Below are 144,179 nucleotides of genomic sequence, written 5' to 3' on the forward strand. Positions count from 1 at the left end.
ACTGAGATGTGACCTCTGGATACAGCAATCTAGAGGCCTGTGGTGAGCTCTGATAAGAGCAGTTGGTGGAAGAGTGAGGACAAAAACTTAATGGGTTCAGGTCAATGAGGAAACAGGATGAGCAGAATTGGACACAGGCGAATGTAGAGAATTAGTTCATGGAGTGTCCTGTAAAAAGAAAGGCATGGCAGAAGCAGGGTCAAGAAAGGGTTCTTAAAGGATGGGTATCAAAAAAAAGGATGGTGCAATGATACTTTGTTTTGGGTTTTTTTTTTTTTTTTTTTTTTTACTGTACCTCTTGGCATGTGGGGTCTTAGTACCCTGAGCAGGGATCAAAACCATGCCCTCTGCAGTGGAAGCATGGAATCTTAACTGCTGGATGACCAAGGTAGTCCCTGACAACATGTCTTTATATATTGATGAATAAGTCTATAGAGTGGCAAGGTGACACCCAGGAAAGAGAAGAGGGAATTTATTAGAGCAATGCTTTTAAATTGACAAAAGGAATAGGGCTAGTGTGTAAGGGGAGGGGTGGGCAATGAAGAAAGGCAGATGCAGGCTGCGTAGATGTTGCAAGAGACATGACTAATTTGGTTTCTAATCACTTTTTACAAATGAAATAAAACTTTTGGTTAATGTACTTATACATAATGATAGTGATGGCTGATATATTCACTTTGGGATGACCAGATTATCTTTGTTTTTTTTTTTAAGATTTTTTTTATGTAGACCATTTTTAAAGTCTTTATTGAATTTGTTACAACATTGCTTCTGTTTTATGTTTTAGTTTTTTTGTTGGAGAAGCATGTGTGATCTTAGCTCCCTGACCAGGGATTGAACATATACAGCACCCCCTTCTTCATTGGAAAGTGAAGTCTTAACCTCTGGACCACCAGGGAAACCCCAAGAAGATTACCTTTAAAATTTGAAAAGTATACATGTTGCTAATGCTGTTGCCATCAACACTCGGAGCAATGTTACAGTAATATTCCAAGACAGTCTGGTGATCTTCCTCCCAAACTGTTCTTCCTGGATATGACTCTCTGGTGGTTTTAAAGCGTTTCCTTAATAATCAACTCTACTAAAATAACCCCACAATAATTAGCTCCCTTCATCTAAACACCAGCTATTTTTTAGTTTGGGTCTTTGAGTCATAAAGTTTTTCTTTTTTTTTTTTTTCTCAAAGTAGCCTACATTCTTGTTTCCTAAGCTTGATTATAGGTAGTCTAGTCCATTTCAAAAATTGGTAAAATACAGCTGCTGACTGCTCCATTCAGTTAATTTTCAATTTATAGCTACTTTCCAGTTCAAACGATTAAAGGTAGGAACATGAGATAATGGGTCATTTACTACGTTGTTGATACTGATACTCATACTGAAAATGGGAAGGGATCATTCTAGAATGCTTAAAATACGTTAGAAAAAGACTTTGTGTTGGTTGGTTGATAAAAGGCTTGGCATAGCTCTCTGTTCTTTCGGTGAGATCACAAAAGTCAGGATTGAAAACCTCTTAAGGATCACCTGGCCCAATCATTCATTTGATGCTTCAATTCCCCTGTAACATCTCTGCTAAGTGTGTCCACACTTTCCTTAGCTCTAATGCCAGGAAAGTGACTACTTTACTCCTCTACATTATAGAAATTTACATACAAGAACACATATGAAGTTTTCTATTTAATGATGATGAATTGTATGAAAGTTTTCAGGACAGTCAAGAGATTTTTCATTTGCTACACAAAGGATTATAAATCAGAATTCTGGTTTTACATAGATACAAATGGGGGCATGCAGGTGGAAATGCAGGCATAAGTAATTTGTACAGCAGGCTGAGATGCTGAGAGTCCTAAGCTAATTCTGGTCTGAAGCACTAGTCACTTCACAGTTGAGGGCAGAGGATGATGTGGGAAGTCTGAGCTGTAGGCTGCTCTCCCAAAGCTATCCTGTGTCTGAATTTTCTTCCTTAAACTTGACAGCATGGCTGACAGCTTTCTTGTCTTTGATTTAGCTCAAGGTACCTGGTTTGTTGCAAGATTTAAAATCCCCCCTTCCTGGTTCATCATTTTGGTCAGAAGATTTAGTTCATAATCATTAATGTTTGATAAGATAACTGGACAAAACTATGCATCCTTTTTCCTCTTAAATACACGTAATACAGACAGGGTGAAGTCATTTCAGGTTAATGAAGTTGATGTTTTATTTTTGCTTTAATTAATGTTGTTAGCATTAATTCCAGCTGAAATAATGTTTTCCATTTTTTATATAAACCTCGGGATAGTAAGTTTACTAAAAAACTATTTCACTGGGGAGAGAGGGATGAATAGGTGGAGCACAGAGAATTTTAAGGGCAATGGGACTCTTCTGTGTGCGCGTGCTCAGTTATTTCAGCTGTGTCCAACTCTCTGAGGCCCTACGGACTGTAGCTCACCAGGCTCCTCTGTTCACGGGATTCTCCAGGCAAGAATACTGGGATGGGTTGCCATGCCCTCCTCCAGGTGATCCTCCTGACCCAGGTATTGAACCCACGTCTCCTGCATTGCAGGCAGATTCTTTACCGCTGAGCCAGGCGAAGCCCCAGAACACTTCTGTATGATACGCTAATGATGTCAATGTACACTTATTGAAACTACATTATATATGTAGAACACAAAGAGTGAACCCTGATATAAACTGTGGACTTCGGGCAATAATAATGTGTCTGTATTGGTTCACTGATTGTAACACAGGTACCTCTGTGTTGGGGGATGTTGACAGAAAGGGAAGCTGTCCTTGTAGGGGGCAGGGGTATAAGGTAAGGGGTATTTTCTGCTCAGTTTTGCTGTAAACCTAAAACAGTTTGAAAAATAAAGTCTATCAAAAAATGATTTCACAAAGCCTTCAGGTAGAAACACCAGGTTTTGAAGAAGCACAATTACTCATTTCCAAAATGTTCTTTTGTTGTTAGAAAATTTGGAGTAATTTAAAATAAATTGTTACCAATGGCAATAAAAAACTATAGTGAAAGCATTTACTTCTTTGTTAAATTATTTTGTACAGTGAAGAACCAGTCTTATTTAGTTGCATGATAAACTTAGGGGTGTCTGAAAAAAGCACCATAGATGAGGAGCATTAGATTTTCAGAATTTTTTTTAAGGCAGAACCTGAATCCTGGGCAGAAAGATTCTCTCAAATAATTGAAAAGTAATCTCTGGGATAACTGGATATTTTCTCTGGGTCTTCTGATGGTTTTATAACCTGGTGGCAACTTCAGACTAGTGAAAATAGGTAGCATTTTCTAAGAAATAGTCAGTTGATTTTATTGTACAGCATGATGGAAAGTGAACCTGTGGAGTCATAGAAGAAAGGAGAGGCATAAATGACCTGTTTCATTCTTGGGAGCTGGGAGAACCCCTGGAATGTAGTTTAGTATGATGCCTCATCCTGCCTCCATGGGTGTCTAAGACAATTGTCGCAAACAATAAGAATTCCACTGGGATTCCAATCTTAAGAGGTATTAGGTGAGGGGCACTTAGAGTGCCTTGTAGAGTATGTGTTATGCTCATCTTTTTCCCAGAAAAGTGCATGGAGTTTTTGTTTAATTAAAAAGGAAAAAAAAATTTTTTTTAAATTTTTTGGCCGCGTTGAGTCTTTGCTGCTGTGCATGGGCTTTCTCTAGTTGCGGCAAGCAGGAGCCACTCTCTAGTTGCAGTGCTTGGGCTTCTCATTGTGGTGGCTTCTCGTTGCAGAGCACGTGCTTCGTTGCCCAGCTGCCCCACACCATATGGAATCTTCCAGAAGTAGGGATGGAACTCATCCCCTGCATTGGCAAGTGGACTCCAACTACTAAACCATCAGGGAGTCTTTTTTTTTAAGGCACCAAAATTTTTATTAACCCACTTTCTTGCTCAATTTTATCATTATAAACCAAATGAATCTCTTTTTGACCCAGAGTTGTGATGGGAATTATCAAATTACAATGTGCTTTTAAGTTTCTCTGGCTCCTCTGAGCCTCTGGCTGTCACTTTTCTTGTCCTCTCTCGCTTAACAGTACATTCCAACCCCTGAAAATAGGGACTAAAACTACCAGTCTCTTTGCTCTGAGGTTTAAGAGAATGCCAAGCACTAAGCCAGGCTCTCAGGAGCATTCAAACTCCAACAGTTCCTCCCCACCCTTTGACAAATCCCCTTCTTCCCTGTCATGGGCTGAGGAACCAATGAACTTGTCATCAAGAACATGGGTCTAAAGTCCACAGGCCAAGCGAGGGCCTGGATGGTAAAGTGCATGGGCATGGTGCCTACCATTGCCAACTTCCCACCTAAGGAAGGACTGACTGAGTGAGCAGTTCAAAAACCCCTGAGCTCAAGGCTCTTTCCCTGTGGGTAACATCTACATACCTCCATCATGACCAGGGCTTGAGGGAGGACTTTTCAATTCCCCCTTGGGACAGCATGAGGAATGCAGCAGAGGCCAAAGACTGAGTGACTAGCCCTAGGGAGTTGGGGTGGGGGGGGACATTACTGAACCAATTTCAAAGGTAGTGGCATTTTTGCTCTTGGGGAGGAGAGGTAGGGAGCTTCCCAGGTGGCATGTGGTAAAGACTCCACATGCCAATGCAGGAGATGCCAGAGATGTGGGTTTCATCCCTGGGTGGGGAAGATCCCTTGGAAGAGGAAATGGCAATCCACTCCAGTATTCTGGCCTGGAAAATCCTGTGGACAGAGGAGTCTGGAGGGCTACAGCCCACAGGGTCACAAAGAGTCAGATGGGACTAAGAGACTGAGCTGCTTGCAGGAGAGGTGGGACCCAGGAAAGGACAGCAACTGGCAAGCAAAGGGCAGGCTTGGTTCTTAGTGGTCAGGCTGGAAGGGGCCATCATGGGACATGCCCAGGTACTGGGCCTGCTTCTCAGTCAGCTTGGTCATTTTCACATTCAGCTTGCCCAGGGGGGCTTTAGCCACTGCTTTATCCAGGTTCTTGGGCAGGAAGTAGACCTCCACAGGGTGCTTATCTGGGTGGGTCCATAGCTCAATCTTCACCAGCACCTGGTTGGTGAAGGAGTCACTCATCATGAAGCCGGGGTGGCCCGTGGTGCAGCCCTGGTAGACCAGCTGGCCCTTGGCCAGCCCGATGATCAGTGCCCATTCTTCAAGTCCACCAAGTTTGCCTTCTCCACAGCATTCTCATTTAGGCACCTGATATCACTCTCCATGTTAAAGCAACTGATTTACACACAGTGGCATCATCTCTCATCTGTTCAAAGTGTGGATTGATGGACAATGTTGATACAGCCCATAGTGGTGACAAAATGCTGCCCTCCTGTTGGGTCTCATCCATGGTGGTCACCTCACACCTCTCCACGGCAGCCTAAAGCACATTGATGGAGTCCATCTCCCCTATGATGAATCGGGCCCCCAAATCCCTTAGGGCCTAGGCACAGCCCTTGCCCTTGTTGCCACAGCCCACTACCACCGCCATCTTACCTGCATTCATCACGTCAGGAGTCACTGACATTGACAGCAGGCACCTTCAGGATCCCATTTACCATCCTTTTATACAGGTTGTGGACCCCCATTGTGGTCTCTTCAGAGATGCCTCAGATGTCAGACTGGAGCTGCAGGTACTTGGTGTGGATGCAGTTGGTGAGGTCAGCACCATTGTCCAGCATCATGTTCAAGGGCACATCCCTGAAGCACAGCGTCTGCTGGATGCACCACAGATACCCCTCATCCATGTCACTCTTCCGGGCATGGTATGCCAGCCTTGGCAATGGCAGCTGTTGCGTGGTCCTGGGTGGAGAAGATATTGCAGCTGGACCACTGCACCTCACCACCCAGACTGACGTGGGTCTCACTGAGGACAGCTGTCTCCACGGTCATGTGCAGACGGACAGCAACATGGCCCCCTTCAGTGACTTGGAGGCGGAGGACATCTCCTGCATGTGTATCAGGCGTGGCATCTCATTCTCTGTGAGGCCCAGGGTTTTGCGTCCCCAGGCAGCCAGGCTGAAGTCAGTGGCTTTGTAAAGCAGCTTGTTGGACAGGTTGGCAGCATTTCTGTTTCTGCAAGGAGTGGTGAATGCCGGCAAAGGGGGCTGGGCCTCAGTCTGGGAACAAGAGCTGGCAGGGCAGCACCGTGCAGGGTGAGAACAGAATTTTTTAGGTAACATTCTAAATGTTGGTCATCTTGCTCAAGTGGTTGTCTTGCTGGTCGTCTTGCTCAAGTGGAAGGGGATACTTGAATGTGTATATATGAGAGAATATAAAAAAATAAACAAGCTACAAGGATATATTGTACAGCACAGGGGATATAGCCAATGTCTTATAATAACTTTAAATGGAGTGTAATTTATTTAAAAAATGGAATCACTATGTTTTATACCCAAAACCAATAATCAACTATACATCATTAAAAAAAAAAACAAAAAAAAAAAACAAAGAGTTTCCTGGCAGTTCAGTGGTTAGGACTCTGAGTTCATACTGCTAGGGCATAGGTTCAATCCCCAGTTGAGGAACTAAGATCCCATATGCAATGCATGGTGTGACAAAGAAAGCAAACAAACAAACAGAAAAGTTCCTAAATAGAACAAAGGAAATAATACACAATGGAATCCAGCAAGTATGTGATTCTGTTAAGGCCAAATGGAATCTAAATCTGAGTCAGGATGTTGGCCAGTAGGTGAGAATGATGGAATTCAGGTTCTTGCTCAACTGAGACTGGACAATCAAAACCAGACTCTACTGGGGGAAGGGGTTGTGGAAGGGAGACAGTAGGGCAGGAAGGCTGGCGAGAGGAAGTGGGAATGTGACCACTGGAGAAGCAGCAGCACAAAGATGAAGCAGCTGACTGAACTCCATATATCATATATGCTTGATTGGACTCAGGTAAAAGCACTGAATTTGAAGAAACTAAACTTCTTGAGGTTCCCAATGACTGGGGGTACAGAATGACAGGAGGAAAGAACTCAGTCATTGCTGACATAGAAACACCTCCAGCAGGCACTGAATGACCACCTGGAACCATCTCTGCTATCCCCTGTCTGCAGTCACTGTCTCCGTGACTTTGGTATCCTATTCTATTCCCTGGGGTGTTCATTTTTACGTTATGCAAACATTCTTTCGTGGTCGTGTGCCCTGGACCCTTTGTGGAGTGGATTGAAATAGGAGAGTGGATAGAAGACAGACAGTGCGCAGGAAGTGAGAAGGGACTTTGTGATTATACAGTCTTTTAAATTCTAGAAGTTGGGGGGGGGGGGGATAAAATCAGCAGAATCATGACTCTAGTTTTCCTATTTACATTTAATAGGAGTTTCCCTGATCACATAATATATGAACTTCTAGAATAATACCATAAAATGTTTGTTATATAAAAGAAAGTTTTATCCAAACTACGTATATCACTATGTAAACTCCTTTAGAAATGGAAACAATTCTGACTCAAGTTTATCAGCTTTAATGCTGTTAAGTGAAAATACGTAAGTGTCACAGCTGAATAAATATTCAAGAAAAACAATGAATGCTTTAGGTAGGCAACGAATAACAAGCCATGGGCCAGCCAAGTTCTGTTTTTAGTACTTTTCATCTCTATTGTGAATTGAAAAGGGGAAAAAATGCCCTCAGTAAAATTCAGAAATCCTATCATCAAGCAAAAATTCTCTTTATTGCTAAGTTACAGGTAGAAATTCACTTTTAAAAATGCTGTGGCCAGTTGTTAACACAGAATTACCATCTACAAATACAGTTCTTTAAACACAACAGATTGTCATTACTCAGCAGGTTCATTAATCACAATTCAGCTTGCTATCAGGAGTGAAAATTACTGGTGTTATTAAATTTCCACCCCATTACCTTGACTTTTATTTAGAAACATTAATCAGCAATCTCCTCCTTCATTAGAAGTCACAAGCTAACCAAGCCAAAAAAAAAAAAAAAAGTCATCAAAGAAGCACACCTTGATGATATCTTGGAAATATAAATACTTAATGCAATTTGATTAATTCACAAAGTCTCTTAAGCATTACAGTAATCTACTCTAGACAATTCTCAAGCCTTTGCTTCAACTGTTACCTATGGACATTTCAAAAAGTGCTTGAGAAAAAAACAGAACTCTTGACATAGTAGATTTCTAGTAATTGGTCTCAACCAGTCCTCTGACAATTACTCCTTCAGTTGTCTTTGTTTTTTTGCTAGTCCCCCAATACCCTCTGTTAAAAGAAGTATAATTCACTGCCTTAAAGAAAAGCTGCAGGTTTCATCTTAGTGCCTTCACCAGAAATGTTCTGGTCTAAGGAAGACACTTCCCATCTGTCCACAGGAAAAGTTCTGGGTACCATACCCAGAACTGGTTCTCAGATAGACGTCCTCCAAGATAAATTAAGATCCTAACTGATATTAACCAATCAACAAATGTTTACCAATTACTGCTCATAGGAACTGAGATAGCCGTTAAAGAGAACAGAGTATAAGAAGCTCGAGTCCTCCACAGCTTTACCCTCTAGATGTCTATAGTATATGTATTCATAGGACAAGCTAATACAGAACAGCAGATTGTTGGTGCTAAATGAATGTGCTAGGTAGGAACTATCAGAATGAATGTCTGAATGTCTTACTCCTGACTACAGAGATGAGAAAATTTGGTCATCCTCTCAGAGCAGGAGTGAGATATGCAGTGAAAAGTAGGGGAGGGAAATCAAAGGGTCCAGAGAGATGTATTTGAAAGCAAAGTGAAATTTGCAATAAATATTGGGTTGGCCCAAAATTTCATTTGGGTTTTCCCATAAGAAGCTATGGAAAAGCTTGAACTAACAGTTTGACCAACCCAATATAAATATATTTTTGTGTATGTTGTAAATGTGACAAATTTCAAGTATAAATATTAATCTTGATTTCACACATTTTGACAGTAATCATTCAAAACGCTGAAGCACACTCAGGTCATCCATGGCTGATTGCTTGGTTACATGAAGAACCATGGGAAGCACAGTCATGACTGACCCTAGTAGGATCACCATCGACATGAAGATTGTACCTCCAGGTTAACTGCCTCCAATAATCTGTCCTAGCCAAATCAATTGTAAATTGCCATTATTTGAAATGAGAGAGTTGTACTGACTGACACTTCTCAGATTAATAGATCTGGGAGGTCTGGAAATATTTTCATTTGAGAAATGTGGTCAATTTTTCTACACCTTCAGTTCAGTTCAGTTCAGTCGCTCAGTCATGTCTGACTTTGCGACCCCATTACTGCAGCACGCCAGGCCTCCCTGTCCATCACCAACTCCCAGAGTTTACCCAAACCCATGTTCATTTAGTTGGTGATGCCATCCAACCATCTCATCCACTGTCATCCCCTTCTCCTCCTGCCCTCAATCTTTCCCAGCATCAGGGTCTTTTCAAATGAGTCAGCTCTTCGCATCAGGTGGCCAAAGTATTGGAGTTTCAGCTTCAACATCAGTCCTTCCAACGAACACCCAGGACTGATCTCCTTTAGGATGGACTGGTTGGATCTCCTGCAGTCCAAGGGACTCTCAAGAGTCTTCAACACCACAGTTCAAAAGCATCAATTCTTCGGCACTCAGCCCTCTTTATAGTCCAACTCTCACATCCATACATGACCACTGGAAAAACCATAGCCTTGACCAGACGGACCTTTGTTGGCGAAGTAATGTCTCTGCTTTTTAATATGCTGTCTAGGTTAGTCATGACTTTCCTTCCAAGGAGTAAGCGTCTTTTAACTTCATGGCTGCAATCACCATCTGCAGTGATCTTGGAGCCCTAAAAAAACAAAGTCAGCCACTGTTTCCATTGTTTCTCCATCTATTTGCCATGAAGTGATGGGACTGGATGCCATGATCTGAATGTTGAGCTTTAAGCCAACTTTTTCACTCTCCTCTTTCACTTTCATCAAAAGGCTCTGCAGTTCTTCTTCACTTTCGCTTCAGGTAATTAGGGTCATCTAATCCAGATGGTGTTAATGGATAAAAAATTACAGAAAGTACAGAAGGCATTTGTTGTTATTGCTGGTGTTCAGTCACTAAGTCCTGTCTGACTCTTGGTGACAGAAGGCATAGTGTTGCTATTTTGGGGCTACCAGTGTCCTGAGGTGTGTTTTTTTGGTATTCTAAGCTCAGGATGTCGGGGGTAATTTAATGAATGTGTGAATACATGCCGAGGTTTAAGGAAAAAAAAAGTATGTGCAAAGGGAGTAGCTGAATAAATCCATGACTTTCTGAAAAGTTTTGTCTGACCAGCATCTTTTTCCCCTTCCATTAATGACTGAAGGCAGTAACACTTACTCTTCATCTGTGTTATCACCTTGTGCTCATCCCATATAGTACTGTACAGTTATCAATCAAATAGCTTGTTCCCTCTCCCCGAGGTAAACTCTAGAAGAAATCTGAATTTTGCTAGGAGGGACAAAGACTAAAATGACTGGAGTTGCTCAATCCAATGTCAGTGTCCTAGAAAAGACTCTACTTGAAGTCTCTGAATGCTGTCCTGATGGACTTTCCTTTCCTGAGGTATGAGCAGCAAAATCTTTCTGCATACTAAAAACTATTCCACACTTTTAAAATTTGCTGAAATTTAATTTTTTTTTTTAAAGCTAGAGCTGATTTTTGTGACTTACAACCAAAGGGAATTAGTGCATTCACTTTACCTCTGTTACAACTTCCAAGCATATCAAGTAAAAACTATTTTTGCTTTTAAGCCAGGGATGAGCTAGACATGTTTGGAGGCAGGAGAAAAAGGTGTTGAAGAAAAGGACAGCAGGGCTGACTTCTGGGCATGTGACCTGTGTGTTAATGTTCTGCTGTCATTGTCTTGAAACTATTTTTTTTGAGCCAGGACCTTGCATTGTCATTTTGCATTGCTGCTGCTGCTGCTGCTGCTAAGCCAGTTCAGTTGTGTCCGACTCTGTGCGACCCCACAGACAGCAGACCACCAGGCTCCACCGTCCCTGGGATTCTCCAGGCGAGAACACGAGTTGGTTGTCATTTCCTTCTCCAATGCATGAAAGTGAAAAGTGAAAGTGAAGTCGCTCAGTTGTGTCCGACTCTTAGCAACCCCATGGATTGCAGCCCACCAGGCCCCTGTGTCCATGGGATTTTCCAGGCAAGAATACTGGAGTGGGTTGCCATTGCCTTCTCCATCATTTTGCACTAGGCCCAGCCAATTATGAAAGTGCTTCATTTGATATAAAGCACTATGTGAAGGCTGATTAATGCCCCCCCAAAGATGCTCACACCCTAATCCCCAGGTCCTGTTAAGTATGTTATCCTATGCGGCAAAAAGGACTTTGCAAATGTGATTATGTTAAGGATTTTGAGTTGGGAAGATTATTTTGGACTATCTGGTGGGCCCAAAGTAATTGCAAGGGTCCTTTACAAGACAGAGGCATAGAATTAGGGTTAGAGAGGGAAAGCGTGTGACAACAGAAACAGAGGGAGTGAAATCTGACTGCGCGATGCATGGTTATGAGCTGAGGAATGTAGGTGGCCTCTTTGGTGTTACTCAGTCACTCAGTCGTGTCCAGTTCCTTGAGACCTGTGCGCTTCAGCATCCCAGGCTTCCCTGTCCTTCACTGTTTCCCGGAGTTTGCTCACTCATGTCCATTGAGTCAATGATACCATCCAACCATCTCGTTCTCTGTCTCCCCCCTTCTTCTCCTGCCCTCAATCTTTCCCAGTATTAGGGTCTTTTCCAGTGAGTTGGCTCTTTGAAAAAGCTGGCCAAAGATTGGAACTTCAGTTTCGGCATCAGTCCTTCCAATGAAAAGGCAAGGTAACATATTTTCCCCTAGAGAAAGCCTCTAGAAAAAATGTAGCCCTGCTGATCTTAATTGAACTCCTGATCTCCAGAACTGTAAGATGATAAATTTGTTCTAAGTCACTAAATCTGTGGTAATTTGTTATAAAAGTGACGGGAAACCTACACACTACAAGATTACTACAAGGTCACCTGAAGGTGATGCCTTACTAGTTTACCAGAAATCAAGACTATTAATAAAACTAATAGCAGCTATTTATTGAACATTTCTTTTGTCCTAGGACCATACTGAGCCCTTTATGTATGAAATCTTATGCAATCCTAGAACAATGTTTGAAGTGAGTATGCGTGTATTTAGAGACAGACAAACGGAGGTTCAGAGAGGTTAAGCACTTGTCTAAAGTCACATAATCAACTAGAATGTTTAGACGTGGGAGCTGAACCCAGTTATCACTCCCAAATTTTCTGTTCAACCCTACTGCCAGATTTTATATAAACGTGGGTTTGTTCCCATCCTTTAACGTGCATTATGTTTGTATGTGTCAACACAGGAGTCGGCGCTTGACCAGTCAGAGGACGACATCCACACCTGGGGCGTGTAAGATGGAGGAGCCCAAGCCAACTCCGCAAGTCTCAGGTGGCTCATCTAGGCACCGGCGATAGATCGGAGGCTACAGAAAAGTGGATGAGCCAAAGAAAGCGCCAGACACTGAACGTCGAAGAGCCCTTGTTTCTCGTTTGCCTGGATCCTGGGCGAATCCTGTAGCCTCGGGGCGGTGCGGGTATCAGGGGACAGCGACAGGGGGAGGGGCCCGCGCCGGGTATCCAGTAGCAACTGCCAGGCGAGGGGGCGCGGGCGGTGTTCCGAGGGAAGAGTGGGCGTTCCTCTCCACTCGTCCGCACCGCCTCTTGTTTTGAAGGCCCGCGTGGTCCCGCGTCATTGGCCGCCGTGGAGCCCAGGCTTCGGGGAGGCGGAGCGGTCCCGCACCGATAGCTCTCCAGTTACCCCCTCCGCCGGCCCCGCCTTCCGGCCGCCGGCGCCCACCGGGCCGCGCTGGACCACAATTCCCACAAGGCCTCGCGCTCAGAGGGGGCGTGGCCGGGCGCAGGGGAAGCCGGGGGCGGGGCCGCCTGGGGGATGAAGTGGGGGCGCTCGGCTCTTCAACCTCACTCACAGCTGCCGGGCGCCGGGGAGAGCGTCCTCCGCCTCTGGACCGGCGTGCTGACCTCTGACCCTGGAGTCTCTCGGCCGCCGGGAACAGTCCCCTTGGGTCGTCGCCCCGGCCGCCCGCCGTTTCCCGGCCCCGAGGGGCCCGGCCGGCCGCGGCGGGGGGAGAGGTCAGCATGAGCCCGGGGGTCCCTCGGGCCGGCGCAGGGCAGGGGGCGGCGGCCGCGGTGCAGCTTCTCGTCACCCTGAGCTTCCTCCCGAGCGTCGTCGAGGCCCAGGTGAGCCGGAGTGATGGCGGCGCGGGGACCCCCGCCCGAACGCCGGCGGTGGAGGCGGCGACCGGGCCGCGATTGAGGCTCAGGCGGGCCGGGGCTGGAGCCCCGAGAGGTTTCTGTCGAGCGGAAAAGCCGGGGGTCTGAAGCCCCGATCATCGAGCCCAGGAAACGCCTGCGAGCCGCTTGCGGTGTGAGGGGTGGCGACACGGGGTGATGGCAGGAAAAAGAGGAAGATGGTGACGGTCCCCTGAGGTGTTTTCGTTTTTATCTTTCTGATGTTTTAGCGGCTCCGAGTGTGGCGGGAGATGGGACGGGGATGAAAATCTCTGCGTCTGTTCTGGGACGAGAGCACGCAGAGAAATGGGGATGGGGGGCAGGTGGGGAGTGGGTGACAGACCCAGCGGCCCTGCAGAAGCCAAGTGGATCGCGAGGGGTACAAGTCTGAACTTCCTTGACTTTTGGACTAGAGAGTCCCTCGCCTCTCTTACTCAGGACCGTTGTATTTTTACCCAGCCTGTACTCCGTCTGCTGAGTGGCATCGCCAGGTGAGCTCAGGTACGAGAGGGGGGTTCGTGTCTGACCTTGTGGCTCCCTCAGCAGTGAGTGATGACCGATAAGTTAGAGTTTGGGGGTTCTTTGTGAGGCATAGCTTACAGAAGGGTTCTCAATATGCTAGAAACCAGAGTTAGCTTCCCAGGGTCTTTTGCCTTAATAAAAGCTTCTTTTTTAATACAGTAGAATTTGAATAAGCTTCTGCCAGGTGCTGTCTAGTCTGCACCTGCTGCAGAGTGGCAAAACTGCTAAGAGCTAAAAAACAAAAACAAAAACAAGAAAAGGTATCTCAGGTGGCCGGGTGATGACTGGAGACATGGTTTGAAGCAATTATTGCTGATGGTTAAGTCAAATTGAAGCTAACTATGACAGTAACAGAGCAAACATGTTTTTCTGACTATATTCAGACACTTTTTTTTCATGACCCTATGGTGTTCTGAACTCCAGAATGCCTGAATACTCAGTCTCTGTCCCTGTGTGAATATTTTCTAAATGAATAATAAAAATAAAAGGGGCAGACTTTTAGTTTGGGAGGGCGCGATGTTAAAAATGCAGATTCTCTGGGCCCACTACTAGCTTCTCTGATTTAGTGGATCTGGATGTGATCCAGGAATCAGCATTTTAAACCAGGCCTGCAAGTAACTAATGTAGTTATCCTTTTAGCTATCGTACAACACCACTTGGAAACACTTGAAATAGATAATGGCACTCTACCAGACTTACAAAAAGTATGTTTTCTAAATTGTCTTTGATAAAATTATTTTCTAGTTATTACTGGGCTATTTCTTTTTGAATAGAATTTACATTTAGATATTTTTCTAAAATTTGTTTTTTTTTTCTCATTTTCTTTTTAGATAGTATATTTTAATTGGATACTCTCTCACCAATTTAGAAGCTTCATTTTAGGTTCCTGTCACAAATTATGTGTATTAATGTTTTATAATTGCATGTGTACTTTAAATGTTATTATATCCAAATGAATATATATGATTTAAATTTCATTATGTCCAAATGAATATATGTAGTTCAACAGTTAAGGATTTGTGCATATTCAAGGTAGGATGTGCCAAAGAGGCCTCAAAATTGAATACATATGGTTTTTGTTTCCGGTGGTACTTTCTCATATAGTGTTCAATCATATTTTATAATCTGTAACATGTTTAAAAATACATTGTCTCATTTCATTTGACACATCTTTCCCACAGTGAGGTAACTGACATTCAAAGAGCTTACATGATTAATTTCGCACATGTTAAGTAAGTGAAGGAGAGTATCTTTCCGGTCTATACCGTTGCATCTCAGTATGCTTGCTTCTTTGTGGTATAGAAATAAAGTAGAGGGACACCCAGGAAAATAAAAAGGTAGAACTAAGCCAGTTCTTTCTCTTCTCCTTCATTCACTAACTTGGAAGAAAACCAGTAAAAAATAAAGAAAAGAATTAATTTTTTGAAGAATACTTCTGTTCACAAGTAGGCATTTGTACAACATATACCCCATGTTCTTGTAAATGAAATGCAAGTGTGCTTTGTACTGTATTTGAATGAACTTTTTGGCCAACCTTGAGTATGATGAAACACTAGAAACTTAAATAGTAGTGCATACAAATGATGTAACAAGTTAATCTTCCCATAAAGAAGTAACTTTGGATCGATTTTAAATTTTTTCTAAATGCATTTCTGAGCTGGCATGGAATCAAGGAATATATGACGCCTCCCCCAACCCCCAAAATGGAAAGCCAGAACTTTAAGACTCAGTGCTGCTTCAGTGCCATTACCCTGACGACTTCCCCTGAACTCTGAAGACCTTGAGCTTCTACTCTGACAAACTGCATGGAGTGGTGTAAACAAGAAATAAAACCCGCGTCTGCCCAAACAGAGGGAAGTGAAAGGGGCCCTCACTGTAAGCTTGGACTCCCAAGAGCTAAATCTTAAATATAAGGAGAAGTGAAATCCACCACAAGTAAGGGGAAAATGAACAGACTTGTTAGGGGAAGGGGTGAGGGGGAAGCTGCCTTGATAATTTGTAACCATGAGCTGCCCTTATACAGGTCAAATTCATGCTACCTGTGCTGGGAAAATCTTCAAGTGGAAAATTTAATTTATAGCAATCTCAGGTTGGTGTGCCTGGAAAATCCCATGGATGGAGGAGCCTGGTAGACTGCAGTCCATGGGGTTGCTAAGAGTCGGACACGACCGAGTGACTTCACTTTCACTTTTCACTTTCATGCATTGGAGAAGGAAATGGCAACCCACTCCAGTGTTCTTGCCTGGAGAATCCCAGGGGTAGAGGAGCCTGGTGGGCTGCCGTCTATGGGCTCGCACAAAGTCAGACACGACTGAAGCGACTTAGCAGCCCCAGCAGCAGGTTGGTGTGCTCTGAATTTACAGGTAAAAACAAGTATCCATCCTCTCTGGATGGCTTCTCTGGTGGCTCAGTGGTAAAGAATCCGCCTGCCAATACAGGAGATTTAGGAGACATGGGTATGTCATCCCTGGGACAGGAAGATCCCCTGGAGAAGGAAATGGCCACACTCCAGTATTCTGATCTGGGAAATTCCATGAGCGAGGAACCTGGCGGTCTACAGTCCATGGGATTGCAAAAGAGTCAGACATAACTTAGTGAGTAAACTATCACTATCACCATCTCCTCTGGAGAAATTCATTGTCTACCCAAGCCTTAAAGAATTTTGGAAGATAGAGTGTCAAAAAAAATAAGCTAATAGTAAAAATCAGAGAATACACAAAGGCAACATGAATGAGATATTTAGAAATATAGATTATAGAAATAGGTCTATAATAAGTGTAGATTTTTTTCAAATAATCAGGTATTATTTAAAATCACCATGTTTAAATGGGGCTTCCCTGGTGGTTCAGACAGTAAAGAATCTGCCTGCAGTGAGGGAGACCTGGGTTCAATCCCTAGGTCAGGAAGATCCCCTGGATAAGGGAACAGTTATCCACTCAAGTATTTTTTCCTAGAGAATTCCATGGACAGAAGAGTCTGGTGGGCTATAGTCTAGTTCAGTTCAGTCACTCAGTTGTGTCTGACTCTTTGCCACCCCATGGACTGCAGCACACCAGGCTTCCCTGTCCATCACCAACTTCCAGAGTGTGCTTTAACTCTAATCAGTGATGCCATCCAACCTTCTCATCTTCTGTCGTCCCCTTCTCCTATTGCCTTCGATCTTTCCCAGCATCAGGGCTTTTTCCAATGAGTCAGTTCTTTGCATCAGGTAGCCAAAGTATTGGAGTTTCAGCTTTAGCATCAGTTCTTCCAGTGAACATTCAGGACTGATTTCCTTTAGGATTGACTGGCTGGATCTCCTTGCAGCCCAAGGGACTCTCAAGAATCTTCTCCAACACCACAGTTGAAAAGCATCAATTCTTCAGCACTCAGCTTTCTTTATGGTCCAACTGTCACATCCATACATGACTACTGGAAAAACCATAGCTTTGACTAGACTTACTTTTGTCAGCAAAGTAATGTGTTGCTTTTTAATATGCTATCTATGTTGGTCATAGCTTTTCTTCCAAGGAGCAAGCGTTTTTTAACTTCATGGCTGCAGTCACCATCTGCAGTGATTTTGGAGCTCAGAAAAATAAAGTCTGTCTCTGTTTGCATTGTTTGCCCATCTATTTGCCATGAAGTGATGGGACCGGATGCCATGATCTTAGTTTTCTGAATGTTGAGTTTTAAGCCAACTTTTTCACTCTCCTCTTTCACTTTCATCAAGAGGCTCTTTAGTTCTTCTTCACTTTGTGCCATAAAGGTGGTGTCATCTGCATATCTGAAGTTATTGATATTTCTCCCGGCATTTGTAATTCCAGCTTGTGCTTCATCCAGCTCAGCATTCCATGGGGTCACAAAGAATCAGACAGGAGTGAGCAACTAACACTTTCACATGTTTAAATATAAAGACTTAAAAGTATGAAAAAGAACAAGAAATTTTAAAGAATGACCCCAAAGTTTAAAACATAATGAAATAGAAGTTTTAGAAATCAAATTAACAACTCGATGGATGAAGTGGTTAATTATATCAGCAGAAAAAAATGATTATTGAATTGAAGAATCATTTTATGTCCTTTTTTTCCTACTTAATCTCCCAATACCTCCTTTTCCATCCTAACTCTTAGCTTCATACTTTTCTAAATTGGAATAATCAGAACAATCCACATCTCTCCACCTACTAGTCTCTGACCCACATATTTTGACTTCTGTAGATTATCATAGATAAACTGCTTGTACTCTTATCAGAGACCAATCCCTCCACTTGGATTTTGGTCCCATTCCTTCTTTCCAATTCAAGGACATGGCTCCAGAAAATTTTCCCTTTCTCTTCTGGTTCATTGATCTTTTTTTTTTTTTTAACCTTCTCTAATGGACTGTTGTTGTTGCTAAGTCATGTCTGACTCTCTTTGCGATCCCGTGGGCTATAGCCCACCAGGCTCTTCTGTCCATGGGATTTCTCAGGCAAGAATACTGGAGTGGATTGCCGTTTCCTTCTCCAGGGGATCTTCCCAATTCATGTATCAAACCTGAGTCTCCTGTATTGGCAGGTGGATTCTTTACCACTGAGCCTGTTACTGTCATCATAAAACATGCTGTTAATTCTACTATTTTAAAGTTCTCTCTTGACCCACCAATCTATTATGACTCCGCTTAGTTTTTACCTTTCCTATAGAAAAACCCCTCAAAAGAGTTTTCTTTACCTTTCCTATTCTGATCATTCACCCCATTTCAGTCTGACTTTTGCCTCTACCACTTTTCCAAAATGGCTCTTGTCAAAATCACTAATGTCTTTCTTGCTGCTAAAGCCAATTTTTTGCTAAAGCTAAGATTTAAAAACTATTTGCAGACTTTTTTCATAGCTCATCACTCACTGTCTTTGACATACTTTTGTTTTGTTTTGTTTTTATTTCCAAGATAGTATATTTTTCTGATTTCTTTCCTTTCTACAGGCCAGTCTTTCTTAGAATTCCTTGCATTTCATCCTCTGCCCCGACTCCTAATTGTTTGAACCTCAAGGTTCAAATCTTATACTCTCTCTTCTCTCCACCTTGGCCATCTCATTTAGTGTCTTGGCTTTAAATACCATCTATATGGTATTTAGTATCTATATCTCAGAATCTCCAGACTAGGAGTCTCAGCTCTAGATCCATATATCTAACTACTTTTTCAGTGTTTCCACTTGGATAGTTAATAGGTATCACAAATTTGACGTATCAAGAACTAAATTCCTGACTTTTTCCCCCTCAAATCTGTTCTTCTCACTGTCTCCTCCCCGTTAAACATATGCTGTAGCTGCACTGACCTTGCTATCCCTCAAAGCTGGCAGATATGCTCTTGCTTTGAGTCCCTTGGACCTGCAGTTTCCTCTGCATAGCTAACACACTTCTCATGTATTCAGATGATTCACTCGCTCACTTTCTTAGGTTTCTGCTTAAGTGTCACCTTACCTGCCAGTGTCCACTTACCTAAATTGTCACCTTCCATGATCATACAACATGAAAGAGAAACCCTTCATCCTCACCTCGTACTTCTCCATATTCCTTTAGCCTCTGCTTTAAAACTTTTCGGTGGTTTCCTGTGTAACCCAGTGTGGCATAATACAAAAACGTGCTTGCTGTTTGTCCCCTGTTGTTGGCACAGAGCTCCTAAAGCCTTGGAATTTCCTAAGAAATAGGAATGCTCCTTTCAGTCATACCTGAGTTTATGCTGTTGAGGTGACTTAGGTGGGAACCCCTAGAGAGCTTAAGGTTCATGATCCTGGTCCAAAAAGGCCAAGTGCTTAGAGGATTAGAACTTTTGTCCCTACCCACTGACCTCTAGGTTTGGGAGAGGATGAGGTAGCTTGAGCTCTGTAAAAACTCTTAAGAGAGTTTTTGATGAGTTTTGATGAGCTCCCAGATTGGTGAACACATAGACTTACTGGGAGGGTAGCTCAGAGGCATGGAAGTTTTGCACGCGCACCCCAATACCTATCCTGTGCATCTCCTCCTTTTGTCTGTTTTTGAGTTGGACCCTTTGCATAAACACAAAGTGTTTTCCTGAGTTCTATAAGTCATTCTAGCAAATTATCAAACCTGAGAAGGAAGTTGTGGGAACCCCTGTTTATAGCCAGTCAGTACAGGTAACCCAAGGCTTGAAACTGGCATCTGAAGTGGGAGCAGTCCTGTGTGACTGAACCCTTAATCTGTGGATTCTACTCCAATTCTAGATAATATCAAAATTGAATTGGGCACCCAGTTGATGCTGGAGACTTGGAGAGTTGGCTGGTGTGGGAAAACATTTGACTCAGAAAAGCCAAAATTTTAATAATAGGTCCCTAATTCTCCTTTTGTTGTGGTTTAGTCACTAAGTCATGTCCGACTCTTTGCAACTCCATGGACTTCCCAACACAGATATTGAACCTGCGTCTCCTGCTGGGAAGGTGAATTCTTTACCAGTGAGCCACCTGGGAAGACCCGATTCTCCTTTTCCCTACTAGATAATCTTCCTTGTTGTTTCCTGTTGTTTTGTGGTGGCACTGGGCCTTACTGCATCAGGGCCTTTGCATTTAGTATTCTCAATGCCTGGAATTCTTTTCACCCTCCCCCTTCAAAAAAAAAAAAAGGCTTGATTTGCTCCTTCCCCACTTTAACTTTTGCTGAAACTTCAGTGAGACCTTCTGTACCTGTCTCTCTTCAAAAATGAGCAGTCCCAATTTTGTGACACCTGTCTCAATTTTCTAGTTTTCCTCCATATTGCTTTATTATCGGCAGACTATACTTTGCTGATGCATTTTTTCCTCTCCTATGAGAATGTTAACACCCGAAGGAGAGAGATTTTTGTCGTTTTCTTTTCTTTCTTCGAATATTACATCCCCAGTATTTAGGACAGTGCAGAGCTTATTAGGCTCTCAATAAATACGTTGGGTGAATGAATAAATGAATGGAAAATAAGTGCAAATAAATTATTCATAATGAAGCTCAGAAAGGTAACAGGATAGTAAATGCTATAGAGAGCTTAAGAAACATGAAAAATAAAATAAGAAGGTCTAGTATGATGAGTTCCAGAGGTTAAAATAGAATAGGGAAAAAGCAATATTGATTACTACATTGAAAAAGACAACCCAGTAGAAAAATGAACAAAAGATATGAACAGAAATTTTGCACAAGCAGAAAGACAAGTGTTTTATAAAACATTAGAACTTTGTACCTGATTAGTGCAAAAAAAAAAAAAAAAATCAGATATCCTTTACAATCTGTTCTCTGTATTCATGAACTTGGGTTTGTTGTTGTTTTGTTCTGTTTAGACTACACATGAAAGTGAGATCATATGGTATTTATCTTTCTTTGACTTATTTCACTTAGCACAATGTCCTCAAGTTCCATCCATGTTGCAAATGGCCAGATTTTTTTTCCCATTACTGGGTGTATTGTGTATATATCCCACATCTTCTTTATTCATCCTTCAATTGATACTTAGGTCACTTCCATACTTGGTTATTGTAAATAATACTGCAATGAGCATGGGGCTACATATATCTATAAGTTAGTATATTTGTTTTCTTCAGGTGAATACCAAAAAGTGAAATTGCTGGCTTTTGTGGTAGTTCTATTTTAAAGTTTTTCTGTAACCACCATACTCTTCTCCATAGTGGGTGCACCAATTTACAGTCCACCAACAGTGCACAAGGGTTTTCTTTTCTCTATATCCTCACCAACACTTGTTACTCTGGTCTTTTTGATAATAGCCATTCTAACAGGTGTGACATGATATCTCATTATAGATTTGATTTTCACTTCCTTGATGTTGGTGATATTGAGCACCTTTTTGTGTACTTGTTGGCTATTCATATGTCTTATTTGAAAAAATATTTAGATCCTTAAATAAAAATATTTTCCCATTTAAAAATGTTTTTATTTATTCATTTATTTTTGGCTGTGCTGAGTCTTCACTGCTGCGCAGGCTTTTCTCTAGCTGCAGTGCCTGGGCTTCTCATTGCGGTGACTTTTCTTGCTGAAGGGCGTGGGCTCTAGGGTTTTCGGTTTCGTTCAGTAATTGTGGTACAGGGGCCTCGTTGCTCCTTGGCATGTGGGGTCTTCCCAGATTGGGGTTGAACCAGTGCCTCCTGCATTGGCAGGTGGATTCTTTACCACTGAGTCACCAGGGAAGCCTCCTCTGCTCATTTTTTAATCAGATTGTTTTTTGCTATTGAGTTGTGTGAGTTCTTTATATATTTTGGATATTAACCCCTTATTAGATATGATTTGCAAATATTTTCTTCAATTCCATAGGTTGTCTTTTCATTTTGTTAGTGGTTTTGCTTTGCTTTACAGAAGCTTTTTAATTTGACATAGTCCTACTTGTTTATTTTTACTTTTGTTACGTTTTAATTTTGGTATCAAATCCAGAAACTCATCACCAAGACTGATGTCAAGGAGCTTAAAATCTGTATTTTCTTCCAGTAGTTTTATGGTATCAGGTCTTATTATGTTCAAGTCTTTGATCCGTTTGAGTTAATTTCAAATGTGTATGCTGTAAGGCAGTGGTCCAGTTTCATTCATTTGCATGTGGCTGTCTGTCTGGTTTCCTCAAGATTGTTTGTTGAAAAGACTGTCCTTTCCCCATTATATATTCTTGGCTCTGTTGTCAAATATTAATTGACCATATATTCATGGGCTTCTTTCTGGGTTTTTTATTCTGTTTTGTTCTTCTGTGTTTGTTTTTCTGCCAGTATCATACTGTTTTGATGACTATAGGTTTGTAATCTAGTTTGCAATTGGGGCACATGATGCCTCCATCTTTGTTCTTTTTCATGATTGCTTTGACTATTCTAGGTCTTTTATGGTTCCATACAAATCTTTAGGACTGTTCTATTCTGTAAAAATGCTGTTGGAATTTTGACAGGGATGTATTGAGTCTTTATCCTGCTTAGAGTACTAAGGACATTTTAACAATATTTTTCTAATCCATGAGAATGGAATAGCCTTCCATTTATTCAACATTTTCCATCAATATATTATAGTTTATAGGCATTTCACCACTTGGTTTATTTTTGCCCTTTGGTATTATCTTATTCTTTTCAATGTAATTGATTGTAAATGAATTATTTTTTAATTTCTTTGTCTGAAAGTTTGTTATTAGTGTATGGAAACACTGTACACTATTTTCATATATTGATTTTGTGTCCTGGAACTTGCTGAATGTTTTAGTTCTAACTGTTTCAGTGAATGAAGTCTTTAGGATTTTCTGTACATATCATCTGCAAATAGTGAGAGTTTTCTTCTTGCTTTCCAGTTTGGATGCCTTTTATTTTTTTTTTTCCTATCTAATTTTTAAAAACTTGGTTATACACAAAGTTTTTGTCTTAATAGTAGTCTTTAGGAGTTAGAAATAAGTACATGGTAATTTTGTATACCTTACTCCAACAGCTACCACAAATAATATGTTTGTAAATGCTGCAGTTTACTAACTAAAAGTCAACAATTTAAGAAAAATTTGTAAAGTATTTTTAAAGCCTAAAAAGCTTTTTGGTATGTATTTTGTTTCCTTTTCCCCCCCTATTATTATTTAGGGGCCTAGAGTGTAAATGGAACACATTTACACTCCCAGGGAAACAGTATGAGACAGAAACAACTAGAAAGTTTCCATTTTTAAATCATTCTTTGCATATATTACTCCTGTGGATCACATGAATAACCTTTAACAGGCTGAATCCCATTTTTATTTGTAAATTTTAGTTTTAATTGCGATAATTGTTCATGCAATTGTGAGAAATAATACATAAAAATGTCATTTACCCTTTATCCAGTTTTTCCCCGGTGGTAACATTTTGTAAGTGCTTCCCAGGTGGCACAGTGGTAAAGAATCTGCCTGCTGATGCAGGAGATGCAAGATATGTGGGTTTGATCCCTGGGTCAGGAAGATCCCCTGGAGTAGAAAATGGCACCCTACTCCAATATTCTTGTCTAGGAAATCCAAAGAGGAAATCACCAGAGGAACCTGCTGGGCTACGGTCCATGGGGTCACAAAAAGCCAGACATGACATACTCACATTTTGTAAACATATAGTATAATATTATAAATAGAGCATTGACATTGATGTAATCATGTATGTTCATTTCACTTGTTTCATTTGTATATCTGTGATTAGTTCTATACATTTATATCACATGGTATGAGCTTGTGTGTCTACCACTGCAGTCAAGATACTGAAAAATGTCATCACTGCATGGATCCTTTCTGCCCCTTTATAGCCACACCTGTCTCCTTGCTTCCCCACTCCAACTCCCATCCCCTACTCCAGTCCCTAAGTGCTGGCAACCAGTTATCTGTTTTTCATTTCTAAAATTTTGTCATTTCAAAAATGTTATATAAATGAAATCTTGTAGTATCTCATCTTTTGGGTGTGTCTTTTTTTTCACTTAGCATAATTCCATAAAGATTCATCCAAGTTGTGCATGTTAATGAGTACCATTTTTAAATTTAGCCGAAGAATGTTTTGTGGAATTTTTCAACTCTGAATTCACTTTGTAAATATCAATTTCTCTTCTTTGATTACTTTGAGTAGTCGTAAAGATCATTTATTTTAAAGTACAATAGACTTGGGACTAAGTCTTATGTCTACTTTGGAAAAAATTATTTTAACCTTGCTAAACCTTAATTTCCTTTTATGTAAAGTGAGAAGAATAGTGCCATTTCATAAGGTGTTTAAAGGGTAAATGTGTTAACATATGTAGTGCTCTTAGCATCATGAATGTCATAAAAGGGTTCCATAAATTAGAATCTAAAAGAAAGATAGAGTTACTGCAGCAGTATTATTACAGCCTGTGATTTCCAGGTTAATCTTGGAAGTAGTTGCCTTAGTATTCCAGTGACTGGATTCTGTATATGTTTAGACAAGGGTGAGAGTATTCAATACCATTCTTTTTGACCACTGAGCAAGAATGTTTATTTCTTCAGAATGGGTATATATAATCCTTCTGTTGCTTTTTATTTAAGTGACCATTGTAAAAAGTGACAGCTTTAAATGTTATGTATCTTAATCAGCAAATACTAAGTTGAAGGCATAATTTATCTTATTACATAATAGTATAGATTTTCTAAGGTTGAAACATTAATTTACATCTTTTCTATTATATATGTGTTTTTTTCCCTAGGTCACCGGAGTCTTGGATGACTGCTTGTGTGACATTGATAGCATTGATAACTTCAACACCTTCAAAATCTTCCCCAAAATAAAAAAGCTGCAAGAACGAGACTATTTTCGTTATTACAAGGTATGGTATAACTTTTGATTCCATCGGTACTGAAGATTTTTCTATAGCTTTCTACAGATGTGATTTTTATGACTCGGGAAAATCCTTTTCTATTCTTCTCAGCACTCTGTGTATATCCATTATCACTGGGCTGTATGAACTCTTGTAGTGAAAGCTTTTTAGTCTTTTTGAACATTACGAATCTGAACTCCCTTCCTGTGTTTGGAGAATTTCTCGTTGGTCAGTTTGGATTTTCAGGCACAAAGACCCATTCCTCTGTAGACATTGAAAATACCTGAGACTTATTTTGTCAGCCTCCCTTGTGAGTTAGGTTTTGTCATCTAGACACACTTACCCAGGCTTTAAGTTGTGCTGTTGGCAGTGTTGTATGCTGTCAGTGTTAGAGGTGCAGTTCAGTTCAGTCGCTGAGCCGTGTCCGACTCTTTGCCACCCCATGAACCACAGCACACCAGGCCTCCCTGTCCATCAACCAACTCCTGGAGTTTACCCAAACTCATGTCCATTGAGTCGGTGATGCCTTCCAACCATCTCATCCTCTGTCGTCCCCTTCTCCTTCCACCTTCAATCTTTCCCAGCATCAGGGTCTTTTCAAAAGAGTCAGCTCTTCACATGAGGTGGCCAAAGTATTGGCGTTTCAGCTTCAACATCAGTCCTTCGAATAAACACCCAGGACTGATCTCCTTTAGGATGGATTGGTTGGATCTCCTTGCAGTCCAAGGGACTCTCAAGAGTCTTCTCCAGCACCACAGTTCAAAAGTGTCAATTCTTTGGCACTCAGCTTTCTTTATAGTTCAACTCTCACGTGCAAAGTCCCAACAAATGTCTTTGTTGGGCAGCTCACTGGAGGAGTGATAGAACAGCTGAGGACATAAGCAGAACAGCACTGTAGTGAGACTGCAGCACTGGTTCTTAAGTCTGAGGGCCCACTCTAGACCTTCACAGAATAACCAGTGGTAGTTTACAGGCAGTAGCAATAACACAGATTCAAAAGAACAATAGTTTAAAAGCCGCTGTTATACTTTTTTGCCTCTACTCTTGCTCTCAGTATTCATTTGGGTTTATACTTTCTTTGATTTTCATTTTTAGTTTATTTTTAAAATTGAGCATGATTTTTTAAATCCTGTTTCTGTATAGGTTATCTTAGTCTTTTAAATAACTTTGAGGGTTAAAAAATATACTGTGTGTGAAGTTTTAAGTTGTACAGAACGATACCAAAGTAGAGACCTAAAGATTTGGGAACCCGTCCCCTTTTCCCATTAGCACCAAGAATATACAAAAAAGTGGATATATCTCCTCAATACAAAACCCTTTAAAGATGCAGATCCCATAAACTTATTTCAAAAAGAAATCTATGCCTAAGCAAACTGTTCTAATATTTTAGACATTTTTCATACAAACAACACAGGTTAGAATACCTTTTTCTAATTCCTAGTCCAAAATTTATGTCTGTCTGCATTTGTAACTGCTTTCTCTTGCTTCCTTTCTATTAGTAGGCTTACCCATATGAAACTGTTGCTTTTAGAAGTTGGAAAGGTTGACTATTGCCTGTTTCATATGGTTCAGTCTAACACAATGAAGGAAGAGTTCCTTCTATCAAAGATCATCCCTTCACGGAATGTCCAGATCACATGTCCATTCAAAATGTCGTGGCCTCATTCTCCCACCCCTCCCTTTTTGGAATTGTTTCTTCTGTTTCTGTATCTTCACCCATCTGGTCAATAATAAGCACTCAAATATTCAAATACGTGGATGAATATCTCATTTAATCGTTCGTTACACTGAAATCCTGTTAGGTCAACATCATCCACGTTTTCTAAAAAAGAAACAGTGGTTTACATATCCTAAGGTAGCATACTTTTGTTGGCTTACAAACAAAACAGAAGTTTTATTAAGAAATGTGAGGCAGCTCACAAAATTGAAAGATAAGCTAAAGAAGTATATTTCAGATGAGACAAAAATTATAACAGGGATTAATGGCCATTCTCTTTGTGATACCAAAATTTTGAATTAAATTAACCATTGCCCTATGTTTTTATATTATACAAGAGTCAGATTTCTGGGAGGAAAGGTCTAAATTGGTCTTGGTAGGGTTACATAGCCTTACCCCTTGACCAAAAGACAATTTGGTTAATAGTCCTATTTGTATTTGCATATTTGCAAATTGTTTCTCAAAGGAAAATTAGGGGATGTTGCAGAAGGAGGAAAAATGAAAGTCGAGTAGGCAGAAATAACAGTGTGCTTGGCTAGCCAACATACAGTTCATCCTTATGCATGGGATTTTAAAAATGTTCCAACCAGCATATTGAAATTACTCTGAATGTAACCACAGTGTATTCATACCCTCTCCCAAAGGAGAGTAATGCAATGATCGAGTTAATCAGTTAGCTTCAAGTCTAAGATGTTTGGGTGCTATCTACTCTTTGAATTCTGTCAACATATGAATTAAAAAAAAAAAAAAAAAAGACGAAAGCTAAGAGAAAAGGTTAATTTTAAACACACATACAAAAATAAATAAATAAATAAAATAAACACACATACATAGTTTTGATTTATCTAGCAAGGAAATACAAGTAGAAGCGAGAGCCTAACCTCTGACAACTGATCAGTTGGCTGCTGTAGCTGGTATTTATATTTTCTGTCTTCTACTGTCCATTCCATTCTTTTATTTACCAAATATTTATCAAATTACTTTGTAGCAAAGTGTATTCTAGGTGCTGTGGATAAAGTGAATAAAACAAAGCCTCCAAACTTATGAAACTTTTTATTATGATTAGAGAGACAAACCTTGAACAAGTAGGAAATAAAATATAATTCCCTGTGATAATGTAAATATTATGGAGGAAAATAAAGCAAAGTAAAAGAAATAATAGGGGTGGGGAAGGTAGATAGCCCAGTTTTACAGAAGGTGGTCAGGAAAGGAAGGTATTTTTGGCTGCACCATTGGAGCAAAGACCTACCTAAGGTGAAAGAGTAAACCATGACAAGATCTGGAGAAAGAAGATTTTGGGGAAGGGGAGTAGAACTACAGGTATAAAGGCGTAGGGTGTTTGAAGACCAGTATAGCTGGAGGAAAGTGAATGAGAGGGAGAATTGGAGAGGTGGATAGGGGCCTGATTTAAAAAGAAAAAAGTCAGGCAATTCCCTTGGTGGTGCAGTAGTAGAGATTCCGTGCTCTCACTGCCAAGGGCATGGGTTTAATCCCTCATCAATAACTAAGATCCCACATGCCGCATGGTGTGGCCAAAAAATAAAATAAAACTATGCTTTCATCTAAGCATTTAAATCAAAATTTGAGAATTAAACAATGACTTTTAAAAAACTGGAGGGCCGTATTATCACATAAAGTGTGATAAGAAGCTATTGGAGGAATTTGTGCAAAAGAGACAATAAGGGTGGGAGACAGGAAATGGAGAAGTGATTTCTGAGGCTATTGCAGTAGTTCAGAGGAAAGGTGATGTGGATGTAGAATAAGGTGGTAGAGTTGGAAGAGGTGAAAAATGATCCAGTTGGTGTCATATGTAAAAGGTAACACAGCACTTTTTTGATGGATTGAATGTAAGGTGTGACAGTAACAGTGAAATCAAAGATGATTTCATGCCTAAGTTTTGCATGTGTTACCAAAAAAATAGATCATGACCAAGTGGATTTTATTCCAGGAATGTAAAGATGAGACTTTTAGGTCTTCAACAAAATTCAGTACACATTCTGACTTTTAAAAATGATGAAAGACAAGAGGAATGATAGCCAGTGGTTAAGAGGGGCCAGAGAAACATAAAAGCACATTGTAACTTGATGGTTCCCATCATAACCCTGGGTCAAAAAGAGGTTAATTTGGTTTATAATGTTAAAAGAGAGCAAGAAGGTGGGTTAATAAAAATTTTGGTGCCTAAAAGAAAAAAAAAAAAGGATAAGGAAGTATCCATAATTCTTTCTGGAGAAGGAAATGGCAACCCACTCCAGTACTCTTGCCTGGAGGATTCCATGGACAGAGGAACCTGGAGGGCTACAGTCCACGGGATTGCAAAGAGTTGGACATGACTGTGTGACTGACTTTCACTTTGACTTTTCATAATTCTTTACCCTGATAATTTTAGTCGTAAATCAGCATTGGCAGCATCTTACTTGTGGGGAAACACTAGAATTCTCCCTTAAATCAGGAACCATGCTGAAAGGGCATCTCCTGTTTCCTTTAATACTGGACCCTTAAATGAAATAGCACGTGTGTATGTGTGTTGTGCTTAGTCAACTAAGCCGTGTCCGACTCTTTGTGACCCCATGGACTGTAGCCCGCCAGGCTCCTCTGTCCATGGGATTCTCCAGGCAAGAATACTGGAGTGGGTTACCTTGCCCTATTCCAGTAGATGTTGAAATAATAGCACCTACTATTTCATTTAATATTGGACCATATTGGCCAATAGGGTCGAACACGAAAAAGCAACTAGAGACAAAATTCTTAAAAGGATAAATAAAGCCATGTCCATGTATAAATGACAAAAGTAGACCTAGAAAACTCCAAATAATACATTGCACACAAATAATAAAAAAAAATTAAGACAGCAGGTTATAAATTTAATATTGAAAAATCAATATCTTCATAAATATGAGCAATGTTAGAAGATATAATGGAGAAGAAATCCCCATTTACATTAGCAAAAAAGATAAAATATACAGGAATAAATCAATCAAGAAATACATTTATTATTTCTAAAAGAAGAAAGCTTCAAAACGCTTCTTTAAGACACAGAAGTAGGCTCAAACAAATGGGCAGATGTCTTTTATAGCATAAAGATGTTACCTCTCCCCCATGTTGTGGTTCAGTCCTTAAATTGTGCCTGACTTTTCGCAACCCTATGAACTGTAACCCACCAGGCTTCTCTGTCTCTGAAGCAACAATACTGGAGTGGATTGCCATTTCCTTCTCCAGGGGATCTTCCTGACCCAGGGATCAACCCTGTGTCTCCTGTGTCTCTTGCATTGGCAGGCAGATTCTTTACCACTGAGCCACTTGGGAAGCCCCAGAGTTAATATATAAATTTAATGTGATCCCCCAAAATAGCAGTAGTTTATTTTTCTGGAGCTGGACAAGTTGTCACAGGTTAAGTTCCTGGGAAGCTGACTCTGAGGCTGTGTTTAGCGTCCAGGAGGTTAATTAGGGGCAGCTCTTGGAGCAACAGTGTAGAGACGGAAAAGGAAGGGAGACATCAGGACTGGGCAAAGGGGGAAATAAAGCTGTGACCTCAGGTGACACTTTGGGGGGAGTTCTTAATTTTTTGAATGTACTTATTTAATTTTGGCTGTGCTGGGTCTTCATTGCTGTGAGGGCTTTTCTCTAGTTGCAGTGAATGGGGGCTACTCTCCAGTTGCAGTGCTCAGGTTTCTCCTTGTGGTGGCTTCTCTTGTTGCTCTTCTCTGGAGCTTGGGCTTCAGTAGTTGTGGCTTATGGACTCAGTAGTTTCAGCTCCTGAGCTCTAGCGCTCAGGCTTAATAGTTGTGGCACACCAGCCTAGTTGCTCTGAGGCATGTGGGATCTTCCCAGACCAGGGACCAAACGTGTGTCTCCTGCATTAGCAGGTGGGTCCTTTACCACTGAGTCACCAGGGAAGCCCCTAGTGGGGAGTTCTTAAGATAGTACAACCCCCAGAGCTGTCCCCACTTCAGGGGGATGTCTAGCCTTTTATTTCCTTACACCAGTCATTGGATGTAGTGACATTGGGCAAAGTGGCTCTCAGTAGCCAAGGTTGGCTGCCTGCAACATTTCCAGGCCTGGGGTAGAGGCCCTTTCTTCCTGAAGGGTACCCTGAGCAGCCTGTTACAGTGTGTGCACAGCCTACTCCTTGCATTTTGTATTAATTATCTATCACTGTGTAACAGATTAGCTTAAAATATAGCAACGTAAAACAGCAAACTGAGAAAGTACCATTGGAGCAACCCTCAAGGTAATGAGAAAGCAAGCCTTGTGGCTATCTAAGGAACAAGCGTCAAGGCTCAGGGACCATGCTGTGCTTCATGTATCTGAGGAACAGCAGGAGGCCAGTGCGCAAGGGGCAGGCAGCTAGGGAGTCAGCCCGTGGGAGGGGCTCTCAGCCATTGCATTGGACTTGGATTTTGACCTGACCTGATTTTCAGAGGTGTCTGTGTGGGGAGAGAGAAGAGTTAGGGTGATCCAGGATTTTGGTCTGAAGAACTAGAATCATGGAGTTGGTATTTACTGAGATGGAAAGAATTACTACAGGGCAGAGCACAGTTTGGGGTGTCTTAGTACATTTGAGATGCCTGTGCCTGTCCTGTGGAGGTGTCAGGGAGGAGCTAGATTTACAAGCCAGCAGCTCAGGGGCACCTGCAGTTTCCAGGGGTGCCAACTGATCTGGGTATGGCTTACCTCACCTCACATTTATTTTATTGAGGTGTCTATCATGTGTTGTAGATACTGGGGTAAAATAATGAACCAGGTGAAATCCCTGTCCTTACAGTGAGGGGTTCAGACAATAAGTAGATAATATTCAGGTAGTGATAAATGCTATAATGATACAGTGTGTAGGGTACATACTAGACACTACTTTAGAGAGTCTGGTCAGAAAGGTCTCTCTGCAGAGGTGATCTTTGAGAGAACCCTGAAGGAGGTGAGGGGATTGAGCCATAAAAGATCTGGAGGAGCCACTGAAAAGGCCCTGAGACAGGGAGGAACTTGGTGTGTTCCCAGCCAGAAGGCCATTGCGCCTGGAGGTCTGTGGGAGGAGACAGGTCAGAGAGGTGGTGGGAGGCCAGGCGAATGAGGGCCTGTGGATTTACTCTAAAGGTGATGGGAAGCTGTGGGACGGTTTTGAGCAGGCCTTGGTATGCTCTGAATTGTGTTTCAAAGAGCTGATTGTAGCTACTGTGTTAGAGACTAGATAGCAGTAGATGCAGGAAGACTTGCAGTAGTCAGGACAGGGGTAGGTGGTGACAGAAGAGACGGTGAAAAGTGAACAATGAATTGTTTTCAGGGGATAAAGAAAAGGGCAGAAATAAGAATAAAGCTTTGAGTTTTGGCTTGGGCAATCCACATGGAGGTCCTATTGAATTAGTGCCTTCCCGTTAGGTTTAGAATATGAAAACCAGAGTTTGTCCCTGCTGACATGTCCTGCATAGTCTTGCCTATCTTTCCCTCATTCCCTGACACTCCCTGCCTTCCCCTCTAAAAGTCAGTGAAACTAAGTCAGCTTCTCAATTCCCAGAACTGTCCCAGTCCTGTTACCTTTCCATACACACATTTCCACCAACTAAGACACCACCTCCTCAGATGCCTCCAGCCACCAGCCCTGATATTTTCCATCACAGAACTCTGGATTTTCCTTTGTAGTACTTGCCAGAATTTGTAATTAGGTAAACACTCAAATAGGTGCTTCCTGGTTCCCCCAGGAGACTATAAGCTGCAGGGAGGGTGTGCTTTTTCTGCCTCTGGAGCCTACACAAGCATGGTGCAGAATGGGTGCTCAGTGCATGTCTATTAGGGGAGTGGGTGCCTGGGAGAACCTGGCCAGTGGGTGATGGTAAAGAGATGGGAGACATTATAGAGTGGTCCTATAATGCTTTCCAGGTTCTTCAGATGAGCAGTATGCTTGGACTTCATTCCTTTTTGAAGTGTCAGAGGACTAATAGCATTTATTTTTAAAAATTTATATTAGACCTTGGATGTCTGAAAAACTTGAGTGGTTTTACCTTCTGAACTGCACAAATGCCACAGGGTAGGATGCTTTTCTTTCACCACCAGGTCCCTGGTGCCCAGCACAGTGACACTTAGCACTGTAAGACTGTGACACATGGGGACTGATGCTCATTCATTCTTTCTCTCAAGGTTAACCTGAAGCGACCGTGTCCTTTCTGGGCAGAAGATGGCCATTGTTCAATAAAAGACTGTCATGTGGAGCCTTGCCCTGAGGTAAAATAAATTTTTTAAAAATCAAGAAAAGAAATGCTTTGTCTTGGACTTTTAGATAAGCATGAACTCTACATTTCAGGCTTATGTCAAAGCGTTTGGACTTGGCATTAGATTCACATGCCCTCAGCTTTCTTCTTTTTAACCAGATTATGGAAGATTTAGTCTATACTTGCCACCAAAATGCGTTTGAACACACTCATGTATCCAGTGATGTTGGTGACTAGATGTAGAACTAGAGTCTGATTCTAAAATGGAGGCCTATTCTAGGACAGGATCTACAGTTGGCTGTTATTTCATGCTTTATTAAATCTGCATCTTGTTTCATGGGCAAAGAAAATGCTGCTGCTAAGTCACTTCAGTCGTGTCCGACCCTGTGCGACCCCATAGATGGCAGCGCACCAGGCTCCCCCGTCCCTGGGATTCTCTAGGCAAGAACACTGGAGTGGGTTGCCACTTCCTTCTCCAATGTGTGAAAGTGAAGTCGCTCAGTCGTGTCCGACTCTTAGGGACCCCATGGACTGCAGCCTACCAGGCTCCTCCGTCCATGGAATTTTCCAGGCAAGAGTACTGAAGTCGGGTGCCATTGCCTTCTCCAAGAAAATGCTACTGGACCTTAAATTTCAAATTTAGAGTAGGAATTAGAGTGCAAAAAGTTGGGAAGTTCAAAGCTTGGAATTAGGTCTTCATTTGGTCTTATTACACTGGGAGGAAAAAGGGCTGTACTTATTAGTAGGGGAATGCTACAGTTCAGACTTTAATTTTTGACATCTAGCATTATTAATTATATTCCTCTTTGACAGTTTCTTGCTGGGAAAATCCCATGGACGGAGGAGCCTGGTGGGCTACAGTCCATAGGGGTCGCAAATAGTCGGACGCGACTGAGCGACTTCACTTTCACTTTTGACAGTAATCAGTTATAAGCTGTATTTTCATTTTACTTTTTTTGTTCTATTACCTAAAATCAGTTAGTCAAGTTTTTGCCTTACAAACAGGAAAAAACATCTGAACCAATGTCCTTTCTAAAGGGAAAATTTCTTTTAAAAATTATTTACGTTTTCCTTTAAGAATAAAATGTTTTAACTCTTCAGTTTGAAATAATTTCAGACCTACAGAAAAGTTGCAAGAATAGTACAAACAATTCCCATATACTTTTTATCCATATTTCCCCAAATGTTAAATGTTGACCAAGTTTCCTTTCTTCTTCTATCTATATGTATATATTAATATTATTATTTTTTGAACCATTTAGATATGTTACCAACATGATCTTTTATCCTTAAATACTTCAGTGTGTATTTCTTAAAAAGCAAGATTATTAACCACAGTGTAATTAACAAAATCAGGAAATTAATATTTATATAATATTAATGTCTATAGCTGTGATTCACGGGGTCGCAAAGAGTCGGACACGACTGAGCGACTAAACTAAACTGAACTGAATGTCTATAGACTTTAATCACAGATCACCAGCTGACTTAATCATGTGCTTTTACAGAAATAGCAACAATAACAGCTAAGTTTCTGACCCAGAATCATATCTTGCATTTGGATGTCATATCTCTTTAATCTTCTTTAATCTGGAATAGTCCTTCAGTGTTCCTTTCTCTTTTGTTGTCTCTTTAACAAACCCCTTCCCTCCCTCCTTTCCTTTTTCCCTTCCTCCTTTCCTTAAAATACACCAGTTATTTTGAGACTACCTCTTATTTTGTTTTTTTCTGGCCTTTTCTCATGATTGCATTCAGGTCATGCACTTTGGACAGTACAGCATAGAAGGGATGTTGTGTCCTTCTCAGTGTCCAGGGAGGCACATTACATCATCATGATTACATGATTAGGCTTGTATGGCTGTATTTCTTCATGGTAAACTGGGAAACATTTTTTGAAACTATGAAAACATCCAGTTTTTTTATTGTTTTTTTACCATCGTTGTTTTAGCATCCACTCATGATTCTTGCCTGAATTAATTATTTATATGATGATTGTCCAATAGTGATATTTCTGATTCCATTTCTTCTACATTAGTTGACATTCTACTGCATAAAGAACTTTTCCTTTATTTATTATATGTTTATGTCAATATGAACTTGAATTATTATTTTAATATCATTACTATCATTTTGGTTTTTAATAACAGCTTTATTCAGACATAATTCACCTACCGTAGAATTCACTCATTCTAAAGTACACAATTCAGTGAGTTTTAGTATATTACAGAATTGCACAACAGTCATCACTATCTAGTTGTAATACATTTCACTACCCCAGAAAGAAACCCCTATCCATGAGCAGTCATTCCCTGTTTCCTACTCTGTTCTGCTGGAAACCACTAATCCATTCTGTCTCTATGAATTTGCCTATTATGGACACTTCATGTAAATAAAATCATACCGTATGTGATCATTTGTGACTGGTTTCTTTTGCTTAGCATAATGTTTTGAAGGTCCATCCATGCTATAGTGTGTATCAGTACTTCATCCCATTGCTGAGTAATATTCCATTGTATGGGTATACCTCATCTTGTTTATTTATTAGTTGATGGACATTTGGATTGTTTCCACTTTTTGGCTACTATGAATAATGAATAAATATCCAGGCACAGATATTTGTGTGTATATATGTTTTTCAGTTCTCTTAAGTATACTTTGGAGTGAAAGTGCTAGATCATATAGTAACTTTAACTCTTGAGGAATTGCCAAACTGTTAACCATTATGGCTGCATCATTTTACATGGACTCTAGCAATGTGTGATGGTTCTAGTTTCTATGCATACTTGTCAACACTTATTGCTGTCTTATCTTTTTTTTTTTTTGGCGTGGGCTTTCTCTAGTTGCGGCAAGTGGGGGCTATTCTTCGTTGTGGTGCACGGGCTTGGAAGCCATGACTTCTCTTGTTATGGAGCACAGGCTCTAGGTGTGCGGGCTTCAGTAGTTTCGGCACACAGGCTCAGTAGTTGTGGCCTATGGACTTAGTTGTTCTGCAGCATGTGGAAGCATGTGGAATCTTCCCAGACCAGGAATTGAACCCATGTCTGCTGCATTGGCAGGCAGATTGCTATCCACTGTGCCACCAGGGAAGTTCTCTGTATTATGTTTTATTTTAGCCGTCCTTACAAATGGCATCTCATTTTGCTTTTGATTTGCATTTCCCTGATATCAGGCATCTTTTCAGTGCTTATTAGCCATTTGTATGTATTCATCAAAAGCATGTCTGTTCAAATACTTTGCCCATTTTTAAATTGAGTTGCCGTTTTATTGCTGAGCTGTAAGAGTTACTTTGCACAGTATATGTTTCTGAGTTGTTTTTATGTTAAAATATCAGTTTCTTTTTGTCTACAGTGGCTTATCCTCTGTAGTCTTGGATTTCTTTTTTTTTTTTTAACTTTTTCTTTTGTACTGGGGTATAGCCAATTAACAGTGGTGTGATAGTTGCAGGTGAACGGTGAAGAGACTCAGCCATGCATATACATGTATCCATTCTCTTTCAAACACGCCTCCCAGCCAGGCTGCCACATAGCATTGAACAGAGTTCCCTGTGCTGTACAGTAGGTCCTTGTTGGTTATCCACTCTAAATATAGCAGTGTGTACATGTCCAGCCCAAACTCCCTGTCTCTTCCCTCTGCCCTGCCCCCATAAGTTCCTTCTCTTAAGTCTGTGAGTCTTTCTATTTTGTAAGTTCATTTGTATCATTTTTTTTAGATTCCACATATAAAGGATGTCATACAGTATTTCTCCTTCTCTGTCTTGTAGTCTTAAATTTCTAACAAAAGTAAGTGAAAGTGTTTATTTGCATGTAAATCCCCAACATAAGAAATCTAAAACAAGTATTTAAAAATTTGTCTCTTCCCTTCCCAATGCCATCTTCTTTCATTTCTTTCTGGAGATAAAAACTGTCCCTTTATGTTGGTTCTTTTAAGTAATGTGAGGATGTTTGTATTTCTCTCTCTTTGGGGGAGAATTTAGTAGGCATTTCATATTGAACCCGAACTTGTCATGATACGGAGTTGCAATTTGCATTCTATAATTTGAAGTCTAATTTAATCCTGAGGCTCAGTTAATTTTGTAATTTGCATACTGCTTCATATTGTTAGTGGCAATGGCGAGGTTTATTTCATGTTTGATTTTAGTTATTAGCTTTACATTTGTCATTGCTTTTAATAATTCCCTTTTGTGATTTTTATGTTATATATGACTATCATCTGTGGTGCCTATCCCAATATTTCTCAATAGCCTGTATTAAGATTCACTTAAGTCACAAGTTACTGCATTTAGCATCAAACCTTTTAAAAAGCTGCAAGTACACTTTTATTTTAGCATATTATGTGAGTAGAAGACAACAGTGAGAGGGCACTTTTGATAAGTATTTCATACTTTAAATTCAGGGTCTGATAACTGTAACTGTTACATTTGGCTTGAGTTTTATAGTTTTCTCTCTTCTGCCCTCTGTTAGTGGTGCTAGAAGACATTGAAATTATAAAATGTTGGCAGCAAGTAATGTTTTACTACATGATCTCTTTGTTCATTGGGGAAAAATTTTTTATCATTATTGTTACTTACATTCTTCAGCCTGACAGAAAAATATTTATTCTGAAAATTTGATTAAGTTTTATCTATGAAACATGAAAAAGTTTTAATAGGTAATTTGCTATTAATTTGATAATCCATAGATTCAGATGTTGGAAATCAGTCCCCTGGTATGATCCGAGGATCAACCCGAGACTGTCTGCTTTCAGATATGATTTTTGTTTAAGATTGTGTTTGATAAGCCAGTTGTAATGATTCATAGATTTATTTATGCTTGAAATGAATTATTGGTTTTACAGAAAAGATAGACCTATATACAGTTCTTAACACTGATGCAGTTCTTACATTGGTAAACCTTTAGGTTAATCATGAACCAAAGAGCTTACTCTTTAAAAAAAAATTATTGAAGTGTGGTTGATTTTGTTGTTTAGACATTACATCATAGCAAAGTTACTCAGTTATACATATAATACTTTTTTATATTTTTTCCCATTTTGTTTTTTCACAGGATGCTGAATTTAGTTCCCTATGCTATACAGTAGGGCCTTGTTGTTTATCCATCCTACATACAGTAGTTTTTATCTCCTAACCCCAAACTGCCAATCCTTTCCTCCCCCACACCCTCCCCCTTGCCAACCACAGTTCTGTCAAAGAACTTACTCTTGCTTTTTAGTATTAATTCAAAATTATCTGAACTTTAAATATCAACTTTGAGCAAAACTTTTAATTGAACATAATAAATTTCAAATAATTTTGAATTTTTAAGAAGTTTCTGTGGAAAGAAAGTTTATGGAAAATGATTTTGCTAGGGTCTTTTTGAACCTAAAAATTATATAAACTATTATTTACTGCGTTGAGAGTTATTAGAGCTGATTATGACAACCTTTGTCTTTCAGTTTTCTGTACTATGATTTACAAGCCTGTACATTGGGGTAGTTCTTTACCTTTCATCTCAAGAGGTAGTATGAAAATAGAATTTGAATGAATGTATATTTTCTCCTCGTGGACTAAAACAGTCTTTGAATTAGGATAATGGCATTCATAATCTGTGAAAAAAAATCTCAAGAAATATAAAGATCATTTTCTAAATTTTTATTGTTGTTCTTTTAAGAGTAAAATTCCAGTTGGAATTAAAGCTGGGAATTCTAATAAGGTAAGTCACTTTTCTTCATTAAATATTTCTGCTTTACGTAGTGAAACTTGCCCCCTACTGGTTGATGTGGTTGCAAGAGAGAACCATGATATGGTTAGCTGAGAACAGACACATTTTTGCCTGAAAATCCCTGAAAATCCCAAATCCCTAATTTTGTAGCAAGTCATGAGGTGTAATATATTCTTACAATTAAATTATATAGCTTCTTTTGAAATACTTTAGTTCTGTTTTTAGAACTTCTAGAAGAACTATAAAACATAACTACAGTGTCAGTTTACCTAATCAGCAGGTGTTTTATCAGGCATGTGTTTTTGCTCTTCTTTTTCAACAAGATAATCATACCCTCTCTCTGCTTCCTAATGCATTTGCTCTCCATTTTGTTCTTATACTCTATCATTTGCAGTCTTTTGTGCTCACCTTTTTTTATGTATTTTTGTTTCAGATCTAAAATAAATAGTATAAAGATAATTGAAATCCCTTCTGAACTCTGTCCCAGTCCCATTATATAATATTTCCTCCCTCCTTAGAGCTAGTCACTTTGCTGAAGTTGTCGTGTATCCTTCTGTGATACTTTTTATGTTGTATTACACACGTATCTACAAGTAAGATATAGAGCTTTTACTTGAAATTTTTGAAACTTTAAAATAAATTTATATTTTGTGTTTCTTCAAGTTAAAAACATTCTTTACTTAATAGTTTTACTCAGTATTGACTTTTAACATTTTGTCTCTGCTGATATATGTTGATTTTGTTCATTTTAGTAGCTGTAAAATACTCAGTTGTATAGATATTTGTATAATTGTGTGACTAGCCATTCCTCTGTTGATAGACATTTCAATTGTTTTCAGGTTTTTGCTATTACAAACAATGACGCACTGGCATCTTTGTCTTTCGTCGAATTGTGCACATATGTAAGAGTTTCTTTAGGTCTATATTTAGAAGTAAGATTGCTGGGCCAAAGGGTATGCATATCTCAACATTATGAGAGAGTACCAAATAATTTTCTAGAGTGATTCTTGTTTTTAAATGTTGCTCTGGATATAGATGCAGCAGTAGGACTGCTGGCTCAAGGATTTATTCATATTTGCAGGTCTACATAAATGTTAAGTTACTTTCCCAAGAGGGTCTTCTCGGTTCACATCATCACCAACATACCAATGCAAACTGCTATATTTTTAATGTCTTTGCTTACTTATTAGGTGGAAATTTGTGACATATTTTCATTTGTATTTCTTCTGTATGTTAGGGATTTTGATGATAAGATGTATCTATATTTAGTATATATTATCATTGACAAATTGACTCTTCTGCCAATGGAAAATGAAATAAAGATAATAATAATCACTAAACTTACTTATTATGAACTTCCTTTCAGTACTCAAAAGTGGCAAATAATACCAAAGAATTAGAAGACTGTGAGCAAGCTAGTAAACTGGGAGCAATTAACAGCACATTAAGGTAAATTTATTTTAGTAGTGTTAAGAAAATATTCTCTTGTTTAATTTATTTGCATTAGAAATCTTTTATTTTTCTTGTGATTTTGATTAAATACTAGTTTCAACTAATTTTTAAAAGGAAGAAGTTACTCTTTATCCTACATTCCATGATAGCTTTCCTTCTTCTTGTCTAATTTGTTCTTAAATTTCTGTCATCAATAATGACTATATTGTCATCAATAATGACAATAATGACTATTAAAAAAGGCAGTTTATCAGCTAACAGGGTTTATGGGTCATTCTTTATGATTATTATAGGAAAAGAAACTTGAATATCTAAGTTTTTTTAAACAGCAATTCATTGCAGGAAGGGGAGGGTGAGATGATTTAAGAGAGTAGCACTGAAACATATGTATTACCATATATAAAATAGATAGACAGTGGGGATTTGCTATATTCCTAAAGCCAGTGCTCTCTGACAACCTGGAGGGGGTGGGATGGGGAGGGAGGTCTAGGAGGGAGGGACATACGTATACCTGTGACTGATTCATGTTGATGTGTGGCAGAAATCATCACAATATTATAATTATCCTCCAATTAAAAGTAAAAATGGTAATTCAATATATATGTTGCATTTTGACTATTAAAGGTTTCTATTAACGTAACTGTTATAATTCATAATTTTTTTTTCTGTTGACTTTTCTTTATTTGCTCTAAGTACAAACCTGCTTCTGAAGGCCAACATAAATAATTTGCAAGTGGTCTCAGATAATGCAGTATAAAATGACTGAGCAGTATTATAGAAATTATTTTTCTTGTTTAGATATGTAGTTGTGTACTATAAATGTTAAAGACTTAATAAAGTTAGCAGTTTTATGTATCTGATTTACTGATGAAAATTCTAATGTAGAAAAGTAGAAATGATGGTGTAATAAACACCCATATATCCACTACTCCAAATGAATAAGTGTTAATGTTGTCTACTATGTTTTTGAGAAGAATGTCAAAGACAAATTTGAAATTCCACATGTTTCTTTCTCAGTACCTGTTTTCTTCCCTTTTTTCTCAGAAGTAAATGAATTTGGTGTATATGTAGTCCATATTTTTGTTTTTAGTTTTTAATATAAACTATATGTAGATACATAGATGTAGTTTGTGTAGAAGATTTTATTTTTCCTTTATGTAAATTATGTGTTAAATAACATTCTGAAACTTTCTTTTTACACTGCACATTTTGCTTTCTAGATATATCCATGTTAAAACTCAGAGATTTGCCTCTTTCTCTTAGCTCATGAATGGTTTTCATCATATAAAGTGAAAGTGAAAGTCACTCAGTCATGTCTAACTCTTTGGGACCCCAGGGACTATCTACAGTCCATAGAATTCTCTAGGCCAGGATACTGGAGTGGGTAGCCTATCCCTTCTCCAGCGGATCTTCCTGACCTAGGAATCAAACTGGGGTCCCCTGCATTGCAGGTGGATTCTTTACCAACCGAGGGAAAGCTGTCAGGGAGGCCCAATGTTCATCAGTGGGCAATAGACAAGTAAAATATGGTATTCCCCTACTGATGAACATTTTTTACTTTTACAAATTGTTGCTATTACAAATTTTTTACTTTTACAAATTATGCCACTTTGAGCATCCTTGATAATTTTTTTTATATACACCAGAAGTGAAATTGTTGAATCTTAGGACTGCCCTCTTACAACTGCTCTTTTTTTTTTAAATGTTTATTGGCATATAGTTGCTTAGCTGTTCTTGATATTGCCTAATGGCTTTCTAAAATACTTATGTGGCTGTGTGTTGCCTCCAACACCAAGAACTTGTTTTGTTGTCCACATCTTTGACAAAAATTGATAATGTTTAACTGTGAAATAGTATCTCATTTCTCATTTTTTGTTTAATTTATATTTTGTTGATTACCAGTGAGTTTGGGCATTTTCCCCCTCTGTTTATTGGGCATTTGGGTTTCTTATTCATTCAACAAATGAATGCCAGGCACTATCCTAGGGATATAGCAGTGTACATGAGAAACAGATTCCTGCACATTTCAGCTTAAAACAAGTAAAGTCAATGAGAAGTAAGTCAAATGATGATGAGTGCCAGGGAGAAAATAATGCAGGGAAGACTGAGAGAGGGCTTGGAGTGAAGGTGCTTGCACTGTTTTAAATTGGTGGTCCAGTGGTTAAGAGTCTGCCTTCCAATACAGGGAGCCCACTTTTGATCCCTGGTCAGGGAACTAAGATCCCATATGCCTCGAGGTGCAGCAGTAGATAAATAAATAGTCCAAGAAGACCAGAGTGATAACAGACAAAGTGCTCTTGAAGGCATGAGTCATGATAATATGGCTGCAGGGGAGGGGGTGGTGGTGTTGGGGTTGGTGGGTGGGGGAGATGAGTACTCCAGGCATGCATAATGGTTAGTAAAAGGCCCTGAGGTTGGAGTGTTCCTTGACTTCTTGAGGAATCACATGGCCAGTGTGGCTAGAGTACAGTGAACAAGAACAAAATAGAAGAAGATAAGATCAAAAGGTGCTGGGGGAGGAGTGGCCAAGGGCAGGGTAGGGTGGAGATCTCATAGAGTCTTGAAGACACTTAACTATGAATATTGATTTCAAACTGAGTGGAATGAAAAATTACTGGAGGATTTTGAGAGAGTGGGTTTGGCGGAGCCAGGTTTTTGGAAGCCTGGTTGTATAGTTATAGTAGTATCCTGCTAAGACATGATGGTGGTTCAGTTTAGACTGGAGTGATAGCAGTAGAATCCCCAGGGAATTTGACTTTGGAGAGCAGTGGGATTTAATTCAGTTCAGTCATTTCAGGCGCTTAGTCCATGTCTGACTCTTTGCCACCCCACAGACTGCAGCACGAGACTCCCTGTCCATCACCAACTCCCGGAGTTTACTCAACCTCATGTCCATTGAGCCGGTCATGCCATCCAACCATCTCATCTTCTGTCATCCCCTTCTCCTCCCGCCTTTAATCTTTCCCAGCATCAGGGTCTCTTCAAAGGAATCAGTTCTTCGCATCAGGTGGCCAAAGTATTGGAGTTTCAGCTTCAATATCAGTCCTTCAATGAATATCCAGGACTGATTTCCTTTACAATGGACTGGTTGAATCTCCTTGCAGTCCAAGGGACTCTCCAAGAGTCTTCTCCAACACCACAGTTCAAAAACATTAATTCTTCAGCTCTCAGCTTTCTTTATAGTCCAACTCTCACATCCATACATGACTACTGGAAAAACCATAGCCTTGACTAGATGGACCTTTGTTGGCAAAATAGTATCTCTGCTTTTTAATATGCTGTCTATGTTGGTCACAACTTTCCTTCCAAGGAGCAAGAGTCGTTTAATTTCATGGCTGCAGTCACCATCTGCAGTGATTTTGGAGTCCCCAAAAATAAAGTCTGCCACTTTTTCTATTGTTTCCCCATCTATTTGCCATGAAGTGATGGGACCAGATGCCATGATCTTAGTTTTCTGAATGTTGAGCTTTAAGTCAACTTTTTCACTTTCCTCTTTCACTTTCCTCAAAAGGCTCTTTAGTTCTTTGCTTTCTACCATAAGGGTGGTGTCATCTGCATATCTGAGGTTATTGATATTTCTCCCAGGATTCTTGATTACAGCTTGTGCTTCATCCAGCCCAGCGTTTCTCATCATGTACTCTGCATATAAGTTAAATAAGCATGGTGACAATATACAGCCTTGACCTACTCCTTTTCCTATTTGAAACCAGTCTATTGTTCTATGTCCAATTCTAACTGTTGCTTCCTGACCTGCATACTGATTTCTCAGGAGGCAGGTCAGGTGGTCTGGTATTCCCATCTCTTTCAGAATTCTCCAGAGTTTGTTGTGATCCACACAGTCAAAGGCTTTGGCATAGTCAATAAAGCAGAAATAGATGTTTTTCTGGAACTCTCTTGCTTTTTCGATGATCCAGCGGATGTTGGCAATTTGATCTCTGGTTCCTCTGCCTTTCCTAAAACCAGCTTGAACATCTGGAAGTTCACGGTTCACGAACTGTTGAAGCCTGGCTTGGAGAATTTTGAGTATTCCTTTACTAGGTTGTGACATGAGTGCAATTGTGTGGTAGTCTGAGCATTCTTTGGCATTGCCTTTCTTTGGGATTGGAATGAAAACTGATGTTTTCCAGTCCTGTGACTCCTGCTGAGTTTTCCAAATTTGCTGGCATATTGAGTGTAGCAAAGGGATTTGATTACAGAACTTAATACAGGACTGGGGAAACAGACTCTTGGAGGGCACAAACAAAACCTTGTGTGCACCTGAACCCAGGAGAAAGGAGCAGTGGCTCCACCAGAGACTGACCCAGACTTGCCTATGAGTGTCCAGGAGTCTCTGGTGGAGGTGTGGGTTGGTGGTGGCCTGCTACAGGGTCAGGGGCACTGAGTGTGGCATTGCATTCCTGGGACCGCATGCATGGGACCTTTTGAAGGAGGTCACCAGTATCTTCATTACCTCCACCATAGTTTGGTCCCAGGTCAAACAAGAGGGAGGGAACACAGCCCCGCCCATCAACAGATAATTGGATTAAAGATTTACTGAGCATGACCCATCAGCAGAAAAAGACCCAGTTTACCCCATAGTCAGTCTCTCCCATCAGGAAGCTTCCATAAGCCTCTTATCCTTATCCATCAGAGGGCAGACAGAATAAAAACCACAAATCACAGAAAACTAATCAAACTGATCACATAGACCATAATCTGTCTAACTCAGTGAAACTATGAGCCATGATGTGTAGGGCTACCCAAGAGAGATGGGTCATCATGGAGAGGTCTCACAAAACGTGGTCCACTGGAGAAGGCAGCGGCAAACCACTTCAGTATTCTTGTCTTGAGAACCCCATGAACAGTATAAAAAGGCAAAAAGATATGACACTGAAAGATGAACTCCCCAGGTCGGTAGGTGCCCAGTATACTACTGGAGAAGAGTGGAGAAATAACACCAGGAAGAATGAAGGGAAGGAGCCAAAGCGAAAACAATGCCCAGTTGTGGATGTCACAGGTGATGGAAGTAAAGTCCGATGCTGTAAGGAACAGTACTGCATAGGAACCTGGAATGTTAGGTCCATGAATCAAGGTAAATTGAAAGTGGTCAAACAGGAGATGGCAAGAGTGAACATTGACATTTTAGGAATTAGTGAACTAAAATGGACTGGAATGGGTGGATTTAACTCAGATGATCATTATACCTACTTCTGTGGGCAAGAATCCCTTAGAAGAAATGGAGTAGCCATCATAGTCAACAAAAGAGTGCAGTACTTGGGTGCAGTCTCAAAAATGACAGAATGATCTCTGTTTGTTTCCAAGGCAAGCCATTCAATATCATAGTAATCCAAGTCTCAGCCTCAACCACTAATGCTGAAGAAGCTGAAGTTGAATGGTTCTATAAAGACTTACAAGACCTTCTAGAACTAACACCCAAAAAAGATGTCCTTTTCATTATAGGGGACTGGAGTGCAAAAGTAGGAAATCAAGAAATACCTGGAGTAACAGGCAAGTTTGACCTTGAAGTACAAAATGAAGCAGGGCAAATGCTAACAGAATTTTGCCAAGAGAATGCACTGGTTATAGCAAACACCCTCTTCCAACAACATAAGAGAAGAGTACACATGGACATCACCAGATGGTCAATACCGAAATCAGATTGATTATATTCTTCGCGGCCAAAGATGGAGTAGCTCTATATAGTCAGCAAAAATGAGACCAGGCGTTGACTGTGGCTCAGATCATGAACTTCTTATTGCCAAATTTAGACTGAAATTGAAGGAAGTAGGGAAAACCACTAGACCATTCAGGTATGACCTAAATCAGATCCCTTCCGATTATACAGTGGAAGAGACAAATAGATTCAAGGGATTAGATCTGATAGACAGAGTGCCTGAAGAACTATGGACAGAGGTTCATGACACTGTATTGGAAGCAGGGATCAAGACCATCCCCAAGAAAAAGAAATGCAAAAAGGCAAAATGGTTGTCTGAGGAGGCCTTACAAATAGCTGAGAAAAGAGAAGCAAAAGGCAAAGGAGGAAAGAAAAGGTGAGAGCATGTGAAAGCAGAGTTCCAAAGAATAGCATGAAGAGATAAGAAAGCCTTCCTCAATGATCAGTGCAAAGAGATAGAGGAAAGCAATAGAATGGGAAAGACTAGAGATCTCTTCAAGAAAATTGTGATACCAAGGGAACATTTCATGCAAAGATGGGCACAATAAAGGACAGAAATGGTATGGACCTAACAGAAGCAGAAGATATTAAGAAGAGGTGGCAAGAATACACAGAACAAGTATTCAAAAAAGATCTTAATGACCCAGATAACCACAGTGGTGTGATCACTCACCTAGAGCCAGACATCCTGGAATGTGAAGTCAAGTGGGCCTCAGGAAGCATCACTATGAACAAAGCTAGTGGAGGTGATGTAATTCTAGTTGACCTATTTCAAATCCTAAAAGATGATGCTGTTAAAGTGCTGCACTCAGTATGCCAGCAAATTTGGAAAACTCAGCAGTGGCCACAGGACTGGAAAAGGTCAGTTTTCATTCCAATTCCAAAGGAAAGGCGGCAGTGCCAAAGAACGTTCAAACTGCCGCACAATTGCACTCATCTCACACACTAGCAAAGTAATGCTCAAAATTCTCCAAGCGAAGCTTCAACAATACACGCACTGAGAACTTCCAGATGTTCAAGCTGGGTTTAGAAAAAGCAGAGGAACCAGAGATCAACTTGCCAACATCCGCTGGATCATCAAAAAAGCAAGAGAGTTCCAGAAAAATATATTTCAGCTTTATTGGCTACACCAAAGCCTTTGACTGTGTGGATCACAACAAACTCTGGAGAATTCTGAAAGAGATGGGAATACCAGACCACCTGACCTGCCTCCTGAGAAATCTGTTTGCAGGTCAGGAAGCAACAGTTAGAACTGGACATGGAACAACAGACTGGTTCCAAATAGGAAAAGGAGTACGTCAAGGTTGTACATTGTCACCCTGCTTATTTAACTTATATGCAGAGTATATCATGCAAAATGCCAGGCTGGATGAAGCCCAAGCTGGAATCTGATTGCCATGAGAAATATCAATAACCTCAGATATGCAGATGATACCACCCTTATGGCAGAAAGCGAAAAGAAGAGCCTCTTGATGAAAGTGAAAGAGGAGAGTGAAAAGTTGGCTTAAAGCTCAACATTCAGAAAGGATCATGGCATCTGGTCCCATCACTTCATGGCAAATAGATGGGGAAATAATGGAAACAGTGACAGACTTTATTTTTGGGTGCTCCAAAATCACTGTAGATAGTGATGGCAGCCATGAAATTAAAAGACGCTTGCTCCTTGGGAAAAAAGATATGACCAACCTAGGCAGCATATTAAAAAGCAGAGACATTACTTTGCCAACAAAGGTCCATCTAGTGAAAGCTATGGTTTTTCCAGTAGTATGTATAGATGTGAGAGTTGGACTATGGTAACTGCAGCCATGAAATTAAAAGACACTTGCTCCTTGGAGGAAATGCTATGACAAACCTAGACAGCATATTAAAAAGTAGGGACATTACTTCACCGATGAAAGTCTGTATACTCAAAGCTGTGGTTTTTCCAGTAGTCATGTATGGATGTGAGAGTTGGACTATAAAGAAAGCTGAGCACCGAAGAATTGATGCTTTTGAACTGTGGAGTTGGAGAAGACTCTTGAGAGTCCCTTGGACTGCAAAGAGATCCAACCAGTCCATCCTAAAGGAGATCAGTCCTGAATATTCATTGGAGGGACTGATGCTGAAGCTGAAACTCCAATACTCTAGCCACCTAATGTGAAGAACTGACTTATTGGAAAAGACCCTGATGCTGGGAAAGATTGAAGGTGGGAGGAGAAGGGGACAACAGAGGATGAAATGGTTGGATGGCATCACTGACTCTGTGGTCATGAGTTTGAGTAAGCTCTGGGAGTTGGTGACGGACAGGAACCCTGGCATGCTGCAGTCCATGGGGTTGCAAATAGTCTGACACGACTGAGCAAGTGAACTGACCTGATAGCAGTGGAAACATTGAGAGGTGGTCAGATTCAGAATAGATTTTGAAGGTAGAGCTGATAGTATTTGCTGAAGGATTGAATGTAGTATATGAAAACAGATAGGAGCTGTGAATAATTACAAGATTTGGAACTAAGAAAATGAAGCTGCCACTTGCTGCACTGGGGACATCTGCAAGGGAAGCAAGTTTGATGGGAAATTTTAGTTCGACCTTGTACTAGTTAAGTTTGAACTGCCTATGGAGATGTCAAGCAGGCAGATATACAAGTCTCAATTTCAGGGGAGAGGTCTGGACTGGAGAGAAAATGTGGGAGTCATTCAGTGACTATGTGATATTTAAAAACCATAAACCTGAGTGAGAGTACCAAGGAGAAATTATAAATAGAGAAGTGATCCAGGGACTGGGCCTTAAGTAATCATAAGATTTTTGAGGTAAATGACCTGTTCATATTCTTTGCTATTTTTCTCTTCTTTGGGGAAAGGGTACATTTCTAAGTTAATTTGTAGACACTCTTCATATAATCTGATAATATTTCTTTGTTGGTTATATGGGATGTTAGGGCTTGTCTTTTGATTTCACTTACAGATTTTTGTTGTTGAACCATAGTTATTAATTTTTTTAACTTTTAAGTTTAGCACACATATAATAAAGTATACAAGTCTAAGTATACAAGTCAATTTAATTTTACAGAGTGGACCAACTCCATTAGCACCATCCAGAACAAGATACTTGCACCCAGAGATCACCTTATGTGCTTTCGTAGCCATTATCACTTTCCAGAGTTAACCATGATTTTGAGTTATATTAGCAAAGATTAGTTTTGCCAATTTATATAAGTGGAATAATACAGTGTGTCTTCTTTTGTATCTGGCTTATTTTATGCAACATTATGTTGAATAATATGCTGGATGTTTTGGCCATTTCACAAAACATTTAGGTAGCTATTTGGTCGCACATTTGTATGCATTCCTGTGGAGAAGTATACCTACAGGAGAAATTGTTTAGTCACTGAGTCGTGTCCAATCCTTTTGTGACCCCATGGACTATAGCCTGCCAGGCTTCCCTGTCCATGGCATTTCCCAGGCAAGAATACTGGAGTAGATTGCCATTTCCTTCCACAGAGGAATCTTTGAACCTGCATTGCCTGCATTGGCAGGCAGATTTTTTTTTTTTTTTTTTTTTAACCACTGACCCACCAGGGAATTAAGAACTGCCCGGTGGTTTTCAAACCAAAATGACTGTACCAAAATATATTGCTGCTAGTAGTACTGTACAGGAATTCTTCATCCCATAACTTCTTTGACTACCAGTAGTGCTTTATAGAAGTGTAATTGACATACAATACACTATACCTATTCAAAGTGTACAATGTGATGTTTTGACAAGTGTACACTCACAAAAATCAGCACAAGCAAGATACTTATACCTACACTGCCCAAAGTCTTCTCATGCCCCTGTGTAATCCCTCCATCCCATCCCTTCCTGCCCATTTCCCACTTTAAAGATGACTACTTTAACTCACAGCAGCATCTTGGTAGGAAGCCCTAGGTTAAGCCCAAGAAATTCTTCTGTAAGTACTGTGGCATCGATCTTCAAGCTGACTTTTTAGAAAAGCTGGACTAGATGATCTCTAAATTTCCTTTCAACTCATTTTGAAACCAAACTGGGCCAGCTCTATTAGCATTAGATTAGCATTCCATATCTTTTCTGCTACCATGGCTTTAAGAAAGGGTTAGATGAAACAATTAGAAAACCTCATCAAATAAAGGTACTAAAAGTTCCTCTAAGTTAGTCATATTGCTAATAAGAAAATAGGCATTTATATCAAATTTGCTTTGTTCCTTGCTATTTTCAGGAGAAGACTTATCTGATTAAACATGACTATAGTTATCATTTTAGTTGTAACTGGAACTTAGGCATTTTTGTTTTATGGCATCATATATTTCAACTGAGTCACTTATGGTATAAATTTTTTTATTAACTTTTATTTAATTATATATTCCCATAGGAGAAAATTCCATGGTAAATTAAATTGGAGATTTTTATTGGTAAGGTGGTTGTAGTGCAGACAGCCTTATATACGTCATACAGTGGTTACGCTATGCAGCAGCTTCTCAAATGCAAAATAAATTATTGGCTATGACAGTACCACATTTAGGAATACCTGATCTATACTTAGTACATAATTTTTTTGTCTTGTTTTTTTTTCTTTTTGTGTAGTGAGTAAAGAAGGGTAATAATACTTCTCTTATATATGCTGCCACTGTGTATTTAAGATAGAGAAGATCTGAATATCTGTTAAAGGAAATATAGGCCAGGGTTTATTTTGAGTGTAGTTGTTCCTTTATCAGTTCTCCCAGACAGAAATCTTGTCGTAGATTTTGTTAAATGTGAGGTAATGTGTAAAATGAATAATACAGTGTGATAAAAGTGACATTGATGTTACTAAGGAGTGTTGGATGGAAGATCCTAGAAATGCATTTTTTTTTTTTAGTATTTTTGAATATAATATAAGTACAGAAGCAATTTAAATTAAAAGAATCTTGAAAGTTAATTTAATTCCTACTTAGGAAAAAATAATACATGTTTACTTCATTTCTAAGTCAACTGGAAAGACCAGCTTGAGTTTTGTGTTTAATTGAATCTTATATGTATTTGTAAATTAGTTTTCTGGTCTAAGTAATCATCATTGAACTAGGCCTAAAATAGTTTTAATATAGTTAAAAAGTAAAAATCACTCATGGAAATTAATATCTGTCTTTCATATCACTTGTTTTAATCATTGCTTCATGTGACCACTAACTGAATTTGTAATGCCATCTAATTAATGAAGAAGTGATCTCAGATTATCTATTTTTAATACACTAGAATACAGTGTCAAACTTCTCAACTCCAAATTTAATCCTTTTTCTCTTTTATTCCTCCTTCCCCTAGTAATCAAAGCAAAGAAGCTTTCATTGACTGGGCAAGATACGATGATTCACAGGATCACTTTTGTGAACTTGATGGTAATAAAATAAACTATTGTAATTACATTATTTTAACTTTAACCCTTTTAAGATACTTAAATCAGTGAAAATACAGTCAAAGTTATAGCTTTAATACACAGGATGTTGTATGTGGATCTTATTATAGTATTTATTAAGAACTGGTATTCCAGGCCTTGTACTAAGTGCCTTAAGTTCATCATTTCTTAGCTTTACAACTACACTGATAGGTGTGTATTATTTTATATCTGAGGAAACTGAGTCTCAAAAAGACTAAAAACTTGCCCAAGATCACACAGTAGCAAGAGCTGAGTCAGGATTCAATCCTAGATCTCATTCCCACACATATCTTCTTTCCATTGTGACACCCCCATCTCCTATGGACCTCTAATTCAAGCCACTTAGTTATAGGTCTGCGACCATATTATAGAAATGTTCACAATGAAATTAGTTGGAAGTCTCAACAAACTAACATAAAGACAGCTTCCAGTATTGGAGAGGACTCTAACTTGATCCCCACAGCCCTGTTTGGAATGGAATAAAGCCAGGTCGTCACGGTTCAATAGTAACTACCATTTCTTTCAGCAGAAGATAATTGACGTGTCTCCAGATCTTTTGTCTACAGGAGAATACTCCCAATAATTGTGTTGCATAGGTTTAGCACAATTCATTCGGCTTCTCTTTACCTTTTACCTTGGTATTGTTATATTTTTTGCAGTGGAAAAGGATTTGAGGTTCAAGCATGCATAATTAACAGGCAGCAGAAGTTCTTCTGAATTTTTAAAGCATCTAAAGTGGTCTGCTTTCTAAAAATTTTTAAAAGATTCATATGTAGAATTGTGCTGTTAATACAGTCTGTAATGGGATACTTACAGGGTACTTCTCCAATATTATAGTAAATTGAGGAGACACTGGGGGAGGGAGTGTTATTACCACAGTTTATATGGTTTCAGCAAGGAAATTGTTAAGAAATCTGAACAAAGTTTTTTTGGATATAGTAATAGTCAAATTCATAAAATATCCCTGTTGTGATATTTAGAATTGGCAAAGGTTTCATCAAAGCAAGTCACTATACCTGGGTAAGCACTCAATGGCTACCTACATAAAATCACCTTTAAAAAATTTTAGGATTACATAATTAAAGTAACTGGTAGTTTTTATAGTTTGTGTAGGTCTTAAACATGTGAAACCATGCTACTAGTTGGATTAGCACTTCTTCTGGGTAGTAATATTCATGTGTGTCCCAAAGATTTTTTCACCTACAATTAAAAAAAATACCATCAGAGTAGCTTTGGTGTCATTGTTATTTCAATAATCTAAATCATTAAAGCAAAAAATCTAAAGAATGTTCATCCCAGTGTATTGGAATATAGCCAAACACCCCTGTTATCTGCTGATTTGTTTTTGGCTTTGTTCTTATTTGAAAGGAAGATGATCCTTATAGATCAAATAGTAGGTTTTTAAATAATTCAGTGGTTTAAGGTAGGCTGCTCTCCCTACCCCTCTCTATTTATTTATTTTTTTGTTATTGTTTTTTATGCGTGAGTTGCTGCTTCCTTTGCCTCAGGTCTCTGCTCAGATGTCACTCCATTAGAGAACCTGCTGTCATAAAAGAGCAACCACTTTCCCTCTGTCTCTCTGCATTGCTGCCTGCTCTCAGAGCACTAAGAACTATGTGTGAGACATTAGTTAACTGTTTATTGTCTGTCTTTAGCTAGACTGTGAGCCACTTGAGGGCAAGGACTTTGTCTTTTTGTTCATAACTGTGTCCTTAGTGCCTAGAACACTGCCTGGCTATGGTTCATTTCCAGTAAATATCTGTTGATTGGAGTAGTTGGTTCATATGGTAGTATTAGTTACTCAATCATGTCCGACTCTTTGTGAACCCACACACTGTAGCTCACCAGGCTCCTCTGTCCATGGGATTCTCCAGGCAAGAATACTGGAGTGAATTGCCATTCCCTTCTCTAGAGGATGTTCCAAACCCAGGGATCAAACCCAGATCTCCTGCATTGCAGGCAGATTCTTTACCTTTTGAGCCACAGGGAAGTCCTAGTTGGTTCATAAATAGCCAAAATAATGTGATAGATTTTTACTTTTTTAGTTTTCCCCTTTCAACAGATTCATTGATACGTTAAAAATACCGCTTGAAACAGGTGTTTCTAAATCTGGCTGTATATCAAAATTACTTGGGTGCTTTATAAACTATAGTTTCTCCTTGACTGAGGAAATTATGTTTTAATAGTAAATCGCAGTTTGGGGTAGCTTTAGAGATAGAAGATTGTGGGCTCAGTCCTGAGTCTGTAACCTAATATTTTTGATCTGTGCCCATAAGCAAAAAGCCTGCATAATTAAGTTGGCCTGTGCAACCATTACGTTTTAAGAGATACATGGGTCAGGAGGGCTAGAGAATGCAATGTAGCCTCAGAACACTAATACTGAATTAGGGCAGTGAAAGGAAAATTCAATCAGATTTAAGGTGTACTTGAGGAGGAAGAAGAAATATTAGTTCAAGTTGACAAATTTACAGAATTAGGTATTTTGACTGAACAGAAATTCTTTGAATCCTTAGGTAATTGTTAGAATAGTCAGAAAGAAGGGATAGCTTTGGAGCAGGTTTGTAGGGGGAGGAAGAAGACAAAACTTTCTGAGGGGAGGGTTTATTAGGGATCTAAGAGAACTGTCTGAATGAACAATAGTTGTACAAATGAAAAGAAATTCTAGTTTAGGAACAAATTAATTAACATCATGTCACAGGTGACCCCAGGAGTAAGAATGGGTGTGTTTTGTAGGGGACCTCAACCTGTGTATGCTTTTTCCCACATATGTTCTTCATTCTGGATGTCATGAAATTCTTGTCAGTATAGGTCAGGAGTTGACAAACTTTTTCTTTTGTAAATGGGCAGATAGTAAATATTTTAGATAGACCATAAATATTATATATATTAGATAGACCATAATTTACATGGCCTCAGTTGTAACTGCTCAAGTCTGTCATAATAGTGTGAAAGCAGTCAGTACATAGGCAAATGAACAAGACTTGTGTTCCCATAAAACTTTCTTTACAAAAATACTTAGCAGACCAGACTTGTCTTGTGGGCCATAGTTTGCTTACCCTTTCTATAGGTTAACAAAACCCACCTCTTTCTTGATTTGAAAAAGTATTAAATTTTTTAAAACAACTTTTGGTTGAATTAAAGGAATACACATTAAGAACATAAGTTTTACTTAATTTTAAAACCTGTATAATTGATTTTGCTCATATGACTTTCTACTCCCTTGAAGTATACTTTAAATCCATATACTTTAATATCTGAATCTAAGGATTTTTTTCTTTACTGTTTAGTTGGTTTAATTGGGTGAAGAGGGTGATATTAATTCAATCTGCACATTCATAGATGACTCTACATAAGTGTAGGCTTATGTCTGTGCACACATGTACTTTATACATATGGAATATATGTATATGTATATATTTATGATATTAGTATTTAAGTTCGTATACATAACTCAGTTTTGTAAGGTGAACTAAGAATGGCTCAAAGAAATTTAAAATAATTAACAGAAATTAGTTATTGTAAAGCTTTTAAAATTTTACTATAAAAGTAAAATTCATCACCTTAATTATTTAAATTTTAATTTGTTAATTAAAAATTTAAAATTAATTAAATTAAAATTTAAAATTTAAAATTAATTAGTCTTAAGTCTTGATTAAGAAATGTCCTTAGACAGTTTCTGTTCTTCCATTTACAAATAAACTGTTTTCTATGCCTTAATTTACATAGTGGAGTATCTGTATAATGTTAGTGCTAGAAATAGAACCAGTATTCTTTAAAAATCATGTTTCCATTATTTGTGAGATACCACTGATTTACTAATGGGAAGTTGAAATTATCTTTGTATTCTTCCTACATCATGAAAGTACCAGGTAGTTCTCAGAAGACATGTGTCAGGATGCTCTTTTTTTCCCTTTAGATTTGTGGATAATCTTAATCTATGGTCATTGAATGGCCAGTGAATATTTTTGACTGACAGGTAATGAAACTAAGAGGGACTATATTTTAATGACCATATTTGGTCTTGTTTCAAGTCAGGTGACTATATATTAATGTCATTGATTAATACCATGACACCAAAAAGTAGGAAGCATATAAATAAAAGAATACATCTCTGCCAACATACATAGCACTTCAGCCTATAAGTATTATCAGAATAGATTTGTGAAGCATAGTCATTATAATTTTTATATAGGTAAGAAAACCTATACTTCCCTTTTCTACCCAAAATATGAACCTCAATAATTAAGATGATTTTTCCTTTTATCTCTCTCAAAATATTGTCCAAATAGTGGAGATCTAGTAAATACTCATTTGGGTTTCAACATGGAAAGTCATTATTTAATTTTAAATGTGCTAATAAGTTCTTGAAGTTGTGCCTACTAACCAATATGTTAACCAGTTAATATGTTAATATGTTAAATAATATATAAACATTGGTAAAAATAAATTTGTAACTTTTTTTTTACTAGAACATGGTGTAACTCTGAATGAACAATTTGAATCTCAAAGTTATTGTACCATTTACTTCCTAAGTCCAAGCAGAGAGTAACAGAGAGATCTTTTTAAATAGAATATGTACTAACATGTCTCAAGTATGTGTTTAGGTAGCTGTATACATGGAGGAGGGCAAACACATGAATTATTAAAACAGGTTATGATTTGGTTAGGTCTTTTCAGTCGTGGTGGTTTAAACTTAAGAAGTAATTAATGCCTCTAGTTAAGGTAAGGGATGTTATATTACTTAAAAGATCACTGAGCATCCTAAAGAAAGGGAGAAGTTATTTTTTCTCTCTTAAGTTCAAGTTATTATAAATCCTGGGTACAGGACAGTCACAGGTGTGCTCACCACTCTGCCTTGTAACTTGGAGATGACTTGAAGGTGCAGTCTCTCTCTGACTTGCTTTGTAAGGTAAACTTTGCATAGATGGTGACATATAGATGGCTTTGTGAATTGCTTCTTGTCCAGATGAGCGGTCTCCAGCTGCCCAGTATGTAGACCTGCTGCTGAATCCCGAGCGTTACACCGGCTATAAAGGGTCTTCTGCGTGGAGAGTGTGGAACAGCATCTATGAAGAGAACTGTTTCAAGTAACTGGGGAGGGGGTGGGGAAGGAGGATTGACTAGAGGGGAGGTGGGAGAAAGGGAACATTTGTTTCCTTTGGAAAAAATTACATCAAAATGTCAAACCACTTTACGTCATCTGAATTTTGTACTTTTCTTTTTCAGGCCTCGATCTGTTTATCGTCCTTTAAATCCTCTGGCACCCAGCCGAGGTGGGTGTCTCATACATTTTCATGTTTTTGGATATTGTTTACAAAATACCTTTGTAACTATGTATTGAGAAAATTTTCAGCTATTTTGTATATTTGCTAATTTGAATGATTAAAAGAATAAGCTTAGTTCATAGTTGTGTCAAGATTTCCACATGTTTTGTATAATTACTGTCCTTTATTGACTGCTTGATATGTGCCAGGCCCTAAACTAGGAGCTTTATATAAAATAAATTAGAAATATAAATAATCCGTATATATTAGAGGTTCTGGGGAACTCCTGAAAATCTGGATGTCCAGGCCTTATCCCATACCAGTTGTCAGAATCTTTGGAATCAGGATCCAGGTGTTGGTGATTTTAAAGCTTTCTAGATGCTTCTAGTATGCAGCCCAGTTTGAGAACCAGTGGCTCCTCCTGTGCTTTTCAGACTTTAGTGTGCATACAGATCACCTTGGAGCCTTGTGAGATACCAGGTTCTGATTCCGTAGGTCTTGGGTGAGGCTCCCAAGTGATGCCCACGTGCTATCTGTGCACAACACTCTGAGTCAGAAGGATGTAGAGAAGTACTGGAAAGTTAGGTTGCCACTTGCCACGTCAGGCTGTTGAGCGCAGAAAATGTGCGTCTGTGAAACTAAATTTCCCATTTTATGTAATTTAGTTCATTTAAATTAAAACACTAAAGCAGTATAAAATATTTTTGCCCTTAAACAGAATCTTATTGTTTTGGTAGAACCACGTTAACTCTTGCATCACAAAGCGAATTATTGATGTACTTAATGCATGTATACCATTTACTTTTCAAAATGTGGATATGAGAAAACATTACATTTTTATTAGAAAAATATTTTAATCACATACATGGCTGGTATTAAAGTCCTATGCGACAGCTTTATCATACACAGTTGGAGGTTATTCAATGTAAAATTATTAGGCATATCTTCAATCTGTTCTCAGTGAGGACCCAAACCCTGGGAGCAGCCCTGTGATTGATATTCGAATGCTTTCTTTAGACCAGGATTGATTTAGGAACTTGAATTTCCTGGTCTAGATTCATCTTTTTAGGCATTTCTCAAAACCAGAGAGATTTGGGAAGGTGGAATGAATGGACTGCTCTCAGATGTGCCCTCTGTCACAGGGTGGCATATAGTCTTCCCAAATTCACTCTGAAACTGCCTGGACAAGGTAATTGGAGTATGAAGACGATGTGGATGGCTTCCTCCCCTTTCTCTCTTTTTACTACTTTTACTTCATAGCTTTTCTGTTTTCAACTTAAATGTTTTTATTATGTAAGATTTTATGAAAATTGAAACAATACAAAAATAACATAAAGTAAAAAGAGGACACTCCCCCCCCCCCCCCCGCCCCCGCCTCATTCCTACCTGCCTCTACACTTTTTCTCTTCCATAGTACAGTTTGGAAGGTATCCTTCCAGACCTTTTCTATAATAACTTACTCTTTAAAAATGTTTATTTATTTATTTATTTATTTTATTTTTGGCTGTGCGGGCTTTTCTGTAGTTGCAGCAAGCAGGGGCTACTCTCTGGCTGTGGTGCTTGGGTCTCTCTTGTTGCAGAGCACAGGCTCTAGGGTGCTGGGGCTCAGTAGTTGTGTTTCGAGGGTTCAGTAGCTGTGGCTCCCGGGCTTTAGAGCACAGGCTCAGCAGTTGTGGTGCACAGGCTTCATTGCTCCATGGCATGTGGAGTCTCCCCAGATCAGGGATCAAACCCATGTCTCCTGCACTGGCAGGCAGATTTTTTTACCACTGAGCCACCAAGGAAGACCATATGATCACTTGTAAAGCAGAAAGTACAATTGTTCATTTAATAAAAGCATCAAATCCTAAGAAACACTTCACTTTCATATTATGATAAACTAAGACTTGAAACTGTAGAAGAGATGAGGAGAGGAAGGGAAGTGCTCAGAAAAGAAGATAGAGGGAGGAAAGAGGAGTAGAAAAGAGAAAACAAGTGTAGAAGAGGGAGACAAAAGATTGGGTAAGGGAGAGAATGGGTTCCAGGTGATGGTGGTACCCTAGGAAGTAATGAAACAGCTCTTGCTAATGCTGTTGATGAGCTTTCTTCACTCAAACTATGAATTGTTGATGAACAGCTGTTTAATATTCTTAACTATGTTTCTTCCACGCTATTCCTGAGCTATAACAGCTGGGCTTCTACAACTAGCTTTTGAACAGTTTTTGTGCAACAGAACTTTTTTTCAAAAATAAATCTTATGTCAGAATTCCACATGTAAAGGCAATAAAGGCAGGGCTGCTGTGGAGCTCGATAGTCCATCTTTCTGGCCTCTTCCCCATGTCTGGGCAGTCCCACAGCACCTGCAAGGATGCTTTCATTGACGACAGTTTGGGAAGGGCTTTTATTCAGATGATTGTGTGCTGAGGAGCAGTAATTTAAGAAAGAAAAGTGCTCCAGTCTGAAAACACATGTTCAGAAAGAGTTGTGTGCATAACAATTAAAGGAGTAACTTCGTATATTTGTTAATTATTGAAACTAGTGGTTTTTATGATTACTTGCTCTCTGATATATTTATTGCATAAAACATATATGAAAATCTTGTGCTGTTTTGCTTTTATTCTTATTAAGTCTTATTTGTAGGATAACGACAAGCCAACCAAAGTTAATGGTATGATTAATAGTTTAACACACAGTAAGTTTTAATTGCATATTAAAATAAATTGGATTGGAATCTGAACTGTGGAAGACATTTTCTGATAGCCTATCTATTTATTTTATCTTTCAGGAGAAGATGATGGTGAGTTAAAACTCTCATTTTATGTTTGCTTCAAGTGTAGAAGAAATGTCTTTAATGATCAAAATTTGATTTTTTCCTGTTTTTAATTCAAAGGTATTTATCCTATTTTTTTTTTTTTTCAGAAAATAACTACCAATCAATGGTGACCCAAAAAATGAGAGGTTTTTTTTTTAGTATATATAATTCAAAGTTACCCTATGTTAAAAACAGTATAACAACCATTCTACTTACATGTTTAGTATAGAAACAGGATCACATTCCAAGTTCCCCTATTTTTTGGTTATTGTGATCTATTTGAATATGTTCTAAAGAAATGGAGGGAAATTAAAATAGTTTTATCAGATATTTGTCTTGTGATTTCTTTATATTCTTGATTTTGTAATTTATAACCTCAGTCATCATTATTACACTTAATCTGATGAATGATAATTTGTCAACAGTAGGTTATTCCAGATTTCTAAATGAATATCAGTTATAACAGCCAAAATAATTATTTCATTTACTTAGCTGTGTTCAGGAGCACCATGATGAGCATTGTACACATTGTACAGGATGGAAAGATGTATAAAACATATATTTCCTTTAGGAGCTAAAAATATGTACAGTAGTAATGATAAGCACTATTCATAAGAGGTGATAAAGAATTATTACATACATAGTACAGACAGTAAGTGATGTAGTAGTTTGTTCAGAGGTGGAATAGATCCTATCTCACTTGGAATATTACTGGGAAAGGTGGCATTTGAGATGGACAAATAATGGACCGATTTAAGCTAGTAGAATTGGATAGTATGTTCTACTTGAATGACAGCATGGACCAGGAGTTGAAAAAGCAAAAACCAAGGCATGTTTTGGGAGACCCTGTTAGCAGTTGGAAAGACTTCACATAGGGTAGTTTAAATTAGATAGATGAGTAGAGGACAGATTCTTGAGGACCTTGGAAGCTAGACTTTTGCTATTAACTGTTGGGGCTTTCTGAATAAATGAGTGAGATAATGAATGATCCTTTGTAAGGGTATCATCTAAGTAAGAGCATGTTGAATGAATGAATCTGTAGGGAAAGTATTTGTGTTGTTGCAAAGGGTGAAGACTCAGGAGACAAAGTAATTCCCCACCATCTTAATTTATCGCCTATACTCCTTGCTCAGCCATCTGTGTGTTGAGTTTTCATCCTCATGCTTTGCTTTTCACAATTGAAATAAGGATGGGTAACTTAGGAAGTATATTAACTATTTTTATCTGTATTGACTGCCATTTTTCTTTTCACTCAGAACAATAGTGGGCTAGGATTAGTTCTTTTAGCATGGTACACATAGTAAGGCCCCTTCATGTTCTGGTCATTAACTTTTCTGAAGAATTATCTTGAAAACTAGAGAACTTTTTTTATTATCCCTTGAAACTTGGTATTTTTAGATAATTAAGGAAGTATATGTAGCTTTACTGGTTCAGGAAAAATAGGATAATTAGTAATTTGATTTTTGTATTAATTATAATTCACTTTTTTTCTGGAAGTTTTGAACAGTGATATGGTTGCTATCATCAAAGTCAAACTTAAGATTGTTTCTCTTCAATCTTATGGATATTTAAGCCTTTAAGTAAATATGTATATATAATTTTTATTGTTTTTGCTTTGTTTTTTAGGAGAATCATTCTACACATGGCTAGAAGGTAACCTAATGTCTACATTTTAAACATATTGGCATCTTACAAAAAGATATATTTAGTATATATTTGTAAGTTTTAGGATTCATTACCTAGACAACTAATCTTGACAGTGTTTGAAAGAAAATAACATGTTTTATGTTATTGTAGTTTAGGATAAAATTATTTGAAAATGTTGAGGATATTCGTCAGCTAAAAACCAGTGTTATGAAAATACACAGGGCAGATATGGTCATCACATTTTCATAACTGGTTTCCAGTCTTATTTCCATTCTGTATGTAATACTCATCCAAACTACTTTTCTAGGAAGCATTAAGCAAGTCTGGTTTGTTAAGTAGAGACATTCATTTTGAAAGAAAGTGGGTTTTTTTGTATATGAAATTAAGGGAAGATGAATTTGAATTCAGAAGATTTTAAACATGTTTAAACATACAGTCTAAACTGTCTAACTAAAGCATAAAGTAATATAGATCCCAATATACTAGATTCTTATGTGTGTTAGTCATGTTATATTATGAATGGGATTTCTCTTTTTTAAATGAATTATTTTCGATGTGCAAATACTGCTAGGAATTACACTGACAAATGGCCAATGTGGGAAAAGATGCTTAGCTTTGTTTAATTAGCTTTATTCTAAAAGTACAATTGCAAAAAATAGCATTTAATTCAAAAGAGGTGGGTAATGGAGGATAAGAATGAAATTTATGGGCAGTGTCAAATTCTAGAATATATACTATACACCCCAGAATCTCCTAGTATCCTGTTGATGGGAGTCATTGATACATGGTTCAGTGAGCACTCCCATTTGTAGGCAACTGACTCAATTTCTCTTAGATTCAGGTTGCTGATCTGGGGCACGAGAGTGGCAATAGCCATCCAGCTTACCTACACTGTGAGTGTAGATGATGCCTGTGAAAATTGCTTTGAGAATCACTAAACAATGTACAAATGCCAAATAATAGTATTACAGTAAATCTAGTCCTTTTGTGAGAAAAAAATTATATATTGTTGTCCTATAGTTTGGTTGGTGAAAATGAATTTGAATGAAATTAAATCCAGAAGAAAAAGAGGAGAACCACTTTCTAAAGTCAGCAGTTGGATTTGCTAGGCATTGGCCTGGCAGCAGACTGCAGGCGGGGGTCAGCTCTCCAGCACTTTCCTGCTAAGAGTATTGTATGTCTTCTTGGTGCATTCACTTGGCACATCTTTTATTGTTAAGATTTTTCTTGAAGTTGCCTAATTTTCAGTTTATGGAAGTTTAGATTTTTCTTCCTTCCTTCCCACTTACCACCCATCCCTGTTTTAGGTAAGGAGCTTTGTGGACTTTGCAAATTTGAATTGCCTCCTAGTTTTTCATGTTCTCATTTTTAGGCATATGAATTTTCATGAGCTTTGCTTTGCTTATTTTCCATTCTCTTATCTTTAGATATTTTACTGCTTAGGTTGAAAGGAAGAAAAAGTGAACCTCAAATCTGATCATTTTGCTACTTGATAACAGATTTGATTTGAAGTTTTACTACAGGAGAATTTAGTACCTAGTGTTTTATCAGTTATTCATATTGTTTATATCCCTTGTTACCATAAACTTGGCCATATGCTTTTTTTTTAAGAGGTAAATGCTGCATTTAATTTTTATTTATTGTGAGGAAACCACAAAATAGAATTTAATTTCTACCTTTATCCATGGGGCTTCCCAGGTGGCGCTAGTGGTAAAGAACTGCATGCCATTGCAGGAGACGTAAGAGACGCAGGTTCGATCCCTAGGTCAGGAAGATCCCCTGCAGGAGGGCATGTCAACCCACTCCAGTATTCTTAGCTGGAGAATCCCGTGGACAGAGGAGCTTGGTGGGTTACAGTCCATAGGGTCGCAAAGAGTTGGACACAACTGAAGTGACTTAGCATGCACACACACTCTATCCATGAGATGAGATGAGAATATTCTAGGAAGAATTCTGAATTAGGGAATGAAATCTCAAAATAATTATTTTTTCCTATTAGAAGCTACTTGCTTCAGAGCCATCTGTTGTAGAACACAAAGGGAAAGTAAGTTGAAGATCTAAAAGATCCTAAAAAGATGCAAAGTAAGCCACATACATACTCTTAATGTCTTAAAAAGCCTTCAGCATATAAATGAGATTATTTCTTAGTTTTCAATGTTGGAGCCCATTTTTCCCCATGGCGGGGGGCGGGGGAAGCAAAAAAGACAAAAACAAACTCTGTTGAGTGGTAGAAAAGGGAAAAAGCTCATTGTTCTGGAGCTGATGGATTCTTAAAGACTAATTTTTGCATTTTTACTTTAAAATTTTTCTATAAAGAATATTTTCTAAAAATATTGTTCCTTTTTTATTGTGGAAAATGCAGTATAAAATTTACTTTCTTGGGCATTTCAAATTTTACTTAATAGCATTAAGTACATTCATAATATGTATTACTCTTATAATAAGAGAAAATATTTTTAAATGGAGGCAGGGGTAGGATAGGATGACGAAATCATCTTGACCTCTGTTTTGAGCAAAAGCCTATGGGGCTTAAGAAGGTTACATAAGATAAACTTCCATCACAGTCCTAAACTCCATCTTGATGTGGTTTTACTCACATAGTAAATAGCACACATTTTTTTATTGGCTGGATGTCTGTCTTCTAGGTCTGGGCTCCTGAGAAGCAGAACACATAGTTAAGTAGAGAAATCCAGGACAAAGGATTAATAAGACACAGTAAAGAATCTAGAAGAAGGGGAATTCCCTGGTGGTCCATTGGTTAGGATTCCCCGCTTTCACTGCTGAGGGCCTGGCTTCAATAATAATAATAATAATCTAGAAGAAGGAGAGAATTCAGTTTCAGTCTCTACTTCCTCCACTATCAAGTATGTTCAAATAAGACATCTGTAGGGAAGGGAAAAGGAGAAACAGCTATTGTTAAGCCGAAGCAGTGACTTTATGTCTGCTTTAGTTTAGCCTAAACCACAAAGTATCTGTGCTATTGCCTTCTGGGTAACATGTGGACTTTAACCAAGTGCATCTGCTCGAGTGTTTGGATCTTCAGAAGTCCAGACATTTGTATCTTATTCTGCATTAAGTTATCATATTCAGTTACCTCCATGCTGAAGTCAAAATCTTATTTTATCTGCTAGTGAGAGAATCTCAAACTAATTATTTTATATTGTTCCTTGATTTATTTTTAATTGTCCTTGAATCTTAACTTTAAAAATAAGCCTGCCTACCGAATCCTCTTGATTCAGTATTTCTGTTATCTAAATGGAATAATTTCTTTTTCAATATTTTTCTGACTAGGTTTGTGTCTGGAGAAAAGAGTCTTCTATAAGCTTATATCGGGACTTCATGCTAGTATTAATTTACATCTGTGTGCAAATTATCTTTTGGAAGGTAATCACATTTTTTCTATTAGTATAAAAATTGTTGGGGAAAAGAATATATTCTCTAGAGAAAAAAAATCTTATTTATTAAAAGTACATAATATATTTCTTTTTTAGAAACCTGGGGTAAACCTAGCTGGGGACCTAACATGAAAGAATTTAAACGCCGATTCGACCCTGTGGAGACCAAGGGAGAAGGCCCAAGAAGGCTAAAGAATCTGTACTTCCTATATTTAATTGAGCTTCGAGCTTTATCAAAAGTGGCCCCATACTTTGAGCGCTCAATTGTCGACCTTTACACTGGAAATGTGCAAGAAGATGCTGACACAAAAACCCTTCTACTGAATATCTTTCAAGATACAAAGTAAGACTTGAATTATCAGTGATCTGAAACTCTCCACTCTGTAATTGAATGAGGTAGTTCTTGAAATACAACAAAAACTGACTCCTAAAAGCTGGTTAGGAAAAGGGAGAATTAGAACTGAGAAAGACAGTGTTCCATTGGATGGCAGCGTTTTAAAATTTTTTTCTAAATATGTTGACCGAAAAGTTTTATTGCATAAACTTTCACACTTGAGAATAGGCTGTATTTTTAAATATTAACTTTAAATTTTATGTAGTGCCAAAATTTAATGTTATTTTAGTGTTCTTTCTACCAATTTTGTTTTCTTTCAGTTGCTATTTAAATTCATCGTAATATGTGTTAGCATAAGGATAGATTACCTAAGAGAACATTAGCTTTACATTCTATAGTTTAACCTTAAAAAAAATATCCTGGGTCTATGAAATTGCAGTTTACTGATTGTTAAAATGAGCATGGAGGAAAGTTGGGTTAAGAAATGCTTAAGGTAAATTGTGCATTAAATTTTTTGAAATGCTAAAAGAATGTTTTACATTTTTCACATAAATTGTTATTAATTTTTTAGGTTATTTCTGTCATATAATTTCTTCAAAACCTTACAGTCTTACAAATTACAAAGCCCTCTTTTATTGAATAGTTATATGTAAACTGTTGCCACCTTCTCATGTTACCAAACCTTACACATGAGTAAATTATGAATTTTAAATATTTTTAGGGATAGAAAATTCTACCAGAACTTGAATTTTTCATCTGTAACTTATAATATTTTCCTTTCATCAGGTCCTTTCCCATGCACTTTGATGAGAAATCCATGTTTGCAGGTGACAAAAAGGGGGCCAAGTCGTTAAAGGTAAAAAGTTCTTGATTGGTGGGCAGAGTGGAGAGCAGCTGACTGGTTGTGTTTTAATTTTTTTTCTCTAAACTTCCTTTCCCAGTTCTCAATCTGGTTGGTCTGATTGGATTTTACTGTAAATGATACAAAAAACTCTTCTCAATTCCTTTTTTCTCTCTAGTTTGCCCCCCTGCTTAGTGAATCTTCAGTTGTAACTCTAATGACACCTTTGTAATTGTGTTTTTAAAAGACATTATTTTGAGAGGAAGTTTTCTTTCTTTTCTTTCTTGTTGTTTTGATGCATCTTAAAAGCAGTCACGCACTGTTAGCCACTTCGAAGATAGCATATTTTCAAAAGTTTATTTTATGAACTATTAGTTTTTCAAACTATTATGTTTTTGTACTTATGGATTAACATATAAGGCAAAAATTATCTGTTGACTTGGTATATCAGAAAGAGTATATTTTAGGAATATTATGAAACTTCACATTAGGAGCACTTCATTTTCATTTGCTTACAGCAGAGGGCCCCAGTCTCCCAGATCTAATACTTGATGATCTGAGGTGGAGCTGATGAAATAAAGTGCACAATAAATGTAATGTGTTTGAATCATCCTGAAGCCATCCCCCCTCCCTGTGCATGGAAAACTTGTCTTCCATGAAATCGGTCCCTAGTGCCTAAAAGGCTAGGGACCACTGGCTTATAGTAACTAAGGAATACATTATACCTTTACAGTTTGATTCCTGGAGAAGGAAATGGCAACCCACTCCAGTATTCTTGCTTGGAAAATCCCATGGACGAAGAAGCCCGGTAAACTACAGTCCATGGGGTCGCAAAGAGTCGGACACGACTGAGCAACTTCACTTTGCAGTTTGATGAAAGTATTTGAAATGGACTGGCAAATAGTCTTCTACTATAGCACTATAATTTTTTATATGCAGTTCTGAAATCCAAAAGTGCTCCAACCACTGGAACATTTTTCTTATGTTTGGTGCAAATTAATTTGTTAGCAAAACCTAACCTGAACTGATGTAAAGATAGTTATAGAAAGTGAAAGTGAAGTCTCTCAGTCATGTCCAACTCTTTGTGACCCCATGGACTGTAGCCTACCAGATTCCTCCATCCATGGGATTTTCCAGGCAAGAGTACTGGAGTGGATTGCCATTTCCTTCTCCAGGAGATCTTCCCAACCCAGGGATTGAACCTGGGTCTCCCGCATTGTAGGCAGATGCTTTACCATCTGAGCCACCAAGGAAGTCTAACCTGAACTGATGTAAAGATAGTTACAGTGTTTTTTTAAAAAATTCTGCTTTGTGTGACTATTATTACATTTTGCTACAAAAACAATCATGTATTTGATTATAAGGGGTTGCCATATACTCCATTGGGGTGTTTCATAATAAACAGTGTTGTGTACTTTATTTCTAAAATCTGAAAAATTCTGAATTCTGAAACATATTTGGCCCCAGGATATTTTAGATGTAGACATGCTACAAGAATGAATAAATTAGTCAGAGTTGCTTGGTATTTCTGAAATGAAGTAGTTTAGCCACACTGTATTTTAGTTTTAGAAGGTTGTTTTGATTTATGGTTGTTTTAGAGGTATATTAATATTATGGTATTTAACATAATGTTAATTCATTTTTAATGCTTCCTACTTTATAAGTGTTTATATAAATTTTATACTTTTGATCAAGACAACTATAATTATGTATCTTTTTTTATAGACGAAGGTAAGATTGAGACCTGCTAAAGTTTCACAACTAGCTTTTAAAGTGTAAAATGCTGGAAATTTGATTTGCTACTTTTCAAAGGTATATAAAGGAGAATTTAAATCCATTTTCCATCTGCTCCAAAGCATGAGAATTCTATGAGAGCACAAAGGAGTTTTTGGAATGTTTCTGTTGTCTTTCTTTTGGCCAAGCTACAGATTCCTCCAAACACTTTGGGCAGTGGGGCTGGGCTTTTGATGGGCCAGAGTTTTCAGGTGACTCACTCCAGCTCTTTGCAATGAAACGTTTGCCTCAGTACAATAAAATGATGTTTATTTTCTACATTTGCCCAGTGAAAAGGATTAGGAAACTTTCTCTTAGTTAGTGTTGTCCTCAGAGAAGCTGAGACTGACCTTAGTGTCACAGAAACCTGTGCACAGATCATAGGCAGAAGAGTTACCTAATTGTGTGGGAAACTAATACAGCACCATTCAAGGATCCAGTGAGTGAGCATCCCCGGAGAAGCAGCCTTAGCAAATGTGGGGGACTGCGAGACCACACGCTGTGGTCATCCATGCTGACAGAGCACATGCACAAACATGGGGTATCCCTAAGGAGAGACATGGGAATTGATCATTATTCCAGGACTAGCTTTCTGATTTACACTTACACAAAGCAGTGCATCCAAAATAAATAAAAAAGATAATGTAGATATGTATTTGCCACTGGTTGTATGCAGATATCAAATGGAAGCAGCAGTTAAGCTCCTTCAAAGTAAAAACCATGCATGATATACTCTTGTGTCCCCCACAGTGAACATGTTGGTGCTTTGCATGGAGTAGCCTCTCATTAAAAAATTGGTTGAATTAATATGTGGAGTGAATTTTATAAAATGTTATTAATGTTAGCTATTTCATATGCATGCTATGCTGTACAACTGCAGATGATTTTCTTCATTGTTGAAAAATACAACTCATTCATTAATTAGCTTCAAAATGCTTTTAGAATTCAGACAAGTGCAGTTTAATTTTTAATGTCTAATTAGAATGAAAATATTTTCTGCACATTAGGAGGAATTCCGGTTACATTTCAAGAATATCTCCCGTATAATGGACTGCGTGGGATGTGACAAATGCAGATTATGGGGGAAGTTACAGGTTTGTGTGTTGTTTTCTGTTCTGAAACTATTACTAACCTTAAATTTCTGCACTGAGAAGTTGAAAGTTTTTGTTAAAATGTCTTCATTGTTCATTGAATTAGAGATCCAAAGTGTGGTTTTGCTATTTTATTTATGAAAAAAATTAGTGTGTCATATGTATGTGTATAAGGTGGTCTTTTCTGTTATTCTAGGTTAATGATTTTGGTTTTATTATATCTGTTTCTGTTGGTACAATATCAGATTTCATTCTGAAGTTGGGTGATTATAAATAGATTGTACTGGTATTTTACATACCTGTTTAGAAGGTAAAATATAATTATATAAAAAACTTAATTATCAAATTTTAATCACTGACTTGGTATTAGTGATCAGGAGGAGGTCCCCATATCACAAAATAGGGAAGTCTGCACAGCAGGGCCATTTCTCTGTGTATTTCAGTGTGAAAAGGCTTGTGTGATATTTTCTGTCGTCTTTTTACAAAGTCATAGAAAATCAGGAGATGGAATATTTTTTAATGGTGACTACACTGAAATCAGACTTTTCTTTTTCTCTAGTGCTAATAATTGAGAAATTATTAAGTGTAGGTATCACTAAGAACTTACAATGATTTCTAAGTTTTGAATTGCTAGGGGCTAGAAAAAATGCTTTCAAGGTTACATATTGAACACTTCTGATCCTAATGTGATATTTTCTTGGTTAAAAAAATGGCATTTTAGTAATTTGGGATAGTATGATATGTATCCAAAAGGTGTGAAACTTTTCAGGTTTCCTTAACAGCTTCAATAAATTTATCATATGCATAATCTGTGAGAAGTAGAAACTATGTTTCGCATAGCTGAATATTTTGGTGAAAAGTTCAGTTCATTTGAATTTCCTACCTTCTCATCACAATGACTGAATGTTTCTTTAAACTTTTATAGCAATTATTATGTGAATTTAATTGCAAGTTTATCACTATTTTCTTTAGACTCAGGGTTTAGGAACTGCCCTGAAGATATTATTCTCTGAAAAGGAAATCCAAAAGCTTCCAGAGAACAGCCCATCTAAAGGCTTCCAACTCACTCGACAGGAAATAGTTGCTCTTTTAAATGCTTTTGGAAGGTGAGAACTCTTCTCATCGGCTTCCCTGGTGGCTCAAATGGTAAAGAATCCTCCTGCAATGCAGGAAACCTGCATTCGATCCCTGGGTCAGGGAGATTCCCTGGAGAAGGAAATGGCAATCCACTCCAGTATTCTTGCCTGGAAATTTTGATGGACAGAGTAGCCTGGTAGGCTACAGTCCATGGGTTGCAAGAGACAGACAAGACTTAGTGACTAAACAATAACAACACAACAACAACTCCATTTATAGTTACTATAAAATGTTGGCTGTATTCCTGTGTGGTACAATGTATCCTTGTAGTTTATTTTATGTATAATAGTTTGTACCTTTAACTTGTTACCCCTGTGTTATCCCTTTCCCTTTCCTCTCCCCCACTGGTCACCACTAGTTCTCTGTAGCTGTGAATCTTCTTCTTTAAATATATTTAAATCTAAATAAAATTAAATTGAGAAAGAACCAGATATCAACTTCCGCAGAATTTCTCTCAATCTCATAAAGAATATTCACAAATGCAGCCCTTCCAGCTTCAGTTCTCTAGCTCAGTTCAGTTCAGTCGCTCAGTCGTGTCTGACTCTTTGCAACCCCATGAACCGCAGCAGCCAGGCTTCCCTGTCCATCACCAACTCCCGGAGCTTACTCAAACTCACGTCCATTGAGTCAGTGATGCCATCCAACCATCTCATCCTCTGTCATCCCCTTCTCCTCTCGCCTTCAGTCTTTTCCAGCATCAGAGTCTTTTCCAGTGAGTCAGTTCTTCACATCAGGTAGCCAAAGTATTGGAGTTTCAGCTTCAGCATCAGTACTTCCAATGAAGATTCAGGATTGATCTCCTTTAGGATTGACTGGTTTGATCTCCTTGCAGTCCAAGGGACTCTCAAGAGTCTTCTCCAACACCACGGTTCAAAAGCATCAATTCTTCAGCACTCAGCTTTCTTTATATATAGTTCAACTCTCACATCCACACATGACTACTGGAAAAGCCATAGCTTTGACTAGAAGGACCTTTGTTGACAAAGTAATGTCTCTGGCTTTTTAATATGCTGTCTAGGTTGGTCATAGCTTTTCTTCCAAGGAGCAAGCGTCTTAATTTCCTGGCTGCAGTCACCATCTGCAGGGATTTTGGAGCCCCCCCCAAAATAAAGTCTGTCACTGTTTCCATTGTGTCCCTATCTATTTGCCATGAAGTGATGGGACTGGATGCCATGATCTTTGTTTTCTGAATGTTGAGTTTTAGGCCAGCTTTTTCATTCTCCTCTTTCTCTTTCATCAAGAGGCTCTTTAGTTCTTTTTCACTTTCAGCCATAAAGGTGGTGTCATCTGAGTATCTGAGGTTATTGATATTTCTCCCTACAATCTAGATTCCAGCCTGTGCTTCATCCAGCCCGGCATTTCTTATGAAGTACTCTGCATATAAGTTAAATAAGCAGGGTGACAATATACAGCCTTGACGTACTCCTTTTCCTATTTGGAACCAGCCTGTTGTTCCATGTCCAGTTCTAACTGTTGCTTCTTAACCTGCATACAGGTTTCTCAGAAGGCAGGTTAGGTGGTCTGGTATTCCCATCTCTTTAAGAATTTTCCACAGAGGCTGTTTTACCTTTTATTGTTCTCTAGAGAGTACTGGACTCAGAGTTAGATATTAGCATTCTGGAATCCTGGCCCTGCCACTTACTGGCAGCATGAGCTCAGGTACATCATTCCTTTCTTCCAGTTTGTTTCCTTTCTCTGTACCATGAAGATAAGTAAAAATCTTTCCCATGGAGTTAACATGAAGATAAAATGAGGTTCCATGTGACGCTTTTTAAATAATTACAAGATGCTCTCTAAAGTCCATGGCAGTAGGGGTGGTGGTGATGGTAATTTACAAACACCACTGGATGTTCAGTGCTCCAGTATGTTCAGTACTTAAAAGTCTGTCTCATTTTTTTATGACTAGAGTAGATGTGAGAAACCTTTCTTTTCTTAAGGGTTATGATACTCAGGGTGGGATGGTTACACAAATAAGGGACAACCTAATTTAGTCACCCTTATCCTTCCAGGGAAAACAAATCACAGCCATCTGCTTTTTAAAGCTCTTTTAAAATATTAATCTTTCTCTACCCTTAATTATTAAAGTAATTCATGGTCATTATATAAAATTTAGGAAAACATGTGAAAGTATAATTTAGTAAATAAATGTAAAAATCATCCATATGCCTACCACTTAGGACTATTTCAACATTTGTTGTATTTTTAATGTGTATTTTCTCACTACTTACACATTTTGTATACTTTCTTATCCTTCTTTACTTGGCATTATGTTGTGATCATTTCCCAATATTATTTTTTTATAAGCATTATTTTTTCCTTAGGGTATACTTGATATATATAGCATTATATTATCTTCAGGTGTGTAACATAATGATTTGGTATTGGTATATGTTGCTAAATGATCACCACAATAAGCCTACTTAACATCCATCACCATACGTAATTACAGAATTTTTTTCTTATGATGAGAACTTCTGAGATTTACTCTTTTAGCAATTTTCAAATACATAAACACTGTTTTTAATATAGGCCAATATTCTGTTACATGGACATACCAAAATTTAGCCATTCTTTTTTCTCTTCATCAAGTTTTATTGTTTCCTTCATATGTATTCTATACATTGCTTATTTTTTTCCTTTAAAAATATTATAGTTACTCTTAATAATTGTTAATCAGATCTGTTTATTGTATCTCCACCTGATTTATTGGTTCATTTATATAGGAAATGATTTTGGCTGCACTAACCACACAATTACTGTGTTATACTTTGGGGAGTTTGTGCACTCGTTCTCAAATGAACTGGGAGTTTTCTTGGTCTAACAACCTGTATATAATACAGTTCTACCTCAGCTAGGGCACCCAGCGCAGCATTGCTCTGTCCATGATGCTAGTGGGCAGAGACATACAGTGAGGGCCGTTTTTGGTTCTGGCCACAGAATGCTGGGAAATGTGTTTTCTTTATCTTGAATACTCTGCAAATGTCTTTCCTACACTAGCAGCCAATTTTTGATAGTGTCAGCATTTCTATCAAATGGTTTATTTTCCTGGGTACAAATAGAAAGGGTATTAATAACCTGTTGAGTCTTACAGTACATTTTAGTCCCCCTCTGAAAGTACCAGTGAAGCAGCCGATCGACGCAGCCCTGCTGTGTCTGTCTGAGAATTGTAACAGGGAGTGTGGGCGCTCTCTCCGTGTGTCATAACGTGTGAGCTCTCGGATGCATCTCCACGGAGACTCAGGTCCCACACGGTGCTGCTGAGTCTGTGCTCTCCTGGTGAAATGTTAGCTTGTATAAAACCTTGAGTTTTCTGATACTCTCCATTTTTGTATCTAAATCAGACTTTGAGCATACTTTTTTCAACTGCTGCTCTTTACCGAGCTCTCTCCCCTTTAGTTAAGGGCCTTGGTCTCTACCGTATCTTCATATGTATTTTGATAGTTGTTTTTTTTTTGATGGGTACTTTGAGGTACAGAATATGATTTTACACATTTATTTTGCTTAATAATATTTTCTCCTTATAAACACTTTCACTCCTCTACTATTCCGAGGATTTGAGTAAGAATTCATTTTCTGTTCATCTACAGCTTGTAAGAGTATAAAGAAAATGTTTTTGAGACCATAGAGAACATAGACTTTTTTGAGAGGCCGTATGGTCCTGGGATCTGATGAGCTGGTTAGAATCCTACCCACTAGTTGAGTGACCCTGAGAAAATTACTTGATTTATTTAAGCCTCGGGGTTCCTAAATGGGCGTCCCAGGTGGTAATAGTGGTAAAGAACCTACCTGCCAATGCAGGAGACCTAAGAGACATGGGTTTGAGCCCTGGGTTGGGAAGATCCCCTGGAGGAGGGCATGGCAACTCACTCCAGTGTTCTTGCCTGGAGAATCCCTTGGACAGAAGAGCCTGGTGGGCTATGGTCCATAGGGTCGCAAAGAGTCCGACACAATGGAAGCAACTCAGCATGCAGTGTTGTTAAAATGTAAAATCAGGATTAATTTTATCTACTTTGTAGGGATTTTTGTTTTGTTTACAATTAATGAGATTACGTGTGTGATGGGCTCAGAACATTGCCTACCATACCTTAAGCTCTCAATATAAGAAAAGTTATTACTTATTATGTACTTAAAGGTGGTCAAAAATAAACAAATAAAAATAAAGGCTCAGTACTGTTCTATATCATCTTAAGTTACAGAAAGAAAAATGTTAGATTTCTATTGTGTAAACCTGAATTGTACATAAGGATAATTGAGCTTATAGAATTTCTTTTTTAATGATTCGCATTTCAGAGTTTTACTTCTGAGTTTGGACTTAGAAGTATTTTATTCATTCAGTCAGTCAGCCAGTAATTATTTATTGAACACTATAAATATGGGTCCCTGGAGAAGGAAATGGCAACCCACTCCAGTATTCTTTGCCTGGGAAATTCCATGGACAGAGGAGCCTGGTGGGCTACAGTCTATGGGATCAAAAAGTTGGATACGAATAAGTGACTAACAACAACAAATAAATACAGGTGGCTGGAGGGCATAGGGATTCAACAGTAGACAGATAAATAGAATCTGTACCTTTGTGTTAAAACAGATCAGTGTTTGTGTTAAAACAAATCCATGTTTGGGGAGCAATAAGAAAGAATTGGATATTTACAGAGGCGTGTGCAAAATGACTTTTTAAGGCCAAATGTAAATGATTTGGGATTCTTTATTATAATGAATTATCATATCACTGTTCCCATCATTGATCTAGAATTTGTTGCTAATAGGAAGTAACTTTGCCCCTTCTAAATCAAAAGTAACAAACTACAGCTCTGTTTTGCCAGTTTTTAATAATTATAGCATATGCTTTAAAAGATGGAAGCTTCATTGTTCAGTGTTGTTTACATTATTTTATTTTCAATTTGATTTCAAATTATAGTCCATATGACAGCATCAATAATATGAAATGTCTACACATCATATTAGCTGTACTAATATGCTTTTTTTTCTCTTGTAGGCTTTCTACAAGTATAAGAGAGTTACAGAATTTCAAAGTTTTATTACAACACAGTAGGTAATAGAGGCTTTTATATGTCTAATTAGAGACATAAAGTGACTGTGTGAAGCCTTTTTAGTCTTGGACATTTCAGCAAAAGAAGACTAATCAGACTTCAAGAATTCTGAGCTCTTAAAGAGAAAATTCAAATGTTCACTTGAATATTTATGCTTCTTAATAGATTATCAACTAGAGATATTTATAAGTGAAGTATATACTTTTAAGACATGTAAGTTATACTAATTCTGTGTTTAATTCCATGTGTTACCATCTGTTGAATATATTCTGAACAGCAGAATATTCACAAAGAATTGGCTTTGTGTTTATTCTGTTCTTTATTTCCAGTAGTCAAACTTAAAAATGTCTATGTCTCCGTCCAAGTAACACTGTTAACGGTCTGTTATGGAAAAGGAGAGCTAGAGAGCACATGATGCTTAGGGCCGGTATCAGTAACAAAAACTTGTCAATGATTTTTAACTGCATTCAGCCTTGCCTAGCTCAGTATGTCACCATCTGTCACATGGAAGTGTCTGAGTGACAAATGACCCCTTCAGTGTATAATTACCATAGTTACTTAAGAATTCCCAAGACTTCAACTTCAGTTTCACTGGTTTTAAGATTTTTACTTGCTGTCGTCGTTGCTGTTCTGTTTTGGTCTACAGGTGAATAAATACTTTCAGCAAAGGTGAGTAAGTACTGTCCCCTATGCTACCCATCCAGATTTCCTGTGCCTGCAGTGGGCTGGCTCAAGAGGATTCTTTACTGAGAACCTAGAAAACAAGTTCTGTTGGTTTTGTGTCTCTTTGCCCCTACTCCAACTTTAGAAATTTTTGTTTAAGAAAACAAAAATGGCATAAATACTTAAGTTTCCATATTGATAAAATTTGAATGGGATTATATGGATTTATAATACCAGTTGGAAACATATACACAAAACTTACTATTTTAAAGTAAGCATTTTTAAAGGATTTTATTTTTGAATACAGTCTATGCAATCCTCTCTCAACCTGATTTTCTTTGGTATTTAAATAATTAGTTCATACTTCTGTAAGCTTCCTTTTTCTCTACCTTTTTTTAGTTCTTTGTATATAAATGAACTTGCAACTTGTACCAACAGATGACTTTATAAGTCCTAAACTGTCATTTTCTAAACCTGGGATTTAAATATCTTTAATATTTAAAATATTGATTATTGTTGAAGGTGTTAGTGTATATATAATGTGATTAATTTGAAAGGTTGCATCTGTGTAGAAGTAATGCGGGTATCAGTCTTTTATGAAGTAAATAAGTGCTCTTAAATCCACATCTTATCCTGCCAAAGTCTGAAATGTCTTCATTGATGGTTTAGTGGCATATTTTAAATTGTACTTAGTTGGTTCACCCCCCCTTTAAAAATATGTAGCTATCCCTTGGAGGGATATGGTTGGGGGGGAGTAAGAGCTCACTAGTTATTTCCTTACCCAATTTCTAACCCTTGTAGACCTGGAGTTTTCATGTTGTTGATGGTGGTGGTGGTATATTTTTGTTGAATAAAACAGACTGATTTGGTTGGAGCCTCCTCCACTTTTTCTTTTCATTTTTAGGGATACAAGTACTGTCTGGTGGGAAAGGGGGACCTTATGGTAAATTCGTCTAAAAAGTTGAATATCTAAGTAATCTTGCTGGTAGATTAATAAGAATTATTCTTAGTGTTTTTCAAAGTCTAGGAAATGTGAATGTTTTGCACTTTGTTTATTATTACTGTAAGTTTAAAAATCTTTTTGGAAAAAAAAAAAATCTTTTTGGTAGTATTACTTCACCATTCTCCCAGTTAAAGATAAAGGATGTTATTTAAGTTCTATTTCCTGGAAAAAATCTCTGGTCATTTCCATTTGTTTTCTTTACTGTGATTTGTTTCAAGCTTAGTTAAAATTGTGTCTTAGAATGAGTTCTAGGAATTAAAAAATCTAGTTAGGGTAAAAAATTCTTTTAAAGGTTTTAACAAATCTTTCACTATCAAGAAAATAGACAAATGAAGTAGTCTTAAGCTGAAATCTATTTGATTAACTTTACCATAAATGAGACTGTGGGGGGGAACCTACATTTTTGTGTATGTGTGTATTTCTTAAATGAATGTGATAGAAATCTCTGTTTTGTGAGCCTGGTGATGTTTTATGATCCCTGTGATACAAACTCTTTTCCAACTCCTACTTTTTATTGTGAAGTGATATTAGAGTGCTGACTGCATTCTGACAATGCTTGGCTGGCAATACCTCTTGGCATTTTGTCTTTATCTCATCACCTAATTAAAAAACCCAGCACTTGATAATATAACTTGACAGAAATGATTGTACCAGCTGATAAAGTAATGAAAATGAAGAGAAGGAACATATTCCTTCCTTCAATAGCATGAGTTTTTTTTCCCCTTAAGTGACATCTGTGTAAATTAGAAATACTCTGTATTAAAACTGATAAATGTTTCTCTTGTGTTGATTCTTAGATTATGAGGAGGATCAGACAGAATATTAGAATGGTTTTTTACAGTTTTGAAATTTGATAAGTCAAATGTTTTATTTTGACACTTTAACATTGTGAATTGTTCAATACTTGTAATCTCTGTATGTCTATGAAACACTGTGCCATATTCTCCAACTTTACCTAGGTGCCACTGTATATAAGCAAGGACAGCTATTTTGATCTCCATCAGCATTGCCTTCATCTGGAAATTTGGGAACAGTTCACAGTAAACCTCCTAGCAGTTTTGCAAACTGAAGCACCTGCAGAAACCATAGCTATTCACCAAAATACACAGACTGGGTGCATGGTATCATGGAAATTATTTGGTAAAACAAAAACAACACAGACACATACCAGGTTTATGTGTATTATATTTGAAGTAACATCTACAGGTGCAGCTTTGATTTTGAACAGAATTCCAAATGATTTGCTGTTGTACCCACAAGATTATAGAAAATGTGAATTAAAGTAAATGTTTCTGCAATCTTCTTATCCTGTTTTTTTTAAACCCCTTTTAAATGTTTCCTTTTATGAGATGAAAATTTGGTTATAATTGGTAGCGAAGTAGTCTGTGGTTGTTTCCTTTTTAAAATCATAATTGCAAGCATTGGCAGCCACTGTTGAAGGGCTTTGCATGGGTTTATCTTCTCAGGAGCCCTAGCAGGTAGGTACAATTACTTCTCTGTTTTTAAATCAGAAAACCGAGGAGAAGAGAGGCTAAGTAATTTGTCCACAGTCACATTCTAGGTTGTGGGACTAGAACTTGAAACTAGAAAGTCTTACTCTGGTGCCTCTGTTCAGAATGTGGTATATTTGTGTTATTTTAGAAACTGGCTTATTACCAATCAACTAAAACTTAGGGCGCTTTTAGTATCTTTTGACTTGTACTGAATCTCATAAAGCTTTTTAAATATATTTTAATTTGTTGAATAACTAATACATTCACATAGTTCAAAACCCCCAAAATATAAAAAGCTATACAGTGGAATGTCTTCTTTCTGTCTTTGGCCCGACTTTCCATACTGCACAGCCTTCCCCCGCCCTTACCACAAGTAACCTCTGTTCTTGGTTTCTTGTATTTCCATCTATACATTTTTAAGGCATATACAAACAAACACAAATGGAAAGTCTCATTTTTTCCCTCACTTTTACCCAAAGAGTGGTGGTATATACATACTGTTTGCTTTTTTTCACTTAGTTTTTCTTGGCAGTCTTCCCATGTCAATAGATAACTTAATCACTCTTCCTTTTTTAAGGTAACTGCTTAGTATTCTATTGTATGAATGTACAGGGCTTCCCTCATAGCTCAGCTGGTAAAGAATCTGCCTGCAATGCAGGAGACCCAGTTGGATTCCTGGGTTGGGAAGATCTGCTGGAGAAGGGATAGGCTACCCACTCCAATATTCTTGGGCTTCCCTTGTGGCTCAGCTGGTAAAGAATCCGCCTGCAATGCGGGAGACCTGGGTTCAATCCCTGGGTTGGGAAGCTCCCATGGAGAAGGGAAAGGCTACCTACCCACTCCAGTATTCTGGCCTGGAGAATTCCATGGACTATATGGTCCATGGGGTCCCAAAGAGTTGGACACGACTGAGCGACTTTCACACTTCACACTTCACAAATGAATGTACAATTGTTTAGTTAGCCAGTCTTCTATTAATGGGTATTTAGATTGTTTCCAGACATTCTATATATGTCATTTTACACATATGTAAATATGTACTTGTAGTCTAAATTCTTGCAAATGGAATTTTTAGGTCAAAGACCATGTGCATTTATAATTGTGAAAGATATTAGTATATGCCCTCCACAGGAGATGGTTACCAGATGACACTCATGCAATTTCAAGTAATGCCTGCTTGCGTACAACCTGACCAACATGAGTATTATTAAAATGTTGGATTTTTGCTATCCTGATAAGATGCAAAATTATGTATCAGTGTGTTTTAGTTTTTTCCTTATCACAGGTAAGGCTTACTACCTTTCATTTGTTTAAGGTTTATTGTTTATCTGTATAATTTCCTTTTGTGTTTGTATCTTTTCCCCATTTTTCTACTGCACTATTGATCTTACCAATTTCTAGAAGTGTTTTATTTGTCAGGGATATTAATCCTCTGGGGGCTTCCCAAGTGGCTCAGTGGTAAAGAATCCACCTGCCAATGCAAGGAGATGTGAGTTTAATCCCTGGGTCAGGGTTAATCTCCATTCCCTGGAGAAGGAAATGGCAACCCATTTCAGTATTCTTTCCTGGGAAATCTCATGGACAGAGGAGTCTGGTGGGCTACAGTCCATGGGGTCGCAAAGAGTTGAACATTACTGAGCATGCCCACCCCTGTTAATCCTCTGTCTACAATAAGCTGTACACTTTTTTCCCCCCAATTTTTTGTCTATCTTCTGACTTTGCTTATGGTGGTTTTGTCATGGAATTTTTAAAAATTTTTATGCAGTTTATTGATTTTTTTTTTAGTGACTTCTGGACTTTGATAGTTAAGAATGCCTTGTTCACAGCAATAGTTCATCTATATGTTCTTCTAGAACATTCATGGTTTTATTTTTTTAGATCTAAATTTTGATTCCTTGGAGTGTATCCTAGTATAAAGTGCAAATTAAGTATCCAACCTATTTTTCTCCCAGATGATTACCCAGTTATGCCAGTACCATTCATCTTTTCCTCACTAATTTGAGATGCTATGTGTAATCATATCTAAAATTCTAGGTTCTCTATTCCATTGGTCTGTTATTCCTATACCTGTTCCACACTGTTTTAATTACTCAGGGCCTAGGTTTTAATAGCTATTGCATTCGTCCCCGTCTACCCCTACACCCCTTTAAAATAATTTTTTAAACCTGTTCTTATTCCATTAATGCTTCAAAGAAAAAAAAAATCCTTATATGAATGATGCTAAAACTCTGCCCACCTCAAGTGTTTGGAGGGTTGCACTTTTTTTTTTTCTTTTTTATTAGTTGGAGGCTAATTACTTCACAACATTTCAGTGGGTTTTGTCATACATTGATATGAATCAGCCATAGAGTTACACGTATTCCCCATCCCGATCCCCCCTCCCACCTCCCTCTCCACCCGATTCCTCTGGGTCTTCCCAGTGCACCAGGCCCGAGCACTTGTCTCATGCATCCCACCTGGGCTGGTGATCTGTTTCACCATAGATAGTATACATGCTGTTCTTTTGAAATATCCCACCCTCACATTCTCCCACAGAGTTCAAAAGTCTGTTCTGTACTTCTGTGTCTCTTTTTCTGTTTTGCATATAGGGTTATCGTTACCATCTTTCTAAATTCCATATATATGTGTTAGTATGCTATAATGTTCTTTATCTTTCTGGCTTACTTCACTCTGTATAATGGGCTCCAGTTTCATCCATCTCATTAGAACTGATTCAAATGAATTCTTTTTAACAGCTGAGTAATATTCCATGGTGTATATGTACCACAGCTTCCTTATCCATTCATCTGCTGATGGGCATCTAGGTTGCTTCCATGTCCTGGCTATTATAAACCGTGCTGCGATGAACATTGGGGAGCACGTGTCTCTTTCAGATCTGGTTTCCTCAGTGTGTATGCCCAGAAGTGGGATTGCTGGGTCATATGGCAGTTCTATTTCCAGTTTTTTAAGGAATCTCCACACTGTTCTCCATAGTGGCTGTACTAGTTTGCATTCCGCATTCCCACCAACAGTGTAAGAGGGTTCCCTTTTCTCCACACCGTCTCCTGCATTTATTGCTTGTAGACTTTTGGATAGCAGCCATCCTGACTGGCATGTAATGGTACCTCATTGTGGTTTAGATTTGCATTTCTCTGATAATGAGTGATGTGGAGCATCTTTTCATGTGTTTGTTAGCCATCTGTATGTCTTCTTTGGAGAAATGTCTGTTTAGTTCTTTGGCCCATTTTTTGATTGGGTCATTTATTTTTCTGGAATTGAGCTTCAGGAGTTGCTTATCTATTTTTGAGATTAATCCTTTGTCTGTTTCTTCATTTGCTATTATTTTCTCCCAATCTGAGGGCTGTCTTTTCACCTTACTTATAGTTTCCTTTGTAGTGCAAAAGCTTTTAAGTTTCATTAGGTCCCATTTGTTTAGTTTTGCTTTTATTTCCAATATTCTGGGAGGTGGGTCATAGAGGATCTTGCTGTGATTTATGTCGGAGAGTGTTTTGCCTATGTTCTCCTCTAGGAGTTTTATAGTTTCTGGCCTTACATTTAGATCTTTAATCCATTTTGAGTTTATTTTCGTGTATGGTGTTATAAAGTGTTCTAGTTTCATTCTTTTACAAGTGTTTGACCAGTTTTCCCAGCACCACTTGTTAAAGAGGTTGTCTTTTTTCCATTGTATATCCTTGCCTCCTTTGTCAAAGATAAGGTGTCCATGAGGGTTGCACTTTTAACCACAATATGTCACTGTCCTTTTTATACTTCACTTGATAAAAAATCTACTTTTTACTATGTGCCATGTTAATCACATTAGTATTCTATTTGTCAGTGCCCAAATAGGTAAGGACAAAGAGACAGAACATGCAGTTGAGACTCAGCTTCTAAGAATGATTTCAGAATGATCTTTGTATACAGTCCTTACTTGCTTTTTTATTCCATTATGGATTCTTTGTACAAAAGTTAGATATCTGTCAAAGATTCATGAAAAAACAGGGAGGGGCCCTTAAATGAGTATTAAACTTATAAAATCTATATGCAGTGGATAAAAATGCAAGTGTAAGAAGTCACCTTGAAAAAACCCCAATAACTTGTCAGAATAATAGGATCTGAGTATTCACTCGCTCTTCTAGGAGCTGGACATATAGCAGTGAACAAAACAAATAGCCCTGCCTTCAGGTAACTTAAGAATACCGTAACCTCACTGGGTTATATCTAGTTTATAATAAGAATACACCCAGAGAAAGAATACAGTTGACCCTTGAACAACATGGGAACTGCATGAGTCCACTTGGAAACATGTGGGTTTTCTTCAATATATACATAGGTATGGTTGGCTGAATCTACAAATTTGAAACTACAGATACAGAGAGCTGATTATAAAGTTACACATGGATTTGACTCCATGGGGCTCAGCCCCCACTAACCTTCGTAATGTTCAGTAATCAACTGTATTTTAATAGAAGAGGAATAGGTAACATAGAAACTTGTCTAGTGGAGAAGGTACCCTCCATGCCCAAATCACTGCAGACAGTGACTGCTGCCATGAAATTAAAAGGCTGGCTCCTTGGAAGAAAAGCTATGACAAACAGCATATTAAAAAGCAGAGACATCACTTTGCTGACAGAGGTTTGTATAGACAAAGCTGTGGTTCTTCCAGTAGTCATATATGAATGTGAGACTTGGACCATAAAGATGGCTGAGTGCTGAAGAATTGATGCTTTCTAATTGTGCTAGAGAAGACTCTGGAGAACCCCTTGGACAGCAAGGTGATCAAACCAGTTGTTCCTAAAGGAAATCACCCTTGAATATTCACTGGAAGGACTGATGCTGAAGCTGAAGTTCCAATACTTTGGTCACCTGATGCGAGGAGCAGACTTAGTAGAAAAGACCCTGATGCTGGAGGGCAGGAGGAGAAGGGGGCACCAGAGGATGAGATGGTTGGATGGCATTACCGACTCAGTAGACATGAATCTGAGCAAACTCCAGGAGATAGTGAAGGACAGGGAAGCCTGGTGTGCTGCAGTCCATGGGGTCGCAAAGAGTCGGACATGATTGAGCGACTGAACAACTGTGTGAATGAATCTTAGTGTCTGCTTGAAAGTGCCATCAATTTGTCACAGATTAATTAAAATCAATTAAAACAATCTACCTACCACCCCTTGGCCAGGGCAGAGTCAGCATTCACCACGCATCATTCTAATATTTAAGTTTTCCATGCTGATTTCCTTCACAGACCATATCTCCAAATGGTTAAGTGTTCTGTTCTTTTTGACAGGTTTTCAGTCTGCAGGCCTGAAGCCCAGACTCTGGGCTAGTGAATGCACCGAGGGATATATAGTGGCATAAACTGAAAGGTGCTGGTAAAGCAGCACCTGTTTATGCTAAATGTACCCCGTATATACTTCAATTAATCCTTTCAAGGGTACTTATGACTGCAAAGAGATAGGACGGACTGTTGTAGCTTAGCAAGGTTCGTGGGAAATAGAGGGTCAGAGTGAAGAAGGGTCAGAGTGATAGGAATCAGTGGAGAAAGAGGCAGATTTTGGAGGTCATACAGGCTAAAAAGAAACGGGTCACAGATCTAGCTGAAAAGATCAGGCCACTCATCTGAAGTTTGGAGTGGGCTTTTAAAGTTCAGAGAGATAATTTGTTCTACAGATGGAAGAGTCTTAATATTCTGCATGGCAGGGCAGCCTCTGACCTGTCAAAAGAACATATCAGAATTGGAGGATAAAGAAGGAACGCTGGCAAGGAAAACAGGGGAGATCCAGCCACAGGTCAAGGGACAGAGGGAAGGAACCCAGGTTTAGAGAAACCAGGCAGATACCATTAGGAGCTCTTGAGTCAATGGGCTTGCAACTAAGGACTCTGGCTGCCAGGTCATCAAGTAGGGGTTTCAGTCTCAGAACCCCACTAGGAATGAGCCCACATAAGTAGTGCCCAGGCCCTGGGAGGACCTGGGTGACAGGAATGGGGAATGCACACAGTTATCTAGGTTGGGGGCACATGGACGACATTACCTAATGTTAAGGTATTTTGACCCTTTGATGCAAGGGCTCTTCTTATGTGCCTGCTTAGGGGCAAGAGCAGGGTTAATGTAAGGACTGTGCTGACTGGACCCATAAATACCAAGCCCAGGGTATAGCACATAGTAATTGTTAATTCCACTTCCTTACCCTCACTGTCCCTTAAAAAAATATGTTAAATGTTTCCTCACTTTAATCAGTTTGTTTGTAGTCTGAGAATTCCACTATTTAGCTTGATCATTTCCAAAAGTTCCTCCATCTGTACTATGAAAAGTCTTAAGTAATATTATGCACAGTTAACAATGCTTTTAATTAACAAAATTCTCACCTATATGGGATAAAAATTAGAAATACATATTAGATGTGTCTTTGATCAGCCTTATGCTAGTCTATATTTTATCATGCAGTAATCGAAAGCAAAGCAAATTAAAAAAAAGTTTCTTGGAAATCTTGACAGCTTCAAATATTTAGACACATTTAGTTCTAATACAAGTTCATCTTTATTGTCAAAAAGTAAAAGCAATATTTTTGTAATACTTAACTATGTAAATGTAAATGAGAACCTTTTTCTCAGAGTACTTCTCACGCACTAGGATTTCCTAATTCTTACTCCTTTCCTCTTAAATAGGGGTTAATTGTTCAAGGCCAACAAAGAGCAGTTCTTTTGGATTTTGGTAGAGAGAAAATTTGGGGATACATTAGCAAGTGTGACTGATGTAAGCAGCTAAACACAATAGCCAGCATAGTTATTAACACTGCCTAACATATTCAAGAAAGAACTGGCATAGCTAAATGTGACTGATGTGTGTATATTGTCAGAATCAAAACTTCTTAGAGTTCACAGTTGTGTGTGAACACACTAGATGTTTTAATCATCAGCTCAATTAAATGGGTTCACTGTAGAAAGGGAAAAAAGCCAATGAAAGATATCTACAGGCAGACCTCATTTTACTGTGCTTCATGTTACTGCACTGCAGATACTGCATTTTCTACAAATTGAACGTCTGAGGCAACCCTGTGTGGCTCAAGTCTTCCGATGCCATTTTTCCAACAGCATTGGTGTCTCTGTCACACTTTGGTAATTCTCACAATATTTCAAATATTTTTCATTATTATTGTCATTATAACATGTGATCAGTGATCTTTGTTACTATATCTTGCTGAAGATTCAGATCATGGTTAACATTTTTTAGCAGTAAAATATTTTTTAATTAAGGTATGTGCATTGTTTTTTATATAATGCTACTGTGCACTTAAAAGTATAAATGTAACTTTAAAAAAAATATAGACCATTGTTATTTATTGAATTTGTTACAATATCACTTCAGTTTTTTATGTTTTGGTTTTTTGGCTACTCAGCATGTGGAGTTTTATCTCCCCGACCAGGGAAGGAACCCTCACCCACTGCAGTGGCAAAGCCCTAACCACTGGACCTCCAAGGAAAATCCCTAATTTTTAATACACTGGGAAACCAAATTTGTGATTCATTTTTTTGCAGTATTTTGCTTTACTGCAGTGGTTTGGAACCACACCTGCAATCTGCAAGGTCTGCCTGTACACAAACCAGTTGGCATTCTTTAGACAGTTAACTCCATAATTACTCCTATTGTGTATATTTCCAGTGGATGCATAAGAATATTCATATGCAGCCTTTTAGTGTTGAATCAGACTTAGCTAAATGACGGTACAAAATTTTTGGTGATATGGCCTCTACCCCATTCTTAAACTTTCACATTATGGGTGGGGAGGGGATAATTTCATCACGTTGCCTTAAAACAAGAGGATGTTTGGGTATTTTAGAACCAATAATCTCCATTTCTTGTCTTCTCATGACCTTTAGTATTTCACCTAGGAGTAGGGCTGTTAGTGTACTTGGCAGCACAAGTAAATAGAAATTTAAGGGAAACTTAATTTTCCTTTCCATACCATACGTGCAACATTTCAGAGTAAAAGTGATCATTTACTATGAGAGAGAGTTTGTTACAATCACAGTTTTTTATATTCTAGATGTGTTTACAACTGTACTGTAGCATTACTTTTGAAAGGGAAGAGAAAAATAGGCACTTAGGACATTTTTATCTTTTCCAATAAAAATAATAGTTCAAATAATACTAGCAGGTTAATCATAAAAACAGACTATCAGTTAATGCTGAGTATTTCAATCTTCCTGCCAATAACAACAGAATAATAAAATATTTGTATGTCATAGGATGAATATAGGAATTGTATGATTTTAGTAATGTTTTAAAAAATATATCTACCCTTCAATGACCTAATACTGAAGAACTGCACTACTTCCTGAAAGCATGACTTAGAGGATTTTTAAGCGTTTTCTGAGTCTGCGTTTAAATTCTAAGTATCATTAACAAAAATAGTATGAGAAGTAGGGTGTTCTTAAAGCTATTTAGAATAACAGCTTATAATATTTTAAGGCAACCTGAATTATCAGTGCAAATTTTGCTTCACTGTAGTTTTCCCTGGCAGTAATTAAATATGTGACCCAAATTCTTCCACATATTGGAAAGCAAAGAAGTTGTTGTGTGATTATGCAGGGTGAAGGTATCCCATACACAAGAAAAACCCTATTGTGACCCACTGAAAACTCGAAATTCTGATTTTAAATACCATCAGGGTAAGAGAAACAGACTTGATCCCTATGAAGTCAATGCCCAGAGATAAGTTATTTCTGAAGGTCTAACTGGGAAGTAAGATATCAGAAATGGGTTTCTCCGTGAGGACGGAACTTACTAAGTTCCTTTTCACCTGCCCCTCCCTCTGTCCCAAAATATGGTACTTTCTCTTTGGTAATAATACTTCCTCAGTACCTTAACCCCCCTGACACAACCATGTACAGCCTTTTATTATAGGCAGTTTTATACCTGCAGGCTATATATATATATAGTCTTGGAGATCTTTAGAATGGCACTTATGGTTGGGGAACTATTTTTATGACCTGTGCTTCACTTAGATGACAACTTACAAGTAGTGGTCTGGAACATGCCCTTTTCCATGACTTAAGAGGCAGGCTTCATGCTATAGAATATTGCAATGCTACTATTAATACCTTTTTAAACATGCAGCTTCCAGTAGGCTGCTTTCAGAGCTATTTAAAAAGAAAGGGTATAATTTTAATATGGTTGGAAACTAAAATAAAACTGTTAGAATTCCACAGAGACGTTCTGGCTCAAAGATGCAGGGATATCTGTTATTCATCCCCTCTTAAGAACTTCTTTGTTCAGTCACAAATGTTCAGTAAGGTGGAAAAGGTGCAGTCTTACATTTCGAGGTAATAGCTATTAGATTCACTGGGCTGACAAACTATGCAAAAATCTCTGAATACAGAAGAGGAGGTTTAATAGTGTAAGTCAATTCTATCCATGTTTTTAACATTATCAACTTATCACTGAAGTGTGTACCTCAGCACCCTGTTGAAAGGATTAAATTTTGGCAAAATTTAGGAGATTCTTTGAGGAACCAACCATCTGTGCTTTTCACACTGTAAGGAACCAACTACCTACTGTGTAGTCTGCTGACATTCTGCTGCATTATAAATTTCAACACTCGAGTTGCAATTGGCTTCCTAGATGTCAACTATACTTAGAGTCTAACAGAATCTTAGTGACCTGACGAGGTAAGGGTCTGAGGAATACTTTAGTCCAAAAGCCTTTAAAAAAAAAAAAAAAAAAACAAAACCATCGGACTATATACTGTATACTTTTAAAGTGAATTATGCATAAAAGTCTGTGCAAACTATGACATATATTGCAATAATATTCTCAAAAAATCCTAGAATATTTTAGCATTAAGTTATATAAAATACATCTTTATAAAAGTACAGAATTTTTTTAAGTTTAAATTATACTCACGGAATAGGCAGCCAGGCTCACTTTTTAGTACTAAAATAAGATTTTATCAATCTAAATTATTGCTTAGTCCTATGGAGCCATCAGAAACCTGTAACAAATTCAAGTCCTATTTCTTAAGGAATCATGCCCTAAAAATTCAGCTGTCATTAAGTTAGTCCTTCTGAAACATTTCAAAGGAGGCATATCTTCCATAAAACTGTTAACTGACGCTACCCATGGCTTGGTTTGTCAGGATCCAGAATTGAGTCTGGTTGTAAAGTTCCTACTTGTGCCAGGAAGCTGTTCGCTGTTTGTTGTCCCCAGTCGTAGTAGTCTGGAGCAAAACTTGAAAAGGAAAAGAGAGATTTCAATGACTTGAAACATTATGCTGACTGTTGATGACATGCCTATTTCAGGTCGACAGAAGTGGGCTTCTGTATAGATAATCCTAAAGCTTTTCAAGGTAGTTTCTTGAAGCTAGTTTTCCCACACCAGTGCTAGCTACGCACAGTGGCTAGAACACCTCCCACAAAAGTCACCTCAACTCTTCAGAGCCTGGAAGAGTAGTGTTACTGATATACATAGTAATACCAATCACTATGTATATCACAATGCTTTAGCCACAAACTGTATCTGAATCCTAATGGAGAGTCTAACTCACTACCAGTGTGTTTTTGGACAAATAACTTCTGTGCCTCAATGTTAATCTCTGTTAGGATGGGAGTAATATTAGGAACTAACTTGTTGGGCTTTTGTGAGTTAAACTTTTAGAACTGTAAAACTTTTAGAACATACAGTATCGTCATATAGTCACCACTCAATCATGCACATTGAATTACTGGTGTTCTATTACTGTTTTCCTCTATGTAATGGAAAGGTCTGGCAGGTGAGGGGTTAGGGCTGCTCCAGCAGATACAGGGGGACATAAATAGGGAGCCGGCACTGCAAGGGGGTGACTGGATAAGAGGACAGTTTTAGGGAAGAGAGTTAGGACACCTTGGACTTCAGGAAGTCCTTCTAGTTCTCCCTTCCTTATCTGTGTTCTTTGGACCTTCTGACTGGATGGATGGTTCTGCTCTTTTTCCCTAATACCATCTTTTCCTCTATCTGACCAGGATGTCTGCACTCCCTGATGCACTGAGAGAGCAAGGTATTCTCCCAGCTTTTCCTGAATTCTCCTGTGCCTACAGTAAGGGCTCGTTTCAGACTTCTTACGAGGTTTTCTAAGGATTTTACTATTGGTAATAAAGAGCAGAAAAGCAAGCATATCCTCTCTCTATCATTTTACCCCAGGAGGAAAAGAATTTACCCTAAAATGTTAATGACAGGTCTTTAAATTCACAAATGATTACGTAAGACTGGCTTTCACTGCAAAAAACCCCACTCGGCCTGAAGCTGTCCTTTCATAGGAACAGCCAGCGGCGTGGTTCTGGAAGGACCAGCAGAGAGAAGAGAGGAGCTTGGCAAGCATGAGGTCAACGCTTTCTGCTCCTCTCTCCCCTGCTGGCCTTAAAGCCCCAGAGTGAAAGAGGGCACAGGAGCACTGGGCCGTGGAGTGTGGCTGAAATGTCCCTGGGCTGGGGCGGGGGAGCAGGAGGGAGAGCAGGGGGCAGAGAAGAGAACCCAGGAGCTACCCCACCTCCTGTTTGCAGACCGTGACCACAACCATGACCTTGGCAGATGGTAAAGCGCATGGTCGCTGGAGGGAGGGTCTCGACTCTGGCTGCAGTTAGTCTCACCACTCAGGTGCTTCCCCCTCCTTTTTCTGTCTGCCTCACCTCCCAGCTCCAGGGTTTTAAGCAGACATTCTGCATCACCCCCCACCCCTCGCTTAGTTTGAATCTATCTCATTGGCTGGGCCCTCAGCGCCCTAGCCATGCCCCCCCCCCCCCCAGTAGGAACTAGGTAGGGTCTTACCTTCCCTGAAGTCCTTGAGGGGCAATGTTCCAGGCAAGGTCATCATCACTGTCATACCTTCGAGGGTTGTCAAAGAAGTAAGATCTGGGGCCAAATCCATGGCTGGGGACCATTCCAGGGTTTGTCTGGAGGGACAGTTTAATTGTTCAGTGTACTTTCAGTCACTGTGCCTCACACAAGGCAAAGATAAATAACATCCCTTTCTTGCAGGAGACTAAAGATGCTGTATTCAGCTGAGTGCACACACCTGTTCAGCTGGAGTGTTCACTTCAGTTGCTTTTATATTGAAGAGGATTAACTTTTTCTTTTATCGGTATGGACAAAATCTTGCAGAGTTCTGCTTGAAGCAGTGATTTGTTGTTGTGTTAGTCACTTGGTCATGTCTGACTCTTTGTGACCCCATGGACTGTAGCCCACCAGGCTCCTCTGTCCATGGGATTTCCCAGGCAAGAATATTAGAGTGGGATGCCATTTCCTTCTCCGTGGGATCTTCCCGACCCAACATCGAACCTGGGTCTCCTGCATCGCAGGCAGATTCTTTACAGCCTAAGCCACCAGGGAAGCCCCACAGCAATGCATTATCACTGTGTTTTAATCTCTCACAGAAAAACTAGACAATACCCCAATCAGCCAAACTAGACAGTCCCAAATAAGATCTAAATCTGTATAATCATGTGGGCATTCACAGCAATGAATTAAAATAATGAAATGATGAAATTTTAAGAGTTTCTTAGCCAGTTTATACAATGTGCCTCTCCTATTTCTGTCCCCAAGCTGAGTTTACCGCTTAAGAAAATCACAGTTACCCACAGGGCGCTGGTTCTAGGAACCCACACAGATACCCAAATCCAAGGATGCTGAGGTCCCTTTTATAAAATGATATAGTACAGTCAGCCCTCAGTCTACGTGGCCTCCACATCTGTGGATTCAACCTGGCCTTTGTTTGGCATCTTTGTCCATATCACTAGTGGGCCATTTAAAAGTTAACCAACAGAGTTTGAAAAAAGGTTATTATGGGATGGGTATCTATATGTGAATTTCTGCTTTTCTAAGGCTAATCTAGCCAAACACAGGAAGCAAAGCAGAACTTATACAAGGTGGAACACCTTCAACTTTACTGTTTGTAGCAGTTCAAGAATATCTATACATGGAATGAAGTTGAACGGCTTACAGCACACATGCATACAAAAAGTAATTCAAAATGTATCAAAGACCTAAACATAAGAGTAAAAACTATAAAACTCTAAGAAGAAAATATAGGGGCAAATCTTCATGACCTGGCAAAGAATTTTTAGATATGTCACCAAAAACAAGCAACAAACCAAAAAACATAATCTGGATTTCATCAAAATTAAGTGTTTTTGCTTCAAAAGATACCATCAAAAATGTGAAAAGACAGCCACACAGAGAGAAATTATTTGCAAGTCATGTATCTTACAGGAGTATCTAAAATATATAAGAACTCTTACAATTCAATAGTAAAACTACAACTCAATAGGAAAAAGTCAACTCAATGCAGGGAGCTCAAATCAGGTGCTCTGTGACAACCTAGAAGGGTGGGAGATGGGAGGCAGTTCAAGAGGGAGGGGACATATGTATACCTATGGCTGATTCATGTTGATGAATAGTAGGAACCAACCCAATATTGTAAAGCAATTATCCTCCAATTAAAAAAAATGTTTAAGTGGGCAAAGGATCTAAACAGCCATTTTTCCAAGGAAGTTATACAAATGGCCAAATAAATACATTAAAAAAAATGCTTGACATCTGTAGTCATCAGTGAAATGCAAATTAAAAGACAAAATGAGATACCTATCACGGTGTCCAGAATCAAAAAGCCAGATAATGACAAGCACTGGGGAGGATGTGGAGGAAACTTCACTATTGGGAATAAAAACTCTCTGGCGCTTTTTAAAAAAGTTAAACCTAGAATACCAAATGACCCAAGCAATTGTACTGCTAGATCCATACTGAAGAGACACGAAGACCTATGTTCAAACAGAAACTTGTAATGAATATTTATAGCAGCATTATTCATAACAGTCAAGAGATGGAAACGACCCAAATGTGCATCAGTGGATGGATAAACAAGATGTGGCATATCTGCACAATGAAATACTGGCCATAAAAAGGAATGAGGTACTAATACATACTACGGTGTGGATGGACCTTGAAAATACTCTGCCAAGTGAAAGAACCAGTGACAGAAAGTGGCATGTTATATGATCCCATTCTTATCAAAGTCCAGAATAGGGAAATCTGTAGACACAGAACGGAGATCAGTAGTTGCTTGGGGACAGGGGGATGGGGCATGGTAGATAAAGGGTATGATGTTTCTTTCTGAGGTGATAAAAAATGTTCTAAAAATGGTGGTGATAATTGCACATACCTGAATATATCAAAAACCATTTAATTACACACATGAAATGGGTAAACAGTTTGTTGTATGGAAATTATATCTCAAAGCTGTTTAAAATATGTGTATTTAAAATACGTGTGTATATATATATACACACACACATATAAAATGGAGATTCTCAAACTTTACAGTGCATTCAAATCACTTGGGGTGCTTATTAAATTATTTAAAATGTAGATTCCCAGAGCCTACCCTGAGAGATTCTCAACTGAGTCCAGGACATGGCTTAAGCATCAATACTTTCACCAGGCAAGCACCCCTTGGGGTTCTGATGTGGATCCAAAGAACCACACCTCTACTACACTGTTACACTGGCTCCAGTGATGTCAAGTATAGAGGCTTGTTTATACCCACTGTATTCTGGATACAAATGGTAGAGAACATTTTTAAAAACACCCCACCTGCAGGATGTGCTCTTTTAAAAGTCAGTGAGTATTAGTTAAATTACAAGTTTCTCCCCAAAAGAATATCTGACTTTTTTGTCAAATTACAGAAGTTACAGATTGTTATTCAGTTGCTAAGTCATATCCAACTCTTTGTGACCCCATGGACTGCAGCACTCCAGGCTTCCCTGTCCTTCACTATCTCCTGGAGTTTGCTCAAACTCATGTCCATTGACTGAGTGATGCCATCCAACCATCTTATCCTCTATCGCCTCCTTCTCCTCCTGCCCTCAATCTTTCCCAGCATCAGGGTCAAAGTTACAGATGGTAATAGGACTATTACTGAGTCATTAGGAATTTAGTTTCTTCTCCAAACCTTATTATGCCGAGGAAAGCCACAATGCAGGACAGAATTTAAATCATGGACTGACTTCCCTTTCAAGATGGTGGCGTAGAAGGACGTGTGCGCATCACCTCCTGCGAAAGCACCAAAACTGCAACTAGCTGTTGAACAACCATTGATAGCAGGATGCCAGAATCCACCAATAAAAGATACCCCACATCCAAAGACGACGAAGCCACAGCAAGATGGTAGGAGGGATGCAATCACAATGAAATCAAATCCCATACCCGCCAGGTGGGTGACCCACAGACTGGAGAAGAATAATACCAAAGAAGTTCTCACACTGTTGGGAAGATTCTAAACGCCATATCAGGCTTCCCAGCCTGGGGATCCAACATAGGGACTAGGAATCCCCAGGGAACCTGGCCTTGAGGGTCAGCAGGATTTGATTATAGGACTTCCAGAGGACTGGGGGAAATAGAGACTCCAGTCTTGGAGGGCACAAACAAAACTGCGTGCACCAAGACCCAGAGGAAATGAGCAGCGACCCCACAGGAGACTGGACCAAAATCCCTGCTAGTACTAGAGGGCCTCCTGTGAGGGCATGGGCTGGCAGGGGCGTACCACCGGGACAGGGGGCACTGGGCGGTCCCCGTTGGCATACACCCTCTTGGAATTTGCCACTAACCATACCATAGAGCCGTTAGACCCCAGGACTGGGTCGCCTCAGGCCAAACAACTACCAGGGAGGGAGTGCAACCCCACCCATCATCAGATAAGTGGATTAAAGCTTTACTGAGCAAGACTTAGTTTTTCCCAGTTCCTCCCATCAAGAAGCTTACACAAGCCTCTTAGCCTCATCCATCAGAGGGCAGACAGAAGAAGCAAGAAGAAACACAGTCCCACAGCAGCTAAAACAAAAACCATAGTACAGAAAGTTAATCATGATGAAAAAGCAGAAAGTTATGTCCCAGATGAAAGGACAAGATAAAACCCCAGAAAAACAACTAAATAAAGTGGAGATAGGCAACCTTCCAGAAAAAAATTCAGGATAATGACAGTGAAGATGATGCAGGATCTCGGGAAAAGAATAGAGGCAAAGATTGAGAAGATATAAGAAATGTTTACCTAAGACCTACAAGAACTAAAGAACTAACAAACAGAGATGAATAATACACTAGAAGGAATCAATAGCAGAATAACTGAGGCAGAAGAACCGATAAATGACCTGGAGGACAGAACACAGCCACAGAACTGAATATAGAAAAAAGAATGAAAAGAAGACAGTCTAAGAGACCTCTGGGACAACATTAAATGCATCAACATTCGCACTATAGGGGTCCCAGAAGAAGGAGAGAGAGAGACAGGACATGAGAAAATATTGGAAGAGATAATAGCTGAAAAATTCCTGAACATGGGAAAGTCCAGGAAGTACAGAGAGTGCCAGGCAGAATAAACCCAAGGAGGAACACACCAAGACACACAGTAATCAAACTGACAAAATTAAAGGCAGAGATAAAATATTAAAAGCAACAAGGGAAAAACAACAAATAACATACAACGGAACTCCCATCAGGCTATCAGCTGATTTCTCAAGAGAAACTGTCCAAGCCAGAAGGGAATGGCACGACATATTTAAAGTGATGAAGGGGAAGAACCTACAACTAAGAATACTCTACCCAGCAAGACTCTCCTTCAGATTTGAAGGAGAAATCAAAAGCTTTCCAGACAAGCAAAAGTTAAGAGAATTCAGCACCACCAAACCAGTTTTACAACAAATGCCAAAGGAACTTCTCTAGGCAAGAAACACAAGAGAAGGTCTTTTACCTACAGAAAATAAACCCAAAACAATTAAGAAAATGGTAATAGGATCATACATATCGATAATTACCTTAAATGTAAATGGATTAAACGCACCAACCAAAAGACATAGACTGGTTGGGTGGATGAAAACATGTGCCTGTATGCACTTCCATTTACCACATCACTCTACTTGATGCCCCCAAATGGTACATAATTATTTTATATTTTTAAGTTAGTCATGTTCCCATTATGGCTTGCAATTATAATTATCTTTTATTTTTTGTCTGGCTATTGACGGTGAAAACTGATAAACATCTTTTACTATTGTGATTATGTGACTATTACTCACTTAATACCATTGTATCATCATGATTGGTCAACAGAAAAATAAAAGAACTCTGTCACCAAAACTAGGATCTAATAGAAAAACCTATAATCATTTTTTAAAATCCAGATGCATATAAGAATTATCTTGAATTTTTTTGAAAAATACAAATGCTCAGTCATTGCTTTTTTCTCCAGAGCTCCAGATGTGTTTCTAATGAACAGTCATGCTTAAAAACATCTGGACTACATGATGATCTTCTACTTTTATCTAGTTTGTTTCACTTTTTCTATTTCATATTCAGTGCCCCCATTTCATTTAGTTCATGTTCTCCAATTTCTCCATCTCTCTTTTTTTTATATTCTTTCTCAAGCCTTTATCAGGTATAGTAGAAAAGCTTTTGTATACATAAATATAAATACGTATAATATATATATTTTGGAAAACTTATTAATTTTTGCCTAACTTAAAAAACTATGACATTTTGATTCCACTTGTTTGACTTAGTATAAATAGAATGCTAGATTTCTAACTAAAAAAATAGATAAGCAGCAAAGGTTTAATGTATAGCATAGGGAACTATAGTCAATATCTTGTAATAATCTACGATGGAAAATAATTTAAAAAATAACACATGTGTACTTGTATAACCGTATCGCCTTGCTGAGCACCTGAAACACTGTAAATCAACTATACTTAATAAACACATATATTAAAAAAAAAAATCATGGAACTGGGAACCAGGATGCCTCAGTTTGAATTGGCACTCTGTCCCCTACCAGCCATGACTCTGGGCCTCAGTTTCCTCATCTCAAAATGAGTATTATATTCATCTAGTTTACATAGCTATTGTGAGAATTAAAGAATTTAGTATATTTAAAATGCTTAGAACGAGGCCTAGCACATATAAGTGCTACACAGTTGTTAGCTATTTTTACCAAATACTCTATGTAATAATGCTTTTAACCCTGGCGGTCTTGCCCAGGGGTATTTTATGAACACCGGGGCTTCACCAAGCCAAACCTGACACTCAGATTTACCTGCTAATGAGAATTACTTCATGACTACAATATAAAAAAATGGGAAGGGCTTCCTATTTATGATTTTACATTGTTCATGCTGAATTCACTCTCTTGGGATGAATCAGGAGATAATGTCCTTTAGGGAATAAAGAATCATTTTCACTCATTAACACGCTACTGCAGATGAGCCCAACAACTGCTGGAGGTTCCTGAGATGCTTTCAAGCATCAACAAGGTCATACCTATTTGCATAATTAGCATATTAAGAAGCTATTTACCTTTTCTATTGTGTTGACACTGGTACCAGTGATGCAAAAGCTGTAGTTAGCAAAACTGGTGCTGCTTGAGCACGTTTCAAAGCAGTGATACCAACTGTTCTAGCAGTTACTGTGCTCCTCACCACTACACAGTCACAGTTTAAAGAACATTCACTTAACAAAGCCGAAAAAACTGGCCACTGTAATTTTATTACAAGAAAAAGAACTTGTACAACTCTAAGTTATAGTTATTTTTTTCACGCAACATGACGGCTTCATGACAACCATGGTTTTTCAGCTGTGGACATTTGGCAGACACCCTCTCAAAAACGAATGAACTGAGCTGTAAATTCAAGGAAAACATGTGACTATTTGTTTTCACTGATCAAATTTCACCTTTTAAGCAAACATTAAAGCTTTGGAAACCTTGTATTCTCCACCGTGAGGTTGACAGGTTCCCAATATTTGATTTTTCTGATGATCAGTGGTGAGATTAATGAATGAGATGTTTTTCTTGTATTGTATAATGGAAATATAACTTTTGAAAGATATGCATAACTCAATAAACCAAAATTTTCCAAGTGACCAATACATGACATGACAAAACCATGCATGGGTATAAAGATCCATTCAAAGTGCAAGGTAGACAGGGAGGAGAGAAGATGGCGGAGGAATAGGACAGGGAGATCACTTTCTCCCCCACAAATTCATCGAAAGATCATTTGAACGCTGAGCAAATAACAAAGTGCAGGGTAAACCAACAGATGTTAACATAGAAAACAAAATGAAAAGTTCACTGATACAGTTTTAGATTCCAAATTGCAGCTAAGAAATCTTAAGAAATCATACCTCATTGAGTTTGGGTATATATTAAAAAATACTCACATTTATATTAAAATGTGAGACTTAATTTTCTTCATATACTTCAAAACAACGTTTCACAACAGAAGCAGATAGGAGAATCCAGCTGTCTTCTATTAAGCCAGACATTAAAAAGAGTCACAAAATTTAAACAATGAAGAAGAACTAAAGAACCTCTTGATGAAAGTGAAAGAGGAGAGTGAAAAAGTTGGCTTAAAGCTCAACATTTAGAAAACTAAGATCATGGCATCTGGTCCCATCACTTCATGGGAAATAGATGGGGAAACAGTGGAAACAGTGGCTGACTTTATGTTTTTGGGCTCCAAGATCACTGCAGATATGATTGCAGCCATGAAATTAAAAGATGCTTACTCCTTGGGAGGAAAGTTATGACCAATCTAGACAGCATATTAAAAAGCAGAGACATTACTTTGCCAACAAAGGTCCATCTAGTCAAGGCTGTGGTTTTTCCAGTAGTCATGTATGAATGTGAGAGTTGGACTATAAAGAAAGCTGAGCACCAAAGAATTGATGCCTTTGAACTGTGGTGTTGGAGAAGACTCTTGAGAGTCCCTTGGACTGCAAGTAGATCCAACCAGTCCATCCTAAAGGAGATCAGTCCTGGGTGTTCACTGGAAGGACTGATGCTGAAGCTGAAACTCCAAGACTTTGGCTACCTGATGCAAAGAGCTGACTCATTTGAAAAGACCTGGATGCTGGGAGAGACTGAGGGCAGGAGGAGAAGGGGACGACAGAGGATGAGATGGTTGGATGGCATCACTGACTCAATGGACATGAGTCTGAGTGAACTCTGGGAGTTGGTGATGGACAGGGAGGCCTGGCGTGCTGTGGTCCATGGGGTCACAGAGTCGGACACAACTGAGTGGCTGAACTGAACTGAACTCTTCTCACTGTTTTGGAGAATATAGTTCTTTTTCATAAAAAAAATTATGGTAACACATTATGGGTTTATTTATAATTAATTAACAAATATTTTAAAAAATTACACATATACACAGCTCCAAACTAGCTTGTTGGTGTACTCAATAACTTATCGATGCGATCCCAAATAGCCAAAGCAATCTTGAACAAAAGGAACAAAGCTGGAGTAGGCATCATGCCCCCTGATTTCAAACTATTTTACAAAGCTATAGTAATCAAAACAGTATGGTATTGGCATAGAAACAAGACACATAGATCAACAGAACAGTATAGAGAGCCCAGAAAGAAACCTATGAATATACGGTCAACTAATTTACCACAAAGCAGTCAAGAAGAGGCACTAAGGAAAGAACAGTCTCTTCAATGAATGGTGCTGGGAAAACTGGACTATAATCTTACATCATACACAAAAATTAACTCCAAATGGATGGAAGACTTGCATGTAAGACCTGAAGCCATAAAACTAGAAAAAAGGATTGGCAGTAAGTTCCTCGACATTCATCTTGATGATGATTTTGGGGTCTAACTCCAAAAGCAAAGGAAACAAAATAAAAAATAAACAAGTGGGACTACATCAAACTAAACAGGTTCTGCACAGCAAAGGAAAACCATTAACAAAATGAAAAGGCAACCTACCAAATGGGAGACAATATCTGCAAGTCCTAGACCAGATAAGGAGTTGATATACAAAATATGTAAAGAACTCATACAACTCAATAGCAAAAACAAATGGTACCACTGCACTCCTGTCAGAATAGCTACTATCAAAAGGAAAAGTGTTAATGAGGATGCAGAGAAAAGGGAATCATTGTGTATTGTTGGTGAGAATATAAATTAACGCAATCACTATAGAGGTTCCTCAAAAAATTAAAAACAGAACTACCACATAATCCAGCAGTTCCTCTTTTGCATACTTATCTGAAGAAAATGAAAATATTAATTCAAAAGGATATACACATCCCCATGTTCACTGAAGCATTATTTATAACAGCCAAGATATGGAGACAAACCAAATGTCCACCAATGCATGAATGGATAAAGAAACTGATATGCACGCAAACAAAATATTCAGTCATAAAAAGAATGAAACCTCCTGATAAACCACAATGGCAAAGAATATGACAGAGAATACATATATGGATAACTGAGTCACTTCTCTGTACAGCAGAAATTAATACAACACTGGAAATCAACTATACTACATTTTTTTTTTAAAGAATGAAATCTCACTATTTGCAAAAATATGGTTGAACCTTGAGGGCACTATGTTAAGTGAAATAAGTCAACTAGAAAAAGGTAAAAGATAAATAGCATATCATCTCACTTATACAGGGAATCTAAAAACAAACAGACACCAAGCTCACAGATACAGAGAACAGATTGGTGGCTGCCTGAGATAGGAAGGAGTTGGGCGAAATGGGTGAAAGGGGTCAAAAGATACAAACTTCCAGTTATAAAAATGAATGAGTCATGAGGGTTCACATACAGCATGGTGACTATAGTTAATACTGTACTGCATGTTTGAAAGTAGCTGAAACAGTAGATCTTCGAAGTTCCTATCACATACACAAAAATCTGTAGACTATGTGTGGTAATACATTAGTTGGACCTATTGTGGTGATCATCTTGCAATATATATAAATATCAAATCATTACACTGTATACCTAGAACTACTAAATCAATTATACCTCAATAAACAAATAACAACTAATAATGTATCAGTGTAAAGTATCCTGAGGCCAAAAAGTTTGGGAACCACTGCACTAGATAATACCCTAAACAGTAGATATATTCAAACACAAGAGCCAAGGAACCCCATATACACATAGGGTGTATTAAGGCTGCACACGTCCCTGGATAATGCGACCTGAGAGGACAGATGAACTACCCATTTTATTCTGTCTTCATTTAACTTATTATTTACCATATGGAATTTTGCAGAAACTAATGCCTGTGGCTGGCGATTTTTATTTTGGCCAGCCAAAAAGTAATTCTGCTATTTCACTAACACTTTGTGGGTTGTTATGTTCAGTGATTGCACCTGTCACACCTGTAAAGTCTCCTCCAGCACCGTGAGCTTCATTTTCCCTTTCCATATCAGAACCAATCACTTAGGCTTTCTGTCTTCTTTTGGGCTAATATTCACAATGTCTGAATCAGAACTGTATTTTGCAGAACTATCATCTTTGGAGACACTAGTATACAGGTCACTCAGATAATCAGAGAAAGGATCTGCATAAAATTCACTGGAAAATTCTTCATTCAAAATTTCGAGATGCATCATTTTGAAAATTTTACAGTAATAAATTTGCATTTATAATATACACAGGGTTGGAACAAAAATCTAATGGAGCAAAATGTGAATGATAATGACAATCATAAGCTATAGAAGGAACCCTTGATTAATTTTAAGCTCTAACAACTTGGCACAGTGATGTCAACTGTATCACTCTCTAAAAACATGTTGTCTCTGGTCAGTAATGTTTGGGTAACAAAAGACATATTAATGCATCTCCAGTCCATAATGTGTTAATAAAATAGTACTTTGAATGACAGTCTTTCACTCCTTAGGACTCAGATGTCCACTCTCTCCTTCGGACTGCCTTGGATTTTGGGAGTATAGTTGCTAAGCCTCTGACATACTAGGAAGTGGTGAGAAGGCTATGGAAAGCCAAGGAGAAGCATAGAGAACAGTGGGATTTTTGTTAAGAGGCTCCTCCCAGAAAACTTCAACTTCTTCAGAAAAGGAAGAAAAATAATGCACTGGACTCTAGCCTAGAGTCCACTGCCTACTCTCCACATGTTTCTCTGCTACCAATGCAGAAGAATTTGAGTCTGACTTTACAGAAGCCTTCAGGTGTTTCCAATGTCAGGAAAAGTCAGCAGGGGCATAGAATTGCTGTTCTGAAGCTAAAAATGGCAAAAGGAGAGGAAACTGACCCTCAGATCTGGAAAATGGTGCCCACTGCCACTCTATCTTCAGGGGCTCATGGGTCAGGCTGCAGTTCTCCACCAACCACCCCATTCCAGTCTTATTTTATTTTTTCCTATTCCTGGCTCATCCAGAGATGAATAAGAAATAGAAAACGCAAGTTGGTCATGAAAACCAATGCTTTCCTTGCCACCCACACTGTGCTCACGTTGACCAAAAACCATCATTCTACTTTTCTGTCTGCTTCCCTGGTGGCTCAGACAGTAAAGAATCTGCCTGCAATGCATGAGACCCGGGTTCAATCCCTGGGTTGGAAGATCCCCTGGAGAAGGGAATGGCAACCCACTCCAGTATTCTTGCCTGGAGAATCGGATGGACGGAGGAGCCTGGCTGGCTATAGTCCACTGGGTCGCAAAGAGTCGGACACGACCAAGCGAGTCACACACACACACACATTTTCTGTGGGCTTCACAGATCACTGTTCTACCACTAGTTCCTCTGGGTGGAACAGTTCATGGAGCAAAACTTCCACGGGCTCCCTCACACTACCAGGTTTTGCATTTTCTGCCCCACTCCCATAAGGACATTTATATGAAGCTGGTTGACCAGAAATGTGACTGAGTTCGGGGAGTGATTTAAGCATTCTTCACAATAAAGCTTTATTCCCTACCACCCACTCCCCTAATCACCATCCAGCACAACACAGGGGTGAAGAGCTGAATTACCATTCTCTATTTTCCTTGGCTAAAATAAAAACTTCTGTATTTGGTTCATAGCAAGTCAAGGCACAAATACTAGTGAGGCAGCTATTTCATTAGCAAAAAAGTTAATCACTAGGATTCAAGATGCAATTTTTTTTTTTGGTAAAAACTGAAAAACAAATTTCCCTCAAAAGATAATGAATGGAAAAAAAGTCTCAATTAAACAAAGGAACTTTTCATATTAGAATAAGATGGAAGAAGCTATCAAAAATCTAAGAAAAAATTCCAACTGTAGGCTATGTCATTAGAATTAGGAGATGTTTTCTGCAAAGAATCCACCTGCAATGCAGGAGATCCCAGTTCAATTCCTGGGTCAGGAAGATCTGCTGGTGAAGGGAGAGGCTACCCACTCCAGTATTCTTGAGCTTCTCTTGTGGCTCAGCTGGTGAAGAATCCTCCTGCAATGCAGGAGACCTGCGTTTGATCCCTACGTTGGGAATATCCTTGGGAGAAGGGAAAGGCTACCCACTCCAGCATTCTGGCCTGGAGAATTCCACGGACTGTATAGTCCATAGCATCACAAAGAGGCGGACACAACTGAGCGACTTTCACACTCACTTTCTGCAAATACAAAGTGGTTTACTTACAAGGTCCTTTGTAGAATTTCTGACTCGGAAGAAGTAGACTACTAAGGTGGTAGGTAAGAGTTCCCACACAAAGAGGACCACTCCAAACACTATGTATCCAGCATCTCCCAGCTGATTCTTCAAATCTGCCTATTGAAAAGAGAGGGAAAAAATGGAGAGTCACCAGACTGAGGACAGAATAAGTTTGATTCAGTTCTAATATGACAGAGACTAAATCTAATACAGTGTAATTTCTTCCCCCTAAAACACGCATGTTGAAATCAGGTATTGTTAATACTACTGTGCCAGACCTTGGTGATGGGATGCGGGGCGGCGGGGTGGGGGGGCAGTTATTTAAACCATAATGGATAGATAATTTTTAAAATGTTTTATTTAGTTTTTGACTGCTGGGTCTTCATTAATGCATGGGCTTTTCTCTAGCCACGGTGAGTGGGGGCTACTCTCTAGCTATGGCGCTCAGGTTTCTCACTGCAGTGGGTTCTCTTGTAGAGCAGAGGCTCTAGGGCTTGCAGGCTCAGTAGTTGTGGCACACACACTTAGTTGCCCCTTGGCATGGTGGGTCTTTTGGGACCAGGGATTGAACCCACGTCCCCTGCATTAGCAAGAAGATTCTTAACCACTGGACCACCAGGGAAGTCCCAGGATAGACAATTATCTTCTTCAAAATACTCAAAGACAGTAACTGCCAATCTCTGATGCTTCATTCCTTCACCCTCCAGGAATCTTCCTTACATCCAAATTAAGTCTCTATGCTGACTTTTCTTCAACAACTGAATGATGATAATGTCCTGCTGCCTTCTCCCAATTCATTTTTAAAATCATTTTTTGGCTGCGCTGTGTGTCATGCGGGATCCTAGTTCCCCAGCCAGGAATCAAACCTGTGCCCCTTGCATTAGAAACATGGAATTCTAACTACTAGACCACCAAGGAAGTCCCTCTCCCAATTCTCTTATTTTTTTTAATATTTATTTATTTATTTGGCTGCACCAGGTCTTAGGTGCAGCATGTGAGATCTACCTAGTTCCCTCACCAGGGATCGAACCCAGGCACCCTGCATTGGGAATGCAGTCTTAGCCACTGGACCATGAGGGAAGTCCCCCACCTCCCAGTTCTCAAGAGCAGCATATCACAATAATAAGCCGTAGTCTCATCTTTGGAATAAACGTGTCAGGTTTTAAATTTCTCTTCACATTAACCACATACTATTATTTACATTTTAAAGCCTACAGCAGGTTAGACTGTCTAGAAAAGCCTCCCAGTCCAGGATGCTGGCCTCCTGGACCAGTGAGACAGTTGAGCAGATGGGGTGTAGCAGTGCTCTTCTCTCTGAAGGGCAGAGGGATGGTGTGTGAGGCTACTTCTGGGCAAGTCTATCAGAAGGGCCGGCATTTCAAAGGAAGACAGAAACGTCATCAAACCATAAAGGGGCAATCCCCTAAACGGAATCCTCTTACCTTCTCTACCATATTATGTTTAAAGTATATGCATACATGCTAAGTCGCTTCAGTCTTGTCTGACTCTTTGTGGCCTCATGAACTTGCACCCTGCCAGGCTCCTCTGTCCATGGGATTCTCCAGGCAAGAATATTGGAGTGGGTTTGCCATGCCCTTCTCCAGGGGATCTTCCTGACCCAGAGATGGAACCCAGGTCTCCTGCATTGGCAGGCAGGTTCTTTACCACTAGCACTGCCTGGGAAGCCTTAAAGTACAGTACCCAAAACCAATCTCGTTCCTCTTCAGAAAGATGACTCAAACTCTGCACTGAAACTCCACCCACATGTCTCAAAAGTGTGTTGTGTGTGCTTCTACCATTCCACACAAATAACCTGCAACTTGGGCCCATCTGCTTGCTCCTAGATTATTCTGGCTGCAACACACAGATCTAGATATCTATAAACAAACAGCCACCGAAAACAACAGAATTGTGTCATTTGTGATAAAAATTTGTGAAATTTTAAATTCACTGTAATTATAAGCTCTTACTTGAAAGAAGCATTGAAATAAGTATTTTGTTAAAACCAAATCCTTGTCATTTAATGGGGAGAGAGTCTCAGACTGGGAATATGAGGATGTTCTGGAGATGGATGGTGGTGATGGTTGCATGACACAGTGAATGTACTTTAATGCCACTGGACTGTGCACTTAGAAATGATTAAAGTAGTCAATTGTACCTACATGTTACCATGATCAAAATCCTTTGTGTATCATGAATAAGTCTCTAATTTATCACTGCTGAACATTTAGATTTTTATGTATTTATTTCTCACAACAGGGCACAGCTCCACCAGTGCCCTGCCCACCTTCCTCCCATCCTACATTTGTGCTGTTGGTTTGATTGGTGGTGATTATTATTGTTGTGGTTTGAATCCAGTCTAATGCTTTGTACGAGCCTCTTACAGATTTCATCTTGCCCTCAGCTGCTGTTGTTTTTTGGTAGAATCTGTCTGTCTGTCTATTTAAGCTGCACCGTGTGGGATTTTAGTTCCCTGATCAGGGATGGAACCCAAGTCCCCTGCACTGGGAGGGTGAAGGCTTAACCACTGAACCACCAGGGAAGTCCCTGCCATCAGTTTTTAAATTATCACGGTCATTTTCTTCTTTCCTCCAGGGTGTTAATTCAAGGTTTGACCACTGTTGGGATTTTAGAGGTGGATTTGTCTATCGCTGGATATCGAGTGTTTACCCAGGAAAATCTCAGGAGCATTTGCAATTCAACCCAGTAAACTCCTACTACAGAAGCTTCTATTTCTTTGCTATAATGGCTTCCCTGTGTGGCTCTTTTCTTCAGTGGACATAAACTCCTACATGGAAGGATGGGTCTGTTCATTTTTGTGTCTCTGGCACGTTGTCCAGGGCTGAAGACAAAGAAATGATACTTTTCAAACTAGAGAACACTGATTAATTCTCATTCTTTTTTTTCCTTCTCTTTCTGTTTGGCCGTACCATGCAGCATGTGGAATCTTAATTCCCCAAGCAGGGACTGAACCCATGTCCCCTGCAGTGGAAGCACCGAGTCTTAACCACTGAACAGCCTGGGAATTCCCCTCTCAGTCGTTTATATTTTGAGCTTTTGCGAACATGGATGCCATATTATATTTCATTACCTTTGTTCATTTGTTTATGAATTTCTAGAATACATTATAAAAAAGTAAGAGTTTCATACTGAGATGTAAAATGGGCTCTTTCTAACCCCTTAATATCCTTGGTCACTTTTGTCTACATTTCTTTCGCTTACTGCTCCATTAAAAAAAAAAAAAATTCATTGTTTTATGTGTTTTCTAACCTGAATACAATTCATTTTTATCTTTGCAAATTTCACCCTTTAATTACATTTATATAAAAACACTTAAAAATTTTAAGTACTGCTTGACAAAATCCCCAGAATGTAGCAAGGAGAAGTGTGTCTGTTTTCTAATTTTCTCAGAAGACGTGTGAGCTGGAATAAGGCAGGTACTGTGATCCCATTTGACAGGTGAGGATGTAGACACCACCCAGTTAAGTGACTCCCAAGGTCACCCAGCTTTTTAGCAGCAGGAGCAAGGAGCCGACACCTCTCTGCCACAAGGCATGCTGCCAAGGCAAGGATCCAGTGCCCACTGACCTGGTCTGACACATTGTACCAGTCGTAATCAAAGGAATGGACATTCTTGCTCTGAGAGAACGACAGGATGAACAGGTTGTAGCAGGCCCGAGAGGTGTAGAGCAGGATGACAGTCACGCCGATGGCGGTCACCTGGCACACGGAGGAGCCCTGGAAAAGTCGGAACCGTGAGCGGGGTCCCTGATCCGGGCCCAAGACCACAGCCCCCTCCCAAGCATGGCCTGTGTTCAGAATGGCTAAACCCTCCCAGCTTCTCTTCCACTTCCAGACTTTCAACCCAACTGCAAGCCTCCCCTCACTACACACCCACCCTAAAACTTCCAATTCTCTTCAGAGAGATGCTTCAAAACCTGAAAACATGAACTATTTGCCTAAGACCTAGGCTTGGAAGAGCAGGACAGTCAGATGACCTATTTGGTTAAATCTCTAAGTGCCACTGCTCAGCTCCAAGAATGCTCTGAGCTTATGAGCTCAGGGCCTGCCCCCTGGCTTGGAGAAAACAAAACCACCACAGAGGGACGGCAGTCTGGGGACAGTGGAGCTGTGGACAGTGGCTCTGGGTGAGGAGCATGTCTTCAAGACCCAACTATCCTAGGCTGGGAAGGCTGGAGTCCCAGTGTGATTCAGAGCTTGGGAGTGCGTGAAAATTGGTCATCTGTGCCCCCACTAATGAAGCTATCAGTGTCCAAAGTTAGCTAAATGAGCTCTAACTAGAAGCAGTTGTTGTCATTTAGTCACTAAGTCGTGTCCCGCTCTTTTGCAACCCCGTGGACTGTAGTCCACCAGGCTCCTCTGTCCTTGGGATTTCTCAGGCACGAATACTGGAGTGGGTTGCTGTTTCCTTCTTCAGAGGATCGTCCTGACCCGGGGATCAAACCTGTGTCTCCCACACTGGCAGGTGGATTCTTTACCACTGAGCCACCAGGGAAGCCCTGGTGCTCAAAACAGTTAACCAAAAAACTAAAATTCATTTTTGAGTTTTGCACTTGGAAGTCACTAAATCTAAGCTATTATTTTATTTTGCCAATGGTAGTCTATCAGATTGTCTGCACAGAGGTGATCTAAATCTGACAATCTAAAATGTGACCTCTCCTATTAAAACCACAGTTCTGTTTTGTTTTGGCCGCACTACAAGGCATGCAGCATCTTAACTCCCTGACCAGGAATCGAACCTGAGCCCTCTGCACTGGAAGCATGGAGTCTTAACCACTGGATCACCAGGGAAGTCCCCATAATTCTGTTTTCAAAAAGCCTTGAATAGACCTTATACAGGAGACAGTGTAAATAATAAAGTTAAGGCAAAGTCAAGTATAAAATTTGTCAACATTTATCAATGAAAAAAGGACCCTGCCACACTAACTTTTCAGATTTTGCAAGAGCTCAGGCAAATCACAGGCTACCTTGATGAAGAAGGCTTTGTAATTCTGAAGTTGGAGGCACAGATTTTAATCTGCTGATGGCTGCTGAAGACCAAGTATCCTAAGACGCAGAGCTGCTCAGGTCTTCAGACCAGCAACATTACAACCACATGGGTTCCCTGGCAAGGGTTAGGGTACCACAGAATTTCAGAAGCAGAGGAGCTATGAAATCACTCAACCACCTTACATGTGAGAAAACCAAGGCTCAGTGGGCAACGTGCTGGTGGGGCCAGGGGCCCATGGCCAGTGAGAGCCCAGAGCATGCGCTCTGGACTCTACACATCACCAGGCTCCTAATGAGGGGGAACTGGGGACCAGGCTGGTGAGGGGCACTTCAGAACCACCGCACCAGGCAGCACATCTGCCCCTGTCTGTAACTCTGGGGGAAGGAAAGAAGAAAACAGGGACTCCAGGGCTGGGGGCACAGCAGTGAAACCAGAGAATGTGCAGGGGCTGCCCTCTCAGGATGCGGTCAGGCCACTCAAGGGGACTGTTCTACTGGTCTCTGCATATGCCCTGTCCGACCAGCGCCTGCTTCTCCTACACCCATTCACACGACTGACCTTCCTATGGACTTGTCCCCAGGCCCAGCTGGTGACTGTTCTTATCAAAGTGGTGGCGAGTGTCATGCCCCTCTGCTGTTTTCCCTGGTAACTGACAAGCCCATGCGTGCTCAGTCGCTTCAGTCATGTCTGACTCTTCGTGACCCCATGGACTGCAGCCTGCCAGGCTCCTCTGTCCATAGGATACTCCAGACAAGAATACTGGAGTGGGCTGCCATGCCCTCCTCCAGGGGATCTTCCCAATCCAGGGATCAAACCAGTGTCCCAAGCATCTCCTGCATTGCAGACAGATTCTTTACCACTGAGCCACGGATCACACCTGACATCAATTCCCTCTGCAACTGCTCATCCTCCTTCCCCACCCCCGACATTGGCGCAAAGCCCGCCAGCACATCCTGCTGCCGTCCACTGCACATGTGGACTGTTGCTCCATGACACTGCTTCAGACGTGTAAGGTCCCCGATCCATTAAGCCATGGCTGACTCCAGGCTCTTTCTTCAGTACTGAAACTGGGTACGACCTGGCCTTGCAGGCCTATGGGGTGCGGCCCAACACACGGTCTGTCAGACTCCATCTCTGAACCGTCGCCATGAGAGGCCTGCTGTCCTGAACCCCAGGAGCAGCTCCCCCTGTTAAGGGGGACCCTCTCAGGGGCACAGTCAAGGCAGGGGTGCTCCTGGATCTGAGTGTCTCTGCACGACGACCTGGTGGTAAAGAGGACAGACCCCAGAGCCCAGAGCCAGGCTGCTGTAGCCACACCATGGCTCTGAATCTCCTGGTTTGTGTAACCCGGGCCGAGCCTCTGACGTCCCGTGCCTCCGTTTCCCTAGGTAGGTGACACCTACTCCCCCTGAATTTTGAAGGTTACAGTCCTAGCTACATGCAGAGTGCTTATAAAAGGGCTAGGAACAAAGGGAATACAAGCTGTGTGTTTCTAACAATATTAGTGGCATAGTCAATGCCATGGGTCCTCTAAACTCTCATCTAAGCCTCTGTATCCAGAAACCAGAGATTTACCTCTCTGCCTGGAACTCCGCACACTCCAGTAAACCTCGAGCCACCACGAGTCAATTCTTCTCACAAAGTTCAATGAACTACACGGCTCTGTGTCTTGGCAACCACACCACAGCTAATCATTTGCAAGAGGTCAGGTGGGAGAGGCATTGGTTGATTTCTGTTTTCTGTTGCAAACCAGGGAACTTTTTTTGGTGGAGGTGAGCCTCACTGCACAGTGTGTGGGATCTTATTTCCCCAACAAAGGATAGAACCTGTGCCCCCTGCATTAGGAGTGCCAAATCATAACCAATGGACTACCAGGGAAATCCCAGAAAACTCTTTTGAGAATAAGTCTAATGGTAGGATCTCAACCACGTGTCCGCCTTACCTTAGACTCCAAGTAAATGTTGGCCAAGGACATCTTGGAGATTTTGTAGAGGCAGATGGACAGGGAGACGGCACACAGCACAAAGAGCGTGTCGTTGATGGCCACACGCACGGACACGATCACCTTCCTCTCCCAGGTGCCCGTCTTCACCAGCACCGCACAGGTTAAATTCACCAACAGGAAAACAAGGCTGATGAAGAGTGAGGCCAGGTAGAGGGGTAACCTGGGAAGGAAGAGAGAGAGGCTGAAGGCAGCCTTCCCGACAAGCTTCCTGTACACTCTAGATCAATCCCCAAGGAAACTGTGGATTTTTGAGGTTTTTTTGTTTGTTTGGTTTTTGGTTAAATGCTAGAAGCAGAACATGCCAAAGTTAACACTTAAGAGCTTGGAGTTTGGGGTTGGTAGATGCAAACTATTCCATTTAGAATGGATAAACAACAAGGTCCTACTGCATAGCACAGGGAACTCTACTGAATATCATGTGATAAATCTTAATGGAAAAGAACATAAAAAAAGAACGTATATATGTGTATAACTGAGCCACTCGGCTGTACACTAGAGACTGGCACAACACTGTAAATCAACATTTATGCTGCAATGAAAAAAAGGGTTCGGACTTTGGAGGGTCCCCAGATTTAAACGACAAATCAACTACAAGCAGTGCCCTCACGGAGGTCCTCTACCTGGGCCCCGCTTCCCCACTCCCCGGGAGGCTGTGAGGGTCGGAGGGGCTGTGTGGACGTGGGCTGATGCATGCGCCACTCACAAGGATGGCAGAGCAGGGCCGGGCTCCGAGGCAGGGCTGGGATTCGGGGGGAGCACCAGCCATTCTGCATACCGAGAGCTTGGGCAAGGTGGCCCTGGGTGAGCCCTGGTGTCACCATCAGAAAACAGCCCAAATGACGCCGACCTTGCCAGCAGCTTCTGAGGATTAGGTGAGATAACGTTTTAAAAGGGTTTTACCCCCCAAAAGTCATCACTTCTGGGCAGCACCCCCTCTGCATGGGAACACTCACTAGTACTACAACTATCCCCAAGCTTTTGGGCACCAGGGACCAATTTTGTGGAAGACAATTTTTCCATGGACCAGGGTGCGGGATGGTTTCGGGATGATTCAAGCACATTTTATTTATTGTGCACTTTATTTCTTATTATTACATCAGTTCCACCTCAGATCATCAGGCATTATTAGATCCTGGAGGCTGGGAACCCTGCACTAGCCTCGGGGCAGTGGTGGTGGCCATTTTTAACTTGCAGTTTCTCAGAGGTGCATGCTGCCTACGTGACCTGTGCAAGGTCTAGGGAGACACCTCTCACATTTACCAACATGGAAATCAGTTCAAGTTTCTCTCTAGGAATGTCCACATTGTGTTTACTTCAGGTAGGTGTCACTCAAGCAGCAAATATTGGTTTGGCTCAAGAACAGACCATTTAGGTACTGATGAACCTATTTGCAGGGCAGGAATAGAGACCAGACTTGTGGACACAGCAGGGGATGGGAGAGGGTGGGAGGAATTGAGAAAATAGCATAAACATGTATATATTAACATATGTCAAACAGATAGCCAGTGGGAAGTTGCTACATAGTACAGGGAGCTCACCCAGTGCTCTGTGATAACCGAGAGGTGTGGGATGGGATGGGGAGGTGGAGGGAGGTCAAGAGGGAAGGGACGTATGTATACTTATGGCTCATTCACATGTTGTATGGCAGAAACCAACACAACATTGTAAAGCAATCATCATTTAAAAATAAAAATATTTTTTTTAAAAAAGAGCATATCCTACACTATTTTTTTTAAACTTAACAAAACAGACCATTTAAGTTGAACATGTCTGCATCTGCCCAAAGCGTTGCTGAGGCAAGGGGAGAGAATGGACATCGGGCATTAGCACAGCATGTAGCTCATGGTAAATTAGCCACAAAACCTTAAATTATGAAGGTTTTCATTAGCTCTCTACACATTCCCATAGTGATGGAGGGAATCAGGGACGTAGAGAGAGACAGAGGCAGGACCAACTGGGAGTCACCAAAAATCTGCAATCTGCTTCCTCAAAAGCCCTATTTCTTATTGTTCTATTATTGTCTGCTGTGCTGTGAAGAACACAATTTGGAAACATCTAGAACCTCTGGAATCAGCCCTCTGTTCTTGACCCCTTGCTGGTGTGGATGCACACGTTCTATCCATGTGACGGCAATGAACCTCCAGAAAGAAGCATAATATGGACATTCAGCTTTTCCAAAGGACTCCTCCTGGGCGTTGTTTTAAATGCTATGCTCAGTCCTGTCCAACCCTTTGTGACCCCGTGGACTGTAGCCTGCCAGGCTCCTCTGACCACGGGATTCGCAGAATACTGGAGTGGGTTGCCATGCCCTCCTGCAGGGTAGCTTCTGGACCCAGGAATTGAACCCGTGTCTCTTACAAGACATCTCCTGCACTAGCAGGTGGGTTCTTTACCACTAGCGCCACCTGGGAAGCCCAAAAGTCTTTATTGAATTTGTTACAATATTGCTTCTGCATTATGTTTGGTTTTTTCAAAACAAGGCTTGTGGGATCTCAGCTCCCTGACCAGGGATTGAACCCACACCGCCTGAATAGGAAGGTAAAGTCTTAACCACTACGGTGAATATACATTCCTACTCCTCTTTCTTCACTGTGAAAACTCTATGGGACAGTACTGGGAACAGAGAAAGCAAAAGACAACCAGACCCCGCTTACCACCCACACTGCTGCAGTGTGGCCCCCGGCCACCCACTGAGCTTCTGCGCCCCCTCCTCACCTCAACTGCTCTGCTTGCGTCTGCTGGGTGTGACCCCGAGAGCAAGGGTCACAGATGTGACCCCAGGCAAGTCCTCGGCCACTCAGGCCTGCTGTGCCCTCACATCTGTAACGCAGAGCTGACCCCTCCTCTCCTGCCTCCAAGAGCTGCCGTGAGAACTCAAGAGACCCTGTGCTTCTCCTCCGATGTCACCCAGGGAGGAGTGAGGAGTCATCCTCACCCTCAAGAGCAACTGCTAGAAAAAGGTGTCACCTCCTGCCTCATTACCTCCTCTGCAGGTATCCCCTGCTGGCCCCGCCTCCTCCCACCATCTTCTCCCTGATCTCAAAAGTGTGACCCCCGCTCCATCCTTCCCCCATCTGAGCCTGTCTCTGGAGGCCCCTGGTCCCTCTTCCTCCTCTTCGTCCCCCAGAGTGAGTGTCCGTGTCTCTCTGCCCTGCATCCTCTTCCTCGGGAAATACATTCCCTCCTCCAGCCACTGTTACAGCTCTTGTTCAACTAAGTTCCAAAGCTCTTGTCTCGAACCACTGCCTCTGCCCAAATCAACTCACATTCCAAACAGCCTCCTTTGAAGCCCACATCCAAGCTCAATTCTTAATGTTCCCCCTCCTACCTCTCCCCAAGTTTTCCTATCATAACAATCATAACTCGGTATCTGCAAGGGACACCTCTCAGGCCCCCATAGCCAACACTGAAACCCAAAGATTCTCAACTCCCTTACGGAGAATGCTGCAGTTCACGTCATATAAGGCATACCGGGCCCTCCCACCCTCTGTATCCACAGGTGTGGAATCCTCGGATGCAGAATCCTTTACAGGACTGACTGTAAAGTGTTGTTACTTTAAACTGACCTTCTCAGAATCAACAGTCTGGCAGAAACATGAACTGAACTTCTCAAAACGCAGTGAAGGGACAAAGAGGACAGACTGTGGTTGTAAGAGGAAGGGAAGGATTGGGAGTCTGGGATTAGCAGACCCAGCCTAGCATATACAAGGAAGGATAAACACCAAGGTCCTACTATAGAGCATAGGGAATTATATTCAATATCTTGTGATAAAGCATAGAAAAGGACATGCAAAAGAAGTCATTCTGCCGTATAGCAGAAATTAACACAACGGTATAAATCAGCTATACTTCGCTCATCTTTTTTAAATAGTGAAGGGAGACAGCAAGATCAGATGAAAAACAAAAACACAGCAGACAAGTCTCATCACTTGTGTCTTGGCCTGAGAACACTGTCACCTAACTTCCTGAACTTCAGCTTCCTCGGATACAAAAGGGGGATCAGAATACACACTTTCAGAACTTTAAATAAACAGTCTTTGTGAATTTAAGATGATACCTGTTTAAATGGTGGCTCAGGCAGTAAAGAATCTGCCTGTAATGCAGGAGACTGGGTTAGATCCCTGAGTTGGGAAGATCCCTTGGAGAAGGAAATGGCTACCCACTCCAGTATTCTTGCCTAGAGAAGCCCATGGACAGAGGAACCTGGTGGGCTACAGTCTACGGGGTTGCAAAGAGTCAGACATGACCGAGTGACTAACACGTTCCCTTTCAACGTGTTTAAATAAAATATAATAGGAATATAGTTTTACATATTTGTAAAGTAATAAAATAATTAAAATTTCACTTTGACTCAAGAAGGTAAGAGGCCAAAGTCTGCTTCCCAGAAATGTGTGCCTGGACAGTCGAGCTCTCCTGGGCAGGGACCTGAGACACCCTGACTAACGTGGTGACTGTCTCATGCCTTCTTGACACCTTGTCTCCCTTCCCCTTCTGGCCGAGGCTGGCCATTCAAGCCACGGGGAAGTCAACAGGTCTCTGAAAACCGGGGGCAAGTAACAGATGCTGCCCACAGGAAAATATGCAAGTCCACCTCCTGCAATAAATTCAGTCTATGATTTCAGGCCTCCTCTGGTCCAGATTATGAGCCTCTCTTACTCAGCCCTGCCCAGATCTCAGTTGCAATTGCAGCCAGAGGGTGGGGAGGGGGTCGCCTGGCTACACAGACATCTTCAGGGAGCCCCTCTTCCTTCTGCTGAGGCCCGTTCCATCCCAAGTGCCTCCAAAAGGTTTAAACACCATGTGCACGGCTTACTTCCCTTTCTGCTCCCTGGTAGGAAAGAAACCAGACTCTCATTTCTTTTTTTACTTTTGGCAGTTCCACGTGGCATGTTGGATCTTAGTCAACCAGAGTCTTCCATTGGAAGCGCCAAACCTTAATCACCGGACCACCAGGGAAGTCCCTTCTAGACTTTTGTTTCTAATCAAGGCCAATATGCTGCAAGGCCTGTTAAGTGGTGGCCCAGTGACAAGTGAACTTGACCCCTGGCAAGCAGGCATGTCACAGAGGAGTGATGTGTAAAAATCCTGGCTGGAAAAACGGTTACCTGCAGCCACAAAGAGAATTGCCTCAGGGGGTACTTACCGGTATTTGAGTAATTCTGGAGAATATTTTGACTTGGCTTTAAAAATCACCTGAAATGACAAAAAGAAAAAAACAAACGTGGCAAGTTGGGGCCACAGTATACTTGTACTGGCAAACTAATATCATTGCTTGGAACTTCTCTTTCCCTTCATGCCCAGGTGCCGGGTCACTGTCTCTAAAACGGAAATGTCTATTTTGTAATAAAGTTCGTGAAGCTAAACATTTTCTAGGTTGTGCCTAATTTTTTTAAAAAATTGTAATTAATTTATCTTTATTGAAGGATAATTGCTCTACAATACAGAGTTGGTCTCTGCCAAACATCAACATGAATCGCCTGTAGGTGTACTTATGTCCCCCAACTTGAACCTCCCTCCCCCTGCCCTCCCCCTCCCACCCCTCTAGGTTGTTACAGAGCCCAGGGTTGAGTCTCCTGAGCCATACAGCATTTTGTCGCTCACACTGTAATGCATTTGGAATCCTAGTTCCCCTACCAGGGGAATCTGTACCTTCTGCAGTGGAAGCATGGAGTCTTAACCACCGAAGCACCAGAGAAGTCCTCAGTCAGTCAGTTCAGTTCAGTCCCTCAGTCGTGTCTGACTCTGCAACCCCATGGACTGCAGCACACCAGGCCTCCCTGTCCATCACCAACTCCTGGAGCTTGCTCAAACTCATGTCCATCGAGTTGGTGATGTCACCCAACCATCTCATCCTCTGTCGTCCCCTTCTCCTCCTGCCTTCAGTCTTTCCCAGTAACAGGGTCTTTTCCAATGAGTCAGTTCTTTGCATCAGTGGTCCAAGTATTGGAGTTTCAGCTTCAGCATCACTCCCTCCAATGAATATTCTGGACTGATCTCCTTTAGGACAGACTGGTTTGATCTCCTTGCAGTCCAAGGGACTCTCAAGAGTCTTCTCCAACACCACAGTTCAAAAGCATCAGTTCTTTGGTGCTCAGCTTTCTTTATAGTCCAACTCTCACATCCATACATGACCACTGGAAAAACCACAGCTTTGACTAGACAGACCTTTGTCGGCAAAATAATGTCTCTACTTTTTAGCATGCTGTTTAGGTTGGTCATAGCTTTTCTTTCAAGGATCAAGCATCTTTTAATTTCATGGCTGCCATCACCATCTACAGTGATTTTGGAGCCCAAGAAAATAAAGTCTGTCACTGTTTCCATTGTTTCCCCATCTATTTGCCATGAAGTGATAGGACTGGATGCCATGATCTTAGTTTTTTTTAATCTTGCATTGTTAAGAAAGTTCTAGGACCCACAACAGATTTCCCAACCTGGGGATCTGGCAAAGTGACTAAGATCCCCCAGGGAAGTCCTCAAGCTGTGCCTAAATTTTAATTTAAATTTAATTTAAATTTTAAAATGAAAAGTATTTAAAAATGGTTAAATGGTTTTTTTAAAAAAAGTATTACTGGTCTACCACTGCCTAGTACCATCTCTTATTTTAAGATTTGCATTTGAGCCCATACTTCCCCCAGAGACAAACAACTCACTCTCACACTTTATTAGGATTTTCATTGGTACCAAAAGAATGTGGTTTGAATGTATGTGTCCATCGACTCAGGCCTTAAAATTGGCAGCCCACTGGACTATAGGAGTGTCAAACTCAATTGTTATCTATGGATGAAACACTGCTTGTGGGAAGTTCTCCAGATTTTCACAGCCTACACAATTGTTAATGTGCTCCACCCAGGGGGCAGAGACTGGCCTGGCAGAGCCTGTGGCGGGCGAGAAAGTGAAGGGGAGACAGAATGCAGGTGTCAGCCCAGGCCCCAGCCCCACCAGACACGTGGCTCTTCCCATGGTGTGCGCGAGGGAGCCTGAGGCGGTCACCGGTTGGGGTCCGGCTGGGGGTGAGGAGGGGCAGCAGGACACCTGCTCATACATTTGCTCTCCTGACCCCTGGTGTTTGGTGGGGGGGTGGGAGCAGGACAAGGAGAAGGAAAGGAAGGGCATGGGAAAGTGGTGAGGGTATTCATTCAGAGATGCTCGTGCTGCGGACGGAGGGGACCAGATGGCCTGCCTCCAGGCATCCCCTCTCCACGGAGCTCCTAACACAGGCCCTGGTCCCCACCTTGCCTCGTGCTGGCCCTGAGGGCTGTCGTGACCCTCTGGGAACCCACTGTCCCCCGTCGGGCCTGCCTTCCCGGCCCCACCCCTCCTCACTAATCTGCTGCCAGGTAGGAAAACAGGATGGGGAGTGAGGGCATGGTCCTGGCAACAGGGGAGGAGGGGACAAGCAGCTCTAGGATGCAGTGGGGGGTGGGCGGTGGTCACAGGGGTTTGATACTGTCATCCTTCTGTCTGAGGAGCAAGCAGTGAGAATCAGCTTGCTAGAGGGGTATGTGAACATAATCTAGGGGAAGACTTCACTGGATCCAAATGCCTGGTGGTGTTTCTAGGGGTGCAGCCAGATGTCACAAGGGGCAGCAAGCCTCCAGGTGACTCTAAGGGCCAATTCCCACAACCCATGTGCAACAGAAGCAGCCAGTCCCCTTGGAATCTTTTTAGAGACACTCTTCTGAGCACAGTCAGTAGTAATTCTCCAACTCACATGCATATAGGACCTGCCCAGAAAACCTGCTAAAGATGCACACCCCAGGGCCCCACCTTCAGAGATGCCAAGCCAGTGGGCCTGCACTGGGGCCCAGGAATCTGCATTTTAATACAGTGCCCACCTCGAGTAATCCAGATTTGCCTAGCCCAAGGACTGCGTGTGTGCGTTCATTCGCTCAGTCGTGTCCTACTCTTTGCGACCCCATGGACTATAGCTTACCAGGGTCCTCTGACCATGGAATTTTCCAGGTAAGAATACTGGAGTGGGTTGCCATTTCCTTCTCCAGGGGATCTTCCCAACCCAGGGATGGAAACTGAGTCTCGTGCCTGCGTTGGCAGGTAGATTCTTTACCACAGTGCCACCTGGAAAGCCCAGCCCAAGGACTACCTCTTAGGAAATATTAAAGAGATTAAGTTGCCTGACCTAATATTCTTTTCTTACTTTTAAAGATAGCCAAATATCAAATAGGTTTTTTGTGTGTTTTTTTAAACCACCTATGGTTTATTGCTTAGAATGCCCTCTCCCCATCTGGCCAGCAGAAATCCTATGCATCTTTATTTTTTTTGCTGCATGACATGTGGGATCTTAGTTTCCTGACCAGAGATCAAACCTGAGCCCCCTGCAGTGGAAGCACAGAGTCTTAACCACTGGCCCACCAGGGAAATCCTTGACCCAATATTCTTAAACAGCTGTGATCATTCATTTCAAACACACTGAAATAGGTGATCACAGTAATTAGGTGACAGCAAGAGTCCAGGTAGGAATGCCAAGTACAGAGATCAGGAGACGCTCCGAGTCCATGCGCAGGACCCCCTCCCCAAGCCTCAAACTTAGCCTAACGTGCCACCAATCATGGGCAGGACCCCCTCCCCAAGCCTCAAACTTAGCCTAACGTGCCACCAATCATGGCTGGGACCCCCTCCCCAAGCCTCAAACTTACCCTAACGTGCCACCAATCATGGGCAGGACCCCCTCCCCAAGCCTCAAACTTACCCTAACGTGCCACCAATCATGGCTGGGACCCCCTCCCCAAGCCTCAAACTTACCCTAACGTGCCACCAATCATGGCTGGGACCCCCTCCCCAAGCCTCAAACTTACCCTAAAGTGCCACCAATCATGGCTGGGACCCCCTCCCCAAGACTCAAACTTACCCTAAAGTGCCACCAATCATGGGTGGGACCCCCTCCCCAAGCCTCAAACTTACCCTAAAGTGCCACCAATCATGGGCGGGACCCCCTCCCCAAGACTCAAACTTACCCTAAAGTGCCACCAATCATGGGCAGGACCCCCTCCCCAAGTCTTAAACTTAACCTAACGTGCCACCAATCATGGGCAGGACCCCCTCCCCAAGCCTCAAACTTACCCTAAAGTGCCACCAATCATAGGTGGGACCCCCTCCCCAAGCCTCAAACTTACCCTAAAGTGCCACCAATCATGGGCGGGACCCCCTCCCCAAGCCTCAAACTTACACTTATGTGCCACCAATCAAGAACTCTAATCTGCAGAATCCACATCTGGGGGAGAAGGGACTGCAGATATTCCTATAGACTCTTCAATAAGCAAATCCACACCTCACTTTTTAAAACACATTTCAGATTGTCACAGGGGAGCATTCCAGACTTAGAGAAGAATCATTTTGTTCCGGACATGAGTTTTATCTCTGTCCTAAATCCTTTTTGGAAGGAGGTAGGAAGTAGCAGTTCACATCGTAAATAAAGTGCCCAGTGATAACACAAAGAGATGACGTGAGTACACCGCCCTTACGTCAAACAGGCCCCTAGCTCAGCTTTCTCTGACAAGCTCCCATGGGATTTTAGGCAAGTCACATCACCTCTGGTATTTCTCTTCAGTCCATAAAGAGAAATGTTATAAAAACAACCTCTCTTAGGAATAAGGCATAGATTAGTAAGTGACTCCAAAGTTCTGTTACAAAATAAAATCCTGACCCATGCAACATATAACAATGTTCTCAGAAAAACACTATTAGCACTTTTACATAGTACATAGTACTTGAGGATCTTGCTTTTAAATAATCAAGAGAATTCTTCACAGATATCAGGGTGAGGAGATGAAACTACAGCATTTTTAAACCACTTTTAAAAATTGAAGTATATCTAACTTACAAATTTCCTGTTAGTTTCAGGTGTACAACAAAGTGATTCAGTTATTCACACACATATGTCACTGTCTAGGTTTGTCATAGCTTTTCTTCCAAGGAGCAGGCATGTTTTAATTTCATGGCTGCAGTCACCATCCACACACACACACACATATATATATATTCTTTTTCAGATTCTTTTCCATTACAGGTATCACAAGATTGTGAACACAGTTCCCTGTGCTATACAGTAGGTCCTTATTGTTTACCTATTTTATACATAGTAGTTGTATCTGTTAATCCCTGCTAATGCCTAATTTATCCTCATCTCTTCAGTAACCATAAATTTGCTTTCTACGCCTGTGAGTCTATTCTGTTCTGAAAATGAGTGAAATTGTGTCTTTTTTTTTTTTTTAGATTACATATAAGTGATGTCATATGATATTGAAACTACAGTATCTTTTTAAAGTGTCTGAACTTACTAAGGAAATACACAAATAATGTTTTAATACACTTTGGGGGTGCTTACTCAGTGGCAGGTAACTCAGCTGACTCATACCAGGGCCACTGCCGGGCTCCTGAGAACCACCCACAGGTGGTTCTATGCTATGGACTCAGCTCTGTGCAAAGTGCTGTCGGGGATGAAAGAAAAATTTGACCCATTCTGCCTTCAACAGGTTTATGGTCCTCCTGGCAAGGCAAGACCTGGACAGGGCCAAAAACAAGAGGAGATGTAACCCAGGAAGGCTGTGGACTCAGGTGGTTGGCGCACAGGAGGCTGATCTGCAGGTCAGAGGCTCAGCCTTGTGGTGGGCACAGCGGCTCATTCTGCTCATCTCACAGAGACGGCTCCTGGTCCCACCAGGATGGCACAAGGGCACGTGTGGATCAGAGTCAACTCACGGCCCAGCGGTTGCCCAGCTCCCTGCCACCACTTGGCCAGTACTGGGTCTTGGGGGCAAAACCAGCTGAGTCCTCCCAACTGAAAGCATAGCCCACCTGCACACCATCCTCCTCTATAAACAGAACAAAAGCCATTTGTTTACTTCCCACAGCTGGATGGGGCATGACCTGAAAGACAGTCAGGCATGGGAGGACAGCCTGGACCCCAGAGGCTCCTTCCTGGAACACAGCAAAGGGTTCCCAGCCATGACCATCAGATATCTGGGCCGGGGCTCGAACTTTATAAACCATCACATGCTTTGCCCCCACAATTCTCCTTTTAAGAAATGACTCTGAGGTTGGGCTTCTCAAGGTACACCTACAGAACTGGGAAATCACAAGGGTGACTAGAAAAACAGGTCATATTAGGAAACAAATTTAGACCCTGCTAGGCTACCCAGCTTTTCCCTGCAGGAATTCCCAGAGCCTTTAAAAGGCTTTGCTCTACATTGTAAATCTTCAAGGGAAATGCACAGTATGTAGCAGTTTTCCAAAGATACCTGGCCACTGAAGATGTGCCTAGAGAGTGTTCCAGGAAACAGAGTTTGGGAAACACTGCCTTTAAGGCACTAAACCTGGGTAGAATGTTCACTGCAGCCTTAATAATTGCAATCATCATCACCACTATCGCCACAACAGACAGGAAACAATGATAACTTTAAACCACACTCAGCCTTCAACCCCATGAACACAGGCACCAACCAACCAAGGCAGTGGGCACGAGGGGCCCCCACGTCAAGCGTTCTTCCCCAAAAGGGACCCAGCACCCCACCTTGTAAAAAGATGGGGGAACCCCACAACTCATACCCTCTTAAAATCCATACCCCTGCCTGAAGGAGAAACGTCATTACTGGGTAAGGGCACCATCTGATACACAGTATTAATAAACTGTTTGACCCTCTTGAAGCTAAAAGCAAAGGTGACAGATAATGACCTCAAAATAAAAGCCTCTGCCATGATTTGTAAAAGCTCTGTCCACTCTTTGTAGTTTGTGACAATTACTGTTGACCCCTGAACAACAAAGGAATTAGGAGCACCCACCGTCCACCCAGGTGAAAATCTGAGTAGAATTCATCATGGGCCCTCAGTGTAAAGACAGCTTCTATGTATTTATGGATTCAATCAACAGGAGATGGTGTAGTTCTGCAGTATCTACTGCAGAAAAAAATCCACATCAAAGTGGACCCGTGCTGTTCAAGAAGCAAATGTTTATGTCTTAGGACTTGCCTGGTAGTCCTGTGATTAAAACCGTGCACTTCCATTGCAGGGGCATGGGTTTGATCCCTGCTCAGGGAACTAAGATCTCACATGCTGTGCAGCACAGCTAAAAAATTAATTATTAAAAACTTTAATTAAAAAATGTTTATGTCTTGAATTCAACTGGGCCTTTTCAAGCTGTACTTAAAAAATTAAAAACTCTGCCCTGCCCTTCAAGTTAACCCTTAAACCTAAGTTCCTTAAAGCTGTATTTAAATTCCTGGCATTTGAAACTCATATAGTATACATTTAACTTTTGCCCTCATTAAATAAAGTACATAAATGTCTGGACAAAGTTTTTAAAAAAGAAAATCCAAACTCTCCTACTCATCCCTCCCCTCTTCCTGTCTATGCTCCAGGGAATTTTATTAAAGATTGATTAGTGCTCAGAAGTAGAGCTAACCCTCCTGGGCTGACTCCAGCTCTCTTATCGGGCTGCCCATCTCCTAGAGTCTGCGCTGGCTCCTGCTGACCTCCGCAGGAACTGGCTAGGAAGGGGACAGGGTTCCTGAGGGAGGGGGCAGATAAGGATGAACTATTCCTCCATATTTTACAGCTACTGCTACTGACAATGTGAGCTCAGGCTGCTCCCTGTAAAACCAGACCCACATAATGGGAGGGTAGGATGACAGGGACCATCAGAAGGGCTGGGGAACAAGCGAGACCAGATTAAAAACTCCAATTCTCCCCACACTCAGATTGGTGGTATTTGTGGTAGATCAACTGACACTGAGCACCAAGTCTGAGATTAACAATTAAGAAAAGACAGAAAGGCTGGTCCCTGACCTCGACAAACTCACAACCAGAGACAGACATGGTGTGAGGAGGTATGAGGAGACGTAAGAAGATGTGAGGAAGTGTGACGAGGTGAGAGGAGACATGAGAAGTTGTAAGGAGATTTGAGGAGGTGAGAGGAGACATGAAGAGGTGTAAGGAGACCTGAAGAGGTATAAGGAGGTGTGAAGACTTGGGAAGAGGTAGGAGATGTGTGGAGGTGAAAGGTGTGAGGCGATTCGAGGTGGTGTGAGGAGACATGAGGAGGTGTGAGAAGGTATGAAGAGATGTGTGGAGGTGTGGGGTGTGAGATGATGTGAGGTGGTGTGAGGAGACATGAAGAGGTGTGAGGAGATGTGTGGAGGTGTGGGGTGTGAGGTGGTGTGAGGAGACATGAGGAAGTGTGAGGAGACGTGAAGAGGTATATGGAGATGCGTGGAGGCACGGGGTGTGAGATGATGTGAGGTGGTGTGAGGAGACATGAGGAGGTGTGAGGAGACATGAGGAGGTGTGAGGAGACATGAGGAGGTGTGAGGAGACATGAGGAGGTTTGAGGAGATGTGTGGAAGTGTGGGATGTGAGATGATGTGAGGAGGTGTGAGGAAACATGAGGAGGTATGAGGAGATGTGTGGAAGTGTGGGGTGTCAGATGATGTGAGGTAGTGTGGGGAGACATGAAGAGGTATGAGGAGACATGAGAAAGTATGAGGAGACGTGTGGAGGTGTGAGGAGGTGTGAAGTATGAGAAAGTGAGATTATGGGAAGATGAGGCTGTCTGAGGGGAACCTGGACTCCCTGGGATGGGTCAGGGGGGCAGCAGGCTAGGCTGGGATGCGAGTCCAGGTGAGGAAGGAGGCAGCAGCCTGAAGTCAGTTAAGACAGGTGCATGCCCCTGGTAAGAGATCACAGAAGGTTTTCAGTAGAATCGACACACGATCACAAATCAGAGCTGTGCTTCAAGGTCGGGGGTGGGGGTGGAAGGGGACCAGAGTCAAAGGACCAGACTAACGGTTCAGAGAGAAGTTTGTGAAAACAGAGGTGGGTGTTTATATGGAAATCGAAGACAGAATGTAGTCGAGGGGATGCCTGGGTCTGGGGGCTTGGGGAGAAATGGGGTGACTGCCAAGGGTTCCAGGATTTCTTCTGAGGGTGACAAAAAGTGTTATGAACTTTTATGAAACAAAACAGACTCAAAGACATAGAGAACAGACTTGGGGTTGCCAAGGGGGATGGGGTGGAAGGGATGGACTGGGAGTTTGGGGTTAGCAGGTACAAACTATTACATTTAGAATGGATAAACAAGATTCTGCTGTATAGACAGGGAACTACATTCAACATCCTGGAATAAACCATAATGGAAATGAATACAAAAGAGTGTATGTATGTGTGTGTGTGTATATATATATATATGTATATGAGTGTGTGTGTGCATAACTGAGTCACTTTGCTGTACAGTAGAAATCAACACAACTTTGTAAATCAACAATACTTCAACTTTTTTTAAATGTTCTGAAACCGATGGTGGTGATGGCTGTTCAAGTCTGTGAACATTCAACTTTACATGGGGAACTGTATAGACTGTGAATTTGTCTCAATCAACATAAAGTAGCAGAAAGGCAGGAAAGAGGCAGGCAGCAGAGGGGCCGGGGAGCAGCACATGGGTGGGGAAATGGGGAGAAGGAAACCCGGGTGCAGGACCATCAGGGTGTTGGATGCAGCCCAGAAGAGGGACAGGATAACTGCAGAGAGCTGGGCCTGGCTCTGGCAGATGGGAACATGCCCGCAGGAGGAAGTGGGGAATGCTGGATGGAAGGAGGCAGGAGGAAGTGGGAGTGGGGAGTCTATTCTAGAGCGTCAGCTACTCTTTAAAAATGTCTTTGTGAAATGAAAGAGAGATTATTCAGGGGCACTAGGACCAGGTTTAAGATCAGCAGTACAGCCCCGGGATTACAGAGCAGAGGGAGGGAGAGGCGGGAGGCTGGGATGCAGAGGACAGAGAGGAGCTGAGGAGCAGTTTCCATGGAAACGCTCATCCTGTGGTGGGAATAATGCATCTTCCTCTCACAGATGCTTGTTGGTCTCAGCATCACTTCCACGGCCTTTAAAAGTCCTACTTATAACAGATGCCCATGACAGGAAAGTCAAGTGACATTCTGAAGATTTAATTCAGGTTTGGGGAAGCAGAAAGATCACCCCCAAGTTGGCCTGAAGGAGGCTGGGGTGGGTGGGGGACAGCACACCTCTGTTCCCAGCCACCCCCCACTCTCCTTTCTCCCCCACCAGCCCCTCAACCAGATGCAGGCTCTGTGCCCTCTTGGCAACCTCAGGCCCTTCCCATCACCTCTCAGATGACGCAGGAGTGCCCAGAGAGCCGCAGCCTATGACGTACTCTCTTGACAGAAGCACAAAGGTTCCAGAAGCAGCCGCTGCCCTGGGCCTCCCTCCCCTCATAAATTACAGCCCCTGACCGCCTCACTGATTCTATTCCCAGCCTTTGAAGTCCTGCCTGCCTGCCTTTTCCTCCTACCAACCCCAGCTGGCCTTTGCTGCTTCACAGTAATTTCTCCTCAGGTCATACTGGCTGTTTTCTGGCAGGAAGGTCTGAGGCTCTTTCCTGTGGGGATGACAAGGTCCCTTGTGCATTAAGCGAAACTAAACAAAAGTAACCTCTTCTGTCCCCAGAGGCAGTGATGGCTGTGATGGCTCAGTGAAGCACTATGCCTCCAGACCTGTACGTGATTCACAATTTCTCTAGGTAGCCACTTTGCTTTACAAAGTCCAGCCCCCGCCCCCCTCCCCAAGGCACGACCCATGTCAACAGAGTTTCCATTTCGGTGCCACCACCTCCTGAAGGGCTGTCCTCTTAGAAGCAAACAGGCAGGTGAGCACTTTGCAACCTTCCCACCCTGAACAGGCTTCAGACCCCAGGCCCAGGCTGGACTCTTGGTCCTACATCTGTGATCCTCCCAGGGGGCTAAGGCCCCTGGAGACTCTCAGAGCAACTGAGACGGTCTGCAATCCTATGCGCACCAAACACAGACCCATGTCTAAACCAACCTCTGCCACCCCCATACTATTGTTAAGTGTATGTATGCAAATTCGTTTGAAAATGTTACACATTTATGGTAGGTTTAAACTTTACTATAAACCATGTCACCTACACAAAGAAATAACCTAACCAAAACTCCTGAACCTACCATGAAGTTCAGTTCCTTTGACACTGTTCTGTTTGCTCCAGGGCATTTTCTTTTATTTATTTTTTTAAAGGTTTTATTTTGATGTAGACCATTTTTTAAATCTTTATTGAATTTGTTACAATACTGCGTCTGTTTTATGTTTTTGGTGTTTTTTGGCCATGAGGCATGTGGGATCTTGGCTCCCCAACCAGGGATTGAACCCACACTCCCTACATTGGAAGGTGAAGTCTTAACCTGGAAACTGGGTTTCCAGAGAAGTCCTGAATTTTATTTCTAATTAAAAAAGAAAACACACCATTGAAGCGCCCAGCATCTCTCTCCTTGGCTCTGATCCCACAGAACAGAGAGAATGTCCACCTGACTTGGGTGTTCTGAGAGCCAGCAGGCTCCTACTTTTAAGAGGATAAATAATACATAGTCCAGTCTTGCATGGTGTCTCACTTAGAATCAATGCTTTCCATCCCCTTCTGCAACTTGTCTGTTCACCTGTCCTGAGGAGTTTGCAATGTATCGATGCCGAAACACGTGGCTCTCCTTCACGTGTTCTAAGGGCGGTATCCCCACTGTCTGTAGGTCACAGATGTGTGTCCATTTCAGCAGAGAGACATCTAAGGATTGTTAAGAGTGTGGGACTTTCCTGGTAACTCCAGCAGTTAGGACTCAGCTCACAGACAGGGCCCAGGTTTGATCCCTGGTCAGGGAACTAAGATCCTGCAATCCATGCAGGATATATTTAGATATACATAAAACTTAAAAGGGGCTTCCCTGGTGGCTCAGATGGTAAAGAATCCACCTTCAACGTGGGAGACCCAGGTTTGACCCCGGGGTCAGGTAGTTACCCTGGAGAAGGAAATGGCGGCCCACTCCAGTATCCTTGCCTGGAAAATTCCATGGACAGAGGAGCCTGACAGACCATAGTCGACGGGGTCGCCATGACAGAGTCAGATATGACTGAGTGACTAAGCAAACACACACACCAAAAAAAAAAAAAAATGTTAAAAAAGTGTGGACTCTGGAGCTGGTTTCCCTGGGCTTGAATCCTGGCTCTACCAGGGATCAGCTGTGTGACTTTAGAAAAGTTACCTAACCTCTCTGTGCTTCAAGAGCCTCATCTGCAAAATGAACCTAATAACACTGCCCATCTCATAGGTTTCTCTGAGGGTGAGGAGAACTCACACAGAGCACTCACCTATCAGATACCTTCTCAGTGTTTACGTGCGTGGCCTCTGCTGTTCTGATTATTATTAGTTCCGGCTTTTGCTCTCAAACCACGAGTCTAAGTGCACAACTACCAAACTGTGATCATAAATGCTCTCTTGACCATAAAAGGCATTTTCATACTCAAAGAGGCTGGGAACCACTGACATATTCACCATGTGTGCGCGTGATCCCTCTGCGCTGCCCACTTCCTGATATATTGGGGAAATTATGCAAAGCCTGAGGCCCCGGGCTCCCTGGCTGACAGTCATTAGTCTGTGTTTCCACATGCTGAGCATCCTCCTTCACCACAGCAGGGTGGCTCAACCTGCATTTTGTTTATTTCTGGAACCTGCTGAATCCAAATGTAGATGTCTCCCTTTCTGTAGCAATCCCTGAAGAGCAAGACGGGTCCAGCATTTCAGGTCTCCTCTCTGAGACCACAAGGGCCGGGGTGACATCTCTACGTCTGCGGACCCTGGCCATGTGTTTAAAGCCATAAGATATATGAAATAGACAACCACCAGAGACCTATGACATAGCAGAGGGAACTCTGCTCAGTATGCTGTAACAACCTAAATGGGAAAAGAATTTGAAAAAGAACAGATATATGTAAAATGGAATCAGTTTGCTGTAAACCCGAAACACATTTTTTTAATTAATTCATTTTAATTGGAGAATAATTACTTCATAATATTGTGATGGTTTCTGCCATACATCAACATGAACCAGCCACCGGTATACATATGCCCTCCCCCCATTTCTGAGCCCCCCTCCCATCTCCCTCCCCACCCTATCCCTCTGGGTTTTTCCAGAGCACCGGTTTTGAGTGCTTCATGCATCGAACTTGCACTGGTCATCTATTTTACATATAGTAATGTACACGTTTCAATGCTATTCTCTCAAATCATCCCACCCGTGCCTTCTCCCACTGAGTCCAAAAGTCTGCTCTTTACGTCTGTGTCTCCTTTGCTACCCTTCATGTAGGATCGTCGGTACTGTCTTTCTAAATTCTATATATATGTGTTAATATACAGTATTTTTCTTTCTCTTTCTGACTTACTTCACTCTGTATAATGGCATCAGGTTCATCCACCTCATTAGAACCGACTCAAATGCATTCCTTTTTATAGCCAAGTAATATTCCATTGTATATATGTACCACAACTTCCTTATCCATTCATCTGCCAATGGACATCTAGGTTGCTTCCATGTCTTAGCTATTGTAAATAGTGTTACAATGAACACTGGGGTACATGTGTCTCTTTCAATTCTAATTTTCTTGGGGTGTATGCCCAGCGTTGGGATTGCTGGGTCACATGGCAGTTCTAGTCCCAGTTTTTTATGGACTCTCCACACTGTTCTTCATAGTGGCTGTACCAGTTTGCATTCCTACCAACAACTAAAACAAAACTGTAAATCAATAAAATTTTTAAAAAAATTTTAAAGCCATGGAACCCCATGATAGAAAAAGGTGTATGCTGTCCACATCATGACATTCTGGGTGCAGCAGCCAGGAGCCAAGGCATGGTCTGTGTCCCCACCTGGCTGGGTGTGACAGCCCCCAGGGAGCCGACTAGCTCCCAAGGGCAGGTCTTCACCCTGTCACCTCCTGCCTTTGAACTTGGCAAGTGCAGGGCTCAAGGAGCGAGTCCTGCTCACTGCCCAGTCTCACACTGACCGCTGGGACACAGAGCCCCCTTAGGCGAGCTGCTTTCACATGCGAGGGGCTTCTCAGGGGGCTCAGTGGTAAAGACCTCACGTGCCAATGCAGGAGACAGGGGTTTGATCTCTGGGTTGGGAAGATGCCCTGGAGGAGGAAATGGCAACCCACTCCAGTATTCTTCCTGAAGAATCCTGTGGACAGAGGAGCCTGGAGGGCTACAGTCCATGGGGTCACAGACAGTCAGCCACAACTGAGAATGCATGTTTCACATGTGATCTTGGGATCAACAATGACGCTGCCTCTTCTCTGAACCTCAGTAAAGCCCAGAACTCCCTGGGAGCATCCTCAGCCTTCATCCGCCCTCCTGAGAGCTTTCCCGCCCAGTCCTGTCCTGTCCAGCTGAGCCAGCACCCGATAGCCCTCCTTAGGTTCATGCACATTTGCACCCTACCCCCACAGTCAGCCTGGGAGCCCCAAGCAGGCAGGAACTCAGCCTCATACCTAGCCCCCACTTCTCTCAAGGCCCTCTCACAAATGATGAAAGGACGAGGTCTCAGTGGAGAAGGGCATCTCCACCTGACCCCTCCCTTCCTGAAAGCGCCTCTCCTCTAGTTCCCAGTGGTTCAGCCAAGCTCCTCTTTCCTCCAGCCCTGCCCCAGCAGCTCACCAGAGCCTCCCTGTCCCCAACAACTGAACCATGGCTCCGTCTACCCGCGCAACACCCTCCAGGCAGCCCTGCAAGCTCATGGCTCCACAGTGGCCAAGTCAGGCCCGCAGGCACCACCCATGAGGGCTGGTGACCATCTCAAGGCCTTGAAGGGTACGCTCGTCCAAACAGCCTCAAAGTCACCTAACACGGCACCAAATCTGGCCTTCAGTTGCCCTGCTTTTTCCAGTGGCCTCTCTTGCCACCCGAACATCTGTGTCCAGGTGTGGAGCTGGCCAGACTGCCATGAACTTGCCATTTTTGTTGCTGGCTGCACTTGGCTTACTGCATCTCAGTTCCCCACCCAGGGACTGAACCTGGGCTCTCAGCAGTGAAAACCCTGAGCCCTAACCACTGGACTTCCAGGAATTCCCTGAGCCTGCTTTTCTTCTCGTCCCTGAGAAACTCTCTCTACCTCCCCGGGCCTCAGTGCTTCCCGTAAGATAAGGGGGTCAGAACTAGAGTTCATCACGGTGACTTCTGCTTTTCAAACTGTGACGCAAACTTCTCAAGAGGGCAGCCCCACAGGGACTGGCAGTCTTGCTTCAACTGGGAATGAGCCCAAACTGGTGCGGAGGAGGGAAGGGATGTGGAGCCAGCCACCCCTAGGGCTTCCCCGGGTCCCCTCACTGGTGCGGGTGGAGACGGAACAGGACCCATGAGCCTTCCTGGCACACATCTCCCTCCCTGGACTCATAAATGGGAAGGGCTGTGGCCACGCAAGGTACCATCATGGTTATATGTTTCTGAATTGCTCCTGCCACCATCCCAGCTCACAGTTTACCAGCCAGGGCCCTGCCCATAATTGTTCTAAATGTGCTTAAATAAGGTGACACATCATTGCAGGGTGAGATACATTTCTCCACCCAGAAGCCTAAATGGGTTACCAGCCAGCCAGACCCCACGGCTCTAGGAAGAAGGTTCTGGTGTGGCTACAGCAGCATTGTGCTGTCTCACCACTGGACCCCGATCCTCGAAGCAAATGATGTATAACTACAAAATAGGTTAACAGTGAAGAAGCCTCAAGTGTATTTTTTTCCTGCAGAAAATAACTTTCTGCCTCAGAAGGAAGGAGAATTCTGAGAATTCTCTTGTCCTTCCCGGGAGCAGGGTGGTGTTTATTTTGAACTTTGCATCCCCAGTTAATTCACAAGTTGAAATCCTAACCCCCAGGGTGATGGTGTTAGGAGGTGAGGGCTCTGAGCACTGAGGTCGCACGAGTGGAGCCTTCACAGGTGGGATTTGTGCGCTTATCAAAAGGAACTCAAGGAGCCCCCCTCTGCTCTCCACCACGTGAGGACATGATGAGAGGTCAGCTGTCCACAGGCAGGAAGAGGCCGTTGCTAGAACCTGACCCTGCTGACACCCCATCCTTTGGACGACTATCAAAAAGTCTACAAACAATAAATGCTGAGTGAGAGAGGGTGGAGAAAAGGGAATGCCCCTACACTGCTGCTGGGAATGTAAGTGGGTGCATATGGAGTATGTTTACCATACTCCATATGGTAAACAGTATGGAGGTTCCTTAAAAACTAAAAACAGAGTTATCATATGACCCAGCAATCCCATTCCTGGGCATATAGCTGGGGGGGAAAAAAAAAAAACAATTCAAAAAGATACACATACCCCATTGCCAAGACATGGAAGTAACCTAAATGTCCATCGACAAATGAATGGATAAAGAAGATGTGGTATGTATATATAATAGAGTACTACTCAATCATAAAAAAGAATGAAATAATGCCATTTGCAGCAACATGGATGGGCCTAGAGATGATCACACTGAGTCAGACAGATAAAGACAAATATATGACATCACTTATATGCGGAACTTAAATTAAAAAGAGATACAAAAGAACTTATTTACAAAATGGAAACAGACTCACTGATTTAGAAAACAAACTTATGGTTACCCAAGGGGAAAGGCTGGGAGGAGAGAGAGAAATTAGAGGAGTTTGGGATTAACATATACATACCACTGTAAATAAAACAGGAAACTAACAAGGACCTACTGCATAGCACAGGGAACTCTATTCAACATTCTGTAATAACTTAAATGGGAAAAGAACGTGAAGAAGAATAGATACATGTATATGTGTAACTGAAACACTGTGCTGTAGACCTGAAACTGACATGACATTGTAAATCAGCTGTACTCCGATATAAAATAAAAATTAAAAAAGAAAGCAATGGATTGATGATTAAAAAAAAAAAGAAGAAGAAAAAGAAAAGAAATATCTGGTGTTGAAGCTGCCCCAGTCGGCAGTGTTCCGTTGTAGGTGCCAAGCAGACTTAGGGTCAGAGGATGCTCCAGTATCCTGCCCAGAGAACTGCCAGGGGGACCCCCTCCAGTAGAAGGAATGTGGTGACAGAAATTGCTCATGGGAGCGAGACACAGGTCTGCAGCTAGGCTGCCCCCAACTCACCGCGGGACACCAGGCAGGGACACACACGACCAGGGCGGAGGGGGACAAACTCACATCCCATCAGAAGCAATAAAGGGGAACTTCTCTGGTGGTCCAGTGGTTAAGACTCTGTGCTTCCAATGCAGGGGCGTGTGGGTTCAAACCCCGGTTGGGGAACCAAGATCCCACATGCCATGTGGCATGGCCAAAAAAATTTGAAAATAAAAATTAAAAAAAGAAGCAAGGAAGGGAACTGAGAACATCCCAACCCAAGTAGGGACAATTCAAGAGGAAGCAACGAGTGCCACCAACCCTGCAAAGAGCAGTGTGTTATGGGAGGGTTGACACCATTCACAGGGGCCCCGAGAGTCAGGGCCAGCCCTCCCACCTTTGCATCCCTGGTGGTGGCCTGGATCCCAGGAAGCTGCCGTGAACAAAGGAGGGTAAAAGGATTTGACTTACACTAATAGTAGCAAGGAGATTCCCCAGCACCAGTGCACACACTGGTTTGATCCCCAGGTTGGGAAGATCCCCTGGAGAAGGACATGGCAACCCACTCCAGGATTCCTGTCTGGGAAACCCCATGGAGAGAGGAGCCTGGCGGGCCACAGTCCACGGGGCTGCAGAAGAGTCAGACATGACTTAGCGACTAAACATGACAACAAGTAGCAAAGCCACCTGTTCTTTGTCAAGCATGTGTCCTGCAGGCAGAATTACAGAGATGATGGAGTGAATCAAGGCCCCAACCTTCCCTCGGAAACATCTCACTCACGGTGGACACCGTGAGGACCGTCACTGAGTCACAGGGGCCGCTGGCACCAGAGAGACAGAACTTATGTGGCCTGTTCTCCCCACTCAACGCCAAGTCCCCTGAAGGCGGGAACCACATGTGACCATCACCCGGTCTGCACAGCCTGCAGGGAATAACAGGCCTCAGAAGAATGTGGTAAGTGTCCCTCCAAGGATCAGCACTTAAGTCACCTGTGGAAGATGCTTACGGCAGCATACCATCCAGCCCTGAAAAGGAAGGAGCCAGTGACCCACACTATGAGGCGGATGAACCCCGAAAACATCGTGCTAAGTGAGAGAAGCCAGACACGAAAGGCCACTTGGTGTGTGTTCTGGATGTGAAGTATCCAGAACGGGGGGTCTCCCAGGTGGCGCTAGTGGCAAAGATCCTGCCTGCCAATGCGGGAGACATGAGACTCAGGTTTGACCCCCGATTCAGGAAGATCCCCTGGAGGAGGGCATGGCAACCCACCCCAGGATTCTTGCCTGGAGAATCCCATGGACAGAGAAGCCTGGCAGACTACAGTCCACGGGGTCGCAGAGTCGAACACAACTGAAGCGACTTAGCATGCATGCGCGCATGCACATCCAGAGCAGACGGAGGGGGCCGGGGTGAGTGGGAAAAGTGGACTGACTGCTGAATGAGCACAGAGGCTGTTCCTGGAGTGACAAAAACGTTCTGGAACTGGACAGCAGTGACCATTGCACAAAAATGGGCCACGCTAAGTCGTACATATTAGAAGGGTTAATTTTACGGCACAGGAATGCCACCCCAAACCACTTGTCGAGTGAATGAAATGATCTCCAAATTCATGTCCTCAGACTGCACGACTCAGGATGGGGGTTCAGGGGCCAGCCAGGCTCCCATTCAGCCCATGCACCTCCCTGTCCGCTGCTGGTCACACACCACCACGGACCGTCACATCACCTGATGGGCAGCGCGACCTCTGGCATCTCTTAGGTCTGGGAAGCTGGGGGAGGGCATATGAGGCAGGGCGTAGGCCAGGGAGCTGATTTCAGCCCATGTAGACATTTACCCTGTGTTTAACACACTACGTAGCTTGATTGGTGGATCTGTCAACAGAAGGCGGGGAGCGGAGGACATCATAAGACGTCCAGCCCAAGGCCCCTCACCTGTGTCTCCCCTGGCTCCGCAGGTGGGGAGAGGACCCTCTCTGCGTGCCGTGGGTGGCATGCAGCTCTGTTTGTGTCTGTCTTCCCCTACAGTGTGCAGCCCCTCAGGGCACAAATCCAGCTGTCTCTGATCCCGGACACCTGCACACAGGTGACTGATGTGTTCGCTGAGTAAACGACACTCTGTAACCAAGAGACGAGAAGCCACAGCCTGTTACGGCTTGTTTCCAAAGTGCCCGAAGGACCTGCCCCCAAAACAGCGAGGCGACACACATTCGACTTGTCCGAAGTTTGTCCCAAGGACCGAGTCCAGCCTGCAATCTGTTATCCTAGGGCCTATGAGCCTAGAACAGCATTTTTTTTTTTTTAATCTTTTTAAAGAGATGTCTTAAAAAAAAAAAATTACACAACAGAGACCATGTGTACCTACAAGGCCTAAAATATTGATGTGGACACCATCACAACTTCCTTTCCTGTGCTTTCCACACCCAAGTTTAAGGAAACGAGCCACTAAGAGTAAAACCACGGGGTCATCTGTCCTCAGAGATTAACAGACTCTAAACTTCAGCCATGGGAGAAATCAAAAGTGAAATATTTACAAGCCTCTGTAGACCTCCAGGGGCACATACATGCCAGGGATGGTCAGCACTGTGTGCGGAGCCCATCCGTCCGGAGAAAATCGACCCGTCAGACCCACAGCCAAGAGGCTTCTCTCCTCTCCCTGGAGCTGCAAGACAATCAGAAATCGGGGGATGACAGTGGATTTTGGATCACATACTATGTCGTTCTCAAAAACCTAAGACTAAGGGATGTCATTCAGATGAGGGGCTGTCAATTTCATCGACGTGGCTCTCCGATCATCCTGCCCCTCAGTGCTTCACCCCGCACCTCCGAGCTGATGGCTCTGGGGACGGGAGAATGGGGTATGGCACAGCCCTCCGGTGGGGAGGGCACGTTGGACATGCCAGCACAACCCACCTGAGCAACCAAGAGCCTTAGAACGGTGCTCTCTTTCTGCCCACCTGCTAGTTCCTGCTTGTTTGACCACGGGAAAGTCAGGAAGGCAAAAGGATGCAGCAAAACCCTACAGGTGTGAGGGTTTGGGGGCCCCAAACTCAGGCTCTCAGTCACGTCCGCCTCTGTGTGTGTGTGTTTAATCTCTCAGGCATGTCCGACTCTCTGTGAACCTTTGGATCGGAGCCCGCAAGGCTCCTCAGTCCATGAGATTTTCAGGCAAGAATACTGGAGAGGGTTGCCATTTCCTTCTCCAAGGGATCTTCCTGGGCCAGGGATCGAACTTGCATCCCCTGTGTCTCCTGCATTGCAGGCGGATTCTTTACCCGCTGAGCCACTGGGGAAGCCCCTCAGATATGCTGAGAGGAGGCTAACTTTTCCCACAAGTGCTGAAGGCGTGAAATTTGGTTCCCCTGATGCTGCTGCCCTAATACACAGAAGCAGCCAAGAGTCAGGGGAGAGAGAACAAAGGGTGAGGGCTTCGAGGAAAGATCCGGGGAGACTGGGCTGTAAAAGTAGAAGGCTGCTTTATGGAGGTGGGGGACTTTTAGCAGTAAAATTAGGAGTTGACTTCCTGGGGGCTGCTGGTGGTAAATGGTAGACTGACCACTAATAAGGAAAACGTCTCACGAACCTGTGCGTGTGTACACACACATGCCACACACACAGCTCTGGCGGCTGTGAGCCCACTGAGCGGCCACAAGGAGCCGGTGCGGGGGCCAGGAGGCCACAGTGTGGTGCAGACGTGAGGATTCCCTGCGTGTGACTGCGTGGGCCCAATTCTGAAATAAAGTCCTTGGGACCAACAAACGCCTGCCCTGTGTGTACCTAAGCTTCTTACTCCTTCATAATCACCAAGAGGCCGAGAAGCTTCCCTCTTCACAACTCCTAGATGAGGGCCTGGCACACAACAGATTCAGCAAATGTTCCTGATGAAATGGACTGCCAAGAACCACAGCGAGATCCACTTAGGCCTGAGGTCACCACTGCCTCCTCCCTTGGCCTGGTGGAGGTAAAGACAGGGTCCCCGGATTAGATTTTCAGATGCCTCCTTGTTTCCTGTCAACAGAGATAAGGACCAGGATGCATTTTAAGGGGCCGGGGGAGGTGGGGGCGGTTGTTGTGTCCAGCAGGCACTCTTCCTGGCTCTGCGTGCCTAGCCGGGGACCCTGGACAAGTCACCAGGATCCTTGAGGCCTCGGTTGGCTGTGTGCAGAATGAAGGTGGGGCTTCTGGACCTCCCAGGCCCATCAGCTCTTGGGGTCAGGAGCCGCAGCCATGAGGAACCAATGACTTCCAACCTCTTTCCAAGGAAAGGCCCAGTGTCACTGCCATTCGACAAACATGAAAGTTGCAGGTTGGAGGGAAAAGTCATTTCAGTGACACAGTGGGTAATGAAGGGCCGAGCCAGTGCTGGGGCCTGACCTTCAGGACTGCAGTTTGGCCAGAGTCTGGTCTCTGGCTATTAAAAGCTGCAGACAGAGCATCTCAACTGAGGGAGAGGAGAGGATGAGGGATGCAGCGCCAACGCACCTCCTTTTACCTGCTCCAACCCGGAGGGCGGGCACTAGGGCCACCCTTGTCCTACAGCAGGTGAGTAATCCAGCTCTGCCCAGAGAGCCCAAGGAGGGCTGGCTCCTTAGGCTCCGGCCCCTGATTCACAGGTCTTTGCAAGCCCACCATGACTCCCTGGTCCACCACAGTCCCAAGCCCTCACCGTGAACTCTAACCTCCACCATGACCCCTAGGATCCCACAATGAGATGCAACACCCATCATGACCCCTAGGCCTACACCATGAGTTCCAACCCCCACCTTGACCCCCAGACTCCCACCATGAGCTCCAACACCCAACATGACCCCAGACCCCCACCATGAATTCCAACCCCCACCATGACCCCTAGACACCCACCGTGAGATCTAACCCCCACCATGACTCCCTGGCCCCCAGCAAGAGCCTCAGACACCCACAGGAAAGCCCCTGAAACCTCGCACCCACAGTCTTAAGGCATAGCAGGTTCTGACTCCTGCGTCACTGTCCGTTAGTCAAACCACCTCTTTCACAGGAGGGTTCACTTCTTTCCTTCCTCAAACTGGCCTGTAATGGCAGGAATCTGTCTCAGGGCTCAAGACGAGGCTGTACCAGGGGGAAGCTGAGCCCGCCACACTCCTTCACATCCAGGAACCCCAGGAGTTGGAGATCCAGGCCCAAAATTCTAGGGGGGGGGACAGCTGGGGGACATACCCACCCAGGTGTCACTGAGCTGCCAGGACCCTCCGACCCAGTTCTACAGACAGACCTGCCTCGCAGGGGACTTCACTGGCCCAGAAGCTGGCGGCCTTGGCCCTGGGGCCTCTACTGTACAGCCTGTGGGCGGAGGACCTACCACACCTCATGCACAGAGACTCCTGTTTACCTCAGGTCTCAGGGTCCTGCCCCTTCTAAGCCCCCTTTAAAAAGCAAATGAGCACTGAGCTAGAAGAACAGATTCTGGAGTAAATGCCTCCACTCCAGCCTCGGCCCTGCAAACTCCTAGAGCAGGAGTCTGCTGGACCCAGCAGGGCCCAGAGCTGGAAACAGCTCAGTGCCTGGGGCTTCAAGGAGAGCACAGACACTCGGAGCCAGACATACAGACGCAGGGCCTGCTAACGACTGAACCGGTCCCACCAGGAGCTGGAGAGAGCAATCTCCTGCGGTCTTCGGAACTGAAACATACTCTCCCCTAAATCCCTTGACTTATTACTCAGCTGTGTTGGATGTACACTTGGCATCTCCTCAATTGGATGCCAAGCTCCCAGAGGACATGATGTGACATTCAGAGTAGGGTATGCTTTCCCACTGTAAGAAGTTTCAAATACTGTACCATGAAGGATAAGCCTGGCACTCTGATGTCACGGACGTGGCTGTGATTCCTGGCTCTAGGGCTCACTGGCCATGTGACCCTGAGGGAGTCATATATAACCTCCCTGGCCCTCCTCTGAAAAATGGGGACATCACCCACCGTTCCTTCAGAGGGTAGTTGGGAAGAATAAATAAGACCGCTCAGAATCGTGCCTAGCACACAGCACAGGATTCTTCATTGTTAGCCAGTATCCCCCACCCTCCAAAACTTGATTTACTTGCTCTGAGAGGGGGCTCAGGCCGCAGTAATCCTTAATGCTCCCCGGCCATTCCAGTGGTTGAAGAACCTGACCTAACAGAAGGCATGGGGGAGGGGCAGGGAGAGAGGGATGCTGGAGCTGGGAGTCAAAGGGCGACCCATTTACAAGTCCCTGGAAGGATCAGACTGTCTGCCAGGAAGCCAGGGAACAGCTCGTCTGCCAGGGTGTCTGTGATGCCAGCAGTCGGTACCACCTCCTCCTGCCAGCCACCCTGGAGATATAAAGAAAACGAGACCTGGGAGTCATCAAGAAGCCAGGGCGGTGGCTTGTGGCCTCTCGGCTTGCGAGGCTGTCGGCCTGGTCACTCTTTCCCTCACTCAGCATTTACTCGCCAACCAGCAGATGGTGCAGAAAATGTGTGGCTCTGCGCCTAATCCAGCTCTGAGGGCAAAATTTGCATGTGACTACCAGACAGCCATGGCCGTGCTCTAAACTGTCCTTTTTTCTTCTCAAAAAGGGACCTGATCACACAACATGCAATCAGACCTCTGTCACAGTTCTTGAAGGAACATCAACATGCCTGAATCTTCCTGGAATCACCTGCTTTGGATCCAAAAAAAAAAAAAGAAAAAAGAGTCAGAGTGTCTGCACTGTAGCTGACTGCCTGAACTGGTTTTTGTATTTAAAAGTTGTATTTGGACAGATGACATACATGACTTGTGGACTGGAAAATATGTTGATACACTGGACGGAGGAGACTGGTTTATCTATAGATCCCTTTTGATAAAATTACAATAGCTACTTATGCTAGTTTTTAGCCAAAAGTGTTGCCTCCAGATTGTCATTCAGGGGCTCCCATTACACCAGAGTAATTCTTATTCTACCTTTTCTTCCTTTTTTTTTTTTCTTTTTTCCAACAACAGCATTTTTTTTCAAGATTTTTTTGAATGTGGACCACTTTTAAAGTTTTTATTGAATTTGTTACAATACTGCTTCTGTTTTATGTTTTGGATTTTTGGCTGCAAGGCATGTGGAATCTTAGCTCCCCAACCAGGGATCAAACCTGCACCCCCTGCATTGGAAGGTGAAGCCCCAACAGCATTTTCTTTTAATAAATAAGGACACTATTAAAAGGAATGTAATGCTTGCTGGCACAAAGCGTCTAGCCAAGCGACAGTTCTTAAACTCCCCTTACCAGGTGACATCACTGGCCTTCCCCCTGGACAGGGTCCCAGTGAAAATGGACATTTTAGTGCTTGGAAAGCTAATTGGAAGCAGAGATGATGATGCCGATGACAGTATTGTACTATTACACCTTCATACAATACTTAACATGCTCTTTGCAAGACACTTCCAATTATTGTACTTAAGTCAAGCGTCACAGCGGCCAAGTCAATTCACACGTTCTCCCATTAACTTATTAACAATCTGCTCATAAAAAGACTCCCCAGTGCCTGTAAAAGGGCGCCAGGAAACTTACGGCTCTTTCTCGGGGCCTCTCTGATGAGCTCAGGGCAACCCTGAGCTCTTGAGGCATCAGCTCGGGAGCTGGGTGCTACCCCGACGGCTGTGTAGCAACCCGGTGGAATGAGTGAGCAGGCTGCCCTTCAGCAGGGCTCCTATGCTGGAGGCCCCAAACATCCCATCCAAATCAGGGCAGTCCCACTCTGTCCTCAAAAAATGCCAGCGTCTGGCCCCAATCTGGAGGCCAAGGTGGCAGCCATTTTTCCATGCTGGTGGTCAGATGCTTTGGGAAGAGGGGACAGAGGGGAAACTGGAGTGCCAGTCTCCTTGGTGGGCACATCTCCCATCAGTACCGAGTCTGATGTGTGCACGGAGATGCCGGCGCGCCCTGCGCGCTGAGTGCTGCCGACCTGCGGGCAGAGGATGACTGGTGGCCGCCAGCCCTCGCTCTCCTTTCCCTTCCCCTTCTCCGCCTTCGGGATTGAGACGGCGTTACCTGGGACAAAGGCCTGCAGGTAGGACAGGGCTCGGACCAACCCAGAATCAATGCTTCCCCCCCTCCCCGCCACACACACACACACACTTGGCCCCGGGGCTCTGTGACCCGCTCCCGCGGCTGCCATCGCCCCCGCCAGGTGAGCGCCAGGTGTCTCCCGCCGGCGGGGGCGGCCTCCCGCGACTCACCTGCGTGAAATACAAGTTCATCAGCGTAAGGGTGAAGAACTGGAGGCACACGGGGAAGCAATAGAGCAGCCAGAAGACGAAGGGGCTGAGCGCGTTGGCCGCCACGAAGTCTCTGAAGTAGAAGGAGAAGAGGACGGTCCGCAGGGAGGCCCAGAAGAGGCAGAGGAAGAGGAAGACGCTCTGGTAGCTGAGCCGCTTGTGGCGGTAGCGCAGCACCAGCCAGAGCTGCGCGTAGATGAACACGAAGAGCAGCGAGTAGAACACGGTGTAGACGATGGTGAGGCCGAGCTTCACGTAGGGGGGCACGGCCGGGGTCAGCGTGGGCGGCAGCGAGTCGTTACGGACGGGGTCCCACGGCTGGGCCTCCATCGGGCCAGGGGCGCTGCGGCGCGACCCGGGCGCCCCGGCTTCATCTGGGCTCGCAGCCGCCGCCGCCACCCCCACGGGGGTCTCCGCGCATCGCGCTCCACCCGGAGCCCGGCGACTGGAGGAAAGAAAACAAGCCGCACTTCCTCCCCCGGCACCACATGATTCGCTGGGGCGGCCTCTGTCTGCGATTGGCAGCGCCGCGCCCGCCGCCCCCGCGCGCCCGCCGCCCCCGCGCGCCCGCCAGCCCCGCGCGCCCGCCAGCCCCGCGCGCCCGCCAGCCCCGCGCGCCCGCCAGCCCCGCGCGCCCCCTCGAGCACCGCCCCCGCCCCGCCCCCCGCCCGGCCGCCAAGCCCCCGGAGCCCCGCCCCCCGCCCCGCGCGCTCCGCGCCCCTCCGGCTCGGCTCGCCCCCGCGCGCCCGCCGCCCCCGCGCGCCCGCCAGCCCCGCGCGCCCGCCAGCCCCGCGCGCCCCCTCGAGCACCGCCCCCGCCCCGCCCCGCCCCCCGCCCGGCCGCCAGGCCCCCGGAGCCCCGCCCCCCGCCCCGCGCGCTCCGCGCCCCTCCGGCTCGGCTCGCCCCCGCGCGCCCGCCGCCCCCGCGCGCCCGCCAGCCCCGCGCGCCCGCCAGCCCCGCGCGCCCCCTCGAGCACCGCCCCCGCCCCGCCCCGCCCCGCCCCCCGCCCGGCCGCCAGGCCCCCGGAGCCCCGCCCCCCGCCCTGCGCGCTCCGCGCCCCTCCGGCTCGGCTCGCCCCCGCGCGCCCCCGCGCGCGCCGCCCGCCTGGAGCCCCCCAGAACCACCCGCTGCAGCGTCGCCCACCGCACAGATCGCCGCGCTTCGCGCTCTCCGCTGATGGTTACTCGTTGTTTTGCAACAAGAAGTTATTTTATTCCAACAACGACAAATGTTACCAAAAAATTTCTTTTTAACTTTCAAAATAAAACTTTCCGACTCTGTGGCGATGAAGTGACTGCCGTTTTTAAAACCTTTTTCATGCTGGAGTGATGTTTACTTCTAGATCCAGAAATGCCAAAGACAGGGTTTGTGTTTGTGAGGTCAGGTTTGTATACGCCGAGTGAGGAAAAGAATGGTCCCTATGACTGTCGCCTGCTCTCGGTGGTAAGCAGGGCTGTTTCCTCCCGGAGATCCACGGGGCCGCGGCGGGGTGGAGATGCTCACCTCTCACCTTCCGGGAAAGCAGCTGGGGCACCGGAGGGAGCCCCTCGGACCTCAGAGTGGGGGTGATCGCCTCTGATTCCGATGCAACCCGCGGTCTGCGCATCGGACAGACAAGCCCTCTGGTTTGCCGTCGCAGAGGAGTCGCTTCTCGAAGGCCATGACTCAGTTTACATCCCCAGGGGGGCTCTGTAGCATCACCTTAGGGGTGCTGGAGTTGTAGAGTGCCGTGGGAGAGAGCGCTCGCCAAGCTGCCCTCTGGAAGCCGCTGCCCTAGGCAAGCGATTTCGGTAAACAGAAGAAAGAGACCAGTATCTCCAAGACTCCAGTAATATCTTGTGATTTATTTTTTCATCTTAAGAGTCGACTTTGTTCCTAATCGTGTGTTCTCTTTCATTAAAACAGCGTCCTCCCCTCCTGGCCCCGCCCCGGTGGAACATAGACCAGCCCTACTTTTCCAACCAATTATTTAGTGCTTGCACCCTGCTCATATGTTTCAGGTGCTTCATCAGGTTGCCTTTGGTGCCAAGCTCCTTTTCTAGTTACTCTCTCCTTTCCCTTTCTCGCTTGCCCCTCATTGTTCTGAGGATAAAGTCCAAACTCCTCCCCTAGCTCACCTCACTGACTTGTCCCTTAAGAGGTGTTAATGAATGTTAACGCCTCTTAACTACTGTTGCCAAGGAAACCCTTTCCACCCCTTACTGTTGGACAGCTGGCCAAATCCTATTCATCTGTAAGGGGGTTGGTTACTTCCTCCAGAAAGTCTTTCCTAACCACATCACCAGGGTCTCAGTATTAGGGTGGGTGCAAGGAATAAGCTTTCCCTGGTGGCTCAGTTGGTAAAGGATCTGCCGGCAATGCAGCAGGCCATCTGCAATGCAGGTGACCTGGGTTCTACCCCTGGGTGGGGAAGATCCCCTGGAGAAGGAAATGACAACCCGCTCCAGTATTCTTGCCTGGAGAATCCCATGGACAAAGGAGCCTGGCAGGCTATAGTCCATGGAGTCCCAACAGTCGGACACAACTTAGTGAGTAAACCACCACCATCAAGAAACAAGTGAGATGAGTGACAGTTTATGCAAGGATGCCTTCGTCTTCACATGTGTTCTGTGTCCAAATTTCCTTTTTATACTAACTGCAGGGCTTCCCTAATAGCTCAGTTGGTAAACAATCCACCTGCAATACAGGAGACCCCGGTTCAATTCCTGGGTTGGGAAGATCCGCCAGGATTCTTGGGCTTCCCTTGTGGCTAAATTGGTAAAAAAAAAAAAAAAAAAAAATCCACCTGCAATGTGGGAGACCTGGGTTCAATCCCTGGGTTGGAAAGATCCCCTGGAAAAGGGAAAGGCTACCCACTCCAGTATTCCGGCCTGGAGAAGTCCATGGACTGGGTTGCAAAGAGTTGGACACAGCCGAGCGACTTTCACTCTCACCAGTCATGTTAGATTAGGACCCACTCTAATAACCTCATCTTTTATTACTATTGTTATTATTAACTTGGGTAAATGTATTTTATATATTATTAACACAAATATAATATAACATGCATATAACACAGCAAGGAATTGAGTCCTCAGGCCCTCGTAATCTCCCAATTCTTACTCTTTCCAATTGGTCCCCTAACCATCCATGAAAGACAAGAGAAGGTTGAGATTAAAGTCAGATATTTTAAGTCAGGAACCCACATAACCTCTCTTTTGGTTTAGTTGTGGTTGCAAAAGATACGATTTTAGCATAGTCAGTGAAAGTCCCTGGTTTCCAGACTGCCTGGAACTAGAATTTAAGATCCTGCCAATGGCTTCCCCAGTGGCTCAGAGGGTAAAGAATCTGCCTGCAATGCAGGAGTCCCAGGTTCAACCCCTGGATGGGGAAGATCCCCTAGTGAAGAGAATGGCTACCCACTTCAGTATTCTTACCTGGAGAATTCCTTGGACAGAGGAGCAAAGAGTCAGATATGACTGAGTGACTAACACGACTACAATCACTTCTTAAGCTTTCTGGACTTCGCATCAGCCGCTCCACCCCACAGTTTTCCAGTCCTTTGTGCCCTTCATGCTATTCTCGGCAGCCACCCCTTGGTTTCTCAATGCCTTAACTTCAATGGGACCTCCACTCTGCTGGGTGACCTTCACACAAGCAACCACAAGTGACATTCTGCCTGTCTTAATACAACTTGAATTTTACCGCCCTTAGATTCAACCAGACAATCAATCTCAAATTCAACCCCACCCCCTGATCCTGCTGTTGATTTCAGTACTTCTCGGGATTCTTGATTACAAACAAGAGAAATAAATTGTGTTTAATTTCTTTTACCCCAATCTCTGCCTTCTTCTTCATATGTGTTCTCTCATTGTCCAAGTTTCCTCTTTTTCTACTGACTCCAGTCATATTGGATTAGGACCCACTCTATTGACCTCATCTTTGATTATTAAACTTTGGTAAATCTAAGCAGAAAAAGAATGTATTAAAAGGTACTTTATGTAGCTCACAAAATCCTCAGGAGCTCTGGAGGAGTTTGGAAGCTAAGAAAGAAGAATGACGCCCAAGATAATCCTGCAGAACTGGTTCTGTAGGAACACTGTTGCTGCCACCCCAGCCTCTTACCTGGTAGTTTACACCACAGACCTCCCCAGTGCTGGACACTGGAAATGGCCTCTATCAACTTTGAATGGAGATAATGCAAATGATAGAAAACCTGGCTAATAATGGGTTAAACACAAGTGCTTATTTTTCTCATCTGTCTAGAAGTTAGTAGCTGCAAACATGGAATCAACTCTAAAAAATCTGCCAGGAATACTTGCTCTTTCAGTCTGCTTTACTACCCTTAGCTTACTGGCTTTAATCTTCAGAGTTGTTCCCTCCTGGTTGCAAGATAGCTGCTGCAGCCCTAGATATTGCATATATATTCAAGTTAGAAATTGAGAGAAGACAGAAAGGGTGATTCCTGTATCAAGAAGGCAAAGGTTTTCCAGAAATCTCAAGACAAAGCTCCATCTATATCTCCCCAGCCAGAAGTGTGCATATAGCCATCCAGAGAGAAGTTAGGAGTGCATGCCCAGCCTGGATGAGGCTTAGAAAAAGGTTGGTAAAGGGTGTTGGGGGAGTGAATCCCTGTCTAGAATGGAGTATGTAGTTCATGCTGCTTTGAATCAAGAGCTTCCAATTAGAAGTCTAGGGCAGATCCACTTGATGGACTGAGCCTAGACCACGTGCCCACATCCCAGCAGCAATAGTAGCTAGGAACTTGAGAATGTAGCATCTTCTGCTTCCACGGTGGGTGCTTCTGCTTCCCAGAGTAGGAAACTCCCCAGTGTAGCAAGGGAGTTCAGATGCTGGGGGTACAAAATGGTGGCAAATAATTTCCTATACAGCTATAGATTTCCCCAGTTGATTATATGTGTGCTCAGTCGCTCAGTTGTGCCCAACTCTTTGTGACCCCGTGGACTGTAGCCCGCCAGGCTCCTCTGTCCATGG

The 144,179-nt window shown here is 41.7% G+C and overlaps 2 protein-coding genes, 1 long non-coding RNA gene and 1 pseudogene across 4 annotated transcripts; 2 read left to right on the top strand and 2 right to left on the bottom strand.

Moving 5' to 3' along the window:
- Positions 1-4,824: 4,824 nt before the first annotated feature.
- LOC133070594 (adenosylhomocysteinase-like) lies at positions 4,825-6,011 on the bottom strand (annotated as a pseudogene).
- A 6,905-nt stretch (positions 6,012-12,916) lies between these two features.
- On the top strand, positions 12,917-77,391 carry ERO1B (endoplasmic reticulum oxidoreductase 1 beta). Of its 2 annotated transcripts, XM_061161423.1 has the most exons (18): positions 12,917-13,185; positions 24,879-24,998; positions 32,833-32,916; positions 38,549-38,590; positions 39,439-39,501; positions 39,966-40,048; positions 50,995-51,068; positions 56,073-56,193; positions 56,333-56,379; positions 59,135-59,146; positions 60,788-60,814; positions 64,100-64,192; positions 64,300-64,546; positions 65,324-65,393; positions 68,159-68,245; positions 69,215-69,348; positions 74,373-74,429; positions 77,053-77,391. In XM_061161423.1, the coding sequence occupies exons 1-18, from the start codon at positions 13,084-13,086 to the stop codon at positions 77,066-77,068; spliced, it is 1,479 nt and encodes a 492-aa protein (XP_061017406.1). In that variant the 5' UTR covers positions 12,917-13,083; the 3' UTR covers positions 77,069-77,391. The 2 variants fall into 2 exon arrangements, with proteins under 2 accessions (XP_061017406.1, XP_061017407.1); XM_061161424.1 differs by lacking the exon at positions 39,439-39,501 and having other exon boundaries at positions 12,919-13,185.
- LOC133069949 (uncharacterized) lies at positions 13,471-21,510 on the top strand. Its single transcript, XR_009696031.1, has 3 exons — positions 13,471-13,737; positions 14,589-15,693; positions 15,782-21,510. It is a non-coding gene; the product is annotated as an uncharacterized LOC133069949 (long non-coding RNA).
- Positions 77,392-84,880: 7,489 nt separating the features above from the next.
- GPR137B (G protein-coupled receptor 137B) lies at positions 84,881-139,630 on the bottom strand. The gene is made up of 7 exons (XM_061161425.1): positions 139,167-139,630; positions 114,167-114,216; positions 108,961-109,183; positions 105,596-105,745; positions 101,996-102,124; positions 89,360-89,484; positions 84,881-87,787 (listed from the first exon to the last, which is right to left on the bottom strand). The coding sequence occupies exons 1-7, from the start codon at positions 139,533-139,535 to the stop codon at positions 87,673-87,675; spliced, it is 1,161 nt and encodes a 386-aa protein (XP_061017408.1). The 5' UTR covers positions 139,536-139,630; the 3' UTR covers positions 84,881-87,672.
- Positions 139,631-144,179: the final 4,549 nt, after the last annotated feature.

This window comes from Dama dama, chromosome 15, assembly GCF_033118175.1.
Source record: "Dama dama isolate Ldn47 chromosome 15, ASM3311817v1, whole genome shotgun sequence".
Lineage (NCBI taxonomy): Eukaryota > Metazoa > Chordata > Mammalia > Artiodactyla > Cervidae > Dama > Dama dama.

What these genes read in the sequence shown, in the direction of transcription:
- ERO1B (XM_061161423.1), top strand. Translation starts at nt 13,084, where the DNA reads ATGAGCCCGGGGGTCCCTCGGGCCGGCGCAGGGCAGGGGGCGGCGGCC. An exon ending in CGAGCGTCGTCGAGGCCCAG is followed by an intron (nt 13,186 to 24,878) that starts GTGAGCCGGAGT and finishes TTTTTTCCCTAG; the next exon opens with GTCACCGGAGTCTTGGATGA. An exon ending in TATGAAGAGAACTGTTTCAA is followed by an intron (nt 56,194 to 56,332) that starts GTAACTGGGGAG and finishes TTTCTTTTTCAG; the next exon opens with GCCTCGATCTGTTTATCGTC.
- GPR137B (XM_061161425.1), bottom strand. Translation starts at nt 139,535, where the DNA reads ATGGAGGCCCAGCCGTGGGACCCCGTCCGTAACGACTCGCTGCCGCCC. An exon ending in ACATTTACTTGGAGTCTAAG is followed by an intron (nt 105,746 to 108,960) that starts GTAAGGCGGACA and finishes CGACTTTTCCAG; the next exon opens with GGCTCCTCCGTGTGCCAGGT. An exon ending in CCTCAAGGACTTCAGGGAAG is followed by an intron (nt 87,788 to 89,359) that starts GTAAGACCCTAC and finishes TTCCTTTTCAAG; the next exon opens with TTTTGCTCCAGACTACTACG.